General features: G+C 45.2%; 2 protein-coding genes across 2 annotated transcripts in view; one reads left to right on the top strand and one right to left on the bottom strand.

The window, feature by feature from the left end:
* Positions 1-28340: 28340 nt before the first annotated feature.
* Positions 28341-118813, bottom strand: CPS1 (carbamoyl-phosphate synthase 1). The gene is made up of 38 exons (XM_032190343.1): positions 118691-118813; positions 110590-110699; positions 106385-106529; positions 105202-105291; positions 104464-104520; positions 101983-102075; positions 97819-97908; positions 96690-96818; positions 96159-96265; positions 95668-95809; positions 93449-93526; positions 91919-92017; positions 91146-91241; positions 87462-87651; positions 86741-86898; positions 85845-85973; positions 83115-83259; positions 82531-82741; positions 79655-79853; positions 77287-77463; positions 71505-71623; positions 62688-62829; positions 60781-60846; positions 60153-60216; positions 57051-57232; positions 51491-51685; positions 50876-50943; positions 48699-48774; positions 45652-45729; positions 44568-44675; positions 43328-43417; positions 41740-41910; positions 39054-39128; positions 36033-36131; positions 31457-31516; positions 30380-30492; positions 29688-29817; positions 28341-28439 (listed from the first exon to the last, which is right to left on the bottom strand). Exons 1-38 carry the CDS (start codon positions 118811-118813, stop codon positions 28341-28343), a joined length of 4503 nt encoding a protein of 1500 aa, XP_032046234.1.
* Positions 118814-139796: 20983 nt separating this feature from the next.
* The window catches only part of LANCL1 (LanC like 1), a 17613-nt gene continuing 16396 nt past the window's right edge, over positions 139797-141013 (top strand). Inside the window, exons 1-2 of the mRNA XM_032190291.1 lie at positions 139797-139916; positions 140780-140897. Coding sequence (XP_032046182.1) covers positions 139833-139916; positions 140780-140897 — 202 coding nt within the window. The 5' untranslated portion in view covers positions 139797-139832. The remainder of the gene's footprint in view (positions 139917-140779; positions 140898-141013) is intronic.

Here is a 141013-nt window from a genome sequence, read left to right as displayed (position 1 = left end):
GCTAAAAAGAATTTGATAGAAGATTTGATCAAAACAAATTATTCATAGGTGCAATGTGATGAGAAAAGTAAAGATTCAGGGATTAAAAAAAGTGGGGGAAGGGGTGGATTTTAAAAGCATTAGCTTCAAAATGGGTCTGGCAAGTCCTGATTCCTCAGAAGTGACCTGCATTTGAAACTTCCTTGCAGGGACAGTGGATGCAGATGGGATTTCTAAAGAGGACAATAAGGGAGCGATAGAGGTTTAGAGCATCGAGAGCAGGATAAAGAAGTTGATGATGACACATATGCTCTTGCTAGCACCTTTTGCACACAATACGAAGGAGATTCATCTCTCTGCTATATTAAGATGAGCGACTGAAAGGAAATTTCTCCCCATAGACTCAGTCAGTGGAATGGACTGCCCCAAGGTATTTTGGTGGCCAAGAGCAAAATCTTTTTAAAAAGCCGTTACAAAAACCATTACTCATTTCTCTGCAGTTAGAGCCTGTGTGGAATATATATCCTCAGCAACAAACCTCCTGGTGAGTCTTATTAAGAAAATCCCTCTAAATTAGGCAACCAGAAGTGTCAGTTGTCTCGGGCATCCCACACCAACCTGAAGCTCTGCATTGCCGCAGCTGTTCCTCTGCTCCCCAGGGGCTGTAACACCACATATCCCAGTAAAGAAAGGTCGCTCTCACCTGGGTGAAACACTCCAGATCTCTGCGGCTGCAGGATGGGGTGACCAGGAACCAGAAGCTGCAGAGGCACAGCTTGCTGCCTATCAATGCCAGCATCAGCCCTCTCTCTGCTTTCAGTGGGTTTCTGCATTCATTTTGTTCAGACGTCGAGATCTGGTAGGGTTGTGGTGTTCTGTCAAGATTTCTACCTGAAAAATTAAAATAACCAATTTTAGGTTTGCTTTGTGTTTAGTTACTTGTTGCAGCTTGTCACCAAAGCTCACGCCTCTCTCAGCTGTGTGAGGCACATCCCTGGCTCAGTTGTGCGGAAGAAAGAAGTCAAAGCACTTCTTTCATCCAAATATTTGCTTTGAAGGGAGATCAGAAAACTTAACCATGGCAATGACTCTACAGGAGAGGTGGGAAATCCAGTGTTCATCAAGTAGTGCAGTGCCGAAAAGAGAAACGGACATTCAAGCTCATTTCACTACATAATGTTATTAGTTATATGAAATTAGACTGTCAAATACAGCTTTATAAAACGCAAGAGGGCAAGGAGGAGAATGAACACACAGGGGACAAATCACTGTCACTCACAACGGAGTGCCTGGCAGACTAAGAATTAAGTTCACTCCTCAGGGCAAGCCATCCCCAGCTGTTATAAATACATTTTAATGCCCCTGTCAGAATGCTGAAAGAGTGCGGCAGCCTTCCCCAGCGCGGGATGTCAGGTGTTTTCTGTCATTCAGAGAGCTTGAAAAAGCCACATTTTGATGGGGGCTTTGTCACTGTTCCCTCTAGCAGTGCTAAGGCGGCTTCTCCAGCGGTCAGAGGTGGTTTGAGAGCAGGCACGGGCTGCTGCCAGGCTCCACCCTGCGCTGCTAAGGCAGGCAATGAGTTTGTTGGGCTCCTTCAGTCCCCCTCCGGACTGTATCGCCAAATCAGCATTGAAGAGGCTGCCTGGGCTTCTCCTCGGGGGACTGACGCAGCAGGAGGACTCCAGCCACGCTTGGGTGATGATGGCCAGCCTCTGGGAGCCCTTGTTCAAGATCACACATCTTTGGCTTCCCAGAGGAATAAGGTGAGGCCAAGCCTCCAGTGCAAACAACGCCGTGCAGCCCCAAGTACGGTGTCGCCTCCCTTTCCCTGTTAGTCCAGGTCCCACACTCCTCCCTTAGCTGCAGCCCGGCTTTGTGGTGACCGTGAGCTAGGATGGAGCCAATTCTCTTTGCTGCTACTTTATTTTTTCATTTCTGAAAAGCCTTTCTGCAGAAATTAGTGCCAGGAGGGGACCTTTCCCCCCGCTGCCAGGTGTGCCATGTTCCAGCTGCCAGCCCACGACACCATCTCCAGCAGAAGCAGAGCCAGGTCAGGGCTCCTGGAAGCCTCCAAAATGGAGATGGGCTCTCTTCTAGATCAGCAGCTCTCAAACACAGTTCTATCAGCCCAACAAGAGTGAAATCACATCCCCACTTTTGGGTTACTGCTGCTTTTCACTTCCCTCTGGAACACAAACCTGCCCTAGCTAGACTGCAGGCAGGAACCACAGGGCATTTAGCCCCACTAGGAGACTGAGCACAGTGACAAAATTGGAGGTAGCCATGAACAGGAAACCCAAACAGGCAACTCTGGAAGAGGAGCTCATTTCAAATCGAGAGCTCTTGCATCAGAAATGGGCTACTCCATCCCAGGAGAAAGGCTTGCAGGGCTAAGCACTCCTCATGTGTTCCCTTTGGGTTCATGTTGGTGTTTGATCCTCTTGCTGGCACCGGGATGGCATGGCAAACCCTTCCCAGTCCCCCCAGTTATCCCAGTACAACATCTTGCAGGGTTTTCCCCAACCAGAACAACGAAACTAAAACAACAAGCCTTTGGAAGTCACTGAAACGCCCCCACCCCTCATCACTGAGCTGTTATGAGTGGAGAGCATGGCCCCTGGAGGCCAAGTGGGAGGCAGCAAGGCTCACTTCTCCTGCCGGAGCAGCCCAGCCGTCAGCACGAGGCACATGCTTAGAGGCAAAGGCTCTGCCTTGCCAGGCAGACATTGCCGACTTCCCACTAAGGCGCTGCTGAGGGTGATAAAAATGAGCTTGCTGCTCTTGCACTGCGATGTCTGCGGCTTTGCTGATGTGAATTTCTGACCTCGGGTCTCGACTGGTGCCAAGCCAAGCACGAAGATGGACAAGGCAGCAGCTACCGGCTCGATCCGCGGTGACGCTCAGGGCCGAGAGCCGAAGGCATCCTTTTGGATCGGGAAGCCTTTGTTTCTATGATTTGTTTCCTTCCCATTTCATTTCTAAATGGCTCCTGTTTGCCTGCGACCGCCTCGGCGATAGTTCACGTACAGTAACACGCCAACCTACCGCAGAACGTCTCGGGGAGAGATATTTCACTCAGCTCAGCAGCCCTTGCAGGGAAGCGCCTGCCGTCGGAGGCGTGTGCTTGTCACCCGCTGATGCATGGGGCTGTCTGAGCACAGACTGGCTCAGCGCTCAGCCCGCGAGAGGCAGATTTTATCAGCGGCACTGTTGCGGCACTTCTTTAAAAACCGATGCGGGATCTCATCTTTCTGGGAGCACGCGCGTGCGATTTACAACCTGGCAGCCAGCAGCACAGCAACGCAGATTACTCAATTCATCATTTCCCGGGAAGGGAAGGCAGCTGCTGAGGCACGAGGAGGTTTCAGTTGGGGGAGACCTGATCATTATCTACTGAAGGAACGGCTTCAGGAAGCATACCCTGCTTCCTAAACTTCAGCTGGAAACAAGACTGCATCCCCAAAACTGGAGCTCCCATCCCGCCCTTAGCGCTATGCAACCAAGACCCACCATTGGAAGCGGCCCCAGCACTACTTCCACTTTAAAATGCTCATGAGACACACAGATAAATAGCGAGTCTCTAAGCCTCAGGAGAGCTTAGGGACACGGCACTAGGGCCAAACTACCATGCTCCAAAACAGAAACTCTCCTCTCCTCCACCATGTGGCTTTTTAGTGTCCCCCTAACCCATTTTTTTTCCCAGTAGGTATCTTATTGCCGCCACTGATGATGACAAAACAGCCTAAAGCATTTCAAACTGCATTTCAAACTGCTTCTCCTTTTGCTATTCTGATTAACCTGCAGCACAATGAAGGGAAGAAAAGTGTTTTCTAGTTATATACTACCTCTCTGAGACACCTGGCCACAGGCCTCTGATCCAGGCAGAGATGGCTGATACCTAGATTGAGCTGTGCACATCTGCTCTTCGCTGGTGAGAGCTGAGGAAACTTCTACTTGATTCCACTGAGTTCAAGTCTTCTAAGTTAAGCTTGAGAAGGTGCCACTTCTGGTTCATCAACCGGACACTACGCCGTGTGCAAAGAACACTGCAAACAAAATTAACATCGAGTTATGCAAAGTTGTTGTCTCCCAGCCTCTGCACCCTACGCTGATTTCATCCTCGGAGTATCCCAACCCACAGGTGTCCCATTTTCTCCGGGAGTTTCCAGGGGTCCTGCATGCAGAGGGTGCCAGAAGCAGAAGCACAGCTCTGTGACAGCCACCAGTACCAGATGTTATGTATGACCTTGCTCAGCACTGCAGAAAATCTGCCCTCCCTTCCTGAGAGCAGAAGTGGCTTCACCACAAAGCGACACCACCTTCACAACATCCAGCACTCTGATTTTCTAATAGATAACTTCTCTCTCACTTATACAGCTGAAGAAAACTATCACACACCTCTCCCTGGGCTTGTAGCCATAAGGTGGAGGCTTGTGCTCCCATACTGTCAGCCACCAGCACCAGGTCCAAAGAGGCTCCATGAATTCTGCAAAGCAACATGAAGGAGGAAATAAAAATGCTTCAGCGCCTTTGCAGCTCAGCAGATGGCATGAAAGACGTGGGGTTAATTAGGCTACATGTCCTTAGAGATGTGTCACTGGGCTGGGTCTCCCTTCTCCCAACAAAATATTATAAAACCATCGGGGCTGTTTCTTCACCAAACACACACTCTCTTACAGGAGATCCTCAGCAGTTCCCACTGGGGGAAGGTGATTTTTTTCTGTTTGACATAGGATCACTTTTTCTACTTTCTCAAGTTCACCAAGCTGGTGGGCACCAGGAACTCCAGGTTACAATGTGGAAGGTTACAGGTGGGAGGAAGGGGAAAAAAGGATAAGAAATCACAACTGGTACAACTCTGTCCTTACCTTTCAGCATATGAGCTTAATAAAGCCATAATGAATGTATTCTTGGCTACATGTGCTTTTCCAGCAGCCTTTGCAGCTCTTGTGTAAGAACGACAGCTCTGTCTCTTGGGGCATAGCTCAGTCCCTGGGCCATTAACAAAGACCTTGAAAGGGCTCCTTCTCTTTTCCTTTTTTTCCTAGTGTTGAAGAATTCCCTGTAACAGTATTCAGAGACTCTGTGGGAGTGGGAGGAAGGAGAGCATCTTGCTTTGCTGGTTTGTAGACTTCAGCTCTTCAGAGGTGGCTCACACAGCATTGCCAACGTTCAGCTTGCAGGCTTGGGGCTTAGAATGAAGGCCACAACCCACTGGCTTGTTTCAGGGAAGGCTCATGTCTGTCCCTGGCTTCCAAAGTGGGTAAGTCTTTCCTGTCTACATCCCATCTTTCTGCCTGGCAGGACAAGGAAGAGCTGACCCTACAACTGTGTTCTCAGGTAGGATGCAAGTTTGCACCCATCCATGCCTCTGGGGCTTTGGGTTTGCCTCACTTACGCTACAATATCACATTCCCTTGGCTCCTGAAGCAGGGGCTGATGCACGAGGCTCACAAGCAACAGGCAGGGTTTGGTTAGATTTGTTGACTGAAAGCACAATGGCAGTTTAAAGGTGTAGGGCATATAACTATGAAAAGCAAAATATTTTAAGGAAATACATAGCAAGAGTTAATACCCAACATTCATAATGAATTCCTGCAAATAAAGCAGAATATGGTCTAAAAACGCTTGCTGCAAGAACTTGTAATAAAATAATGACAAGATAAAACCGCAGCTATTTTTATTAGAAAATATTATTGAGTTCTTACGAGGACAGTGTCTAGCAGCTTCAGCTGGGGCAGAACTCAATTACAAAGGAAAGAACATTACGCCTCAAGGTATCTACATGCCTAATTCCCACTCCATCCAGTATCTTCAAAGATACAGCCACAACGGCCTTGCCAGGGAAAGCCTGCTGTCCAGTCCTGCAGAAAACACGGGCCCAGGGCTACCCACCTTCTGTAGCACAGGGGTGCCAGCTTCCTTCAGCCCTGTGGCTCCCGAGGCACCGCCTGGTGCTGCCTTTCAGTATTCAGGACTACGCTGCAGGGTGGCAACCCGGGGTGGCAGTTAATGTGATGGGCAAAGGCATAATGCTGGAGGGCATTAGAAGGCAAATCATAAAAATAATTTAAAAGAAATTACTGTACAGCTTTACAATAAAAATGAGCATATAAAAGAGGTTCAGAAGAGCTCGCTGCTTCATTCTAAAGCAAGTCTGGAAATTAGCTAGAATTTATCAGACAGCTTTTGGATCAGAGACGCAATAAATGCTGATGTAGTTGTTACAGAAGGTCTCTGATCTATTGTTCAGAATAGAAAATATAAACTTATCTACAGTTCATCTTTTCCCTTGGGTTGCTTTTTCCATTGCTTTTCTCTTTGCTCCAGACAATTAAATGATGCTATCTTTAGTGCCCACTTGATACAGATACCCCCAGCCAGAGTGGTGTTAGTCTGAATTGTGTAAAATAAGCTAGTATATAGATGCCCCATATTTATGTTATGTATAGATGCCCCACAGTGCTAGCAAGCACGGGTCAATGGCATACAAGGGTGACACAAATTGCCCTTAAACAGTCTTAACTATGTGGGGGAGGAAGGCTGGGGTAGGAGGAAAAGTGTGCAAATGGTCAAGAAAGAAACATTATCACTTTCCCCAACAAGTCATGTATCCCATCCCTAGCAGCTCATGATCTGCTTGCTCTTCTCTTAAGCTGAAGCTCTGTCTTTTGTGGGATGGGAATTAATCTCTACCTATTTACTAGGCAATATTAAAAAAAAAAAAAAAAAGTGAGCTCCACTTTCTTTTTACAGCCAAAAAAGCCAGGAAACAGAAGATCCAGGGTGAGATTTTTCCACCAGTTCTCATTACTGTCATCCCTCTGCTCTTGACAGCAAAGGGCCAACTGATCCCTGACCTGTGCAGGGATGCTCCTGGTGCCCGTCAGTGCCTGTGTGGCTGTGAACATTAATTTTGGCCAAGGAGGCTGTTTCAGCTCCTATAGACTAAATGAGTTGATGACTTTAATATTCACATGGAGAGAGCCACCCTTTAATTTCAAGGCCCTGCCAAAGATGCTTTGTGACAGTTAAGTGTGCAGGAATTGCTCCAGGCAGGAGCATTCCCTTGCCAGGACCCAGACTGACATTTTGGGGAACCAAGGTTTGTAGAGACACCTAGACCTTCACTCATGGCATCTGGCACACGGGGACAGATCAGGGGTATGTCTTAGCCCCTGTTAACCCTAGGCTTTCTTCTAAAGCTCACTGCTCCAGAGAAAGGTGACATTTCTCCATATACTGGCTCCAGGCATCTGTGCATAGCCACGCTGGCTCAGGGACAGTGGGAATAAAGCCATGCGGAGCCTGCCACCAGTCATCTTATATCCTGATGCGTGAGGTTTAATTACCATTGTCATTAGCACAGTTTGCTTCAAAAGTAGTATTTAACAGACACCATCATACAAGTTCATTATCTCCTGGCTAGATGGAAACATAAGAGATTAATTTGGTAGAAATTATTTTTTTAAAAGCACAAAACAAAACACAATACAACCATTACCTAGAAGCCAGGGGGTGAAGCTAAATGCAGCCTTGCATTTCAAAAGGTGCTTTTGGAAGAAATGTTTAAACACAGATAATAGATTTCTTTTACCCCGCTCTTAAAAACGGGAAATTGCAAGGGTTTTGAAAAACACAGAAGCACGAATATTCATCACACAGATGAACATTTCTCCGATAACAAACCTCTGTGGATGCTTTCATCCCAAGCAGTGTGTTTTGTGGTACCTTTAAATATGGAAAGCATTGCTCCTTTACTCTCCCGACTTTCACAATCTGCCAGTGGCCCCAGGTCCCCACAGGCTTCTACCACTGCTCGTTTCCCGTGGCAGTAGTTAGTGCTTCGACTGCACCACCAAGAATGAAAAATGAAAAAATGAACTGGATTTGCCAGGGCTGCTTGTGCCAAACAAGAAGAAGAGGAAAGACGAAGGGAAGGGAAAACCCTTACTGACCTTTCAACATTGCCAGGATGCTTGCTGGGGGAGAAAGGAGCCAAGACATCTCTTTTTATTTCCTCAAGATGAAGTTTTAAGGGGCAGGCTGAAAGCTTGTGCTGGTGCCAGACTCTGCATGGACAGGGGCTCTGTGCTACCGCCGGGTCGGATTCACTTCTGTGCTGCCTTGCCAATGCCCTCAGCATTTCCTCCCTGCACAGACAGACCCAAACCACATGAGACGGAGTCAAATTAAATTACCGTGTGGTTTCTTCGGTTTGCACAGACGGTCTGTGGGATGGGAGTAAAACAAGCCCACAGAGTCCCCCAGACGTCAAACCAGCGGGGAGCCCAAAGGCAGCAGGGCCCCTGCAGCCTTGATACAGTGCCCATGGCGAAAGCCTGGTCCCTGGGAGCCATGGGGCGTGGGAAGGAGGAGTGGGCATACAAAGAGAAGAGGGGCAGATTCTCAACAGGACAAACCCACCTTGCTGCACTCTCCAAGTCCAATTGCATCAGCTGGACATCAATCCTGCAGCCCAAAAACCACTTACAAGTGCATCGAAAAATTCTCTTTGCTTTCTGAAGATGCTCCATCCCACTCCACAAAGGTATATCTCCATTTCCACTCCCTCTCCCCTTCTAACCTCCCCTCATTAAGAGTTTTTTAAATGCATCCCACAGTGCCAAAACTTAAAAAAAAAAAAAAAGAAAAATTCCTCTCTCCTCTGCTCCAAAGAGCAATTAAATCCCATTACCCTTCAGCTGGCCCACTCAGGCATGACGGTCACTGACAGCCTGTGAAACTGTCACCGAGCTATCAGCAGCACGGTGGCTCCAAGCTGCAGTTGCTGAGCCACCAGCATGGCTCGGGGAAGCCTCATTCATGGATTTGCTTCATGTTCACTCCGTACCTGCATGGAGCTGTCTGCTGGGATTGGCACGGCTGTCTTCTCACTGCAGACGGGAGCAAAAAGCACACATGTGAGCACCTAACACCCAGGGGAAGCACAGGCTTACAATTACAGAGCTATCTCTGGAAGCAAAAACCAACCAACCAAGCAAACAACATGGCAAACAGTGAAACACAACAGCAAGGCTGTGAGCTGTCAGAAGCTGGCTGCATGGGTGGCAATGCCATGAAATGTCCTGCTTTGCCTCTGCTCGAGTTACTGAGGCATTGCTTACCCTGCTTGTTTTACAGCTAGGACTGGGGTAATGTACTGAATTCCCTTTGACTCTTCTTGCTAGCATTTGGAGGGATTTTCAGCAGGTGCTGTAGGCATGATATGATTAGCAGAGATTTAGCAGCATTTCGCTGTGCCTCAGTGTTCCTAGAGGTCAAGAAGAAAGACCTGTAATAAAGACAAACCCACCAGCATGATGCATATGACAGAAAATAATGAAAACTGGATCTTAGTCAGCCAGAAAATTACTCAAAGGAAAAGGAGGGCTAAGGGTTCAGAGAATAGCCCCCAGCAGACCAATCTCAGCTGATCTATTCATGCCTTGGGCTCAAACGTGGCTTTGCTTTGAGCCGCAAGCAAAATGAAATTAAAAAAAAAATAATCCTCTCTTCAGGAGTGCCTAAGAAGAAAGCAAAAAAGCCACCTGGAGCATCAAGTCTGTTCCACCTTGTTTCAGGCCAACTCCAGAAAAGGTATCGTGCTACCTCAGAAGGCCAGGCCAGCTTGTCCAAGGGCACGTTCCAGGGGCACACCCAGGGAAGACCTCATCCCTTCCCAGCTGGGCCCTTGGATCAGAGAATGTGAAGTTTATATTCCCTCTGCACTGTTTGCTGGTCCCTATGTGCAACTCAGTAAATAGCACAGTGAAGACAGGCATCACTTCTCTAAAATCTGCGGCCCTTATGATGTACCAAGCTACGTATCAAACAGTGACATCTTAAAACCACAAGTGTCTTCTGAAAGTGTTGGCTTCTATTTTTGGAAGGCAATTCCTTCCCTTGGAGCATCTTGTTTAAAAAAAAAAAAATAACAGTTTTTCCTTCCTTCCATTGGTATTTGTGATAAAATGATTGCAAGGTCTCGGTTACTCTATATTCAGTGTGCTAATCCCCTTGGAGATAATGTGTTGCAGTCACCACAAAACCAGGCACTTAATGAGATGATGGAAAATAGGAACTAGGTGAAATGCCTAACCTCTGGCTATTTGGGATTACTGACTCCAGAGGACGAGTTGAATTATTTTTCTATTATGTTTATTCATACATCCACACAAGCTTTTTATACTAGCTTCCAAATCACATAAGCAGTGTGTTTCACTTCACAGAACTACACTTACTGCCACAGCTGAGACCACAGGTCAATGTGGCTGAAAATAAAAATATCAAAACCCAAACTTACCCAGCACATCTGTGCTTCCCGGCCAGGAACCTTTCCTTCCTTGAATTCCTCCTCTGCATTAAGTTCACGTGGTGGCAGGGAGTTGGCAGACGAATGCCCACTCCTGAAGGAGTTCAACGTTCCTGTATTTTCCACGCTGATGTTTTCCCTGGTGGGAGTGACTGTGGCTGCCCTAGAGGGGAACAGCCAGCTCCTCCGCAGCCCTCAAGAGTCCTGGTTTCATGCTGCAGGAAGCATCCAGTGCCTGCCAACAGAAGAGAAGTTGCTGGCACCAGCAGAAGCAGATGGGGACCAAATCTAGCAACAGGGCAACAGCTCTGGGCCTGCAAGACAAGGTCTCCTGTCCAGAAGCCCTCACTGACATGCTGTGGTCTACAGAGTAGAAGATGTTTCTCCAACCTCCTTAACACGAGATGACCAAAGCAAAATACAAATATGAAAGGAAATGGTCTCAAAACTAGAAGTTTTTTAGGGGAAACACAGGTAAAGGAGTCTCCACCTCAAGCTTAGGCTGGCTGAGTCGAAAGCAGAAGAGAGGCAAAGATTTTCTTTAAGGATTTCCCCTGGTCATGTGCACCCCCATCAGTCAGGACTTTCTGGGGTTGCTCTTCTCCTGGGCAGACTCCACTTTTCAGGCTCCCAGAACAGCCAGAAACCCACACAGCAGCTGTGTGAGCCCTCCACAAGGCAGGCCATGACCCACGGGATATCCCAGGCTCCGGATGTTCACCCACCCCACAGCTTGCCTTTTACATGAGACAGAACCACCAGCAGCTCCATAAGCACTACATCTCGAGACATAAATAAGAACCTAAAGCAAGCAGGCCAATTTCCCCATTAAATGCATATTGCCACCATGAGGCTGAAATGAAGGCCTGGGTCTGAATGTATTGTTGACAGGAATCCATTTCCAGAGGCATCAATTATTTACGGCTGCAATAAATCATTTACATAGTGCTGTAAATTCCAAACAGGGCTGAACAAACACAAGGCTTCATCATCACCTGTTTCTCTTACAGCCAGGGCTGGGCTGGGAAGAGGTGCCTATCTTAACCAGGATTTATTGGAGGTCTTGTACTCAGGGCTTTGTACTCTGACTATGGTAAGAGGCAAAACTTTATAAAATAAAGGGTAAATTAAGGTTAAACCTCGTTCTAGCAGTTCCAGGACTGCTGTGTTAACTGGTAGCAACATGTGAAGTTGGTTTGTTACAGCCAGCCTGGGGGTGGCTGGAAGAGGACCAGATAGGGTTATTCTGCCACAGAGCCATGTGAGTGCAGAACAGGATCTGAAAACACGGAAAAATTTTGGAAAGCACTGCCCAGCATCTTCCACCCTAACCTGGGGAGTCACTGCACAGAGCTGTGACTGTGCCCAAGTCACCTGGGTAGGGACAGCCTCGACCAGGGGCATCCATCCACCAACATTAGGGCTCAGAAGTTCTCCTACCTCCACTTCTATCTGAAATTTGGGCAGATGCTGGGAACAAAGCCGTGTGAGGGTTTCACAAGGCATGCAGTAAGTCATCTGCTAACCAGGGGGGAGCTTCTGCCCAGTGTGATGGGAATCCCAGAGCGAGATGCTGTAGCCTCGCTAACCCGAGGTCGGATCCTGCTCACGCTGCTCAGGAGCTCGCTGGCCGGAGGCTGATCCAACCAGGGGGACCCACTGCCGGGAGCAACCTTTGCAGTATAAAAATCAATCCCCCGGGTTTTGGGAGCTTCTGCAACTTGGCTGCTATCCTGCAACCCCCTTCCTTATAAATAAATAACTAAAGCAACAGATAGATGACGCTGACACAGGAGAGCAGCAAAATCAGTGCGCCTGTTTAAATCATTTGCTGTTGGGGATATATTTTCTCTGCCAGCCTGTTACTCGGAGCCCTGTGGTTCACTTTCCCTCTTTTTTTTTTCTGGACCAGAAACCTGCTGCTGTTTCTCTGCGAGCCCGAGTGCTGCCGACTCCTTTGTCTGAGCCAGCTGCTATTAGTCATTTGGGGCTAATTCCTGCCAGGGTTTTATTCACTGCAAGACCCACAGAGGGATTTAAAGCTTTGCAGCAAGCCACAAAGGCCTCATTGATCATTTAGCCAAACCTAGGGCTCTCTGTCACCTACCTGCATCAGCTGAGGGACTCAAGCAAGACGAAGGGTGACGTGACACTGCGGTGGATCCAGCCTTGTGGCAACGAGATCAGAGCCCGACCCTCAGGTCTGAGAGGCCATCTGGCCCAAGAAGGAGCCATGGGCTTGATTTCTCTTCACATGGGCATCACTGGAAATGCAACAAAGCAGAAAGAGGACATTTGGAAGCAATGCAAGCTGTGATCCAATGTCACAAGGCTTGGCATTGACACCCACACCACCGAGCCAGCAGTGCTTTTCCCACACAGACTTACCTTGAAAACATCCCCAGCATGCTGGCAGTGACTCGGAGAGACACACTGAAATATTCTGGACCATTGTGTATGCCATATATCATGTTTCAGTGCAATTTTAAGAACTGCAGCATCAGCCACATCTCCACAGAATATTAAAGATATAAAAGAATTTATAAATATTTCACATTAAAATTCATTGGTGACAGTTTGCGAGCCTCCTGCTGCAGCCTAAAGCAGTCGATAGGTGATTCACTTTGCTCAGTTTGGGGGAACGTTTGTCTGGTCATGTAATTCCCAGATTACCCCTGTGTTGTGGGCAGTAATGGCCATCCCCAGGGGCACAGGCATGGCACACAGCACAGTACTAATGGAGTGCTAAGAAACAAACGTGAGGAAGAGCAGCAGCAGAAGAGCAGGCTCTCATGACGAACTGGTGAAGACATCAAGATGTGATTCTCCTTTGTCTCTCTCACTGCCTACCTGGAAAGCTCTGCCGTGTGTTACTTCCAGCCAGGCTGTCAGTCCTGGTCGTACCATGGTTCCTGTGGTCCCTCTGCCAAAACAGAGAGCCTTGGGCCATGCATCCACAGGCTGAGGCAAGGAGCTCCACCTCGTCCACGTGCTTCCTGCTGAAACGAGCCATCTGTGCTCTTCTAGCAAGGACAACAAGCACTGTCTGCAACAGGTTTCCCACAAAAAAAAGGTAGCAAAGAAGTTATTCTCACCAGAAAAGGACAGAAGGATAATGAACTTTGTCTGATTGACATGAAGGCATTTGAAAGACATTTTGGGTTCTCCCTGCTTCCTTTCTGTTCGGCTTTATCTGAGAGCTTGCCTTTGCACTTTCTAAGCAGGGCCACTTAGTGACTTGAGAGGGGAAAAAATGCCCAATTTGCCTTGCTTCTCTAGAACCAAAATAACATCTAAACACACCAATATTCCTCTGAGAGGCACTTCACTTTCTGAATGTCCATGATTATGTGTCTGTATCTCTACACATGCATTTTCTTTCTTAGAAAATATTTGTATCACCGTTTGCAAGCAGACAAAAGGCCACTGTGCCTATTCCAAAACCAGCCAAATGTCATTTACCTGTGCAAGGATGGCATTAGGCCAGTACCAGCACACCCAGCACTGCTTGTGGGAAGGCACTGCCCTTGCTCAGCCTTTTCTGGCCCTCCTCCTTCAATTGTCCTGGCTGTGTATGAAAGTTACAGAATTAAATTCTTGCACCTCTTTCGATATTTTGGCTAATTATCACTACTTTCTGGGTGACCTGAGATCACACGGGTTTCAGCAGAAGTCCCAGGAGTATTTCACCTCCCTTCTGAAGCAGACAAAATCTACAGGCGAGGAATTTGGCAGTCACCTTAAAAGTGAGCAGTGCATTCCCATGGCAAAAGTAAGCCCGCAGTCCGTGCAAACAACACCATCAGATTTTGGGGCATGCTTCCTGTTTGCATGCTGACTACACACAAACCCTCTGATTTCCACACACCCCCTGAAATCATGTCCCTTCAAGCATGTGAGGAAGTCTGAAAGTACAGAACGTTTTTTCTGTTCAGCTCGTTCAGTGGGAACCCCAAAAGGGGGAAGAAGGAAACCAATGTTCTTGCCCAGAGATTGGGAATTTTCCAGTTGGGGCTTTTGTGGCTCCCACCCATCTGCACTAGGACAATAGTGGGGCCACGTCTGGCTCTGTGGCAAACTCACATGCAATTGGCAGAAAGGGGGAAAGAGATACAATTGTGTTTCTCCAGGGAAAGTGGTCATTAGGAGGGTATTATCTGGATGGTGGTTACATAAATCGTGGCTGAATGGGCTCTATTTACGATAAGAAAAACTGCCAGAAAGTGATCAGAACATATGCGATCTGATGAAAAGGCTGCACTTGAGCAACACGAAAAGCCAATAATCTGTGAGGAAGTGGCTGTTGGATAGCTAGGAATTGTAACCATAAGCAGGGACACTGCTGGGGGAGGGATTTCAAGCTCATCAGACCAGCTTCAAAATTTCTCAGTAGTCCCAAGCCTCTTCTGAACCTTGGAGTGACAGAGAGAGAATGCTGCTGCAGCCTAGGGGCCAGGCTCTGACCTGCTCTGTACTTTCTCCAAATCCTCAGTGTTTATAGCAGTGCATCTCTTGCTGTTTGGTATATAACCTTGATTGTAGAGGTAAAGTCCTGTCCTCACACGTTCACTATTGTGGAGGTCGCACATGCTTGGAAGAAGAAATCCATCCCATTACACCACAGTTTGCCCCGCTAGGCCAATGTCAATCGTGACATCTCTGTAATAACTCCTAGCAGCCCCAATATTCAGTCTCTCAATATCTTTCCTCCACTTGTAGCCTCAAAGCACTGCACCAACCCCAGTCAAATTCCTCTTTCATATCTCGCTGAAAACGATTGTGAATGACTGCAAGCTACACTCAGGAGGTTTTATCTTAGCTACCTGCCTTCACTGCACACATCCTAGCATGGCTTCAACAGTATTATTTTTCCTTAAGACAATACTTTCTAGAAAGAGGCATGATATTTTTAGCACTATCATTGTGAATCTGCAGGCACAGGCTGGGTTATAAAGAATGTGGCCTACTAGAAGAGCTCAGCTCAGTTTGACAGGTTTGAGACCTTATGGGGAGAATTCTGCTGAGGTTTTAAGCAGTTCAGTGAAGTCAGACACATACCTGGGTGCCAAGGTTTCTAGGACTATGGACTATAAATCACTAACTTACTACACATACGTGAGCCTTGTAGAGCAGCACAACCTCCTCTAGGCAAAGGACAAGCTCCCTCTGAGGTTTTGCCATGCAGACTTCTTCCTTCTCTTCCCTTGCTGTCAACAGTGCTGAAAACCACAAGATACAGTACAGCATACTCCGTGGACATGCAACGTCCACTTTCCCACAAGGTATCTACATTTTTGGATGTTTAGTCTCAATCTTTTCCTTCTCTCAAATGTGAAGTCTGACAAACCCTTTCTCTGCAGATCACTGAGTCTTACTGCACATCCTACATAATGGCCCCCTGCAATTTTACACACAGCATACAGAGGGAGATGGAGTTGCACTTGTATGAGTCTCATTCATTCAGCTTGATAAGTCCTTGATCTTCCCATGCAGATGTTAACACATATGGCCACTATCCTCTCATGCTCATCACACAAGCAAAACCAACTTGCTTGTAACTTCAAGTTTTAGAGTACTTCCAGGGCGACAGACCTAACCCTAATTCCCCTTCTTGTTATTTTCCTTCTCTGTTCAGCTAGACAAATGACCACTGCACTCTCTGAACTGAAAAGAGAAGCACAACAACTGTCCATTTGGAAACAAGCATGATTTGTGAGAAATGGAGACAGTTCTACTGGAATTATTTTTTTTTATGAATTGTTCTCACAAAAAAATAACTGCCAGCTGCCCTACAAATGCACAGGGTTGTACTTACTTCATATTTAGATAGGTGACCTTTAAGAAAAGATGGAGTACCAATGATTCAATAAAGTGTCTCCTTCCCTTTCAGAGTTAATGACGAACAATAGCCTGTTCTGCAGTTGACTGGAGGGAAGAGGTTGGTTTTGGTACAGTGGCAGCGAGATGGTCCAGCTGTTCTACTTATTTGTACTGTTTGAGGATCTGATGCTAAAGTGCTAGGACAAAAGAAATAATTTTAATAAAGCTGTTGAAGATTCTCTTTAATTTGTCAGCTTTCGAAATAGTCCATCTTGCAGCACTCTTACTAAGAGATTTGAGAACTTTTCTGCTGCATTTGTAAAACCAAAAACACTTTCCAGACCACTTTCTGAAGTTTAATGAGAACAGCAATTTCTTTTCAAAATAAGTAGTCACATGCAATCTCTAAGATGTTGCCAAAACTAGACACACAAAAAAGCCCTCACAACACAAATCCTATCGATCAGCCACTTGAACACTGCAGAAGCGTTTCTGGTGAAAATCTGCTTAGCATAATTACACCCTGAGCAAACTTCCTCACAAGCTCAACCAGAAACTGGGTGCTGCCTGTCCTGTCTTAGCACAGGGATGTTTGGTAGCATGGCCACATCTTTACCTGGATGAGTACCTCATTCGTGCTCCGTGCTTCACAGCAAAGTACACTGAGCACCTACTGCACCATTCATGAATGCACTATGTTCCCATGACAGCCTAAAGCCACTGCTTACATCCTAAAATATTAGGACATACGTGTATAGATATATGTATATATGTATATATGTTCCTGCTTCTTTTCCCAGATGCAAACAGTGAAAGGAGGGTCAGGTCAGGGGGAGAAGAAGAGGAGCTGTAAATCTGTTTGATCCCTTCAGATCTGGGGACGTCTCCCTCCGAGATCTCTATCAAACCCAAAGAAATTAATGGAAAATCTTCCACAGAGATTTACCGGGCTTCAGGTCAGAAACTGCATCCCCAGTACAGATATTCACAGATGCATTCTGCAGCAGAACAGGGAACACCTGCTTTGTCCTCTTTATCAGGGAGGAGCAGAGATGAAAAGACAGATCTGAATGGGATTAAGAATCCCCAAATAGCTTTTGATACAAATTAAGATTTACAAAAGTATGCAACTTCCACCGATCTGCATCTTTCGATACCTCATTTCTTTAAAATCGTGGTCCTAGGTGACTACTGCCCCGAATGCTACCTGCTCCCTGGCCAGCTGACAGAAGCGCAGGACTGCCTTGGCCAAGACAGCAGCAGGGAGCTGCTCCATGGCCACAGCTCGTCCCTAAGCACCATGCGGGGGCACTGGGTGAATTGTCAGCCTGCGACGGGCTTGCAGAGATGCCACCAAGGACGTCACTTGCCTGCAAGACATTTACTACTGGAGATTAGAAATAAAGAGTAGAGAAAGCAGCAGGAGCCTGGCGGCTCAGGTTGGATTTGCAGGATTGCCAGCAAAGAGGGAGGGCACAAAGGATGCACAATGAGAAAAAAATCAGTAAAACCTTCGTGCTTGTAAGCAGAGTGTGTTTTTGATTGTGTGACTGAGAGGCAATAAGCAGAGAGCCAAAGACAATGAGCAGGAAGGTGTTTTCACAGAGCCTCTTCTCAGATTAATCTTCATTTCCCACTAGATTGTCATTACTTTGATTAGAGGACTGCTGCTACTGGTATATCATAGCCTGAGACAAAACGCTGCCAACACGTGAGGACACCACAACCCCTCACCAAGTGGTGCTTCCAGGAAGCTCGCTGCTATTATGGGCTGGAAGCACTCTAGAAAATGCTTCCAACCTGCAAGAGGCCAGCTCGCTAGCAGGAATTAGGAGAGGTAAATGGTACCATAAATCCAGACAAGGAAAACCAGGGTAGAACTCAGTGGTGTTGGACTAGAACCCAAAAAAATAAAAATTAACTCTCAACTTTGCAAGGGGTTCATTGCATCAGGCGGGCTGGGAGGCTGCCCAGCATTCCCCAGCAGCACCAAGGGAAACCAGGGAGATGCCAGAAGCCAAACAACAAGGGAGCACCAGCAGCTCACTGGTCTGCTACGAGACCCCAGGGGATGCTCCAAGGAGACCCACAGATAAATGCATTTTCCTTGCAATCACACATATCTGCCCATCAGCACCATCAATCTGTTTTAAACAAGCCACAAATGACTTGACGAAGCCAATGCTGTAACAATTTAAAACACCTGCTGCCAAGCTAGCTATTCACTATCTGGCTATAAATCTTGACCTGACATATGCATGTGCTATGTTTTCCAGCTTTCTGGCTTTCCAGCCTTTGTTTTGCAATCCCAGAATGATTGCAATTAAGGAGTACTACCTCATCAAAATGCCTATCAGCACACTAGCCCGTAAACACTCATAATAAGTATGGCTAATAAAATACAGTTTATTAGCCAAGCTTGTACAGTATTTTTACAGCCTTTTCCACTCATCATTGAGAAAAATAAATCCTCCACAGCTGTGCTGGAGCTGGCATTGCTGCCAGCCTCCCTTGGTCTCACCTGTAACGAGGTGAGTAATTAAAGTCCTTATTGGAGCAGCAGGGATTTTTTATTGCCTGCCACAATCCCATCCTCTTGCTCTCCTGCCTGGCTCAGAGAGGAGCTGCCACAAATGTTGTTTCCAAAATAGCTCAGCAACGAATCTTGCTTTTGTTGCGTTGAGCAGTGGAAAAATTCGGTCTCAGCTGCTCAACGATTCTCGTTTCCAGCCCCACGACACCAAGGAGAAATCGAGTGGCCCCTGCCAACTCTGGTCCGAAATTCCTGGTCGGGAGCACCGAAGAGCTGCCTGCAAATCACTGCAGCTGAAATGGGAACATGCAAATTGCTGGAAGCAAGCAGTGGGGGGAAAATGCCTTCGCTCCATAAAGTTCTCAGGAATCAATTAGGCTGGAGTGATGGTAGATAAGCGATGATTTGTTTGGGGTTTAAGGGAACCATAAACATTTTGCTTTTATTTATGCCATGACCTTGCTTGTTCTCAGCCACCAACTGGGCAAATGAACCACAAAATAGGAACATTGTAAAAAGCTTAAACTATTGATTCAAAGGAGAATGTTCTACTTAGTGGAAAAACCATGCACGGTCTCCTCTCACACAAGATATTGTTTTGTAGCAGGTTTGTTTCCCCCCCAAGGTACTTGGTGAAGTCAATTATCATGATATATGGAGTTACTTTCCATGAGATAAACATAAAACCAAATGCCTGGCAGTAAACATAAACCTCCCAAGTTTTTCCTCCTTCTTCTGGCCTTTTATCTCTTTTTATTACTGCATTCAGAAGTATAAATTGGTAATTTATTGAAAAATGAATGGCAACATTTACTAAAGTGGCACTATTTGCTACCCATTTTGCTGTGAAGAGCCTGGTTTTAGGAGCTTCTTTCTTTATGTTTTTAAGACAAATGTAAACAAAAACGATCCTCAGAAGATGACTTAAATATTTTCCTGGTTTTCTTGTGTTCTTTAAAAACAGAGACACTGGAGGAAAAAAAGAAAATCGTTGAAAGGAGTTAAGATTTCTGTGTGAATCTTTTTCCCCCCGTCAGAGCCTGCTGTGGCATTCCAGCACTGCAGCCTAGAGGAAAGACCACAGAGATGTGCCCTGGGCGCCTGAGGACAGCCAGCAAAACAGCTTTGCTTGGGGATCCTGCTCCAGGGTAACAAAGATCCCTGTGACCCCAGGTAAGAATGGAAATGTTTGACCTGCTTAAGGCAACGAAGTCATCAAAGAGATTGCCCCCCCTTGGCAGCCAAGCTGCTGGGCTGTGCCCGCTGCCCTAGGAACAACACCTCGCTCTTTCAGCTGATGCCAGCAGTCTCTTGCCTGCAGCAAGGTTTGCAGGGAAGTGAAAGGTGAATTGCTGTTGGTGGTACAACCGACAGACCTAGGGGGGGGAAAAAAAGGTGGTAGCATGGAAAAGAAATGGGGAATCACCAGGGAGTGAGCTTGGAGTAACTCTGAGCTGGCCCTGAGACCTAAGTGGCCTTGAGGACACTGAGTCAGAGCCACGTCCCAGCTGCCAGTGTGTTCCCCAAAGACATCAATCAGTCCATGAAGCTGGCTCATTTTCCGTGGCACTTCCATGGGTGAGGCACGCACACTCCAGCAGCTACTGCATTGCAACAAAGGCCAGGCTGTCTCCAGACAATGCTTGGTAACTTCTGCAGACCTCAGTTCCTTGCAGAGGACTAGTGGAGGAGCTCAAGGTTGTCGTTCTTTCCCCTCCCGCAGGGATCAAAGTGATTGTGTGATGCTGCTAAATCACAAAGTGCTGTAAATACATGTTCCACACACGGCCTTGTAAGGTTCCCTACAGAACATCACCTCCTGGTCTTCCTGAGGCTCCTTCCTACCCAAGCCCCTGCCGACAGATTAGTGGCTGAACTGAGCAATTGAGGGCACTCCTCGCTGCCTCTTACACATAATGAAACCAGTTTTATTAATATCTTCACATAAGTAATTCAATTGGACTGGAAGCTGTCCACATAAATTCTCTGTGACTATGCTACTTACCCCCTAATACTCCCATTTCTACAGAGCAAATCACTCACACCTTCTGCCGTGTCCTGGAGCTGAACAGACAGTGATAACTTTCTACGGGACAGATAATAAAATTAAATCCATTCAATTCCAGAAGTTATCACAATTCAGAGGAAGGAAGTCATTGCTATATTTTCCTTGTTTGTAACAAAGAGCCCATATAACTCCTCTAATGACAAGCGTATGAAAATTGTGCAGGATTTTTCCATAAGAGCAGCATCCTGGATTGAGAGAAAACATCTCTGTCTAAATTCATCCTCTAAAGCACTCTAACCCTCTAAAAATACAGTCTAAGAGTGAAGTCACACTGTATTAAACACTGTAATATTCTATTTTATACAGTTCTTATACAACCCCCTTCACCAGATGCCTTACGCAGTGCCCTCTAATGACTCAGGCATCCTTAAGTTGTCCTCCCGCAGTGGAGAACAACCACATGTGAATAGCCTAGGGGTGGATTTGGATTGGGTTCTCTGTCTAAATGGCTTTGATACAGCTGCTTGTTGCTACACCTTAATATCAGAGAGGTAAGGCAAAACAGGTCCAGTATGCATGGAGGGAAAGGCTGCAGGATGTGTGTTTTGGAGAGCAACCCATGAAGAAACATGAGGGAGAGGAGCCCTCCTCTTCACCTGAGCCCCAGCAGCACTGCTGCGAGCACTGCCCTCGGCCTGCAGCTTTGGGAAGCTGCAACGTGGGTTAGAGACTCTTGGACAGGAGGCTTGGGCCCCTGGCCTGCCCAGATAGTGCTAGAGAGAGCTAATGTAGGATAAAAGCAAGTTCGTTCTCCAGACACCTTCCAATACAAATAGTTACTGGGTGGGAAGGGAACACGAATGAATGCCATGCAACACGAGAAGACCAGGAATTACAGCCTAATCCCTTCATGGTGGCTAGAAGGGCCCTGGACACTGCAAATCAAGGGGCAGTGGGAGCTTTCTCAGGCAAACCCCGACAGGCAAGGGATGAGTATGGACAAAGAATGAGATGTGGCTGGTCTCCCAGGCATACTTTGGTGCCACAGGAGGGCTGGAGGATTTGCAAGTCCCACCCAGTAGCCAAAATTGAGTTTAATAAAGGCACAACTCTGAGGATTGGAAGGGCAGAGTCAAGCCCAGCACACTAGTGAGAAAGGGGATTTATATCAGTGCGACAGCAACTAAAGCCAACTACTACACTGCAGTGCATGAGCAGATGTGTAAAATATCCTCTCCTCTATGCAGGATTAATCCTCAGATTAGCACCACAAAACCACTTAAAAGAGAACTCAAACATGGCACTCAGTCCTAATGTATGAGTGTGAAAACCCAGCCCATGTGGCAGTGGATTTCTCCATCACCTTCCCTGCGAAACGAAATATTTCTGTTTAAACACTGGGAGAAGCCATTCTGTTCACTTAATCCTCATCTGTTGAAGAAGATGAATCAACACCTGTCACTTTTTTGTAACTCCTCAGAGCAATGGATTTACTCTGTGAGGAACGTAACAGAAAGGGATTGTGGTAAATGAAGGAATCCTGCAAAAAGCCACTCCCAATTTAAAGCAGATAATGAGCACCAGAGCTCGTGTGGAAGCAATTAATTCTAATCACTTATGAGACAATAAAATTTAATTATGGGTTCTTTGAAAATGAAAAACCCAACAATTATTGTTAATAGGCTTTTCCTGATGGCAGATAGCGAACAGAATTTGTTGAGGCTGTTTTTCCTGCAGTTAATTAAAAAAAAAAGTCATCTTTTAGTTAAGGATGCCTACACTTACACCGATACATGAAATGGTGCTACTGCACTCAGTGTAGATTCCACAGGACAGAAAAAACAATCTTTGGCCAACTCGGCTCTTGGATATGCTTTCGTATAATTGGCATTTTCCTTTCTGCCGAGGTTTCAGATCTTTATTATGTGTTCAGAGGTACTCTCCTCCCATCTCAGAACAGCTGGATGTCTCCAGCTTCATTTCAGCTACATTCATGCTAGTAAGAACAGAAATTGCAAGTGGTTTTTTCGTCATGCACTCATTTTGGAGCTGTAGGAGAGTTCTGGTTGGGGAGTAACAGTGCTGCTAGCCTGGAACACAGCAAAGCCAAGCAGCTCCTGCTCTGGGCTCACAGGGCTGTGGCCTCCCTACAGAGCCTGACTTCTCTTGCACTTGAGGCATCTCCCAGCCCTTTCAAAGGCTAACAACCTGTAATGCTAAGGTATCTATCAGATAGTATCTATCAGATGTTTAGTAATAAATGTAAGCTAACAAATCTGGAATCTGCCCAGTAGCTTAAACACCAGGCCTTCTTCCCCAGTACTTTTCATCTATGCCCTCTGGGACCTGTGCCTAAGTGCCCTTAGGAGTCTGCATTCTCTCTGTCTGCCTGCACAGGGTTCAGATAGTTAATTACTGTACTACACGTTACCAGTGTCTGTGATAACACGGGCACATACCTCCTCCTCTCCATCATTACAGAACTTCTTTGCTTACCTCTGCCAAGATCTAACAGCTGTATTTTGCTGTCCGCACCAACACTGCACAGGAGACACTCCCCATGTTACTGAGGCACTGTGTGCTGGGTGTCCATGTAGCATCTTAGAAGATGTCAATGATACAGGACTGCTGAGGCCTTCAGTTCAGGATTAGCAGGCTAAGCTGCAAAACAGATAAAGACTGGTACCCTTATAGTCACTGGAAGAACACTATGAAGGAATTTAACACTTATTTTAGGATACACTAAGAACTCAGACCTGCCTGCAGTAAAAACACACTATGTATTTGCTTTCAGCTGGCCACATCAATACATTTAAAATTTGACTAAGGGCTCAGGTCTGATCCTCAGCAAAGGTCAGCTTTTGACCATGTCATCGTATTTCCTATCTTCACCATTCTGTCTCCAATAAATCACAAAAGGTAGCAAACATTTCATCCCATGCCATGTGATGCTTAGTCAAAATATAACCCATTTTTCCAAAAGTTGCTCTAAGATGTTTCTGTTGTAAGGGGACAGACTGCAATGCCTCTCTCTCAGAGATGGTGAATAGCAGAAGGCCATTTTAAGCTCTAATGAGGTCTCATTACTATAAGAGATCTTGGAGTACAAGAGCTTGGCAGTATTTAGTAATGCTCAGGAAGTCAGAAAAAAAGAACAAGATTGTCTAGAACTGGAAGAGCGAATGTTTTTTTTCCTGAAAAAACAGCATCTGATTCCCTTTAATAAATAACTTGGGCAATCATTTACACCAGAGGCTAAAAGCAGCATAAAATCAGCACATTATGCTGGCTTTGCACCAGTGTTAGCAACTCAGTAGAGACTGACAGAAACCAGATCTGGAGTGTTTAAGAAATTTCATGCTTCAGGAGTAAAAGCTTGACCTTTAATAACAAGAAACTTACCCTGGTAAAATGAGTTGTGCCAGAACTACAAACTCTCAGCACTCCTCGCAGCTCCCTGTAAAAAAGTTGGCACTTGCTGCTCTTGGATACCAGTTTAGATGAACCAGAGCATTCATCCAAGATTGTGAAAACCCCAAAGCACTAGTTTACTCCCTGGCAAATATTTGTCATTTCCCCAAAGTACATTATCAAAATGTTCAAACGTAATTTGCAACAAATGCTTTTGTCTCCCAGTTTCATCTTTGCAAACTTCCCTGAATTAAAAGAGTTTATCTCAACTGGTATTATCACTCCGCTGAATTCAATACATTTTAATTATGAGGATGAGGTAGAGTTTAGCCTACCTAGCTAATGACAAAATATCATGTTCTCCACTTAATTAGGACAAATTAAAAGGTTCGTATTTAAATTCTATTCAACGGTAAGAGTGAAACAAATGTTCCACTGTAACTAGATTATTCCCTATAAATTGCATTATGCAGTGTTACATATTAAGATGCAGTAGGAACAAACCCAGAAGCTTTGGGTAATATTTGGCAGCAGATCTCAACGTCCTGCAGATGGCTACAGCAGTAGCACTCGCATGCTTCATATGGCATTGCAGTGCCTCCTGTCCTTGCAGAGACAACAGCAGTAATTATGTCTGCTGAAAGCTTCCCAAGGTCAAGGGCTGCTCTAACTACGATTTGGTGTTATAAATGCTATAAGCAGGAGGAGACAGAGGTGCCCTTTCCTTTTACCACCTCATCTCAGCTGTTGCACGAGCCCGACTTCCTGCTCGTGGTTGTTTGCATCTGGCTGGGATGCAGGCAGAAGGCACGCCCTGAGCCGCTGATACTGCACGCTGCAGCTGTGGGTTTTGGTGTAGTGCTAACAATCCCTTCCCTGCTTTTAGGAATCGCCTTACCATACAGACACAGAGGTGGTAAGCTCCTAGCCAGACTGCAAGATGCCTCTGATGGAAGCAGAGAGAACCCATGCACAAACAGGCTTTTTAACCCAACATCCAGCCCAGCAAAACCTGCAAGCCAAACAAAGCATTGCTCTGCTCGCTGCCAAGAGCTTTTTTAGATCATGAAGTCTTTCCTACTTGTGTACTTCCTATGACTTTCAGAAACCTGATTTTGATACTTACAAACGGAGCAAATAAGTTTCCCAAGCTTTCCACTGCTTGTTTCACTTACATAAAGTGTACACCTTCCTCTCCCTGTCTTCTAAGACCTCTGCCAAGAAAGCAGAAAGTAACAGCACTGAGTTGTCTTCCCTCTCTTACATTCTTTTCTTCTTCCTTTCAATATGCCAAGCTATCTTTGCTCCAATCTCCAAGTGATTTAAATGATGCTAACTGCAGAGGAGTAAATTCAGGGAGCTGAACAACCCTGACCTCCCTAAGTCGAGCCTCCAGAGCTTCCTAGCACTTAGCACCCTTGGAGAGATACAGCTCCAGGGAACGACTCATGACTACTGAGAAATACACATCCCTGCTATTAAAATTAGGTTCCTTCTTATTTCAGCATGGCTCTTGCCACCTTTTCTTGTGCTGATCTCAGAAGTTGGGCTTCACAGTCTCTTATACCTTCGTCTGTCTCTTTATCAACCCTTTTTTGAAGACACTAAAAAAGCATAAAACGATTTGACAGCTCATAGATTAGCAAATGGCCTTTTCTTGCTCTGAACAGTATCTTCTTTCATCAGTCATTGTCACTCTCCACAAGATTAATAAGAGAGACATTTATAAGGCAGAATCTGTTGAAAGCAGAGATAAGCATGGTAGGAAAGATACTAATTGTAACTTTTTTTTACACATCTGCATTGATCCCAACAGCTGTAGGTATTTAAAATTTTTCCTATCATGTCGGCCCCTTCATTATTGCAAAGAAGAAAAGGATATAGAGGAAAAATTAGCATTCAGTGTTGGCACAAGGTAAGCATGGGGATGACTTCCTGGCTCCTCTTGACCTTTATACGAGGTACAGTTTATCTTCCATCAGTTGGGGGAAACAAGAACTTTTTTCTTCAGCAGGGGAAGAAGAGGCACCAAAAGGAGATGTAGGGAAGGACAGCTCAGGATGATGTATGGGTCTGCTTAAGCAGGGAGTGTATTAGTGATGCCTGCTTTGGAGGAGCAGGGAAGGGACTGGTGTTTAGCACCAGCAGCAAAATGGTAACCCTAATGCATAATTACAGAGTACTCAGCATATATTCAGTAGTGGTGTGTTTCTCTACTAAATTCCACTCTAATTTTATGAGAGCCTGTAGACACCAAAGCAACTGTGGTTTAAGTACCTACAGATGCTGCAATAAATAACAGGACTGTATAGATAGATGTACACGTAGAGCTTTGTCATCAGTGCTTTAAAAAAAAACAACAAACTATTTTATTAAAAAATGAAGACTTCAAGAATGAGTGGCTGTGACAATCCAGGGCATTTATTTCATTTTCAGCTCATGAGGAAAGTTACAAAATAGAGAAAGAAGAACATGAGAATACAGACATTTGAAGACATCACTTTGTTCAGTACTAGAGGTAAAGGCAGGAGGGGAAGACATGAGATGACACCAGTTGTTAATGGGAATTTTGCCACTGGAAAAAAAAAGTGCAGGATGCATTTAGAGAAGTACTGCTTCATTAAGCACCGTTAGTCATTCCTTTCACAGCTGAATGGGTGAGCAGTTGATGGCTCTGGCCTCTTCTGGATGGGGGGGTTTGTTTTTTGATTTTGTTTGTTTGTTTAATAACATTTCTACCCTACAAGTGCAAAAGCTCTCCCTACGCACAGCAGGCAGGATTGTGTTCACCGCAGAAGTTAGTCCTGATGACATGCCCACGATCAGAGCACTTGGAACATCAACCGGATCAGGAATTAAGTCTACACCTAGCTCTAAATTTGGTCCTGGCACACATCAGTGATTGTTCACGGATTCCCAGAGTACAAAAAGTCATCACAACCTCCGTCCCTTCCTTTACACCTTTCAATAACAGCTCTCATCAAATTTAGTAACATTCCTGAAATGGTTTAGCATTAGTCCTACTTTGAATCTTCCAGCTCCAAGGTATACTGTGCACATGCTGCAACATGGGGGAAAAAAGACAAGCGTGTGGTCCCTAGCTGGTGAACACTTAGGGGCAGTTACACTGTCTGCTGCCTACATTTACAGCACGCAGTCCTGTTGGCCATGGAGCTGCCGAAGTCTTCTGCTATACTACCAGTTCGTGGCAATGTGCAACATGTGGCACAGGAGGAGTCTGCTCCGTGGGCAGCATTTGCAGGCATTGCTAGCGCTGAAAAAGCAGCAGAGAAGGCTGGAGTAAAAATGAAGGGGTCGCTTGTTTGGAAGGATTAAAGCACTGCAACGCTTTCACCTTATTCTGAAAAGATTCAATTTTAATGCCCACAATCACAGTACAAAGACATCTTTAGGGAGTTCCCCATTTTTGAAGCCAGACACAATGCTGAGGGCTTTTACAATACAGCGATGGCAGCTTGAATTCAGAATGATGAGCCAGAATTTTAAAAACAGTAATGATAAAAGCCCGAAGGACTGAGCAAAATGTGGAAGAAATTCAGTACACACACGTAGCCTCTGTCTCTCATCAGATCTGTAGGCTGCAGAAGAAGATGCTTAGCCAGGGTTAATAAAACAAACAAAAGTAAGTGAATCATGCCCCTTAGCTAGAGCTACTGTAGGGAATCGTGGGGAATTTGTGTTCCTTTTTCTTTAAAGAGCTTCTATCACACCCCAACACCCTCAGCAGTTCTGTACCATGACAGGTGGTATCGTTGGGTTAAGTTGAACAGGAGGACGTCTAATCATTATAGAAAATTGTAAAATCCTCAACAATTAGCAATGGAAAGGAAGCTACACATCTTGCTATGGGAGTTTGGGGCCAGGCTCTGGCAGTCCAGCATGGGAACAGCTGGAAGTATGAACCCAAAAAAGGTCTTTCTAAAAAGGAACAGACTTGGTTATCAAAAGAACGAGCTACTCCCTCGTAGGAGCATTTGTATCTCCTTCCATCTCCTCTGCTATGGTGGTGGCTAGATCTACCCCTCGAGTAAGTAATATTTGTTCCTAAGTGGAAATGGAGACAAGATGGTGGAAAGGCTGAGGAGAGGACGGGTTTCCAATGAACAATCAGAAGTATTCACTGGGAATTAGCTCGTGTAAGCTGGAAAGACAAACAGTGCAGATGCTATAACATGCACAGTTAGGTGGATGATCTGAGATCCCCTCTCCCGTGGTGCCAGAAGCAGTAAGATTGCAGGCTGGACATAGCTCTTCTATGCAGCATTTCCATTGTCAAACTGTCTGTAGTGGAAGAGACTCTTGGAGTCCAATTTCCCAGAGTATTTGACAGCTTCAGCAAAAAGCTTTGTCACCTGTCAATACAAAGCAGAGGAAGACTGAGCATTGCAAAGCCTTCTGCAGAAGTCACCCTGGAACTGCCTGGAACACTTCTACACCGTCACCCTGGAGCTGCCCTGGGCAGGTCCACTCCTTTAAGTCCATCCACATCGATACCAATTTCAAGGTGGCTTCATGTAGCTGTTGGCTCTAGCACGCTGGAGCTCTCCTGCCCACCTGGAGGGATGTAGAGCTGTTGGGCTTCTTTGGCAAGATGGTTCTGTCCTGGGAGAGCTGTTGTTCCCCCTCCCACCCAAGCCTTTAAGAGAACACAGGGCTGTTCTTTTAAAACTCAGTCAAACTCTGCAATCAGAAGTGTTCACCTGCATCAAGCAGCTGTGGTAATAAATTTTGGCTAGAAGCCCTGTTCTGGCTGTCAGTGTGTGTTCTGCTAGGAGGCAGAGGATGGGTCTTCAGTTCCCCGTTCCTGCTAATTATGTTTGGCATCATCCTGTCTAGGAACTTGGAGCTTGGCACTCTTTGCTTTCCACTCACTCCAATCACAGCAGAAGATTTTGCACAGCTGGACACCAGCTCAAGTCACTGGGTTCTACATCAGTGCCCAGTGAAATCAAGGGGAATTTGGCCGCTGTGTTTAATGAGAGCCAGATGAGGCCCTTTTGTGACAGTTGAAGCCACTTGCAAAGGAAGTCAAGCTACCACTGGCAGCAGGAGTCCTACTTTCATTTCTAAATATCCCTTCCCCTATCAGTATGTGAATGGGCTTTGTCAGGAGCTACAAACACATAACGACTTGCAACTGGGGACAACAGGACTAAATACACAGGCAGCAATTCCATTTGGATGGTACTCTGGAACTGGACTGACCCATGGGTCATTCAAGAAAGCCCAACTATGTCCTGCTTGAAGCTTTAAGAACCATGAACTGGAAAAACACCCCACTAAAAAAATCTTTCCGTGCATAATTTAAACGTTGCAGGGAATCCTGTGCAAGGAGTTTGCTCTGAATTGAAAATGACACAGCAACAATTTCAGCTACATTACAGGACCCAAGATATTTTTTTCCTTCTATATTCCATTTTAAGCAATGTTATTTTGCACAATAACAAAAGGAAAATACACTCAAACAATTGTGTTGCCCTGATTTTCTGGCACATTATTATTTATCAGAAATAACGAGGGTCCAAATACACTGGCACCTAGCACTCCAAGTGCTTCAAAGCTCTGAAAGCTCCTGTGATTAAGAACAACATGGGAAGTACCTGGAAGTTAGTGAGTAGAGCAATCCCGCTGTCAATAGCCATCCTCCGGATCATGTAATTATCATGGACAAACTTGGTGTTGCTGTTGGACAAGTTAATCACCAGATCTATTTTCCCATCCCTTATCAGCCTGAAGAAACAATGCCCAAGATAGTATCACAGTGTATCTTGCTTAACGAAAATATGTGATGAATACAAAATCATGCAGGTAAACAACACTGAAAATTTTCATTTGCATTTAGTTTTTGATGTCAAGTCTTACACCCCAAGAAGGGAGGGCTGGGGGGTTGAGGTGCTAAGATAGGCCTCAAGAATTGGGGTTTTATTTCTGTTCTATTCATTAACACAAAGTAATATTCAGCCTTCATACAGCTCAGCACAACTCTTTTAAAGGTGTGATAGACTGTTACTACACGCTACATATCCAGATCCCACGTATTCTTGCATGAAAAGGTAACGTGGAACAATACATCCATGCTGTATTAAATAGGACTGTTCAACGAGATATTCGTTAATTACAGTAAAACCTCCCTGCTGTCGCAATTCTGGGCAAAATCAGGTAAGATTTTTGCACTGAATCCTGAAGTCCCATTAAATCACTATTAGTGATCCCAACAAGACCAGAAATCTGCCCCTTGTATTTGATATCCTGGATGTCAATGCAATTTCAACAAGATGAGAACCGCTCTTACCTCCTGACTGACGGGAGGCTGGGATTCTGGCTTTCCTGTGATGGCCATGCCACAGGGTTTGCTGAGATACTGTTTGCATTGAGCCAGTCAGAGGTTGCTTCTGTGGCATAAAGCTGTTGAGGGAAAAGAAAAGGTTACCATGTGCCTCATAATACGGAAACGTTTCATTTAACTCGTGTGAGTATGACCCAACACACAAATCTTGTTGTCAGAGGTGATTTCGGATGGCATTTTTCATCACAAGGGCATCTCTCCACATAAAAAGAGACCCACAGAACAGCACGACTTTCCCAACTTTCTGTTATCTATTGTCTGCTGATGGATGAGTCAGTGAATAGTAGTAACACATCCAGAAACTGGTAAGTGGCTTAGGAATACTTAAATCCCTCTGAATTTCAATAGGGCTTACTTTCAACTGCTTATGATTTTTTTGCCCTTTTTTTTCCTGCCTGGCACTAAGTTTTGAAAGGCAAAACTGTAAATCCAGTAGTTACACTAATGCCACTGAGAAAAATAGTGCTTAAATACTTAATACTATAAACCTCTCCCCAGTCTTCTGTGGTCACGTTGTTAACTTTCAGTAAGCATGTGGATTCAAAATGATGCAAGAATTACAAAAGGGATGTAAACACCTCAAATTTCCTACGTCCGCAGCTTGTGAGTGTCACTGAAGATGAAGCACTGTGAAGACTTTCTCTCCTTATAACAAGGAAGTCTTTCTTCCTCTTCCTGGCTTGTTTGTTTGTTTGTTTCTTGGAAAATTCATTTTTACAGAGTGACATCCTGGCTGCTGGCTGATAGTAGAGCCAGGGTTGTTCTTGCCACGACTCGTGACTTAGGCCTGCTTGTTCAATTAAACGATCACGGAAACTTTTAGTTGTGTGATACCTAGTGACTTGGCAGATCACTCAGCCAAAAGTCCCTGTTGTACTTTGAAAATTTCCTTTTTTTCTGTCTCCAAATGAACTCCAAAGTTCTCCCGCTCCTATGGCAGGCTGAGTACATCTCAAATTTTGAAAACTCTCTAGCTTTATGTGTTATAAAACCACCACACTTTAAATAACTGAAACCACCTACCTTGAAGCCCTCCTCACACAGCAGTTCTGCTACACTGAGGAATTTGGGGCGGAAGGACTTCTGAAAAAGGAAAATAATTAGATAAAGTATCAAAGCTAGGCTTTAGAAACAGGATTTTGTATACCAACACAGAGCTCCTCCAGCCTGTGCAGAAACAAATACACCTTTCTGTACTCAGCACATGGCTGAACGTGCCTGTCCACTGCCACTCCAAGAAAACCGTCTGGATCCTGAAAAGCCCAAAGTCACTCTCAGCTGAGATATACCTCATTACAACACCAGGGTGTTCCCATATTAATTTCCACTGCAATTACAAAACATCCCTGTATATGAAATATTAGGGCAGTTTCTTCTCAAATACACCACTCAGGAGACTGGAATGCCCTGTTCCCATGAGAACGTGGATGCCAGGTATTTCAGGCACCCAGGAAATATTCAGGCTGCACACCTAGATCTAACATCACTTAGAAAAAATAGAGATAAGACGACCTCCTGTAGACACCTGTACATGAGCAAGCCATTCCAGAGCAACTGATGAGCAAACATTTGATCCCAGCACAACTTTTGTCTGGATGTTGAAGATACAGCAATGAAAAGATCAGAAGCAGCACATGCCCTACTCACTGCCAAGGCTGGCTGAACCTCGCTTACAACTTTAGCCTCATCTGGCCATTTTGCAAGTCAGATTACTGCAAGCTCCCTTCTCAAGCTACTGAGGGCTTAACCTTTATGGCTGAGTGCAACGTTTTGAAGGGTGAACTATTTCCTACAAAGAAAAGGAGTCAACAGGGTTTTATTTGAGCAGTACAGGCTTTGGAAAGAACCTCATTCTGAAGCCATCCTGCTTTCTACACTAACTGGAGAATATAAATATACAATGTGACAGGGTTGGCAGCTTCCCAGTGAGAGAGAACCGTTCTGCCTTCTGGTCAGGGGGCTGGCTTTCACAACAGTATTATAAACTTATATCAAACATGTACTGAACACTTGTGACACATAAAACAGCCTCTCCATGAAAAGAAATTACAGCTGTCAGCTCGCATCCGAGCAGCCTCAGATTTACAAGCTGACTGAGAGAACTTGTGTAAGAAGCCATTAGTTACTAAAGGTGAAAAGTACAAGCAGATTTATTTAGTGGAAGATATTTATTGCAGAAGAATTATATTCTTTTTCCATTATAGCAAAAGTTCTGTTATAACCTCTCTCTCATGTTTGCTAGCACATCTTGCTATTTGTAGAGGGCTACATCCTCAGTCCTTTAAACACCACTACGCCAGTTCTCACTAAGATCAGGCTCAAAATGAAGCCAGCTCATCTTCTGTGCTCATCTTGAATTCTGTATCCAAATCCACCACGGAGCATGCTACGCTTTCCGTACCTAAGGAACCAAGGGAGAAGGTTACCTTGAAACAACAGACTCGGAGTGCTGGGATTTAAAAATAAAATACTCCATTAGCGTTTTCCGCATCTCGTGGTCACCAGCACAGATGTAAGACAGATGCACTCCCTCCCAGAGATAGCGCTGAATAGCCCAATCAGGAAAGAAAATAAAATGAGCTTTTCAACTCCTCTTGCGTAAAATATAAATTATCTGATGGCAGACTCAGGGTTTTAGCATCACAGATTTCTCCAAATTGTGAAAAGAAAAGAGGTCAAATATGAGAGTTTATCAGCTCTCATAAACTGGCAGCAGTTCTTTCATCTAACAAGAAAGCCATGCCCCATTTAACCTGGGAGGGCACAAGGCCTCTAAAATTCTGGGGAACCTTGATGCTTGCAATGCTCACAACCCAGGGACAATCCAGGGGGCTCACGGGCCAGGCTGGCTGCCGATCCACCTGGTGCTGGCCAGCAGATGTGAAGGAGTGCTTGCCCACTCGATCTTGAGGATGATTGCTTTGTTAGCAATAGCTTTGAGTGGCTACTGAAACAGGATTACCGCTGGAATCACAAACTGTGAGTACACCAGCACAGAAAGCCCTCAGCAAGGGTGGGTACACTACCTGAGTTCACTACTCTTGATCTGCAAGATATCCAAGAGCAGAACATTTGCAAGGAAGCAAAGATCTTCCTCTCTACCATTGTTAACTGCATCTATGTGACTTTTGTCCTCGTTTAGGCAGCTGCCTCCCAGCCCTACGTAATTAAAACTGAGGACAAAAATACACTACACTGAATAACTTCAGTACGTTGAACCAGACACTACTGAGGGAAACAGAATTTACCACCATTTGGCTTCTTTCTTTTTCTGCAAGACCTAAAAATCCAGCCTAAGAAACAAAGAAAGCAACTAATTATAAAGCAATGAAGTCTTCAGAAGGGGAGTTTTCAGCTGACCATCCACAGCAGAGGAAATAACAGCACCTGCAGCTTGAAAGCCAGGGCCTCCACCTCATCAGCCCTCAGAGCCATGCAGTTTTAAATATTGAGCAGTCATGGAGAGCAGTGTCCTGGTATCTGCCCTTCTGAACCTGGGTTTCCCTTCTGAGGATGCACTGCCACCTTTGCAGTTTGAAGCATATGACCTCGTGTTTGGGATTAAAACAAGAGCCAGGCTGCTGGTGGTCTCTGCCCAACCTGTGCCTCTTGTCTGTGCAGCAAGGGGCTTCTCTTTTCTCCAGCCTTTACTGAGAGAAGACCACTCATAGCTTATGCGTCGGGTCCAGGTCAGGATGTCAACCTTCCCTTCTTACAAGGTTTAATTTCTCCTCTCTGTCTGCAGAGCTGGCAGATTTTCAAGCAAACCACTGAAAAGCAGGTAGGCGACAAACTCAAGAGTGGTGAAGGAGCAATAGCTGCTTCTCAGCACTGCCTTTACACTTCTTGTTTCAGAGTTTAATTATGTAAGAAATATGCCGAGATGGAAAGAGACGTTTCATCAATTGATCTGTTGTTTTTCAGACTCTTTCCCAAGAAAATGAACTGTAAACCACTCATTACAAAAGACAGAATCTTGTTATTTTTAAAAGGTTTGTGGGCTTGAGCTTTTGGGGTTGATTTTTTTATTACTTTTTCCTTAAGACCTTTGTACAAAGAACATTTGGCTCAGTTTAAGAGACACTGACACTGAAGCTACATAAATGCTTTCCGCAGCTAAAAATTACTCTCTGCTGCCTGTTCCCTTTTAGCTGCTATCAGGAAAATAAGCTTAAATTTTAGACACTGGGCTCTTCCTTCTCCTGGCCTTTTTTTTTTTTTTTTTTAGTACTGCAGTGATTAGATATACAGGTATCAACTACCCAGTCTTGTACTGAAGTTTTAAAGCAGGTAGCAAGCAAAGACTTTTATGCTAATTTGATGTAACTTAGAGCAAGGGTTTCAATCTGTGTTTTTTTTTTAGAGGACTAAGTGGTTATCTGTGTTAGCAGAAGTTATGTTCCTTCCTGGCCACTTTTCACACACGTCCCTTACATCCCCTGCTGGAACAGACAGCCCAATACATTTTTCAAACCCCCGCTGTCTGACAGGAGAATTCATGGGCTCTACTTATTTGGTTATTGGCTTTATGCAATCATGGCATAAAATTATTACCAGCACAACAGAGATATGGAAGGAGGCATTCAGTTGGCTTTAAGTGGCCTAAGTTATAGTTACAGAGGAAATGTCTGTTTTTGTGTTTTTTTTTTTTTTTGACTAACATACATACATCTCAAAGTTTATAACTTTATCTACCCCCAGCATCCCCTACCATTGGTAACCATGCCTCGATAAGGATTTAACCCTTTTTGCTTTTCTGCCTGGCCACCTTTCCATCCTGAAATGCATATCCTCTTTATTGACACAGCACTATGAAGGGAACAGGGCTGTTCCTAAAGCTAACCCATTGGGAATTCACTCAAGTAAAGGCTCTCTGCAGTAGCCATTGTACTGGAGGACTTTCTTGAAATTACACTGTTTTAATTTGTTGTCATGTATAGCAACGATGAGGGATGTAGACAGCAAAAAATGAATCCCTAGACTCCAAGGTCTGCTCTGATATGGAGTCACTTGACCTGTAGGGTACATACCCAAGATGCAGTCCCGAAATTCCCATCGTGACTCCAATGGGGAGTGGAATGCAATAGTGCCATACCTGGTAGTGGTCTAGTGGCTTGACAGTGTTGTAGCCACATAATAACCTAGCAGCAGCATATTTTTTGCACTGTGGGATGACATTACAGCTCTGCCTGGAATTAAATCTGCCATTTATGGGGATAACTTAGCAGGTCCAGCTTTGTGATATGCAAACGGTGCGTTGAGAGGAAGTGGTTTCAATTGGTTTCAATGAACTGATCATCTACATGCATTATTCCCTGCAGAAAGGTGGCTTCTAACTTTCCAAAGTCTCTGCTTGTAGCAATCTGAGGGTCCTGCCCTCAGCAGATTCCGGCAGCTTTCAGTAGAAACTACCAGGAGACAGAAGAAAAAACACTGGGCCAGCCCCAGTAAAGATCTCCCTATTGTGTTTGTTCCTTTGTCTCAATGCACTTCCAGACAGATTGCAGAGGAACACATTCACAGACGTGTGAACGAAAACAAGACAACAATTAACCAGTTCCTCTGTCAATCCTTCCTCAACTTTGGTTTTAGGAATTACCTGGATTCCGATCAAAATTCCTTTCTTGGGAAACGTAAACCCAGTGGCAAGCATTGCTTTCTGGAAGGCAGAGTACACATCCTCCCCGAAGCACGCAACCTAGGAAAAGGCACAAAGAACAAGGCATGAGGGGGGAAAAAAAAATAAATACAAAAACAACCCAAGGACAGTGCTTTAAAAAACAAGAAAATATTTAAATATGCTCTTTTGACTTCTTCAGGCACAATAAGACTGCTTTTGCACAGAGTCTGCAGGCATGGGAAAAAAATAAATCAGAAAATCATTGCAGACAAATCTCAATTTTAATGAAGCAATAATGAAGGAATAGGCAACACTTTAGTTTCAAACGGCACACCAAGGAGTAACAGCAATTGATTTTGCTGAGTTATGTGAATGCTGCACACAGCTTCTGCTCCAGTGTTTGTAAGTGCATTAAAAGTGCTTAACATTATATAATGCTTAAATACCAGCAAGTGTTCTGCATGCAGGCATGCTTCTGTGTGTGGACACAGCAAACTCTGATAAAACTGCACCTGTGCTGTCATGCACTCCTGGAAGTTTCTTGTAAAGATAAGCCACAATAAATAAAGATGTTTTTCCATTTGAATTTCACAAACTCATGAAATTCAAGCAAAATGCCAGTATGTACTGAAGAAAATAACAAAAAGAAATGTGCCAATTCATAACATTTTTTTTTTTTTTTTACAAGTAAAAACCTGATAAATCATTAAAAGTCATTTAGCAGTTCTCCATCACTCAGAACTGCCTGTGGAGCTCAGCTGCTTACAGACCATCAGATGATAATTATTTCTGCAAGAACTGAACTGTGTTCCTTATCCAAATCCAGAATTCTGATGACAGAAAGAGGTTTTTTGAAAGTTTAGGAAAAGAAAAACAGCCCTTGCCAACTCCACACTTGTTGAAAAACAGGCAGAAGCAGAAAGCATCCCAGCTTTTTCTCTTTGAAATAACAAATCGACACACATATACAGATGAGATAAAGAGGCTGATTGAGAATTGCTCTCCCATTTTCCTCTTATGGTCCTTCCCATCACAGAGTGAGCCCTCACATTCATGGTCTCCCTGTTACCATGGTGAGCAAAAACCAGAATGTCACGTACAAAGAACAAATGGTGATTTGCCAGATCTTCTGAAGTGGAAAAAAAAAAATATATACAAACAAAAATCCCACAAGGGAAAAAAAAAAAAAAAAAAGTCATGACAACTTTTTTCTCAGCTTCTCTCTAAAAACTCACCCTTGAGTGTTCAGTATGTTCTCCTGTGCTGATTTCCTGAGGGGTTATGCATCTCCTAGACTTTCTACATGGTGGAGAGTCCTACCCTATATGCTTGGGCCAGGGGCTTTCACCCTGCCAGGAGTGGATTATCTAATATTACAGTGGGACCAAAATATCCACAAAACTTGAAGAAACCCCCAGGACTGTGTCTGCTACTGTTATAGGAACGAGACTTCCAGTAAAACACATCTCTCCCAGGTAGATGTGACAAATTCCAGCCCAAATCAAGCCATGTGTTAAAAATGTCTTTGAGGAATAATTGAGCATTTTACCCGAGGAGAGTTATTATCCTTCCTTCACTCATAAGAAAGACCTTCATAACTGTCACATTTTATGGCATTTGTGAATATGGATCTTTCCAACTCATAAAAGTTAATAATCCCTCCCTTATGACCAAGGTAATCTCTGACTCCATATAAAGCACAGAAGGATAATTCTTGCCCTTAGTTACATTTTTATTCATTTTTGGGGGGTGGATGGGGGCAAATGTTTTCTGTGTAGTCATCATTGTTCTGAAAATAAGGAAGTCACTTGGCATTTTTCTGCGCATTAACTACATTAAAGGAAATCTTCCACGATACTGCTTTCCCACATGTTAAAAAGAGCAAAATAAAGTAATTCTGGAGAGATGTAGGAGACCTAAGGCTGTTCTAACCATTTATTCGGGTCTAATGCTTTTTCATACTAAAAGGGTAAGCCTTTTCTAACGAAAACAGCCCATGGAGACATTCCCAAGCTCATGTCAAATGAAGCTGCCCAAGTTCTGCTACCTGCCCAGCTATGGCAGAGCAGAGTTAAGCCTAATGTAATAGCTTCACGATTTAATCGCTTCCCAAGTGGGCTTTCCAGAGAAAAATCCGTTATTGCAATCTTCTCAAGAAGTAACTGAGCAAGCAAGTTCAGAGATATCTTGGATATGTCTGCAGAAGCTCTTGGAAGATCAGGAAGAACTCAACCAAACCTCTTTGTTCCATGTGAACTAGTAACCCTTCAAAAGGTGTATGCAGAAACATGTCTCTCTTGAAGGGTAAGGGCTCCCATCAGCGCTGAGCCTACGCAGGAAGAGGACCAGCTCTGTGCCTTTACAGCGTGCTGTTTGTATGGCAGACACGTTTCAGAAACACCTCACAGCCCTGCTGCAGAAAGAGTGGGTAAAGCAGCCCCGTCTCCCCCTCGTCCTGCTGACAGCCAACACTGCAACCACTGCATTTTATTTGTTCTTTCTCACCTTTTGCGCCTTGGGACATGTCTTGATGGTTACCAGGCAACAACAAAAATATCCCCACATGTAGTTGTTGCCTTTAAGTAACTAGCACGTTCCAAGACCAAAGGCTCGTGACCTGGAATCTCGATATTGCTATTCTGGTACGTGCCAATGAGGGGCTGGAAAGCTGAACATGCGTGTCTGTCAAGAAGCAGGTGATTCATAAAATGGCCTGATGCACTGAGAACCTCCCAGAACCCGACAGCTCTCAGACAAACTCATTTCAGGCTGTCACACCAACCAGGTCCAAGTCAGGGAGCCGACATGCAGGTAAAGAGGGACATCCAGTGGCTGAATCAATCGGGTTTTCCAGAACAATGTGTTTGTACAGATAAGAAAGATGTTTTCAATTTTCTGAAGAAGCTACAGATGCCATTGTGATTCAGGCAGCAATAAGATCACTTTCAAAGATTCATGTTTACAGACAACTTGTTAAAAATAAATAAATCTAAAAGATACCTCCCCAGTCGAGGCCATTTCACATCGCAGAACAGGGTCAGCATCTCTCAGTCGGGTCCAGGAAAACATCGGGGCCTGGTAAGAGAAAGAGGGTGGGTGTGAGAAGGGGATGAACCATATTTAATAGATCAGTACAAAAAAAAAAAAAAAAAAAAAAAAAGTGATACATTTTAAGCAACAGAAAGGCAGACGTGAATTAATCCAAAAGAAGCACTGGTCAAGGCTGATAAGCAAAGGAATACTTGGCAAAGGAGCTTCCCCAGCATCTCGATGGACTGGAACAAATAAACACCTATTTCACCAATAAATCTTCCTCTTAACTCTTGCAATCTTGCTCTCTCACTCACATCCTGACGGCAGATTTCTGATCTGTGATAACCCACTATCATTTTTAAGACACATTTTGAAACAGAAAGCGTGTGAAGTGTTTAATTCATGAAACAAGAAGAGATACTATCTGAAGCAAGTCAGCTCTTCTGACAAAACATTTCTCCCGCAGAAGTTTTCATCCACAGGATCAAACCATTCCACAAGAACACACTCTTTTGGTGGAAAGTAGCTGAATCTTGGCAAATAATTTTCACATCTTTTTCTTCTCTCCTCCAAAAAATACACATCACTACTTTTGTGACCTTTCATAAGGATATGTTGTAACTCTTGGTTATCTTCATGGTTATTCTGAGGATATAGGACACTGCAGTCTTCGTTAGCCTCTGAGATCTCATCTAACTTGACTATAAAACAAACAAAGAAAAAAGCCAAAACAACTCCCTCATAAAGAGCCAATGACTACATGTTGCAGACATTCCAAAACAACTGTCTGCTAGCAAATAACTTCCTATAGGGCTTCTCTATCCTAAATTACTATGGGTATTTACATTAGGACAACATCCTTGATGCATAGAAAATATTCTGCTTTTAAATCCAGAGTCACAATTCTGTGCTTGGAAGTCTCTGAGGTAATGCTGCAGACAAGACAGCTGCTGTTTCACGACACCTAACAATGACCAACTAAAACGTGACAGCAGAATTTCTCTGAGAAAAGTTTTTCGATAAACGTCACCTGCCTTGGTGAATTTTAGACCAGTTTTGTTTCTCCTGTAAGAGAAAATTTTCACAGTAGCCAACTCTATGTTCTTAAGCTAAGCTCTGACAGTCAAGGTGGATCATTTTTAATGCATAGTTTGTCTTGAAAGGGAACAATCAAGAAAAGCCTTCCAACTAGTTGCCTGAACTTTTGTCTGCCACAAGCATGAACGTGAATCAGCAGGAACAGACTGGTACTGCAAATAAATCTCATTTAAAAACATAGTCAGAGATGCTCTACCCAGGATTTAAACTTGGTCAGGTTGTACTTGTGTCACTCCGAAAGCAAACATGACAAGACAGTGGGAGTTCAAATTCACAAAGGAGTAGCTACGTCGAGAAAGAAACCAGTTTCATATTCTCCCCTTTCAGAGCACTTAAGAACTGCTGGAGAAACAAAATCCCATTTCCATGCAAATATTCCTAGCAATAAAACCATTAGAGGACAAAAAATATGACACTCAAATAATGAGAACAGGGTTTAACAGGAATATTTTTCAAAGTTTAGCATTTCCAAAGGCATTATCAGGTTTTTACATCTGACAAATCCATACAGAACACCAGCAGTACAAAAGCCTTTGTAGTGAAGTTTTCAAGAACATAGCTAGGTTTTCCACTCTGTAGCCCACACTCCCAGGAGAGACCAAACTCTTGACTGGTTAGCTAACAACAGCACAGGAGCCCTAAGCCTAAATAATTGAAATCTATAGAAACGAGACTCAAGAATAAAAAAAAAATCTCAGATTAGAATTTCAGAAAAATACTCATCTGTGGCACCAAAATCAAATGTAAAATTACTTCCAGGCTAACTGGCTTGCAAATAACCTGAGATGGTCATGGACGTGGCTTGTATTTTAATAGGTCTGAAGATTTTGTTAGCAGAAAGATGTTAGCTATTTTCTGTTTCCTCAGTTTTCACTTACTATGGGAGCTATTAAAGCTGGAATGTGTCTGTATGAACAATTTTCATTATCAATCATATTTTCTGCACTGCTGTTCTAGATTTTTATGATTAGGTACTTCAACTAATTCTTTTTCTTCCACCAAGCTTTCAAAAACATCTAAAGGATACTTTGGTATCTTGGGTGCCATATAAGCTCAGTAATTAAGAAGAGGGAAAACTTGGCCCCACTGAAATCAAAGGATCCAAGACTTTCACCCCCTTTAACTAATTAGTCATGCATATAAAGGAGATTCTGTGCATCCAATAGCCCACACCCTAAATCTTGAACATAAAATCTAGGGGTACTCAAAACATAAATTTGTGCACATCCAAACATATTTCAGACAGTGTTACAAAAAAGCCTGAACTTCAGTATTCAATCCCACAAGCACGTATTTTTCAGGTTGTTTAGAAACATAATTGAGCGGGGTCAAAGTAAGAAATAAAAGGAGATTGATTTTGTTAATAAGCACTGGAAATTTTTCCTTTGATGTCTCTAAAATTCCCAACATACCTTGTAACAGAAACTGGAAAGGGTCAATTTGGCCCTTGGCTAATGAGTAAATTGTTCTCCAGGCATTAAAATACTATAACCTATTAATGTGGTAAGTGCTGACACAGTTTTGTTCTTCTTTTGTGTGCTTTTTGAAACCATACCTTAATCCCAATGTATTTGGAGGGAATAATGGGCTGCTCCAGCGTGGGGAGGGTTGACTCGTTAACCTCTTTTCCAATCATCACTTTTGTGGCCACGTCGATGAAATCCACACCCAGAGTCTTGGATACAAAAGGGAAAGAGCGTGAAGCCCGCAAGTTGCACTCTATCACCTGATGGGATTATAAAGGAGAAATACCAGGGTCAGGCACTGTGCAGTGAAAAAACAGATTACTTCATGGTTCTGGAAATCAGTCCTTACTCCTCTTGGCAGAGGTGCTCTTCAGATTGTCAAATAAGAGGCACAGAAATGGCGTTTGGTATTACAGACACCAATGAGGAATGAGAAGTACAGTCTGAGACAGAAGGACTCCGGGGTTCCACAGCTGAGATTCAGCTCTATCGTCTGAAAATTAGACCCCAGATTAATTTAGAAATCACTCTGGAAATTGTGTTATACACAATTCAATTCGTGCACAAGAAGCAAGGGAATTGATGCACCTGTATTAGATACAAGCTTTAGAAGTCCACCTTCTTTTTTCATAGTAATGTCACTTCCCAAATGCCCGGGCCACCACTCATTACTGACTTTCCTTATCTACTTTTGGGAGTCATTCAGTGACCCAAGCAAGAAACAGAAGTTCTGCACCCTGCTGAGAAGCACACCATGGAGTTCATTAGCAAGAGAGAAATTGCTGTAAGTTAGATCTAAGGGGTAACGAACCAGGGCAAGACTAGGTAAGCCAGGACAGGAGGAAAAAGAGGGGTTATCCAGGGAAAAGGCAAACACCACTGAGGGACAGCAAGGAAGGAAAGACTCCATTCTGTCCCTCTGTGGAGTTTCTTCTGTTTCATGGTTATTCAGAAAGGTGAAGATGAGTTAAGAACATTCTTCTCAACTAATAGCCCAAACAGAATCTTTCACCACTAACATACTCTTCTATACCATGGCAGAATTTCCTTCCACTCGCTGCTTCCTCAGTCAAACTGTTCTCATTCCTCTGACCTTCCTCCATTAGCCACAGAGCACTAACTGTTACCTGTAAAGGGTCAGACGTCTGCCATGCTGCTCTTACTGATAGCTACTAAGACCATACTACGTAGGAAACTATCTTAACAGCTTATATTAAAGGCTTAAGCACTGAAATTGTCTTTCTTTCTCTCCATTGACATGGAAGACTTATCTTAACAATCAAAATAGCTAAAGATCAGAGAGGATAACAGAGCTGAAAGCAATGATATGCAGTTTATAGGATGAGACACAGGTCTTGGTGCTGTCCATCACATTAAACACTGATGATTTGTGGAAGCCTACAGTGAAACAAAGCTATTGCTGACAGACAATGCAAGCAGACCCACTTCACTCTCAGTGGCAGCACTGCACAGGCAGGGAAGGCTGCTCTGTCCCAGCCAGGCAGGGGGAGCTGTGTGTCACAGGGATGGCACAGGTGAGCCACACACCAGACAAAGCAGGTTAGAAACCCACAGCTGAGACTGCCACAGAGCTTCCGTGCCAGGGACTACAGGAACCATGCACCAAGCTAGCCAGAGCAGAGTCTGATTTCCTCCAACAGTCATGAGAGCTCTTACCAGCACATCATTGCCTCGCACCAAGAACTGAATGTTGAACGGACCAGAGATGGCAAAGGCGTTTGCAATCTTTTTTGTAGCAGCTTTTACCTACAAAAAACAGGATGTGTGTGGTTATTATTATATATGAAATAAAATCCTACAAAATAGCCCCACATCAATAAATCACCTCACGTGTATTCCTTTAAATCCCATCTCTCTGCTATAGCATAGCTTTTCACTATACCCTCATTTTGGCAAGAGCATTATCTTTCAGAAGCAAACAGTGTTAAATCTGTCTGGTAATCCAGAGCCCGGGGCTCCATTTGAGGGCAGAAGTAAAAACACAGCTTCATGTGCATGTGAGAAAGAGAGAGAAAGACAAAATAAAAGCCTGTCCTGTCTGTTGTAATTCCTACGTTGCACACTGGAGCCTATATAACTCTCTTTGTGAAATAATGAATAATGATGTTTTGCCATTTGAGATTAACTACTTGCTATTACAGGCATCCCAAGAGTCTTCCACCAACAAGCCTGTCCCATCACAGATAAGTGGAAGGTGTGTCAGCAGAAATACTCTGGAACAAATTGGGAGAAAACACTACGGCCATATTTTCCAGGTTGTCAAGAAACCACACCATTTCAGTACGAGTGTTTGAATAGCTTGGCTCCAGAAGATGGCTATTTTCAGAAGCAAGGCCTTGAATATTTTCACAGAGTTGGAACACAGGCAGGATGACATCATGGAGGACTGCACATTTCGTTTTGAAAATGCATGTTGACAGCTAACTCTGTATTCCTAGGTTTATTCTTCAAAGAGGAACAAGTCAAAATTAGGTGAGGTTCGTTCATTCCAAAATCCCTTCCAGAAAAGGCAGGCAGCTATACACTCACACATCTGACCTAATCACTTAAAGACTGGGAGAAGTGGACAACAGTATACTCAATTAGACACTCCTCCACTGCTATGAAAGTTTGTCCTAAAAAGGATGAAACAAAAATAATAATAATAATTAAAAAAAAAAAATCTAAAAGTGTGTACCTCTACTTCTTAAATTAATGGGATACAGTTCAGATGATCAGCACAGTACAGTATGCACAGCAGAGCCAAAGGGTACACACTTAAATCCTACATTTGCACAAATTACACTGACATTTAAAAAACATTGATGATTTGATTTCTCCTGAATTCCTCAAGCAAGGAGAAAGGTGATTCCAACTCTTATTTTCCTTTTCTTTTCAGTGCAAGAGCAAAACATACCTTCTCCAAGGCTCCCTGGCTAATAGTCTGTGTGGGTAACATGAGAGTGGCATCTCCAGAGTGAACGCCTGCATCCTCCACGTGCTCTGAAATAGCATGCGAGATAACCTGCAGACAATAATTATATAGGAATTAGTCACCTCACACGCTCCCATGAACTGTGCCCCCAAGTCCAAACCCTCTGCTGTGTACAGACCAGCAGTCTCCTGAAGAGAGCTCTATCCAGAAGTCAAAAGAGATGGGTCAAAAAGGGAATCTCCCAAGATTTTGGGAAGAACAGCCTACAGCAGACACAGGGCATATGAAAAAGGGAATTGTGTTAGTGTCTTTCATTCTGTGGTTAAGCAAACTGAAAACGATAGAAGCTACCACAGTCTGGAGATCCTACGACCCCCTCTAACACTGCTGACTCAGAAGGTAAGGCCCCATTAGGCTTTAAACCAGCTCTTTAAGTTCTCCTTGCTACAAACACAAACGAGTTGTCATTCCCCATCATTTGTAAACATTTGCTTACTCTTTCATGGTGTTTTAATTGTGGAGAGAACCAAGCAGGAGAAACTCAGGCCCTAAGGTTTTAAGCTAAATGAATTGTATCAAGGTGCACTACCTTGATATCCAGAAAAGACAATGATCTTGTCTATATGTTAAAAATGAATATTAAAAACAGTATTTCTATTGAATGACAAGTTTGTGTTTTTTGTGAAACCTGTATTTGATTAGTAACGACATGCAAGGCGAAGCTGTAGTAATAAAACTGTGGTAATACTGTAAAACATGCTGACAATTCTGATACGAGTCATTTGCGAAGCCAGTGATTTGTGAATCCAATAGAAGTTATATCCTAAAGGATTCAGGCATGTGGTTAAGCAATGTTTAAAAAAATTATTTAGGTGTATACAATAAGGTAGGCTGAGCTTTTCAAGCATGATGTTTTTGAACCTCAGAGGAATTCATCTTTTCTTGTTTCTCTTCTCTTCTAGGCACAAATCCATGGCTGTACAAAATAAATCATTAAAACCCACATTTTTTTTTGCAATTAAAAAAAAAAAAAAGTTTAATATTAATGAAAAGCAAAAGTTCTTACTCTTCCTGCCTTGGCTACAGCATCCATTTCCACCTCACGGGCATCTTCAATAAACTTAGTGAGTACCACAGGGTGATCCTGTCATGATGACAAACCAAAAGAAAGCTTTTAGTTGAGAGTATTTGTGGATCATCCAAGTGCTCACTATTCATCACTGTAAAACCTTTGGAAGCAGAATCCCACAAGGCCAATCTATTAATATCCTTATTTCTAAAGATTAGCAATCTTTGCCAAGGAAATAATAGGGGGAAACTTGGCATAATTTCCCCAAAGCCACTCAAGCACTCCATAAAGTGTCACCATGACAGTGAATATTTGGAGAAAAATGCAAAGAGCTTTTAGGTGAGACCATGACAGAAAGAAGATAGTGCAACACCTGCAAGGATCCAGGGACCTCTGATCTTGTCTTCTAGAGATGTTCCTTACCTCTGAGATCTTCAGTTTGTCTGTGAGCCTCACGGGCACCTCACTTGCCTTTTGCTATTTCAGTTAAGTCACATATTTCAGTCAACCTATCTATTCCTTTCTCGTTTCTCTGCCTGGTTTCCTAAGTCTCCCAGGGAGAAATTGCCACTAATTATAGCTGGCCAGGAACGACCTACCCTTGAGTCTCAACACGTTCCCTGGTATACAGAGTTTTCCTTCCTCTTCCTTCTGCCTGTCTCTGGGATGCCAGAGCACACTTCTCCAATGCTTTCTTCTCCCAGGCACTCACTCCAACAGATGCTTAAAAATCTAATCCGCATTCTTCCAGGCCAGCTTTATGTCTCAACATTTTACCTGTCCCATCCACTATTAACTGCCTGTTATTTATTAGAGAATAAAATGGAATAAATGACAGCCTATGCATGCTCAAAAGGCTCCTCTTGAAAAAATATAAAGCAACTCCAAAAGTTACAAGACACGATTCCTTACATCTATCAGTGCAAGGGTAAATTCACAGGCAAGGACAATGCCACAGCCTATGTTGTTTCATAAATTTAGTGGCCTGTGTCGTGTAACTTTCTGTCTTGCCGCAGTTTTTCACCAGGAGATTTTATATGTGCACACAACCTTGTCTGTTCCAGTCTGTCTCAACTCTCGCAAGAAATTTAGACGGTTATTGACAACATAAACACCATAATGAGACAACACCGTCACCGCAAAGTGGCTAAAACAACACAACCCCGCAGGTCAGGCACTTTATCTGGAGATGCTTTGTTGGGTGGAGCAAAAATAGATAAGGGTTTGTAACGAGAAAAATGAACTCTGTGTCCCACACGGATGCTCACATTCAGTTCTGTGCTCACAGGTAATTCAGTGCAACCAGTCATGGCCCATAAAGTCTTGACAAAGTTAAAAAACCTCCTTAATTTAGCAGCAAAATACAGTACTTTTTTCTGTTGTGCTTTTTGCCTGCTTAGCTTCTACTGTACTAAGGCTGTTGTCAGTACAAACACACTGCATGAAGAAGGAAGTCTTCCCTTTGCAGTCTGGCTACACTCACAAAAATTTAGCACGTAAATCTAGCATACTTCTCTGCAGGATCAAGGCCAGAGTACCCAGAAATTCACGGCTCCTCTCCTTCAGCTCCCCACAGGGCCTCCTGTGCCTGGGCTCAGACCTCTCAGCAAGGAAGAGCATCATTGCCCAATTCAAGTTTATCAAGCTGTGACAAGTTGAGCTGACCAAGGGTTACTTTCCTGGGCACTACCATCATAAAGATGCCCACAGCAAGTGTTCTGTCCCACTGAGCACTGCTGTCTGCTTTGCCTCTGTGAGCACACGGGGAAATACAAATGAAGTACAGAGAGAAGCTCCATGTTTTAGGTGGCTGAGCATCACTGAAAGCCTGTTTTTCAGCGCCAGTTGACCCTGCAAGCCTTTCAAGAATTAATTCCATGACTTCTCCCCATAGAAGTAACAGAGGTAGTATCCCGCTTTCAAAAATCCCTTTAAAATTGTTTGCAAATGATACCGAGTGGTCTTCTTTCCTCCACATTAACTTATCCTTCAGGATGTTACTGCTTTGCAAGGTCTCTCCATTTGACTAGCTCTTTTCTTACCAAAAGGTTAAACTTCCATCATTTGCCTCATACATTTAAAAAACACGTTTGTTTTTATTTTCTTCTTGCTCAAACTTAAGAAATCCATCACCTAAGAAATCCTCTGAGTAAGCAGCAATGTGCCTGCTGCCTTAGCCAGTTGTGTATTCAGAGAGCTCCTCTAACTACTTCACTCCGAGATTCCCCATGAGAGCAGTGCTTATGGCATTACAGCACTTTTCTGAACAGGGATCATTCAAAAAAAAAAAAATAAAAAAAAAGAAATGGGGGAGAGGTTGAGAGGAACAAGAAAACAGGCCAAAAGGCCAAGCCAAACTCAGAGGCTGCTGAAAGGTCAGACTCCAAATTCTGTATATCGTTCATTTGAGCTCAATCATTTCACTTTTTCCTCCTCCTACACTCCCAGCTCTCCAAACATCCCTTACACACTAACAACAATAGCAAGGATGGAAAAACAAAAAAAAACAAACAAAACAAACAAACAAACAAAAAAAAACCACCTCAGGCCTTGAGCTGTTTACTATGTTTTGAAGCACTCGGGTCTTCAGGAAATTGCTCAGATTTTTCCTTTTCTAAATTTCAGTGTTCTAGACCAAAACCTTCCCCTTGCTGGGAAAAAAAAAAAAGATACTAAAAAAGCCAAAATAACTTTTAAAACATTTAAAACTGACACCTTTCATCTTCTGCTTTACATACTCTGCAGATCAGTAATCCCACTGGATTAACAGTAAGCAAGCACCAGTCTGCGTCTGTACCAAAGGAAACTCAGTACGTGATTTGGAGAGCTAAATGTCATAGCAAAAGCTTGCAAAGGTTCCTGCACAGAAGATCCACCCTTTAGGGAATGAACGGAGGGGTCAAACTTGAATTTCCCTGGCTCCTCCCCAGGCAAGGAAGAGAGTTGGGAAAAAGCAATACAGAAACAGAGGGAAAGCACAGCTCAGGTGGAACAAACACAGCAAACACAAAAAGCAAAAGCAGTGGCAGGGCAAATACTGGTACCTGAGAGACTCTGGTGGCTTCTGCTAAGAACTTCTTCATTTCATCTTCGGTGAATACTACATTCATTGCAGACCCACTGTAAGAATGACATAAAAAAAAAAAAAAAGGTAAACCCAAACCAGATAATCTTCCCTCAAGACGGTAAGGGAGACATTACAGCATTAGACACGCCAGCACAACTACCTTTATGTGACAGGCTGAGCAAGACCCTGGCTTAAGCCACCCACTCATTCTACTCTGGACTGAAAGAAAGGCAGAGCTGGTACCTCACGAACCTCCACCAGCCTTCCAGAGATGACAGGTGACCTCCAGAACTATGATGAAAAATCAAGCAACGCACTGGGGCTGTGCAGCCTTAGCACTGCTGGGAAATCCCCTTCCTGGCCCAAGCTTTTGAAGCCCCCCTAAGCTGGAGGAGGTGGCAAGTCAGCCAGATATCCCCACTCCAGACCCAGCCTCCTTTACCATATTGTCAGCCCGACTGCTCTTCAGTGGCCAGGCCGTTGGTGATGGTTGTGACAGTGCAAATGAAGGTGACAATGGGCTGCAACATGGGCTGACAGTAATTCAGTCCCTTTGAAAGGCAGGATCTTTTAAAAATTGTTTCTTAAGATCTAACATTGCTTACTTCTACTACTGTCACTCGATTTCCCCTTTGCTTTGGTGGGCAAGCCCACAGAGGCTGTGGGGAAAAGTGAAGGAAGGACCTATCCCATGAAATCAGGCCCTCGAACCTAAGATAAATAGCCCCAAGTACCTACAGGCTTACACTTTATTGGACTGCAACTTCAGCTGATGTAGATCAATAGAGTTCAATTAAATGCAGGGACCTGTGTCAGCTGCACCACTGAGGATGTGAACGGGTGCACACGGTACATAAATGGTGAGGAAATGCATTTAGTTTTCAAAGGCAACTGGCAAATATTAAAGGCCAGATCTGTACAAAGGATGAAGAAGTCTAGCTGTGGACCTGCTGCCGTTCTGCAAATAGAGGCCAGGCAGTATGCTGCGCAAGGGCTTTTCACTTTATATTTCTTCAAGTTTGACATTCTGCAGTTTCATCTCCCTGAAATTCCCCTAATCTGTCCTGAAGTTCCCCTAACCTTGAAATGCTCAAAATACCTTGGAAATACTGTGTTAAGAAATACTTCCATGGCAAGGGGCTATGCTTAATTTAATAGAAATGGAAACAACAGGCTAAAAGAAGTGTGCCCTAAAAATCTAGCAAGTGACATCAGGAGCACTTTCTAAGTTGTCCTCCTGATCAGAGTGCTGGCTTTTAACTTTGCTTTGCAACTCCACTGCAAGCTTCAGAAACTGAATAGAAAAGTCACAATCAGCAGTCTTCTAAAAGATATTTCCTTGAAGTTGAACATATATGAACTGTTTCTTTTTTCCCCTGTTTTAAATGAAAAGATTTTTTTCACTCCCCTGAAAATGAATATTGTGTCTCCTCATTTTGATATGTTTCTTTTCATATGAAAAGGATCCTGTCTCCAATTTATTTGCACTTGTAAATTGTGCCCGGCAAACTGCCTCTTTGTGCCTAGTCAGCTATGAAGAAACTCCTCACAGAGAAGAGTGATCATTCAAAACCTGTGTGAGCACTGATGTAACTTCTTCAAAAAGTCTAGCTGTCGGAAATGTGCAGTTCTGTACAATGTCTATTTAAAGAAAAACAGCTGCCACAGTGCAGGGACATAAAACATGCCTGTAAGCAGAGAAGCTTGGCAAATAAGAAGCTGAATTCAAAAGACACACTGTCATTTTCTGATAACAGATGCCAACCCCAATAAATGGCCTCAGCACACTGCCTTCTGTTTTTCCTGGTGGCAAACAATTTTCTGGCTTAATTGTACAGGTAGGCTCAGGAACCTTAAGGAGTATCCCAGATGGCTCCTGTTTTTGGTCTTCATACATGAAAAAGGCAGTTCAGCTAAAGAGATGTTCTTAGGAATGTGTTCTGCCTTTGATCTGTGCCTGATGGACAGAAGGGAACCATTGGCTCCCTTTACTGGTACAGGCAGTCGTTCAACCTGTTAAGACTGGCAGCTTCCTGCTGCACGCACCTAGCACAGCGTATTCCAAGGACCCTAAAATGACTCTCTCCCTTGCCTCCAAAAGGCTTTTTTACTTCATACCCCCCAGCTTGATGAGCTCTGATGTTTGAGCCTTACCTCAGAACATAGGAAGGCCTCAGCAAACATGGGTAACTCACAGAGCCTGCAAATTCAACTGCATCTCTCTAAAGACAGGGAGGGAAAACATGCTGTGAACAAGAACATATTTTAAAGTCATTCCAAAATATCACTCTGACTGCATTTGCATTTGAAATATAGAAAGAAAGATGTAGGGGACTACAGGCTGGGCTAAACAAAATGCACAGCTCCACTGTTCCAGAGTTGTCCTCCTCAGAACCTCCCTGTCCAGACAGCGTCACCGGGGAAAAAAGGTGCTGCCATGTCTCTATTCCTTGGCAATCTCCACACAATAGAGTAGTTTTCAAGGCTAGCAGAATAAACCAGAGTAGCCTGATAGTGGTGCTAACATTTGCTGGTTATCTATCCCATGATGTGTGAGGATAATATGAAGCCACTTCCCTTCCACTTCCCATTCCACTCCCATACCTGAGCTACAGCATCATTCCACAAGGATCAAAAAGTTCTTCAACATGGATAGTAAAAAGCTGTCAAATGTCTTCAGAATCTTGAAACATTAGCAGTACATTATCTCCAGCAGATGCTCACAACACCTAGGCACTTGGTTATTTCCCAGACCATTTCCCAACTTACCAGAGTGCTGACTGCCTTCCAGGGAGCCTGGGCCACACGCAGCTCATCCAGAACAGCTGAGAAAACAGAGCGGTCTTCTGCCCGGTCAATCTGCAAAGGATTCGTGCCAAGAATCTTCACTCCACTCTGGTACAGCGGCACTGCCAAGTTATTGGGAATCTGCCCACCTACAGAAATAATGCAGCCACTGCATCCCTGTTGGCAGAGAGAAAGAAGCACAGTCACGTCCAAGTTAGCTTAACATTAAAAACTGTTATAATTAGGGAGCCAGCGTACAGATCACTCATTTTTAGATTGTTATGTGTAAAGGCAGATGACAACTTTTCTGATCCGGAGGTACCCAGATTGCAAAGTCTGATTCAGAGCGCAGCCTCTCTAAAACACACTGTCCTCCTTGATGTCATCAACAGGCAGCAGTAACTTGAGGTCAAATTCCCCAGGAAACCAAAGGAGTCTGCAGTGTTCACATCCCCTTTGATATCAGACCAAGATTTTCTCGTTTCTGTCAGAGACACAGACTACTACCTTATTTTCATGTCATGTCTGGGGTCTTCTGCTTTCCCAGGGAGGATAAGCACAGAGCTGACACACGCTCTCTCGCTTTGCAGAGGAAAGGAGCCGTGCTACAAAAATATCACGGCCTGCAAGAAAACTCACAGCTCTGCTCACTGGGGGCAGGTCTCCCTCCCTTCCTCCTGCATGTGTGGGCATGGAGACCGAGCCCTGCTGCAGCCACTGGACACCCAGCACGACCACACGAGATGTTTTAGGGGGCCCTCATGCTGACCCCTTGCTGCCCTGCACAGAGCAGAGCCGAGCTCCCCAGAGCCCAACCCAGCAGGCAGCCCGTGGTGGTGAGTCAGGATACATTCAGCTCTTTATTTTAATTTGTCTTCATTATTTGTGCCTAGCTCTTCATTTCTTGTAGCACACTCGACAGCAACAAATATTTCAGCCGAACTCTCCCACATGCTCGTTGTTTGCAGCTTGTTTGCGAGCACTTAAATTCCCGAAGCAGATGAGTTAGGACAGGTGACACAGCATCCTCCAGCCTCAAAGGCACGTTTTGTGTTTGTGGCTGGGTAACCACAACGTTTTAAGCAAGGAAATAATAAACGTCAAATAACAAGGAGACAGCTGAGCTTCCTCATAAACGTACAGCCTCCTTCAGGTGCTGTATGGCTTTTTTTTTTCCTCTTTTTTCCTTACATAAACCCCTGAAGGCTTTCCAGTACAGCAGAGTTTGGCGGGGAAATTTTCAGCAGTAAAAATAACAGGCTTTGGAGAAGCTGCAACAATTATAAGGATGTGAATTACATTTAGATCATTTAATAATTCGGGGTAATTAAATAACGGGCGCTTTAATTCCAAATTAAAGCTGGTGAAACTTTGCCCAAAGGAGGATCCGGCCTGCAGTACAGCTGTAGCGATGGGCTCCTTTGAACCAAACGTGTTTTACACAGTTTCACCCACCTCCAGCAAATGAGAAGCATAAATCAACATCCAGAGCGCAGTGATACACGGTTTGGCTCTATCCTTTAGAGTATCAATGTTCTTTTAATTAACAAGTGTGTTTTTCCTGAAGAAGGCTAACCCCGCTGGCCTTCCTGGAAGAGGAACTTCTTAATGAGGGATTGAAAGGGATTTAGAGTGGGAGATCCGTGAGCCGCGAGCAGGATGGACTAGAAGTGACTCAGAAAGAAACAGATGATAAATGCTAGAACAAACCCTGCTTAACTTTAATGTGGATAATTTCCTACCATAATAAGGATCCACTAAAAAAGCCTGGCATTTAAACAGCACTTATTATCCCAAGGTCTACAAGATTACTCATTTGCCTCGCATGCTAATAATCCACAGTGATGGAGCTGATGTTTTTTCCTACTCTCCATGCATTCGTTTCTGGGATGACGTACAGCTGCCAGCCAAGGGCAGCCATCTGAAGGAGCTTAGTCCTGGGAGGGAAAAACTCTGTTAGCAGAGGGTGGGGCAGGGACAGAAGCTGTTTGGTGCCCACTTGGGGCTATCCCATGGCATCAGAGCTCTCCTTCTCCAGCTCTGAAGAAAAATCCGTTCATTTCTGGGTCTAAAACCCCCTCAAGTTTCCAGAGCCATCCAAAATACAGAATTTATCTCCAGCCCCTGGACTCGTCAGCATCCCAGATGGAGGAGAACCAGACCGTGAATAAGCAAACCCCTTCTCACAGCTTGGAACGAGTCCAGTTTGATAACGTCCCAACCCAGCTTTGATGCCAAGGTCGACCCTCACCACAACGTATCCCAAACGTATTTCAGCCACAAATGTCCCAGCTAACAGCCTCTCTTCAGCTGCTGCTTATTTCTTCCTTTAAACCAATTCCAGCCACTGAGCCCCGAAAATCAAAACGCTGCCCACGTCCAAGCTGGGATGGCATCAGGGTCTCCGAAGAGACAGAGGAGATGGCTTCTCGAGCAGATAGCAAAGAATCACATGCTCATTTTCACTCAAAAAGAACCATAAATCGAGACCCAGCTGCTGTGTATTTTTTCCTTTAAAATTCTGCTTTTCTTTCCCAAAGAATGCCTTTGCCCAAGGAGCAGCCCGTTGCCCAGGCAGGGAACAGGTCTGCACTGCTGAGGAACGTGGGCAGACTGAAAACGGACTCGGCCGCATATCACTTTGTCATCAGCCATATTTTAATTATAAAGAAAATGAATAACATCCTTGCCAACAGAAAGCCTTAAAATATACACTGTACATAATCTAGTGAAAGAAGTCTGGGGAGAATTATTTTCCCCTTTATTATAAAAATCACTCTTTTTATTACTACCTTGCTTTTATGTCATTAGTAATAGAGTTGGGTTTTCTTTTTCCCTGAGTTTGAAAACAAATTAGACCATTAAAATTGTACCTAAGAGCCTCCTTTAGTTTTATGAATTGTTTCAGAATGATCCTAGAAACTGAAAAAGAATCAGAAGAGGCCCTCAAGCAGAGAGATATTAAAATAAAAAGGGAACATCTTCTCTGGAAACAAAAAAACAATAAATCTGAGGGAAGGGATTTTTTTCTTTTCTTTTTTTTTTTTAATTGTCGTCCTCACAGACTACCACCTAACTTTGCACCTTCCCAGTAAATTAAACTTCCCTCCAAGCACAGCTCCATCTGCAGAGCCCAGTCTCTGGTGCCTGAGCAGCTGTGGATGTCAACTAGAGAAGGAGAGGTGGGGACACAAGGGACAGAAAGAGAAGGGGCAGCTGAGGACGTCCCTGGGACAGCGCCGTGCCAAGCCACGAGCAGTACTTGGCAGGCAGGTTGGGGTCCCCATCATCTCGTTAGTCAACCCACCTCTTGACATAGCCTAATTTGTCTAATTAGAACACAAAGTCGTTGCCCAAAGTTTGATGTTAATCCTAAGAACGTTTAGTGTTGATGCATCACCCCTATTGGGGGATGAGGGCTGTCCTTTGTTTGCTGGTGGTTTTACCTAGGGTGCAGCAATGCTCCGGGGCTTTTAGAGTATTTGCCCCACTGACACTACTCATTGCACACTGAAAAACTAGAGGAAGCTAATTAGCAGCAAAGCTTAAAAGCCTGGACTGAAATCCTGGCATTATTCCTGTGTTCCATACTAAACTGGGATAACGAGGAGGTTATTTGCAGGATCTCTGAGGGATTTCAGAATCAAATCCTAAGTTTTGAACTTGGTTGTTTCCTTAGGGACCAACTTCCAGTTGCACTTGCCTGAGGAAATACTCTGTTTACAGTGCATTAGCAATTGGCTCACTCATGTTTAAAAAATGACACAGCAAATAGTGTATTTTAGTACTTTGCTGGAGGTCTGGAGTCTGTCCCCAGGTCTGCCCACATCCTTTGGCAGACTGCGCAGTCTCTCCCCTCCTCAGAGATTCAGTTTCCTCACTTGCAAATTAGGCATAACGATGCCATTCCCGGTGGCCACTACTTAAGAAGTGCTCTAAAACAGTTAAGTACTTACTCTTCTTCATGGGATTTACTAGACAGCACAGCCTAACTTTGGATGTTTAGGCTCAGAGCCTAATGTGTTTCATGTCTTCAGAGCAAACCCCTTCAGTTCCAGGTAGCACAGGGTGCTGCTATTAGACCTTGAGATCCACAGCACATCCCAGCACAAGCCAGGTCAGCCTACAGACTGAGAAATGCGAATTCCAACTCACCAAACCCCGCTGCAACTAGCAGGATGCTGCAAGCTTCAATACCCATGCATTATTCTTTTCACATATTTTTCTTACCTGACTTGCTAATTGCCAGCACTGTGTGTTTAAATGAGTAGTTGCTCCTCATCACCTATGCCTACCTTCTCTTTTGATCCTGCAGTAATTAGATGCTGTGTTTCATCAGTGTTATTTCTCTGACAAACTGTCACACCAATTTGCTCCACACCCCAAGTTCAGAAGTTCAGTTTTGGTTAAATAAACAAGAGTTCAATGTTTATAGAGCTGGGCCTTGGGGATACTCCTAAAGCATTCAAAAATTAGCCTTTCAGACTCCAGTGAGCCACCAGAGTCTTTTAACCCTCCCTAAGTCGACACTGCAGTAACTGCATCTGTCTTTATGAAAATTTAAAGAAGAGGTAAAACAACATGGAAAAAAAGAAAGTATGAAGATGCAATCTAAAAATGGTGCCCCTAAAGTATTTTGCAAATGGCTTAAGAACAGGGCCTAGGGACTGGACTTGCGATGGGCTTTTGCTTCGTCCTATATTTGGGAATGATCAAAACATAGCCAGGTTATAAAACGTTTTTGAGAACTACCTCCCAGTCACAAAAGGGCTGAGCTCAAATTGGCTTGTGCTGGGAAAGAGACAAGAAAAATCACAAGTTTAATATAACTTGGGCTCCTCGAAGTCACTTCAGCAAGTTACAACTCACACTGAATTTCAAGGAAGATTACAGTTCCTGTAAGCACCTCTGATAACTTCAGTTTCTGTAGTGGAACCTCCCATTATCAAATCTCCTTGGGACCCCTCTTTGCTTCTTAGTATTGGCAGCTCTGAGCACCTGAAAACTCCCAGCAGGCAAGGGCGATGTCTGGCTCAGGAGCCAGCCCATCTTCCAGTTTGATGGCAAATCAAATGTCCTTCTGGCCTGCCTGCACGTGGACAATGTTCACCACACTGCCACCGTACTGTAAGGCCCAAGACTGCAAGCTCCTGAGCACGCAGAAGTGCTGTTCTGTTTGCTTCAGGGGGAGCACTTGTGCTTAAAGTCAAGGATATGTTTAAGTGCTAAAGCTCAGCACTGCAAGGGCAGAACAATTTGTGCGATAAATGACTGTGCAGCAAATTAAATCTGCTTGTAAATATTGCACAATATGGCATCTTGCAAAATAATTTAATATTTATTTGGCATTCATTATTGAGCAGTCTGCTAGGAACATCAACGATGTGTAAAATGCAACACTGGGATCCAACCCAAACAGCTTTAGCTAGCGTGCTCTCCCCTCCTCGCCCACAGCTGTTCCGCCAAAGCGAGCTGGTGACATGAATTTTGAGAAGTTTGGGCCACTTTGTGGCTTTTTGTTGCTGCTTCTGCTTTTCTTTACCTCATATTGGTAGATGTCCAGGATCCTTTCCAACGACAGCTCCTCGAAGTACAGTCTGTCACACTCATCAAAATCCGTGCTCACCGTCTCCGGGTTGCAATTCACCACCACGGTCTTGTTGCCAAGCTGACGCAGCGTGCGGATGCTGGAGACAGCACACCAGTCAAACTCCACGCTGCTGCCTGCCAGGAGACAGAGAAGTGGGCAAGGAAAGGACGGATGCACAGAAGAAAACAAACAGACGTTCTCAGCATTCACGCTGAATAAAAAAAAAAAAAAAAAAAAAAAAAAAAAAGAGGAAAAAAAAGCCAACAGTGCTTCCTGTCAGCTCAGAGCAAGCAACCCAATTGTCCTCCCATGGAGAGTAATCAGCCCCAAACATGGTTCTCCAAGAGCATCAGGTAAGCTGGCTCAGCTCCTCCAGCTCTTGCTGCCTCTCAGCCGACACACTTTGAGAAGGACTCTAGGCAGAACCTAGAGGTGACCAAAATGAGCGCGCATTACGAGGCAGTGCTGTTTACTTCAGGAAACACGAAGTATTTGTATAGCTGCTGTTTGAGAAACGGAAGACTGAAGTGGTTTTTGCCTCTCAGAAAAGCAGAGTGTGCTTAACCAAGCAGAGAAGTGACAAGCTTTGACTTTCCCACACACTGACTCTAGGTAGGGCAAATTGATGGATGAACTTTTGGAGCCACTCTGCGATCCTTTTACCTTGGTTTAAATGCCTCAGCAGCTGTGGCATCGTTGTGGCAGGCACATCCTAACTGTCCTGAGCTCTGAGTAAGCACTGTGCCTGCCTCTAAAGGAAAGGGAGAAAGAGGGAGTCAACTGGCACTCTGCAAGTTCCCTGCTCTACACAACTTTTGGCAATGCTGCAGGCTTCAGGCAGTGCCAGAGTCCAGACATGAGGTAACAGCCACCATCCCATAAATTTCTGCACGCAAACATTCAAGAGAGGTACCATAAACAGAGAACGATGCATACTAAAGAACATCATTAAATGGTTATGCTAACGGTCTACAAGAAAACCTTGACCTCATCGTGATGTGTTCACAGTCATTACATGATCGTTAACCACTGATATAATTTTTTTTTATATATATATATAATTGTGTGACAAGATGCATTGGAAATTCAAGCTGTGCTTAATTGCTGCCTCCACAACACCTAGTTACAAACAGATGGCTGGCACAGGTCACTCACTGACAAGCACACTATTTATTTCCCTGCTACCGTCAAACAGGAATCTCAAAACATGCCTGGGCCTCAGCGAAAACCCTGCAGAAAAGACGGGGAAATCAAATTTGAAACAGGATGTTTCCCAGAACAGTCACCGTTCACCTTTTTTATTCCACCTCAATTATTCAGGCATTCTTATACATCAGAAACCTCAAATACAGGTCAAGATGGTAACCTGCAGTCCCCAGCAGGCTGCCTTGGATGCTACCTGGGAATACAGCTGAACATGCAGAGGTCAAATCCAGCTGCATCAAGTAAGGGCCATATCCAAGCAGTGGGAAAAGTGAAGACAACAAATCATTTGTAATGCTGGTAATGGCTGGTGTAACATAACCAGACGCTGCTCTGGAGAAGATAATTACTACAATGCAGGCCTGGTTTTGAACTCACTTTCAGGTTTCGATCGTGTTAAGTTTGAGTACATCATACAATTAGCAGAGCATTCTGCTGGTCAAGGGGCTCAGTGCAATTGCTTATTTGTTCGCTTTTCAGGGCTGCCTGTGACACAAAGCTTGATCAGGTTGTTCCCTGCAGAGGACAGGAGGTACCCTCCTGGCAGGAAGCGAGGGGCAAGCAATCCCCAGCCAAAGCTCAGCTGATCCCACTCAATTATGGCTGTAATTCAGAAGGTGCAGAGCAAAGCCAAACATGCTGCTCACTTGCCTTCAAAGGATAACAAAGAAAAAGAATCAACTTGACTAGAGCACCTAGAAAAAATCTTTTAGAGGTGTAAGTCGTGGCTTCCCCTATTAGCAGGCCTTATTTAGTTGCAATCTCTTTTAAAGATTGATCTGATCTTGTTTCAAAGTCCTGATCTAATCAGCTACAGAGCAGATAAGACCAGTATCAGATCTGAATGGTTGATCTAAACAGTTACAAGCTTTAGGCGAACAGCGCAAAATGCATTTGCATAAATTCGATCAAGTTATTAAACAATACTGCCACACTTTGTGTGTTCACATTTTGCAGCCATCGTACACAGCCTGTTGACTGGCAGAAGCACTCACAACAAAATAAGTGCAATCTTGAAGCGTTCCTCCTGATTTCACTCATCTCAACATTCACACTGGAAACTGAGTTAAAAGAGACACATCCTACCAACAGCACCAGGAGCGTACCACACGGCCCATCCATCCAAGCAAAACAAATGGATGCAGTTTGTGTTTCAGCTTTCAAAACCCATCACCATTACTTGTGAGACGCAGAGCAAAAATATTTCTGAGGAACAGCCAATCTTTTTCTTGTCAATGACAGTGAGCTATTTGGAAGGATCCATGAAAAGAAAAAAGTAGTCACATAAAGAATTCAGCATGGTCTGTCTACCTAATATCCATAGCCATTTGGAAACTCTTATGCTGCATAATCATCTGAGTGGACTGAAACAAGCTGCATACAGAGAACTGCTTACTCAAAAGTAGCTGAAGTTACCCAAATCTTTATTGTAGCCACCTATACTTACAACATTAAAATGCATAACGTACAACAATGTAGTCACGAGCTGACAGAATACTTATCTAAGATGTGTGCAGCAGCAGCAAACTTCCACATGAGGTATCAGATTCTGAATGCCTCAACATTTGCCAAAAGTAAGGTTAAAAAAATTCCCTAAAACTTTGTGGAAATCACAACCAGGTGACATGCTCCTGCGTTTCAAGTAATAAAAAGTATCCTGTTTTTCCAGGGCGTGAAATGAAGTCTCCAAGCAAGTGTAAAAAGCAAACCTTCTGCTAGGAATTGATGTCCTGTGCACTGTGCTCCAGAGGGTTTTGTCACCATATGAGAAGAGGAACAAATGAACCACAGGAATATCCAAAGAAGGCTCGAGGGTGCAAGGAAAACAGAGGAGCTGTAAGAAAGATTTACCTATGTGATACGGTCCGCAGCCCAACACCATCACTCCACAGTCATCAAATTTTACATCGTGTTCCTGAGGAGGGAGGGAGAAAAGTCATTAGGGTCTGCACTCAGCAGCACCTAACTCCGTGCTTCTCAGAACAAACAGTTTCTGGCATTCAGCCCGTACCCAACAGCCTGATCCTTCAGGGCTCATGTCTGATCTAATTTACGGCGGTGTAAATGAAGTGCTACTGCACTGGAGCTGGTGGTGCTGCACCCAAACCAAGGGAGACGCAGCACCTTTGACTTGGCTATCCAAGCAGCCCAAGGAGCTACAAGTTTTCATAAAAAAAAAAATGCTAGAACGAGGTGAGTGAGACAAGTTCTGCATTCCTAGCGCCTGACCTGTGCCCAGAGGATGTCAGTACAGGTTTTACAAGACAGAGTCATAACAACACAGGAGCACTAACAGCAAATGCACTGGATCACCAGGCAAGAGACAGCACCAGGCCTGCTGAAAGGGGACTCTATGTAATAGCACTCAAAATAATTTCTACAGAGAACGAGGCATTTGCAAGATCTCCAGAAAAACTGCAGTACAGTGGGAAGAGATCAAACTGGACAGCAACAGAGCGTTGTTCCCAAACACACCTACCTGCCCGCTGTAGGTGACGTACAGGTAATTAGTTACCGCGGGGTACTCTGCCGCCAGCGTATCGATCTGCAGGGCAGAAGGAGAGCAGGGGCTGTTACTTGTCCAGTGCAAGAGTCTTTTTATGTACTGTTTCCCTTCCCCCCCCCCCCCCCATCTTTTCATATTTTTGACTTACTATTTTTCCTGCTGTGCCTTTCCTCAGAAGGTGACCCTAACTGCGATGTGCTGGCAATGCAGCAAATGCCTGCCCTGCCCCCAGGCCTTGCAGTTCAGCCAACAGAAGGCTCTGACTTCTCTTTCTAAAGCTGCAAACTTGGTGCTGCACCTGCTTGGTAAAACATCTTCACAGCCCAGACGTTTTTTCTAGCCATCCCTTCTTGTCTCTGCCTTCCTCGTTCTCTGGATAGTTTGGCAGTATTAATTACAAAGACCTCCATTCCTCCAGGTCTTTTGTCTTCTTTAGCTATGCCATCTTGGATCTCCCCATTACACACCTGGCTCCATTTGTTCACACACTAACCACAAACATACACACAATAACACTCTGAGATCACCCTGTGTAGAGGACAGCAGCAAGTACTCCATAGTTATGTTACAACATCCCTCTTGCTTTGGTAATTAAATGGTGCACAAAGCAAGAGTGATTTACAGTCACCCCTTATATGTTGTTTTCAACAATCTCCTATGTAATTAGTCACCAGAGAGTCCAGAAGAATTATTTGCCTACCAGGCTGCTCAAACTGTTTGTGTCAACTCCTCACTGCATGTTATACACAGTAACCGGTCCATCTAGGTCACCCTACTGCTCACGTTCCCTGAATGAACAGCTGAAACATTTCTACACAGCATACTGAGCAGGGAACAATGTTAAAGCAGCCCTGACATGAATTTTTACATGCTACCACTTAAAAATCTTTCCAGTTGTCAAGTACTTTCATGAATCCCCACTGGCAGTGCAAATCCTTGTGAATAATGAAGAATGTGACCTTACGTCATTAGTGCTGTGTAAGTGTCTGCTGCTCATTACTGCTGCTAATGCTGCAACTTGTACTTCATGGCTCAGGAAGAAACATATGCTTTGATGCCACAACTGCTGCATAAGTCAAATGACCTTATTAAGGGTACCTTGGCACACAAATCAATCCTGCACCGCAGTGCCATGTGCAAGAAGGAACGCAGTGCAAGAGCAGGCACGTTCCTGCAGGCCAGGTGAGGACATAGAAGGAAAACAGCAGCTGGGGAACAGAAGGAGATTTGGCATCTGGAATTGGGCCTGAGGATACAGATGGGCTTTTTCAGAAACATTGACTAGCTTGGTTTGTTTTTCCGCGCCCTTTAAGGACGAAATCCCAGCTGGTGGCAGTTTAATACCACCATACCTTAAATGCAGCGACAGAACACCTAGCAAAGCATTTGTGACACTGCCATGAATACTAGATGAGCTCATTACACTCAGTACTATTACAATGAATAGCAAATGAACCCATAAACAATAGGGCGCTTCAAATAAAGTGCTACCCTGTAAAAAGTTACTACCAAGACAAAAGACGTATTACATCTTTCATTGTCACCCCATGGTGGGCCAGTATCCATCTTCTCAGCCTTTTCCTGAAGCCAGGTAGCTGTGGTTCCACCTCAGCCACACAGAAAATGAAAAATAGTTTGTTTCTCTTTGGGGATGTTCAGTCGATAGATTGATGTCACTACGCTGAGGCGTGCAGTACAGAGGTAACAGCTAGATGGGTGAAATTTGTTCTCCTCTAACGTCAATGTCAAAACTCCCATTGATGACGACAGAGCCAAGGTTTTCACTTTGTTTTCCTTGACTGTGTCTAAGGGCAGACAAGCCTCCTGCTCCTTGCCCCCTTTGAAGTCCTCGCCCCAGAGAGCGAGGTTTCTCCCGGTACCTTTTTCACCCAGGGAGCTATGTTCTTCCTCAGTCTCAGCTGCCGGCACTGCAGTTCCGTCAGCCCCAGGCACTTCCCAACTTGCTTGTCTGAGAAGCCGAGCTGCTTGGCCCTCCTCAGGGTCTCTTCTGGAACGGCTTCACTGGTGTGAAACAAAGAAAAACACATGAAGCTTTACAGCAACACTTAAAAGACACACGAGTACTCGTGTCTCCCGTACTGCACTGAGGGGCAGTTGCTATAGGAGCATGCACTTGAAGGCAAGAAAAGGAAGCCGACCCCACTAAGCCATGCACTCCTCATACACAAAAGATCTTTTCTTGGGCTGGATGTCCTATGCACATACCTAGTAGGTAAAGCCCACAGGTAGCCTAGTGGTGCTGAGAAGAAAGGTGCTGTTTCTTTCACTTTGAGACAAGAGCGGCTCACACCGGGCCTGGGATCTCCCCGGCAGCATTCTCCACCAAGCTACTCTAAGGTCACCATCTCCATGTCTGTGTGGTCTTTTACCATTACAGCCTCCGCAGAAGACTTGCAGCGGCTCCTTTCTTGGATTCCTTATCCCCACATCTCCATGTCTAAACTTTAACTGAATCTCTCCCTCACTTTCCTCCTCCCAATCCAAATTTTAAAATACAGGCCTCACCCCACTGGGCTGGCTCCCTAACCATCGCTCGCACCAATTCCTGAAGCTCTGGGACAAGCCCACTCAGATGCCCCTGCTGAGCTGTGGGACAACTTGCCTCAAAGCACCTCAATTCATCCCAAACACGCCTTTCTTTCTGCTCTTTGGGCTGCTCTGCATTCGGATACGGCCACTGCTTTGAAAAACCAAGTCACCTCAGAGACGCCTAGCAAAACTGGCCTTCATCTGCTCACGTGCAGAGGTAGTTTCTTCCATTTTGCCAGTCTCAAGCAGGCTTTTTTCCCCCCGTGTCATCTGTGCTACTTCTTGCATTATGAAAAGGGGGAGAGGGAAATAGGCAGGGTCAACCATGGCACTTTTTTTTGGTTTCATATCTGTGTTCAGGGTCCCTCATCACTTCACGTTCTTGTTCTCCCACTTTTTAGCACTCCTAACTTTTGCTGTTTATTTCACATGCGTTGCTTTCCCCCAGACATCTCTGCAGCTCAATGGTTTCTTGTCCGTTTTGATTTTTCCACCTTCCCCATCCCCTCTTTATTCCCTCCATCTCACGCTTTTTCCTCCCACGCTCTTTTTGTTTCACTTTGTTTTGACTCCACCTATACCCCTGGTGGTTCCTGCCTGTCTCTGTTTCTAAGCTACCTTTTCTAAGCTTAGCTTTTGGAAAAACATAAAAAGCCCATGTATTTTTATCAGCACTTCTGCTTTTCATCTTCATTGCCAAGAGCATCCTTGCCTGCCCAATAAATCAATATTTTATGAGCAAGCAAGCTCTGAATCAGGAAAAAGGAAATGATTAACAAACAAGCAATTTTCCTAAATCAGAGCTTTTGAATTATGTCCTTTGCTTGATGGTCTTTTTAAATAAACAGCATTATGTTATTTGAGCAGGAGGAGAGGGGTAAGGCCGCTTTATTGGAACGTGTCAGGAAGCTGAAGCATGAAAGAGTCATTGGATTTTCCACTTTGGCTTATGGAGCAGCTCCACTGCCCTCAGCAAAGCCAGGCAAAGCAGGTGGGAGGCACAGAAGTGTCAAGCCAGCTAATTCTGAGAGCAGAACTGGGGACCAGAAACTTTGGAGTTCAGCTCCTGGGTAGGAACTCCAACTGCCCCCATCACATCACTCCTTACTCCAACAGATCCTGCTCTTTGCTGCTGTCAGAAGGAACGGGTCCTGCCTAACCCAGCAGCGTGAGCTTCCCAGGTTTGGGATCCAGTCCTAAAAGCAGAAAGGTTTACCCACAGACAGACCTGCTTTCCAGCACCCCAGCAATTAAAGCCTGCAGTTTCCACGCACGGACTCCTCCGCTGCAACAACTGCCCTGCTTCTCCTGAGCCCTTCCTCCTTCCTGATTACAGCTCAGAGGCAGGGCTTCTTGCGTGAAGTGCGAACGCCAGAACTGAAGGCACGGGTGAGTGCTTTACAGGAGGAAACACAGCAAGCAAAATCTGCCAACTCCCTGGCAAAGCAGATGCTAGCCATCGCCAGCTGTTCGGAAGGATGCAGCCGTGTTTGATTCCTCTCCTAGATTTGGCATTCCTTAAGTACAAATGAGCAGACCTGATGATCTCCAGAAAACGAGTCAGTTCCAACGTGTGTTTGCTCCCTTGCTCTCCCCTCCTGTCTGTCTCAGAAACACACATTGCTGGCTGACATCTGATTAGCAACAGAAAGAAAATTGCCTTCATTTGCAGCTGGTTTCAACTCCTTTTTTAAAAAAAATATATCATTATAACAATATCCTTCACTGCCCTCCCCATCAGCAGGGTGGGCAGATAATTTTGCAACATGATTCCCCTGCCTTGGGCTAGCAGCTCAAATTGGGTCCGGGCATTTACTGGCACATCCTAGTCGGGTCAGGGTGTCCATGCAAAAAGGGAACTGGTTTTGCACAGGACAATCAGCTTACAAGAGACAAGCTGAGTACCTAAACGGGAAATAAACCTGAATTTTTCCTCTAGTAGTCCCAGTGCATGATGAAGGTAAGAGATGTGGCTTTCAACACATCCTTAATACAAGGGATGTGGTGGGAAGGTCTGTTCAAGCAGCACCTAGGCAGGAAGGGTTTCCTCTTTTCTCACTGCCACAAAGGCAGCTTAATATGGAGGAAACACACGAGGATCACCATGAGGCAGGAGAGGTCAGAAGTGACAACCTAACCCCGTGGATATAAGCAAGAGTTTTGCCGTATAACAGTCCAAGAAAATCAGCACAAGTCAAACACCCAGCAGTGCTGCTTTCCAACTACTTGAAACCATGATCTGCCACGAGATGTCCATTTCCTAATACTGATTTTTATCATTTATAGCCCAACTTTCATCCAAAGAATAAAAAAAAAAAACATGCGAACAGTAGGTAGAGTGATGATTATATTGCCAATAGCAAGACTAAGACACGCAGAGGTTAAGGGGCGGTGATTTTCCAGATCCAGCGTTGACCTTGTTCTGTCCCCACAGCCTCCACTCCCACCCTTTAGACTTGCTGGGGACACTGAAGCCAGCAGGGGCACTATCAGGCTGATCTCTTTGATTAGAGCTCCTTCCAAGAGCTCACCAGAAATCCCCCACTAAAACGAGGTGAGAATATCTCAGTTCTGGCTGTTCCCAAAAGCATGACCTAGTCCTACATAAGCGCCTCCCACCTTCCCTTGGAGCATCACTTACTCTTCAAACACAGGCCAAAAGACTTGCAAAGATTGAACTTCCCTGCTAATTTATCGTTATGAAACAAGGGAAGATGAAATGGCCACAATTCCTCTACCACTTCTCTTAACATCCACTTTTGTAAAATGGCAGGAGGGTCAGAGCTTCAGAACCAGATGATCGGCCTTTTTCCATGCTGCCACATTCATCTAGTGGCTGTTCACTTCCTCAAAGAGCCAAGTTCCCCCCACGTTTCTCAGTTTATAAACAATATAAGCCTTTCCCAAACCTTGCTCATGCCCCTTTTCAGCTCCCAGTGTTGACTTGTTGGTGCTTTTTGTTTAAAATCCTACCCTGGCATCTTTGGAACGCCATCCACCCCTTTCTTCTTCAGTAACAAACGATAAGAGGAAACGGAATAAATTCCCCTTAATGAGGAAATTTTCACCTGGCACAGAGGACCTGGGGAAATCTCTTAACTGCCTGGAAGAACGCTGGCAGCATTGCAATTACCAGGAGAGGCGGCTCGCTCCAGCACGGCCCTCTCTTCCACTTGACTGGCTTTCATCTGATCCACCAGTTTAGGAGTACAGCTAAATAAACGGGCTGGCAGAAAGCCCCGGCTCCATATGGAAAGCAGAGCTCTTCTTAGCCCCCAGAACAAGCTCTGCTTCATTTGAGGTACGTCGTCGTGTTAACGCCCATCCTGCACATTACTTAGGCACATGCTAGTGAGCCTGAAGCAAAATAAAATGAAATTTAAAAATAAAAATTGGGATCAGTTTGTGAACTGAGGGGCAAAGCCTGGGCTGTGAGTATCCCGGACACGTTTGGGCATCTTCTTCCTCTTTCCCTCTGTCCCTCTCCACTGAAGACTCCTCATGGCTTCCTAATGGCTTCCTTGATTGCTCCTGATGTTCTTACACAATTTTGAACATGCTTCAACTCAAATAGTGAGACTGGTGTGTAAATTCCCTCCCTGCTTCTCTTCTCAAGGAGACAGATTGTCACCACCTTTCCCCTCCTGAGGAACTCAAAAAGCTGCCAAAGGGGGGTTCAGGAAAGCAGGAGCTGTAAACCACCAAGCTTCACCCACTGACCAAGCTCCACCACTTCAGCTCTCTGCATCTTTAATGTTCACATCCTTGGCTAATAAATCTCGTGGAGATCCTTGATGTAAGTAACGTTACAGCCTCATGTTGTGCCCTAAGACCCGAACAACTCTCACCTACAATTAAGCAATGTGCTGAAGCAGCAGCTCAAGCAGCAGCACTGCCACGGACGGGCCCTAGATGCTTCCTCCAAGCTTGTTTCCCACCCCAGGTGAGGAGAGATCTTTGGGATGTTTGCTGGGGTGCTGCCCGACAGACTCGCCACAGCAGTACTGGAAGCAGAGATCCCCCCCAGGCTTTTGGAGAGCAGCGCCAGGCTATCGTGTGCATCAGGGAAGAAAATGCATGCTGAGCTTCCACAGACGTGCAGGTGCTTTAAAGGAAAATACAGCTGTGAAGTTACCAGTGGCTCTGTAAGACAGATAGAAAGTTTCCTGCCTTGGATCCTAAGAAGCACAACCAGTGCAGAATGAGTGCTGGTACTGTATTCCCCTCACGCACTGAACTCCTCGTTTGTTCCTCGGTCTGCCCTGCTCTCCAGTTCACTCGGAAGACGAAAGCAATCTTCCCAGTTAGTTAAACAACAAATATGTCAGCGACAGCTCCTCAAACAGCACGAACCCACGCAGCCTCGTGTCGAGGCACTGGTACTGCTCTGCTGCGTACCCACGCAAGATCTGAGCTGGGCTCTCCGACCTGTCCCAAAAACACCCAAGTCAGCAGAAAAAACTGCTCCTGAGGAGAGCAGATGTGCAACACTCCCTGCGGAGCTGCACGGTTTATTGATGGCCTGTCTGCTTCTTCCTGGGTCACCTGCTGGAGCTGGGCTTGAATTCCAGCACCTGTAGTGCTGTGGCTGTGTTCTGAAATCAAGTCATGCTTTCAAAACACACCTTTCACAGACAGGGGCTTCGAACAGGAATTCACAATGAACCACGGGCCGCTGAGGCAGGGCTCCCACTCTCCTCTGCTTCCCCACCTCCCAGCCTGCGCCTCCTGAGGAAGGAGAAGGGCAATGATCGGGGCTGCACCTACCCCTTTCTAACACCCCACAGGCCAGGAGGGGTTTTTATGCCCTGTCCACAGAGCAAGGACACGCTCTCCACCAGGACCAAGCTCTGAAGTGTAACACTATAAACTATGGTGGTGTCAGCACTCCCCACTGCCAGCGGGCTAGCAAATTTGGTAACCACCAAAATGGAGGAGCTGTTCTTCCTACTAACATTCACCTGAGAAACTGAGCTTTAAGGAGACAGTTCAGCTCCCTGCTCTGCCAGACTTTGGGTAAGCCTTACCGTCTGTATGCTCGGCTCCCCTGCAAAGTGGGGGTTTACCATGCTCCTCTTCTCTCGCTGGAATTCAGCTAGACAGCCTGTTATCGATACCAAGACATTCCTTTTGGGGCGCCATGCTCACTTCTGAGTGCTGCAAGACGGCCCAACCTCCCCTAGATCTCATTCAGATTTCCCCCAGGAGAGAACTGGACCCCACTATCCCTTCTTTTCACCCATCCAGCCAGGCCTTGAAGTCCCGTCTCACTCCTGGTTGTCTCAGACACCCAGATGTCATCTGTTCAGATTTCCTTCTCGATCACAAGCTGACAGCGTGACAAACAGCTGGTGGGGTCACTCCAGGGCCCTCCCCTCCATCTGCTTTCATGAGACAGGCAAGGCCAAATCTAGGGAAAGGATTTCCTGGTAACATCACATCCTGTTGCACACCACTGCTCAGCCCACCACTGTCCAGTCATGGACTGGCAGCACGAGACCAGACTTTTTCTTGCCATGTGTGTATGTACACGGCTAAGTGCAGTGGGCAGGCTGCTCTTAAGATTTCTTTACTGAAGGTACGAAGTTAACAGATAAAAAAAATGCAACAATGCAACTGAAGCAACATTTCCTCCATCTTAGAGGACCCCAGAAGCAAAGGTGAACTGAAACACAGCTGCAGCATGACCCAACCTACACCGGGTCTCTTAAGCACCGGGTCCAATCCTCCCTGGAAAGAAGTTTGCTGGGACAAACAGAAGCGAGGCAATGGGTGCCCTTCCCAGTCTCTGCTGTTTCTGCAAATGATTGGGCTTGCCGGGACAACAGTGAGAACAGACAAATGGTTGTAAGTTAGGTCTGTTGCTCCCCCATCGTTATTCCATATAACATTTCACACATGGAAACAGCTTCCCTGCACAAAGCAGCGAGGCCTGGCCTGGCAGCACGCAGTGAGAGTGCTGCCTGCTGAACTGCTCGCAAACGTCTCCCTCTGCTTCCAACCCCCCTTCCCCAGCTGCCTGCCATACCTGCTTGTTCTAGCTCTGGACTTCCTCTTGGCAGAGACCATCTCCTTGTTACCATTTCTACAACAGCTCTGCAGGGCCCAAACCAAGACTCCGGACAGAGCTGTTCCTCCAGCTACATCCAAAATCTTGCCGCAGGGCACCCCCAAACCAACCAGGAGACAAAGAGCAAGGGATGGGCTTGACTGAACAAGAAGTGTTGCCCGTAACCAGCAGTAGTGCCTGGGAACAGCAAAATGCTTTTGCTGATGCTAACTGCATTTCAGCAATGAAGATTTGGAGCGACGATTGTATCACAGCCCATTCTTTTCCATTGGAAATAATCCCACAGCACAGGTAACACGGTGCCAGGCACGCTGGGGACTGGAAACAGCTGGCTGCAGGAGGAGCACAGGAATGCCAAGGCTCATTTGCATCACTCAATTAGCTTTCCCTCGGCTATTGCGGAGATGTGCTTCCTGCTGTGGCCTGCGGGACCAGCCTCTTAGCTCGGGTCAGGAGTGCTTTTTCCCAGCTTGTTGTCTCTGTTCCAACGTGCCTTCAGCATAAGGCAGCCGGACAGTCCGTCCCTGCCTCTCAGGGCAGCCTGGGAGCTAAAAGTTTCCTTGGGAAGGTTTGAGTAGGGATGCCAGACTGAAAAGCTGCACTGACCACTGAACTACATTCATACACCTGAGCTGCGTTGCATGAATCCACTTACAGAGGACACAACACTGGCTGCGTGATACAAAGGCAGGGCTGGATACCACAAAAGGGCTTGGTGGAGCAGGTCAGCCCTGCAGCCTGTTGCTTAGTCACCAGGAGGATGAAAAACAGTGTGGGATGGCACCGGCTACTGGTCGCATTACTAGAGCTATTATTTCCTGCCACCCATAGCAGAGAAAGGGAAAGGAACCTTAGTGATAAAGAGCAGTTTGGCACGATTAGCATCTGTGGAGTGATGCTGGATTTAGAGCAGCTGAGGCTGGGACCAACCTCTGGGGTCCAGAGTGCAGCATTCAGAGCGTGCCACTCCAACAGCAAGGAAATCAAACTGATCTGGAGCTTTTATTTTCCTTTTTCTTCTTCATCAGGAGCCGCATGTATGTTTTTAAGGCATTCAAGACAAATGCAACATGACACAGATGTTAGAGGGCAAAAGCTTGTGCAGCTGAACAACAGACTTCTGTAAATAATCAAGCTACTCCTTCTCTGCGACATCTCCCTCCACATTCATTTCTGTTTAGCTCCAGATCCAGCTTGTTCCGGGGGGCAAAGGAGACCAAGAGCTGCTCAATTAAAACCGTGCAGCTGGTTAAAGAAGCAGAAATCACAGGAGATGAAGTTAGGGACGTGCTGGCTACAGTGCGCTCCCAGTGCCATCATGTGGTGAATCGTGGTTAAGACACCAAAAATGCGAAGCAGAAAAGCTGGCCGACACGCAGCCAATAACTCAGCGAGGAGGTGCTCCCAACCTCATAAACCACGAAGGGAAAGCTCAAGTCAGCAAGAGGCTGGAACCGAAATATATAGCTGAGCGCTCTAATTTACTGCTATCTTTCCGACTTAGCTTTAGATGGTCATTTTTCTTAAGGAAGGAAGATTTATATTTAAATATGTCTGAAATTATAGGTGTTTGAAAGTGCAGTGCTAAAGCAACACGTACCACATGATCACAGCACGGCAGAAAAAATTAAAAATCCATCAGACAGGCCCAAAAAAAGTCCTGCATTTGATCCTCGGGTGTAGTAAGCTGGTACGAGTCCCATGTTTGAAGGAAACTGTCCTAGGTACGTGAGTGCAGCCTGCTGGTATTACTGCATGCCATCCACAGCCCCAGCCCCAGCCCCAGCCTCAGAGATGCAGTAAGGGTTTTCCTACATAAACCAGAACTTCCAAAATCCCCACAGGCAGCAAGATGCCTGTACGCTCAAAGTTCTTTTCCCCAAAAGAGCATTCTCAGACACTTCCTTGGTTCGAGTGAGGCAGTCAGATGGGGTTTAAGGGAACTCCACTCACGCCGAGTGCCAAAATAAACTTCTCAGCATCAACTGCATCAGTGCTCAGGGCCTACCATGGTTTTCCCAGCAGAAAGACCCCCAGTAAGAACAATGTGTCCTAGGACAAAGCTGTTTTCTCTTACCTGTTTGCTTCCTTCAGGATCGTCTCCATGTTCACAATGCCACGCATCTTATACAGGAACCACTTGTCGATGGCCGTGAGCTTGTGAATGACATCCACAGGGACTTTGTTAGTCAGAGCCTGCCAAAAAGAGGAGAGCACCAACCATGCATGAACGCACGCTCTGCAAACAGAGCAAACAGCAGCAGCAGCCATGGAACAGAGACAGCTGTAGCAGCACAGATCAAAAAATCAAAGGTCTGCCAGGGGAACCCAAAATGTGCCCCTCAAGCAGGACGTAGGGAGGGACCAAGCCACTTCTGCACACCCTCTGGTAACGAGAGCTGGCTCCTGTTTGAAGAGCTGGAGAATCTGCATTTTACAGAGCCAGCAGCCAAACTTCAACTGATGGCAGCAAGGCCTGGTGCCACTGAGTATGTGTCTTAACTACCAGGCACATTCAGTCTGCAGAACCAACTCCACAGCTGTACCCCTTACCCCCAGGTCACTTAAATCTCCATCCCACTGTCACCTCATACCTGCAAATATTAAGCAGGAAGGTCCAGATTCTCAGCTGTGGAGCACCTCACTGCTTGGGAGCATAAGTCTCAATTCACCTTTGAAAAACTAGACTGACTCAGAACACATGGCCTTGAAATACCTCTGAAGTGGAGAGTCCAGTCCTAGGTGACACTCTGCAGCTACAGCGTAACTGCGGCTATCCTGCTGGAGCTCTTTTATTTATTTCTACTTTTTATCCAACTACCCACACAATGGGGTTAAAAGGATCCTCATGGAGCTATGCAGAAGACAGCGTTTGACAGGACACCACACTATTTTAAAAAATATCTCAGAAATTTGCTAGACAGTGCCCCAGCATGGATACAGTTTTATCTTCTATCACTGCTACTTCCTGGGTCTCAGCAGCGGTGTATGGGTACAACTCTCCTGATAAAACAGCCATAATCAACCATGATGATAATACCAGCACGCTATCTTCGCTGAGATGAAGAAATCAGGCTCATTAATTTGTTACCGTGCTTAATTGTTTTCTTGCAGGGCAACATCCCTGGAACAAAGCCAGAGCAACGCCGCTGAAGAAAACTCCAGCATTAATGCGGGGATGAGCTCAGCCACTGCACACCAGCAGCTTTCCTCCCAGTCACCAGGCTGCAGACACGACGTCGTATTGCCACCGCTTTGCTTAGGGTGATTTTATGGCAGCAGAGAGAAATGTGGGCTGCGTCACTGCTGTGTTCCACAGTGACATTAAGCAGCTAAATTTAATCTGGGATGGAGACAGTCCTCTCCCAGGGCACTGCAAAATACTGACACCACCTCAAAGCACCTTCTGTTTTCTCTAAGGATTCCCAGGTTGCTCGCCCAGGGCTCCTTCTCTTGTCCTGAGAGGCAGTACGCTGCTGACTGAATGAGCAGCCTGCCCTCAGCACCCAGCAGCCACTGGGTGTTGGGAGAGCACGGTCACACTGCAATCAGTGGGATTCCTTTTGCCCGCCTGGTTTCACAACGTATGGGCATGGTTTGGGGACCTCCAACCTTCAGTCATGCGTTGCTGAGCCACACACACGCAGGTAACGTGACCACACACACTTATTCTGCTTAGAATGCTTCCTTTAAAAGTCCTCATGGGAAACTGAAGAAAACAAATGCCTACCTCCCTTTCAGCAGAGGAGGGGAGGAGAAACTAAGCTACCTTAGTAGTTCAGCTCAGCCACCCGTGCTGTCTTTAGGGCCCCTTTGTTCCTTCTGTCTCATGCCTGCTCCCCAGAGGAGGTGTTTGGCTGGCTGTGGCTGGGAGCACGAGCGTAAGCTAACGTGTCTGCAGTGGGGACATCTAGGAGACCATGACTCCAGGGTGAAAGCATGCAGATTGAGTCCATAGCATAAACCCACTTACGTACAAACCCTAAGAGTCACCAAAAAAACAAGTTATAACCCAAAAATAAGCTACAGCCCTTCTTGCCCATCAGGTGCAGCTACACTCTTGCAGCACTTGGCCACTGCTCAAAGAGCAACTGTCATCTATTTCAGCCTCTCTCCCGTGGCCTTTTTTTTTTCTTTTCTTTTTTTTTTTTTTTTTTTTTTTTTGAAAAAAACACATTACAACAGGGAGTCTCACTACAACAGCAGTAACTCTGAATGACAGCTGAACTGCCTTCTCTTTCACCTGAACAGTTACTGTTTTCATCGGTCAAGGAGAAAAAGGAGAGAGAGAAAGAGCAAAAAGCCTTGGAGAGCTGGCAAGTGGGGCTTGTGGGCGGGGGGGGAGGAGAAGACACAATGAGGCTGCATCCAGTTTCAAACAAAGCTGAGGGCTAATAGGGACTAGCTGTTGGCTTTTAAATGTCAGCAAGATGGAAAGGGATTTCCAGGCCCTCTGCCCCAGCTGCTGGAGGTACCCCTTCCCGATATTGCTCGCCTCAGTTATTAATGGAGACGAATTAGTGCACAGTGTCAGACAGAGGCAGCTCTTTACAGGGAGGGATTAAGACTTTGATCTGGCTTTTTTTGATAGCTGACAGTGAAAATGCCACCAGCTGGGAACACCCAGAGTGTTAAGCATGGCCCTAACTCACCTTTATCTGCCTAAATCCCCTGTGTTAACATGGGGCTCAGATTAACCTTTATAAAAGCCCCCTGAGCCACTCAGAGAGATGAGAAAAGATTTTCCCTCAGTTGCAAGAGAAAGCTGTAATAGAGACCAAGCGCAGCTGCTGAAGGATGTTCTGCACTTATGAAGATGCATATTTCCCCAGCTTGAAAAGCAAGAGTCAACAGCTGGACAAGCCGTACACTCACAGAACATCTTGTGCTTTTCATTCAGATCATTTATAAGAGGGACAGAGACGTGAAAACCTTTTTACAGACACCACGGTACAACCCCAGCTCCCCACTGGAGTAATGAGTTATTTACACGAGCACAAAGGTCTTAAAGACTCTGCCATGCAAAGTCGGCGATAGAAAACACAGTAAGTGGGGTTTCCTACCAGAAAATTGCCCCTACTCTGTACATTGACTAACCCCACACTTACCCTGAGATACAGACAGGCAAACACCATGGAACTGAAGGCAGAAATAATTTTGGACCCTTGCTCCTCTTACAGTAACACAAACTCTTACCCAGAAACCTTGAAAGATGAAGTGATTTGCCTTCTGTGACAGGAGACAGGTTAAAGAATACTAGGGGAGAAGTTGAGCCTGTTTCAAAGAACTGGGGATTCCTGGATGCTGAATTTAATGTGGAGTCTTAATTGCTTTCAAGTTTCAAGCCCATACCAATGCAACAGTTGCAAAAAGACACTACTCTCAGCCTGCAGCTTATCATTCTATCACCCTTCGTTTCAGTTCACTTCACTTTTTTCCTTCATCCCTTCCCATAAAACTAATGGCAACCTGCCAAACTGGCCAACTTGACTGTAGCTACCGCCAGTGCAAATAAAGGCTGAATATTTTCCTGCATATGTCCCTGCACAGCCTCGCTATTAAGTAGCGAGGCTGTGCAGGGACAAAATTAGGAAGGCCAAAGCTCATCTGGAGCTCAATCTGGCTACTGCCGTTAAAGATAACAAAAAACGTTTCTATAAATACATCAACACAAAAAGGAGGACTAAGGAGAATCTCCATCCTTTACTGGATGCGGGGGGAAACTTAGTTACAAGAGATGAGGAAAAGGCGGAGGTGCTCAATGCCTTCTTTGCCTCAGTCTTTAGCAGCAATACCGGATGTTCTCTGGATACCCAGTACCCTGAGCTGGTGGAAGGGGATGGGGAGCAGGATGTGGCCCTCATTATCCATGAAGAACTGGTTGGTGACCTACTACGGCACTTAGATGTGCACAAGTCGATGGGGCCGGATGGGATCCACCCAAGGGTACTGAGGGAACTGGCAGAGGAGCTGGCCAAGCCACTGTCCATCATTTATCAACAGTCCTGGCTATCGGGGGAGGTCCCAATCGACTGGCGGCTAGCAAATGTGACGCCCATCTACAAGAAGGGCCGGAGGGCTGACCCAGGAAACTACAGGCCTGTCAGTTTGACCTCAGTGCCAGGAAAGCTCATGGAGCAGATCCTCCTGAGAGTCATCATGCAGCACTTGAAGGGGAAGCAGGCGATCAGGCCCAGTCAGCATGGCTTTATGAAAGGCAGGTCATGCCTGACGAACCTGATCTCCTTCTATGACAGAGTGACGCGCTGGGTGGACGAGGGAAAGGCTGTGGATGTGGTCTACCTTGACTTCAGCAAGGCTTTTGACACCGTCTCCCACAGCATTCTCCTCAAGAAACTGGCTGCTCTTGGCTTGGACTGGCGCACGCTTCGTTGGGTTAGAAACTGGCTGGATAGCCGGGCCCAAAGAGTCGTGGTGAATGGAGCCAAGTCCAGTTGGAGGCCAGTCACTAGTGGCGTCCCCCAGGGCTCGGTGCTGGGGCCGGTCCTCTTTAATATCTTCATCGATGATCTGGACGAGGGCATCGAGTGCACCCTCAGTAAGTTCGCAGATGACACCAAGTTAGGTGCGTGTGTCGATCTGCTTGAGGGCAGGAAAGCTCTGCAGGAGGATCTGGATAGGCTGGACCGATGGGCTGAGGTCAACTGCATGAAGTTTAACAAGGCCAAGTGCCGGGTCCTGCACCTGGGGCGCAATAACCCCAAGCAGAGCTACAGGCTGGGAGAGGAATGGTTGGAAAGCTGCCAGGCAGAGAAGGACCTGGGAGTGATGGTTGACAGTCGGCTGAATATGAGCCAGCAGTGTGCTCAGGTGGCCAAGAAGGCCAACGGCATCCTGGCTTGTATCAGGAACAGCGTGACCAGCAGGGCTAGGGAGGTGATCGTCCCCCTGTACTCAGCTCTGGTGAGGCCGCACCTCGAGTACTGTGTTCAGTTTTGGGCCCCTCGCTACAAGAAGGACATCGAGGTGCTTGAGCGGGTGCAGAGAAGGGCGACGAAGCTGGTGAGGGGCCTGGAGAACAAGTCCTACGAGGAGCGGCTGAGGGAGCTGGGCTTGTTCAGCCTGGAGAAGAGGAGGCTCAGGGGCGACCTTATCGCTCTTTTTAGGTACCTCAAGGGAGGCTGTAGCGAGGTGGGGGTTGGCCTGTTCTCCCACGTGCCTGGTGACAGGACGAGGGGGAATGGGCTTAAGTTGAGCCAGGGGAGTTTTAGGCTAGATGTTAGGAAGAACTTCTTCACTGAAAGGGTTGTGAGGCATTGGAACAGGCTGCCCAGGGAAGTGGTGGAGTCACCATCCCTGGAAGTCTTCAAAAGACGTTTAGATGTAGAGCTTAGGGATATGGTTTAGTGGAGGGCTGTTAGCGTTAGGTTGGAGGTTGGACTCGATGACCTTGAGGTCTCTTCCAACCTAGAAAATTCTGTGATTCTGTGATATTGGCCAGCATTTAGCAAGCAAGTGCATTACAGGAATAAACAAAAGCAAGCGATCCAGATTTCCACCAACACTGCCGCAGACTGATCTGCTAGGACACAGGAACACAACAAGCACGGACTTGGATTGCATCAAAAGGCAAACATGGTACCTGAATACAGAAGATCCACGAGAACACAGATGTCAGCAAGAGAAAGTAAATATATCCCCCCAGCTGTTGTGCTCTACAGGGGAAATTACACGTGATAGAGATTACCTGGACTTCAACAGCAGCGAAGATACTACACAAACAGTTCAAGTGTGCTTGACAGAGGAAAGCAAGGGGGTGAGGAACACTAGACCAGGGGACCCAAGCCGTTAGCAATCATTCAAGGCACATCGGTCAAGGGCTTTTGATCTTTTGTTACCTTGGCCATTGCATATATCCGAGTGCTGGATGGCTCAGCGAGTTCCTTCTGGAGATCTGTGCTGGCTGGCCAGGCTTTATTCAGGGGCAGACGTGAAGTGAAGCCATCTACAGAGGGGTGGCACATTCTCAGGGCTTTTTGGAAGCTCTCTTCAAAAGTGCGTCCGATAGCCATAACCTGTAAGGGAGAGCACATCAGGTACGGTGAGCTGCTGCCCAGCTCTCCCCTGAGTAACAGATGGGTGCAAGTTGAAACCACAAGGATGGACAGACAGAGAAAGCTCACAGCCTTCAAGCCACTCCCTAAGATAGCCACACTGGCTTTAAAATGGGTGCAGCTGGCTGAGCCTTGGGAGTCCCACTGCTAGGCCTGCCTCTGCCAGTAATCACCAACAGGGAGTTTTGGACAAGTGACTCCTATCTGGTTTTGTCTCCCTGCCTGTAAAATACAGGCAATCGCTGCTCTCCTCGTAAACTGCTTTGAAGCGCTGCAGTATGGAGAGCATTATGCAGCAGCACGGGTGTAGTAATACAGAAGGATATTTCTGTTTAACAACCTGTTAGAGAGAGAAACTCACAGTGGGAATTTTAAGGTTCAGAAGAGATCTGCTCCTCTTCCTGTAAATTACATTTAACAGTGACACTCCCCTGTGAGGGCTCTCTTAAAGCATTATTCCTCCTTGGCACTGCAGCATTGGGGTTTCCCACCTTCAATCTTGACTTCACGTCCAGTAAGAAAAAGAGATTTTCTCTGTGGAAATCTGTGAGGTAACAGAGCCCTTGCTCAAATTTCTACATTTGTATTTCCCAGCGCAGCAAAACCCTAACAACATAAAAGTCTTCCCAAACACAATGTTGAAAAATGTCAAAGAAAAAAATAACATTGTTTTCTCTTTTCTCACAGCTCGGAGCCCATTGCCCAGCACAACAGAGCTCTGGAGAAAAAACAAAAACAAAAACAAAAAACAGGCAAAGCCAGACTGTTCAATTAATAAAAATGCAGTAGGTGCTGCCATCTGCTTTCAGGTTCAGGCCTAGGAAGATGATCGTGACATACTAATCGAGACAAAGCTGCAAGAAGCCCTTTGCTTCACAGACACCCTCGTCTCCTGGAGACTAATCTTTTTGGTGAGTGCCTCTGCCAGCAGCAAGCTGTCTCTCCTATGCTTCTCTGTCCTTGTGTCAGTTCACCCCTGGCAATGGTAGCCTGGAACAGTTGGGGCTCTTTCCCCTCTCTCTTTACCCAGCATTCTGTTTCAAGAAGGATGAGAAGCACGGGGAATAATGTGGTTCTGCTTTTGTGACAGACAGCCACAGGAAGGACTCCGTATTTTCTCCCTGCAAGTGGCTATGGCCAGCAAGCGATGGCCATACGGCTGATGGTTCATGAGACAACTGCATTTAGGAGCTCCAGCTCTACAGAACGGTCCAAAAAACCCTTAAGCAGAAAGGATTAATATCAGTAAGCATCAGCTCACTGAAAAAAAAAAAAAAGCTCATTGACATTAAAAGCCAAAACTGCAAATGAAAAACGAAGTTCTAATTAATCCTTCTAATTGTGATGAAGGCTCATTGTGTGAGCAAGGTAGAATTGATGTTAGGAAGGTCTCATGTCAAAATAATTTAATAAAATAGCTACTTGAAAAGCATTAGGAGAAAAAGGCAGCTGAAAAAAAACCCACAAAATTAATTATTTTGCTTTGGTAGCTGGTATGTAATTAACTAATTAAGAGGGTAATTTATCCATTTCCCTCCCTCTTAAAACTTGGTCTGAAAATGCTGCTATTGTTCCAGACACCTCAAAATCAGGGTTTAAAAGTCCCACTGTCATGTTCCAGACACAGGAGACTTAATCATCAAGATAAGTAAGTCAGAACTTCAGAGCCGTATCACATGTTGTGCTTGGATTTCAAGAGCAGAAGTAGGCCAACGTTTGGCATGTGGATTTAACAGGGAGGACAAATAACTATGGGAACAACTGTGAGCTGTTGTTCTTCTACATCACTGAAAATCTTAAACTACAGGTCTTGAAGTTATACTCAAATGAACCATCACTACAGAACTCCAAACAAAGAATAACTCTGGGAGTCCTGTCACGAGTGTCAAGAATGAAGCAAACCTCAGGTGATCCAAAGCGGTCTCTTCCTTTCATAGTCAAACCATTTATGAATCCTCGCTGTGATACCTAAGATGACACAGCCCAAACTCCTTTCAGTTAAATAGAGTACTGGATACAAATCGTCTGAATAGAACTGACGTCTTCAAAAGCCATTGGGCCCAGGAAGATAGAGATCCTGAGGACTTTCCAGAAAGAGAAATGTCTTTCCCAAGTGGTAGAGGGGAAGGGAAGGAGAGGATCTCACACTCACCTCTCCCACACTCTTCATGGAGCTTCCAATCCGGTTGGAGGTGCCCTGAAAGCGGTCCAGATCCCAGCGGGGTATCTTGGTAACAACATAATCCAGGCTGGGCTCAAAGCAGGCCGAGGTGTTTCCTGTCATCACGTTTTTGATTTCGGGTAAGGGGATCCCCAAGGCAATTTTGGCAGCAATGAATGCTAGTGGATACCTGCCACAGAGGAAAGGTAGAGAACAGTAGAGTGGGAAGTACTTGCTTTTGCAATTTGCTTGTACTTCAAATGACAAGGAAACTTCATAAACCCCTCAACCTGCTTTATTTAAAGTATTTGCAATACTAAATTGCAGCAGTTCCCTGTTCCTGGCACATTTCTGTTAAGTGTAAACTCAGCCTGTCTTCCTACATCAGCTTACCAGGAGAATTTCACCCTGCATGCCTTCACTGTCTTGATACAAATCAGCTGTTGAAAAGAAAGCAGAGCCCTGAGTTTAAGCTGCAGCCCTAAAGCTCGGGATGTTTGGATCAGGTTCCTGGGTTTTGCCACCAACTTCTCAATTCCCCTCTGCATCACTCTGCACATGTAAAATTAGAACTATGAGTTGTTTCGTTTTATTCTCCTTTCTTCAAACATTGAGCTTCTGAGGGCCTGGACTATGCTTTGCAGGTGGCTAGGTGACTTAATCCCTGCTTGGTTGCAGTCACAGGCAGTCTACCAGTAAAAACATTTAGACTAATTGCTTCAGAGTCCTAAAGAGAGACCCCATAAACAGGATGCCCCATGTCCCAGCTAAAAGGTGTTTGATACACAGTCCTATAACCAACCACATGCAACCTGGTGTGGTACCATGGCTGACCGACCCCCAAAAGTGGGGGATCAGTGTTTCTCCTTTCATGTTTTTCATTTAGCAGATGAAGGAATTGAACTTCACTTTTTTCCCCTTCTTTCTTCTCCCTTTTCTTTTTCCTCAAAAGGAAAGGTGGCTTCCCCACACTGTTGCAGAAAATTGTAGAGTTCTTCCAAGCCTCAAAAATGTTACTTATCATTTGAACACAGGAATCACAAGAGGAAAAAAATGATACTGGGGGCTTCAACAGTCTGCAAAGAATTAGACTTAGTTCAAGGATGGCAATAGGAACGGAGCTGACTGGTCTGCAAAGCTGGCCTAGCTGGAGCGGAGGGAATGCAGTCAGCCTGTAAACCTGCCTGTTATTCTCATTTTGCTAGGGATGTCATCCTTCACAATTTTCAGTCGTCTGGAAAAGCCTCATCAGCAAACAAGATGTTTTATTCCAATATTAGAAGGAAAGTCTCATCTTGAAAAATCACCTGCAATATTCCCCACATCTTCTCCTTACGCCCCATACTTTTTCATGACGGGTACTGACAGCTGAACCACTCCATTATGCAATACACACTGCGTAAGCAGCCAGAGCACTTCTGTATCAGGTGCTGTATACATCAAGCAGCCTAACTTCCTAACTATGATACCGTAAGCATTTCCTTCCCCATAAATCTTCCAGAGTCTTTTACTCATTCACTGGAAAGGATATTTGAGGTACCCAGTCACCAGCACCATCTGCAAGAAGCCTCTGGGTTGCTGAATCCAGGTATCGCGTTGGGTCACAGGCCTAATCCAGACGTGCTTTTCAGAACCTTCCCCTGCACAAACCCTTCCCTCCCTCAGGAGGGTTTTCCTACAACATTTCCATCAAAGCCAGTTTCACAATGACTTGTTGGAGGTGCTTCCAGCCACACACAATCCATCTGCAACAGCTCTTCGGAAATCTCCCAGTGCTTTATCACACCCAAAGCGAGCCCAAGCTCTCAGCACAAAGCTGCCTGGAACCCAAGTGGCTTCAGCCTTTCCAGTGCATCATTCAAAAGAGAGATCCTTGTTGGTTTTTGAGAATCCCAGCTGGCTGGTGGTTGTCCCTCCTCAACGCAACAGATGGGTACTACTTCCTACCCTAATACATTGCAGAGCTACCTACCTAGGCCTGGATCTCGCTTTATTATCCACAAAGCCACCATTTTAAAGATGTATCGTGCCCGCAGCGAGACCACACAAACAGGTATGTTTTGCTGCGAGTCTGTCATCCAAAAAGAAAACAATGCAACGCCCACCGTCCAGCATCATGGCTTATCTCCGCTCTGCTATGGCGCTTCAACAACACAGGAGTTGTTGAAAACTGCAAATTACAGATTAATTTGCACCTCTCAACAGCATCTGCAAAGTGCAATTAGGAAGCCAATTTTTAAACTGCCTGCTCTGACCATCCTTATCTTGATTAGTTTATGATTAGCCAACAAAACAAAGCAGCTAGCAATACCATTTGCATCAATCTGACAGACAGCTCGTTAATAACTGTGTCCTCTGGGTCCCAGAGATGATTTGCAGCCAACATATGGATACAGTGGATATGCTTTGTAAGGAGAGCTAGTGGGCTCCCCTCCCACACGCCTCCTGAGAGTTTTTCCATTTGCAGCAGCAGCATCAGCAAGCAGGAATGGACCTGGAGAGCTCACTAACCCCTTCTTCCACCTCCCTGCAGGACTGATTCTCCCATCTCATTCCCAGGAAGTGCTGACAGGAACCACCATCCTTAGAAACTTCCCATGCAGGAATCTACATCTCACTGCTCTGACTGCTCCAGAGTTGCCCCTAATAGCCACCTTTAGTCTTCTGTGCTACAAATTAAGCTTGCACCTCCTTGTCTTAATGGCATGGACAGCAGACTCAAGAGCTCCTCCTCCTTGCAGCTGTCACTTACGTATTTAAAAAATACCCCAACCCAAGTCATTGCCTTAACTCTCTTTCTGATCTTCTCCACTCAGTTTCTGTTTGCTCATTTGTTTGTTTTGTGATTGTTCTTTACATAAACATACCCTGTTGCCTTGGATGCCAAAGCCGAACTTCTCGAGAGTCTGGCATTAACTTCAATGATGTAGTACTCCAGGGAAGTTGGATGCAGAGCAAACTGGATATTGCACTCTCCCACAATACCCAGATGTCGGACAACCTTGATGGCACGATCCCTCAGCATCTGAAATTCCTCATTAGCGAGTGTCTGGCTTGGCGCCACTACGACAGAATCCCCTGTTTGTCACAAGGCAGCAGAGAAGGAAAATGAGAAGCAGTTCAGCAACAGAAAATTCTAGCCACATAGGTGACTTTCTTTGCTAACCCATTGCCAGTAATGAAGTTATCACAAACATTCAGAAGTGTGGATGCAATGAAAAACACAGATAGAGTCCCAGAACTGGATTTTGGAGAAGCCAAAAGCCATCTTAAGAAAAATGAGATCATGGGGACAGGCTCAGCATAACAATATCTGTTTTACACACTAATTGGCTGCATCAGAGACCTGAAGAGCATTTCTAGAGCCCACTTCATCGACACAACTACATAAACTACTGCATAAAAATAAAAAAGCACAATTTCCAGTGAGTCACTCTATGTCCAAGCCTACCTGTGTGGACTCCCATGGCATCGATGTTTTCCATACTGCAGACAGCAATACAGTTATCAGCAGCATCTCTCACAACTTCATACTCTATCTCCTTCCAGCCAACAACCGACTTTTCCACCAGAATTTGGTTAGTCACTGCAAATGCCTAGGAATAGGTTAAAAAAAAAAAAAAAAAAAAAAAAAAAACAGTAGAAAAGAAAACTTTGTTAGAACTTGCTTTGTTACACCTTGTTAGAACATATTTAAGGCTTCTGTTCTTCTCCAGACAACCCAGGCCAACATGAAAATTGAAAGATGAATATAAGTGAAGTTCATAGCACCCATGACAAGCACTCCATGCTTTATTTCAGGAAAAAAAAAAAATCATTAGCTTTATTTGAAAGGCACAGAAAATATTTATGTGATCAGATGGTTAAAAAAGCAGGGCATGTGGGCTCGCAATGGCATGTAAATAACAAATAGGAGTACAAAACTATCTAAGGCTCCAATCACACAATAGACACATGCTTTTGTTTGTGCATATGGGCAGCCCCATGGGATATTCATGGGAATTCAGTGGGATAACTCTGCAGAATGCTAAATGACTAAGTGATGGGAAGTGTGGGTGCCAGCAAACACTACTTAATTAATAGCACTAATAATGTTGCTTATCATTGGCATACTAACCAGAAGCAAGATCCGTGATTTATTCTGAAACTAATCTTGCAAGCACTCCTCAGCACAAGAGACAAAAATGAAAAATACAGTTTGTTGGTAAATGAGCATAATCTAAGTGAATAAATGGCCTTAATATTAGCAGATAGAAAACATTAATCACGTCTCGCTTAAAAACTTCAAAAGTAACGGGCACATTATCAATCCATCCTTTAGCAAAGCTTCTTCTTTTAATGCAGCACATGAATCAGTTTTCAGCCTTGTCCCCTCTGCAGTCAGCTCAAGCTGTTATTCAAATGCTACCCTTAGGACAGTTGCCAAACTCAGGCACAAGAAAAAAAAGAAACAGTTTGAAGAGTGGCACCTCACCCAGTCTGAGGAGGCACTGAGTTTGTGGTGATGTATCAGGAACACCTAACAGTGCCTGTAGAACAATCTGTGCTTCTCCTCTGGTACTGTCTACTGCCTCCCCTCACTCAAAATGAACTGATGCAGGAGACATGAACTCAAGGCCAGGTTACTTGAGCTAGCTGTGCTGTGAAGAAATACACCTACAGGTGTTCAGTTGTCTGAACGTGCCCAGAGTCCAGTGTCTGATAATGTGGTTCACAGAATTACTGCAGACCATCTCCATAGCTGAAATGGAAAGAAGAGTATTTCTGCTGAGCTGCTGAAATGAGAACCGAAAGTTGAGCTAATCCAAACCCACTCAAACTGTTTTTCACTGTCAACTTTGAAACATCGTTCTTCATTCAGAATGCTGAAGCTCTCAGTATCAATTTTGAAAACAAATAAAATAAAAATATTTAAAGTAAAACAGAATCAGACTTTTGGTAAAAATAAAGTTTCAGAAAGACCAAAATTTTCCTAAAATATGACATTGCCCCATTCCTCAAATTTTACAAAAGCAAGATGCTTATGAAAAGCTATTGCTTTACATTTGGTCATGGAAAAGCGGAGACGTTCTGAACCACAAAGAAAAAAGTGCCAATCAAAACCACATTCTCTTACTGAAACAGATTTTTTGATATAAACCTTCCAGACAGCTGCACTCACAAGCTTTCTGGGTGAATTTCTGCTTCCTCTACACAGAAGACTGTGTATAAGATTGGGTGAGTGAAGTGTTTCCAACCTCAGCCATCAATCCGTAAGATAGGGTTACAGTACCCGCTGCCACCTCCTGCATCTGTCAGTCCTGTCCACTGAGCCTCCCGGGGACAGGCATTGCCTAAGCAGATGTTTGCTAAACACTGTCTACTCTGGCCCCAGAATTTGTTTGCATGACAACAGTGTGAAGGAGAAAAAAAGCTATTTTCATTTACTGCTCCTAAAGCTATCAGCAGTATTTCTTTCTAGAGATACATGAAAGATTAAGGTCGTTAGAAATTCAGGAAAAGAGAAAAACAGGAATTTTAAAGACATTGGTGGAGACTTATTTCCTAAAATTCAGGATTCGGGGCAGGAAGAAAAAAGCATTCTTTTTTTTGATCTTCCCAAATTATTTTACTTTTCACAGCAAATGTAAAGAAAACAATCCCAGATTTCCTACAGAAAGTTGTTTCCTCACAGCCAGACACAGCTGGTAGATGTCAAATTACGAAGAGCATAATCCCATTAAATTTTTACACGAGCTTTTGACTTAGCAAAAATACTTTAGACTGAAATACAGCAGAGGCCCAAGTCTCTCAGCTCTTCTGACTCTGACACTACATTATCACTGAGCTCTTCAAAGGTTTCAACTTCCTTGACATCTGCCATGTGCCACTCACTCCTGAAAGCAAGTGAAAATAATTCACTATGATTCTTCCCAGACTAAAATTGCTGAAACACTTGCTCAGATGAACACTAGTTTAATCATTTTTATTACCCAAGTCAGTAGCAGGAATTACAAAGCAAAACAAAACAAAAAAAAAAAGAAGGGCATTAGAAGGAATCAGGATAACGTTTTACAGGTAAGATGAAAGGCAGGGTATGTACAATTCCAGTATCTGTGACTATCAGGTGAATATCCATTTAAAAATAAAAATAAAACTCACATGTCCAGACTATTCCTAGAGCTTGCAATCACAGACTTACCTTTGTACCAAGGTCCAGCAAGCTTTCCTCATCAGGACATATGCCTGACCCCAGACCACCAAGGGCATAAGCAGAACGTATCATGACTGGGTAGCTGATCTTCTCAGCTGCCTTCAAAGCATCTTCAATCTTAAAGGAGATGGGAATACATTTCAGAGACAATGAGAACAACTCAGATGAATAAAGTCAACCAACTCAGGTTACTCTGTTAACTGGAAATCCCATCAATAAGACATTCAGCTGTCTGAAGACAAAATGAAAAGAATGATGTTGGCATTTTAACATTACTTTGTTCTGCCCAACAGCAGAAAAATTGAACATAGGCTCAAGAAGGTGACTTCTGTCCTCACCATGGCCTTCCTCACTGATTTCTCGTGTTCTTACCTGGTCTGTCTTCACAGACTATAGCATCAAATAACCCCTCCGACAGACATCCTGCTTTGAGACTGTTTCCTCCAAACTCAAACATACCTTCCACCCTTCCACTAACTAATTACTTTTTCACACTCTCATCCTCAAGAGGGATTTCAGAACTAGGGATTTTTGAGGACTTGAAATACTAAGCTTAAATGGCTTGTATAAGATTTAAAAAAAAAAAAAAGTGGCCACTGAAATTTTATAAACCTTTGTACTGCAGCACAGAAGTCACCCAACTTGAATTTACTCTTCCTTTCAATGGATAAATTAGCTTAGGCCTTCCAAGTGCTTAACTACATTTTCATCCATTTTAAATCACTGTGAACCAGCACCAATCCCCACGAAGTGCCAATGAAAGTGTACAAGCTACAGTATCCACAGTTGTATTTAGCTTTCACTGAACAAAACTAGAAATATTTATTTTTAAATAACTCTAGCAACAATAAAAGTAATCACATCTTCAAAATTGTCTGATTTACCGATTCCACTGCAAAGCTAGGAGCAATCATTTCATTTAGCTCAGTCAGTTTATCAGAAAAAAGCTTTCTATCCTCTGTAGCCATGATGGATTCAACTGATGTACCTAGGACCTTCACACCATACTGCTGCAGGACTCCTTGCTTGAAGAGTTCCACTCCTGCAGAGCAAACAAAGCCACAGCTTTGAGGGCTGATGGTAAATGAAGAAGAAAGTGTTCAGAAGATATCTGACTACCTGACCACTTGTCTGGCGTAATCAACAGTTATTATTCTTTGCCAATATTAGAACTCAGAACCACTACACAGACATTTCTTCCCTAAAATCTAAGAACCACTGGATTACTATTAAAGTTGCTACTTGGCAGTCATCTCAGAGACAAAGCAGTACAGGTAGGTACTGCTGCAAGAAGGTTAAATGAAGCTAACTTTTCCTTTTGATCTCTGCCTGGGTGGTGTGAGTACCCCCAATTCAGCTACGGTAACCAGGAGATGAGATTCCAGAATGATTTACTTTCAAGTGCTGAAAACAGTGATTAGATGCTATGTCCATAGCTTAGCAATTACTCATTCTGCCATGGTCAGCATCTCTGCCTGTGCCTCTAGGCAACACAGTAAGACACAGGTCTTGCACATTTGCATACGAGGAGTCTGCTGAACGTGTGGTGAGAGCAATGAGCTGGTCTGCAAGGGCTGCCAAGGCATCTATCTGCACTGTACTCACCGCAGTTGAGAGCTGTTTGGCCACCCATGCCCAAAATTAATCCATCAGGGCGTTCTGCCTTGATGACCTCCGTGACAAAGTGGGGAGTGATGGGGAGGAAGTAGACAGCATCAGCCTGCTTTATGCCAGTCTCATTGGTCTGCACTGAAGCGATGTTAGGATTCATGAGGACAGTCTTCACATTTTCTTCCTGAAAAAAAAACACATCGAAATCTGCATTAAAGCTAGGCCTACATGGAAAAAGAGCTAACAGCAGCAGCAAGGACAGAAGGTGTTCAACAAGCAGCTTCATCAACAGCAGAATGTAGAAAGCCTGGTTCCTGATGATATTGTATAAACTCTGCCTCTATATGCAAGAGGAAGGTTAGCCAAAACTTTATACACTTTTTTCTCTGTCACATATGAGAAACTGAGATAAAGAGATAGTAAAGTTTATCATGTTTCCTGCTGTAACAGTAAGAGGTTTACAGCTCTTTGGGCTGCAGATGGAATTTCACTACAGTTTGCTCAACAGTGGAAAAGTTTGAGACAGAGCTGGGCAGATCAACTCCTCTCACTCTCAAAATATCAATGCATAAAGAGGATGCCAACCAAGTTTTGCTAAAGAGGCCAGAATATGGTCATGCTTAAAAGAAAAAACAAAACCCAACCAACCCCCAAAAAAGGCCAACACACCAACCACAGGCAGATAAAGAGCAACACATTACTGCTTTGCTGAAAAGGTGTACTGGGATGCACGCCTCATTTTTATGGGAACTCATTATAATCTCCATCAACGTCTGATAAGGCAATAAACTTCTACAGATGAATAAACCCTTTACAAACAATGCTAAATATGGATGCAAAATCCATTTTAAGGGAAATATTTGCCATATAGGAATAGTGGAGGCTTCTTAGACAGAAGGAAAAACAAGAGAAGAAACTTTCAGAACAAACAGGAACTGTGAGCAGAAATAAAGAAAAGAAGAAAGAGGAAAAGGGTTGGTAGATTAAGTCAGCCACCATTCCTCAAGCAAATGGTATGGAAGAGTTGCTGGGACTGGTGTAGAAATTACTATTTTTCTTCTGTTCACAGAAAACACGAGAACATTTTGTGATTGCTTGACCCACTGGTTTGGGGAAACAAATACACAGCTCACCTGGAGCAGTGGGATTCTTACTCAGTGCTCTCTCTGATTACTTATTTCAGTTACTGGATAACATTTCTTCTTTCTCCCTTGATAACTTAAAATACTGCTTTAAAGACTGACTGTAAATTTCTGTTGACACTTTTTCCCCAAAAAAGTTGGATTTTTTTTCCACTGAACAGAAAACTCTGCTTTCCTTGAAAACGTGCATAGCAGGGAAAGGAATAAACAGAAAATCCTTACAGAGAAGATTTCAGTTTTAGACTAAGGACTCCAAACTGGGTAGTTTTCTTGCAGGTGCTGAGGGAGAAGGGTAGCTCACTGACCACAACATTCTTTTATAATAAATATGCTCAGAAATTCAGAGCTACAGTTCTGCTGCAATGAACAGGGGAGGGGAAAGGTTCAGCACTTTCCAATAAGCCGGCGTATCTGTACATCTCAGCCTTTTCTTTCCTACTTATCTGGGACAAGGTATCTGAAGGACCAGCTGGCAGTGATGAGGAACATAATTAATGAGCAGAATTAACGCATGCTGTGCTAAGAGAGAAGTTTTTACTGATATCACATCCCCAGGCCTAGTTATTTGGGATTCTAGATTTTAATCCACTTGGTGTTTGCTCTTGTAACCCTTTCCTTCAACTTCTGCCTTTTTAATTTTCTTTGTTGTTGCTGTTGTACACACTACGCACAATGTCCACCCATCCTAGCTGGAGATCTTTATCACAACTTAATTAAAACAGAGAATCAATAATGGAGTCTTCCTGAAGGATTCTTCCTTTTGTGCAATAGCCACCTGTACACAGAACAGCTGGGAGAATCCCCAGCCCAAGCAATCATGAAGATTTTTCAGATGGCCACAGGCCATTCTCTGCTGTTCACAGATGCTTCCTGGCCTCCCGCTTCATAGTTTGTTCCTGCCTTCGATGAATATTCTTGCAAATACAAATTCACCGACTGGGGCAGCCCCAGCTCCATGGGGTCTTACTCTAGAAAGAGGCACACACGTAACTGCGTAGGACTGGATGTGAACTGCAGCACCTTCTTGTAAGGACCTGGCATCCAGTAGACTAGGAAGAACAGCAATGCGTCGCAGAGTGAATCAGAACATCCAGCAGTGAGAACCAATATCGATTTTTTAAACGAAAATAAAACTAAGATGTCTAAGGGGAAAGAAATCTCTTTTTTTTGTCTCCTGTTAATTGTCCCTGTTCTCTCCCATCCCTGCTCTGCAGCTTTCTCCTGGCAGCTACTGACCAACTGCCTTCTCTCCTGCATGCAGCTGTAAATCACACTGCCAGAGGCAAGGTCAGGAAGAGCAAGCGCTGCTGCTGGAATGGCTGATTAGCCTGCAGCAGATCAGAGCAGCTGGCTGATGGCCACAGGAAGGGAAAGAGCACTGTGGGAGGTCAAGCTAGGAAGATTTATCATTAAAAAAATAAAAAATAAAATACATACACACATAAAAAAAAAAACTTATTTTTTTTTCCCCACAAACTGGAGCTGAGTTTGAAGGACGAGAGAGAAAAGGGGAAGAAGGGACAGAGAGGCCTCTTTTCCAACCCAGGTCATTATTGGCACTCACCAGCTCTGGGATCCTCCACTCCTACCTTGTCATCATCTTGACAACATGGCCACTTCAAGCTAGCAGCCAGCAATAGCAATACAGGACACAAAACACATCCAATACAAGATGTGTTGTAACATTAGGACCGATGCAGACCTACCCCAGACTGTATTTAAGATTACTGTAATTGATTTTTTCCCCTTTGCTGACTCTGGGGTCAGCACAAGAATAGAATGGCCCTGACTTTGGTTAGCTTCAGTGCAGATCACAATACTCACCTTGTCAGAGCAGCTATAACTGCTCTGATTCTGTCAGACGGACCCCTACAATCTCTCCTTCTACAAATTAGGAGAATAACACAGCCCTCCAGGCTTCAGAAAGGGGACTTCAGAAGTGGGACATTAAGTTTATTGGACAATAGTCATCCAAAAGGATGACTTTTCATATATTCCTTTCAAAATTATGAATTCACTCTGGAAACAAAACTTGGCATATGTGAACTTTAAAACCCTCATTCCATTTGAAATAAACACATTTAGAAAACCTGTTTTGATAAGGGGTTCAAAATCTTTTGCATAATTGTCTTGATAGCAGCCAACTGCTCTGCTGGTGTTATTATTTGCCTGCCTTGCAATGCCAGCACTCCACAAGTTTCAGTGATTTCAGCTCAGGTGTCACTAACCATCTTCCTCCTCTTCATTCGACCAGAGTGCAGGACGATATGACAAGCCTGGAGTGCTCAGTCACACAACAAAAATAACAAACCAGCTGAAGGCTGCAATGGAAACCTCAAGAATGTCACTCTCCAGTCGATAATTCTGAGTGGTTAACTCATATCACACTACCAACAAACTCAAACCAAAAATAGATAATTTTATTATTTATTCTACCAGCTTCCCTGCCCCTGCAATGAAAGAGTTGGGCAAACATTCACTGTGACAAAGGAAAATAAAATAAATAAAGTTAGCATTTCTGAAGTATCTGTCTCACCTTCATGGCTTTCACAGCCTGAGATCCAGAGTAATCGAATTCCCCTGCCTGACCGATGGACAAGCCCCCGGATCCAAGAATGAGAACTTTGGAGACCTGGAGGTGTGAAAGAGTATAGAAAAAGTCAGTCCCGTGGTGGTGGATAGCAAAATAAACAGAGAATGCAGCACAGAACAAATCTTAAGTTCCAAAAAGAGAATAAAAGTCACCTCCAAGAACTCTGAAGTTTTTACGTCTAAGAATATTTCTACAGGAATTGTCCCATATCTCTCTGGTTAGAGAAACACAGCTCATGCATAAGGCATGCAATACATGTGTTGATTTTATCATGTGCTCATAGACAACCATGCCTCATTTTGGCTGCCCACAAAGTCCAGCTGCCTTCTAAGATAGCAAAACTGTCTGAAATTCAGCTCCCGCTAGGAATTTCAGACTTATTTGCCAAGCAACAGGGCAGCAATATTATGATGCTGGCACGAGATCTCATGGCTGGATTATCCCTGGGCACCTCCTATACTGCTGTGAGAGCACCTTTCTTGGGAGAACTTGAGAGAAAAATACATAAAATGTCAGATCTTACAAATTTCCAAAAGAAAAGGGAGTCAACAACACAAGAAAAGCTAGACAACTCTAGGACAGGCCTTTTGTACAGGGAGGAATCCTTTGACCTCCATGGCCTGTTTTTTATGCCATTTTGCACAGTGGGTTCAGCAGGAGTCAGCAAGCTCCTAGCCTTACTGACAGGCAGGAACAAAGAGCATCTGTGCACTGACCTCCACTCTAGAAGCTGCTGCTCCAGCCTTGGGCAGGACCGAAGCAATGGTAGTGCCTTTCCCTCTCTTAACCAGTGAAATAAATGAGTCAAACAGGAACTAGGAAAAATAAACACATGAATTTAATCTCCAAAGTGGAACTAAACAAATAATATGCAAAGAAGAAAAAAAAAAAAAAACAAAAAAAAAAAAACAAAAAACAAACAAACAGGCCATTTGCGAGCTCCAGCTATCAACTCTGCTCTGCTGCCTTCTGAAGGCACATTCACACCACCGGAGAAGAGGGGACCATTATTTATAATGACTTTGCTGTATCTGACAAAGCTGCATTCAAGAAAGTGCGGTCATATCAGGGAGAAAACGCTTATAAATCATGTCTGTGAGCTCTGCTTATATATGGCTGGCAGCATAAGGAAAGAGCGTGCACTGAAAGCTAAAATACAGAAGAGCAGATGCTTAACTAGCTCCAGTGAGCCACGTGGAATGGAGCCTGCTGCAGAGCTGGGGTCTGAACAGGTGTGTCTAAGTGTCAGCTGGTTGGTCCCTCCAGAGATCCCAGAGCAGCTGTGAGGAAAGTTTTTTCTGGCTTCCATGTGCCTCATCCCAGGCAGCAGCAGGATACAGCGAGGCAGGCTGTGACTGCACCCAACTGATGGGGTCCGCAAGGGGTCCAGGCTCCCAAATCCATCCAAGCAGTGGAAGTGCACATACTTGGAGAAGCCAGAGCCGAGGGTCGTTTCACATTCTGTGAGATTTACAGGTCAGATTGGTAGGAAACGTCTTGATATCAAGAGATTTACTTGCAGGTTTAATCAACAACATCAAATTAAGAATAAAATAAGCACTTCCATGTATTCTTCCACCTTCTCAAGAAACGCTACGTGTATTTCTGTTCAGACGTGCTTTCTCTGCCTTCCACATCCCCTGCTGCTGCTTAGTCATAGTCTGTGACTACGCAATCAGTTGTTATAGAATTTGTGCGAAGTCACAGATGGGGGATTAAAATTTCATTTCACTTAGGAGAACCAGAGTGAGGAAGTACGCATTCATTTACATAACTCTACAGTAATTATAAAATTTGAAAGTGGAACTAAAATGTATTAGAAAGTTAATGATTTTATTACAAAACATCTGGCTAGTGTTTTTTCTGTAAGATGAAATCCTTTTCCTTTTGCAATCACCCCAGGTACAAGATAGTTGAGCCTGATCCTGCAAAGCCTTAAGCACTTCAGTAACTTCCAACACACAAATAATCCCACCAGGACTCAAAGCATGCGCATCATGTGAATGGAATCATTGATCCAAAGCACACAGAAGTCAATAGACGCCTTGCTGCTGATTGTAATTAGCTGTGGATCAAGCTAAGCAGACACAAGCCTATGCATGACTGGGTCCTCTGTGAGGATTCTGACTTCTCCGAAAACAAGATTTAGGACCATCAACAACATAAAGACTTGTTATTGTAGCTGATATGTATCTGCACTCCCCAGGTCACCTAAAAGTAAGCCCAGATCAATCCTCATACAATACCTCTGTGTCTGTTGGCCCGGGATTGGCGTCTGGGTAGAACTGTGCTGTGAAAATTGGTCTGGTCTCATGCATAATTCCCTGCGGGAATAAAAAAAATCAGCGTAGATGACTCCTTGAAAGTAGGCAAGGGAACAGAAAGCCAGATGTTATCCCTGTAAGCACTGAAGGCCAAGGGGCTGAGATGTTTTTAGTGGCTGCTAAATTGAAACCTGTTTCATGCACAGTCTTCAAACTATGTCTTACTTGAGGAGCCTTACTATGGAGCCTTTTTATCTTCTGCTAATGTTCCAGTGCGTGCATTACCCACTGAGCTGTGCGTGGCTGAGAAACATGCTAGAGACATCACCTTCATTACAGTAGCAAACCCTATTAAATTGCATGCACTTAGCAGAGCAGATAGGCTGGTCTCCCTCCAGAGGAGATCCTGGACCAGGCAAAGAAGCAAAAACATACAGAGCAAGTAAAAGATCACTTTGAAGAATGCTGTTTCATTGTTTTTACTGCTCTGATCTGGCTCGTGCTGTTACAGAAGAAAGAAATGTTGGTCGTGCTCTTTACTTCTATAACTCACTTCAAATGCTGACACAAGGCCATGCCCTGGGTCATTTGCAGGTCTGTGACGAACTGCTCTGGATGGTATGAAAGACCTAAGCTGAGTTTGGAGATGGTGCTTGTATTTCTACTTGGAGCCAGGCAAAACAAATCTCTCATTTGCATGGCCTGACAGCACCAGGCAGTGCAGGCCACTGGCAGACTACATTGTAGCTGTCACTGCTCATGGCTCAATTCCAGATGGAGGAAACCAAGATTCCCTTAAGAGAGAATCCCAGAAAAATAGCTCAGATATAAACCCGTTTCCCCCACAAATGGGCAAAGGAGCCACGGCAGCTCCTACAGAGTAACAGTGCCATCCCGGGCTGCAGGGATGGGACAGGGACAGGAGATGAGCTCCTGCCCACAGTAAGAGTTTCTGCCCTCAGAGTAAAGAGCATCCTGAGTCTGCCACATTTTCCCTGAATGCTCATGTTATTTCTAGTTACGTACTAACACCTTTTCAAAATATATTCGCTCCATAGCTTGTCAGTATTTGGAAACCTGTGCTGGCCCTGTCCAACTGTGTTGTGTCAGGTCGGTCACAGGAAGTGCTTCTTCTCTTCCAAATAGAGGACTGCAGAGGAGAGCCCATCCAGTCCTGTTCCTGCTGGTGCACTCCATGCTAGAACTGCAATGTTTCTTGTCCCTCTCCAGCGTATGGACAAATCTATAAAGGTTTAGGAGCCTGATGCTGCTTTGGGGGTAGCAGAAATGCTTTCTTCAGGTCACATGAAAGAATATCATGCTTCTAGATCCAGAAGACTCATGTCCAGCCTTACCACCTGATTTAGGCAAAAACACCATCACACATGTCCCCAGAATTTAGCTAAAGCAAGCATGGAAGGCCTGAGAATGGAAGGGTTCAGTGTGCCAACACAGCCAAACCAAAGTCACTTCAAAAACTGAACGACACTTGTAAATCCTTTGTATTAATACCTTGTTTGGCAACATTTATCTCTGCTTAAATACACTGGCAAGGACAAAGACAACAGGAACTGATGAACAACGAACTTACTCTCAAACCATCAGCTGGAAATTACCGCTACTTGATCCTGCAAACTATAGCCAGGATATGCCAGGACAGCACTGTCCATTCTGCCAGACTCAGTGTGGGGCATTTATATGAAACAGAAGACCCCCGCACGTGGAGTGTTACTTGGCATGAGGCCTCTACATCAGATCCTGTAAGTTGTTCTCTAGAGGCAGTTGCCTGTCTCCTCCCTGACCTTTAGGCCTTGGGATTCTATTTACATTAACAAAATAGATCAGACTCCGGTAATATCCCTTTTCTGTGCTGTATAACACAAAACCAACACATTTCAGTGGCACAGGCTAGCACCCTTGCAGTGGGGAAGTCACAGAAATTAATAAGGCAACAATTCCAGGGAAATCGTGAGGTCACTGCTGCAGTCCTTTGCTTTGGGCTAGCATGGACAGAGGTAATGGCTCACCCCCTTTTTGGCTGTAAGGAAGGACCCCGAGTAAAGGAGATGGCCACGTCATCAAGTTTAGTTTTGATGACTAATTGTAACCTGACTGCATGCTTCCAGGAGGGAAAATAAAATGAGATAGTCTTTCTTTACTGGAGGCTGCTAAGTAAAGGTATCTAGAAAGGATGCACTCACCTCGTTTGTTTGGTCATTGGCATTGACAAAGAGAGGTTTCCAGCCAGGTGGGAGGGTAGAGCTGTCGATGGCATAACCGTGGTTCTGAGCAGTGATGACAGCCTGTCCATTCACTGCATTCAGGACAGGCTGGTTCTGCGCTCTGAAAGAGAAAGGGAGAAGGAAAGGGTCAGAGAACGGGACAGAAGTGCTGGATGTGTCCAAATGCCATAATGTGGAGGAGCTCATAGCTGAGGAACTATACATAGTGAACGGCTACTGCTGAACTGCTACTGATAACCAATCTCAAAATGATAAATCCTGGGAAAAACTTCGCTGTCCTTCAGTTTGGTGGGGGACCAGTTACTCAAACTCTTTGAGGCACCTTCAAAACAAACAATGCACACCGAGGCAATTTAAATTAAAGGAAGGAGAATGGCAAGAATGAAGAAATAACTGCAAAGCACTGAACTGGTCTGTCTGGGCCCTGGGGAGCAGAAGAGCTGCTGTACCTGTTGGCCACCTGCATCTTGTAGGAAGTGGCTCCGGCTGCTATTCCAGTGATTACGTGCCCCATGCTAATTCCAAACAAAGGCTCTGGGCGATTGCTCTCCAGCACCTACAATGAAAAGGTTTTCAAAAGATATTGGAGTGTCACTGTTCAGCAATTCCAGCATAACCCATGCTATGCTCCTACCCATGCTATGCTCCTAGCCCTGCTGCAGTTCCCTCACAGCAGCCACACAGAGTTTGGGAGCTGGGGAGGGGACGGGTGGAATGCAAGGCTGGCAACAGCCTACAAAGGACAGATTCCTCCTCTCCTCAGGGGGAAAGCTCAGAGCACAGCTTGCTGTCTCGGTCTACTCAAGGGGAATGAGCAGGGGTGCTTTGTATTAACACATGACATTATTTCAAATGGGAGCACTGTGAAATCAAGGCTATTCCTTCACAAGGTCACAAAGGTGCTGAAGGACCAAACTCAGACAACTAGGAAAAGATGACAAATAAACATGAAAAAATAGCCTGTGGCTATCATACTCTACCTTTCTGACATTCTGAATCACCTCCTGGGCCTTCATCGGATCTCCTGGACCTCCAGAAATTACGAGCCCATCATAGTCCATGCTGGTAAAATCATGGTCCCATGGAACCAGATGTACCTCGGCACCCCGCTGGGAGAAAATCAGAGGGAAAGACAAGCAATGAGGGGAACAAAGGAACAAATGAATGCATGTCTGGAGGCTGAACTGGGATTTCAGCCATTCCCTTGTCAGGAACGATAACAAGGCTATCATTAATTATGTCCAGATTATTTCCACAAGCCTGCTAGGATTTTTCATCTTTGAGCCACCTCAGTGTTTGCCAAGTATTTCTGAAATTCACTAATGAGATTGAAAGTTAGTAATTGAATGCAAAATAGGTGTGTATATACACAAGTAATACATTCACTGTCACACAATGTATTCATCCTAACTGCTAACACAGGGATCTCAGCCTCTTCAACATGCCAGCAATAGTCCTGCATGCCTAGAAGGGGATGAACATACACATTAACCAGAAAACTGAAACACGTGAACCTTGTGCATCTTGAGAATGAGAGGACACCACCTTCGTTCCTCCAGTATGGCTAGAGAAGTAAGGACTGCTCCATCTCAGTGCTAACAACAGCAAAAGATTTTCAAAGAATCCTAGAATTAAAGAATCACTTTGGGGGGAGGGAGCTCAGGAGATCATCTGGTCCAACTCCTGCTCAAAGCAGGGACCTCCACTGTAGGGCAGTTTTCAGCATCTTTGGGGACAGACATTCCACAACTTCTCTGGTTCCCTGTTTCAGCCATTCTCCAACCACTCTCACTGCAAAATTTTTCCCATTTATTCATTTTTGGCCATGTTGGCACCACAGCTTCTCTAAAGATCACCTTTTGGGATTCTTCAAGGCCGGAAGGTTGCTGCACAATTCCTCTTCCTCACCCCCCTCAATACCATGCATCAATTTCAGAAAACACCTCACAGTCCATAAAAATCATCCTAAAAACAAAAACACCTGTACCTCATTTTAGGAAGGAAACCGCTACTGGTATGAATGTGTACAGCTGAAAAGAAGGCTACTGAGTACAGGCAAGGTTCTTACCAAAGCAGAACAGGAGAGAAGGATATAAAGCACTGACCTACCTTTACCAGCAGACGAATAACATTGTACTTCAACCCACAGTCAACTGCTACAACTTTAATTGGATTCCCTCTGCCATATACCTTGACTTCCTACAAAAAGAAAGGCCGTGCTGTAAGTGACAGATCACCTCCTGCCCCCCAAAACACAGGGAAGGCGGCCAGCCAAATAACTCTTCACTAACATGCAGCAACTGGTGCTTCACAGTCAACTTACAAAGAAATCTCCAGAAGTACCACAGATGTTAACACTTCATTTTTTTGTTAAAATAAAAGTTACAACACCATTTTATATACCGTTGATTACAGCAGTAACAGCAATCCCTAAGAAACCACTTGTTTCCATAGCTAATGACAACCTTTTTTCCAGTGTTTCACCTCATTAGCAGTGAAGGAGCACGTCAGCTCTCACAGATCATTGCAGCCCAAGAGAATTGCCAGACACATGGGGAGAGGTTTCCAGCTGAAGGGAAGTCATCGTGCTGATGCCAGTGGAGCAAGGCTGCTTCACGCCCACCAGCTATGGCTCCATCACATGAAACACAACCCTGAGCTTCCTGTCACAGCAGGACCGAAGCCCAGTGTGGCTGGATGTGATACATTCTGTGATAGACCTGCGGTGGGTGCCACTGAGCATCACGTATGTTCATGTGGCACCAGCAGTTGTGCACAGTTCTACACTTCTGGCACCTTCTCTTCCAGCTGCTGTTCCCATCCCGCAAAGTAAATTGTCCCTGCACATCCCCTGCCTCTGGACCATTTCAGTACACCCACTTATCTTCCTGGTTGCAACCAGGATGGAAGATGGTGGAGCCAAACCACTGTCTATTTTATGAATCTTGATACTGCAACATGGAGACATTAAGAGAAGGCTCTGGCACTGATATAGGGCTCTTTATGGATGGCTTCTTTCTGAAGCTTGCTGAATTATCTTACTGGTTATGTAACTGCAGTTAGTGCCAGCATGGGATGCCGCTCATCAATAACCACATAAGGTGGGCTTCTGCTTTCTAAAAGCAAACTCTGAAAGTTGATATTCATAAGTGTACTTTAGATAAAGTGTCCTTCCTCTTGTGCAATACACCGCTTTTTTTTTTTTTTTTTTCTTTTTTTGTAAGCTAAACAACTCCCTTTTAATCGGCTTCCCTGGCATTCAAATTTCACAGCTGGGCCCCTTTATGAAGAGATGCTAAAATCCATTCCCAATATGCCGTGGTACTGGTGACAAACAATCTTTTCAAGGAAGATTAGGACCAGCCAGAAGGAAAAAACATCCCCTCTACAGGGAGCATAAAATGAAGTTTTAGCAGAATATTACAGTCCTTCCCTTTCTGTTATCCTAATTAAGTTCTTGTTTGAATTGTTTTCTACTCAAAAGAAAACAAAACAACAAGAATAGATTTTTAATGATGTAGGCAAGAGCATGTCCTGTGTGAGGACGTCTCAGATCATCATCAGGAGTGACTGCCTGCCATTTCAGGAGCAGAGGTGAAAGAGCTGGGCTGCGAGAAGCCATCTCCCTTCACTGCAAGGTTTCTAGCTGCCGCTCAAGAGCCAGCAGTTGGTCTGTACTCCTCCTCTAAACGGGACAAGAATCAGCACAGAGCCAGCAGTGTTACCACTGATGTCGTGACTCCTGCTCTGCAACACTGAAAAGGGATTTTGTATCAGAACATCTCATAGCTCACACCACATAAAGCAATGGCAAAGTGCCTCACAATCCCTTTTTTGAGAATGAGCACGGTGAATCTGCTATTGAAACTTGGTCTTGAGAGGTATGACAGTCCCTTCAGTCAGGAGTACACAAGCAGATTCTTCGTGCACAGGCTGGTGGAACTGCATTGCTGCAAAGCAACTGCAAGGGTCTTCTACCTGCTGCCCTTCAAGCTTCTAGGAAGTGGAGTTCAACAATCTCAAGAGAATCGATGAACCCAGTTTTCACAGAAATTAATTTTGTGCTATGTGTCAGAGTCCCTTAAGAAAAACTCACACACCTTTTTAGAAGGGCTCTTGGGGACGCCTCAGTTCCTCACAACACCCCTACTAAAAAAATCCGTGAAACATTACGAACCAGAGATCTCCCTCAAATGTTCTCCTTGGCTGTTCTAAGGGCCAGGGAGAATTGTGGAACAAAACTTCTTTGAGTTATTTTAATTGCCTCCTCCTCAAAACTTCGCCCTGTCCAATTAATTAGGCTATGATTTGTTAACACCTTTCCCAACTGCTTTTAGGTGCTGCTGTCTTCACAAGCCTTCCCCCACTTCTCTCACTTACTCTTCCTCTGTACTGCAGAGCACTGACCCCTCCATCTGGTCAAGAGTATGTCTACAGAGAAGCTAGACCAGAAACTCAATCAGGGAACTGTTAAAAGCCAGAGGATTTCCCTCGTGTGGTCACAGCACAACCTATAAGAAGCTTCCCAGTCTGAGGATGCTGCAGGAAGGTTCTGAGTCAGCAGGCAGGGAGAAGAGAAACTGCTGACAACAGTGGTAACAGCAAAAAACTACATGGGACTCTATGTTTAGATAGAAGTGACCTATCAGTTTCGAGCATTTATATACCTCTCACATGGTCCAGGACCCTGAACATCACAGGCACCAAAATAAATCTCCAACAAAAGTTCCTGCGAAACACTGGCAATTGTCTACACTCCCTGTCCTGTAGAAGTAGTGTTAGTCTATAGAATCTCTGTCACTAATACCTAAGGATGTGGGGGACAGGAAGAAAAAATAAATGATTAAAATCACTCCAAAGGTGCAATTGACGAGCAGGTCTTACTGTATTTGGATTAACACAAAAATAGCTGTTTAGAAACAGATAGATTATCCTGGCCAGTAACTACCAACACCGAACAGCTTACTTCATCGTCAGCTTCATTTGTGATGTTGCTTTTTAAGCCTACAAAATGAAGTTATAAACATAACGAGATCACCGAAGCTCCATTAATCTTATTATATCGCCCTTTTAGAAGCCATTTTCAGCATCTTCAGAGCAATTCTGTCTTAGTAATTGCGGAGTTTAGCATCAACCTTACCTATTGCTGAGTTACTGCTCAAAATGACTTCACCTGCATCTTGCAATTGCAGATCACAAACACCTCAAGAAGCAACTGCCATCCTTCTGTGTAGCAACAAGGACTAACTCAAAACACAGTGGAAGCATAGCAGAAGTTGGCGAGATCTCTAACTTGCAAAGCTGCTTATGCATTCCAGTAGCATTTCAGGTAACCTGTTACAATTGGAAATCCAAGCCTGGCTTCAGGTTTGCGCTTCCATTTCCCACCCGTGCCACACACACCAGGTTGTGTGAGGAATCGTACACAAGTAATTATTTGCAGAGCTCTTGCACAGCCTCCCTGATCTTAAAGGAATTGCAAGCATCACAGTAAGCATGCAATTCGCAAATGGGAGTCATGCTCAGTTGTCATCTCAGTCAATGCACCTATGGCACTCTATCCTATAACTAAAACCCCAAAGGGTCCATGACTCAAGACACTGCCCCTTGCATTGGTAGAAGAATGGTTACCATTTTTAGTGTAAGCCTGGTTTACTATGACCTGGTGAGTTACAGTGCTCTTCTCTTGTGGTTGAGCACAGTTTGCATGCCCTGCTAACAGCAGTACAAATATAGCTGCTGTTCAGTCCACAGATACACAAAAAGCAGCTAATGCCAGCAATATTAGAGCCAGGGAACTCCTATGCTGGTCTCTTTTTGAGGCCTACAAACACCTTCTGGCATCACCTCAACAGAATTATGCCTGTGCCTAAGTTATCAAATGTGAGCTTTCCTGAAATTCATTCAAGTAAAGCAACCGTTCTTTTGGTTAATTTTTTGAAAGTGTGCCACCCACACCAGCTCTAACTATATCCCCAATACTTCTTTGTTTCAAAGACTTCCTGTCTTTGGAACAGACAATCCCCTGATCCGAGCACTGTTCAGAGTACATCCAGCTCAACGTAGCCTATTTTACAGCTTCAGCACAGCACCTAGTAAGCCACAGGGACCATACAAGGCCCATGCTGAGTTCACAGCCTTCCAAAGCTCTAGAAAGGTGAATGGTTTAAAAGAGGTCCCGAGATTATTTAGAAAAACTGGGTGATCCCCAGAGCAAATGGGGAGCAGTTAATACCTGGAGTGTACAGACCTAGGACTAAAGGAAGTTCTCACCTTTGTTGAAACTTCTGCAATTAAGTTCTGCTTATTCGGGTCTGCAAACTCTGTGGGTTGACCTTCAAATTCAATCTTCCCAAGTACTGTGCCCTGTGGAAATACACCAGTAAACAAAGAAGCACAAGTAAAGAAACTGTGAACACTGGGGCAAGGTGCTGACAGGCACAGCAACCTGAACAGCTGTTTAGAGATGGTTTCTTGACAGCTTATAGCCACTTCCAGCACCTTCAGAAGTTATGATCCCTTCCTAGTATTAAAAACAAGTCTCAACATCCTTCTTCTGAGGGAGAGGCAGTGCCACCAGTAAAATCTGTGAACAGCTTGGCAAGCTGTCTAATGACAGTAAAACAGGTTGCCTTCCAAGAGGATCAGGTTTCAGATCCCCAAATAAGATCTGGGAGTAATCCCCAAGGCAGTTTGCAGCTTTTTGGTTTTAGACACCCACTGTGAGGTCTTCAGCCACATACTGTGGATAGCTATAAGGCAGCAGAGCTGTAAAGCAACGCTGTGTGGGAGGCAGGTCAGCACAGCTGTTCGCTGAATAATCTGTTAAAAAAAAAAAAAAAAAAAAAATCACCTCCAGCAAGCTCTGCTCTTTACTGCTGTTATCACCTCACAGAAGCTAGGACACCCTTGATCTGCCAGCAGCATATCCTACTCTGTGCTCTGTTCATTAAAGTTCAGTGGAAAAAATCCCCATTTTGGCTTTTCTCCACTCCTGGAATAAGTGGGATTAACCTAGGGCTAAACTCTTTGCAGCATGGGGACAGGGTGTGCAATACAGAACTTTCCAAGGATGGAAGGGGATGGTGAAGCAGAGGAAGTCAACGTTTTGTGATAACTCTCAACACATGACACTATCAAGATAAAACACAACATTCAGCTTGCCCTGTGAAGGCTGGGACTGCTCACTAGCTCTAGTGATACTTCTTTGAGATACTTCCATGGTTGGCCACACCTGAAGTATCCTTGTCATCTTCTTTAGAGACAGGGAAGTGTCATAACCATGCACTGCCATGTGCACTATTAAGGGTAAGTTTTGAAGACAGATCTTAACAGCGACTGACATCCTTCCTCACCTTGAGGTTGCACCTTACACCACAAGGTGCTCCAGAATGCTTTGTGTGCAGCGGAGCCGAACAAGTCAGCATCACCTTAAATAAGTCGGGTTCTTGGGAGCCACAGAAACTGCCAAGTTCCACTGAGTAGCCAGTCCCATAAAAGCTGATGACAAAGCCCTAAAGCCTTTCTTACAAATAGGAACTCTGTCTTACCTTGCCACTGGATTACTCAGCCAAATGCTGCCCTGAATTTATCTTTAGAGTTGCTTTAACAAGTCATTGGTCATTTCTGCATTTATCACAGTAAAGCCCCATTCTCTCCCCCAATTAATATTTCATTCCATGTCTGTTTATAAAGTGTTGTGTTTCTTGTTTTTTTTCCCCCCAGTCTGACTAAGAAGTCTAGGAGACAAAGCTACATTATCCACTATTTTAAAAGCCATAAACCTATACCACTCAGTCCCAGTATAATGGGCATTACTGCTCTACACTGTCTGATAAGCTACTGGATAAATACTGAAAGTGTATTTACTTTGGATGAAAGGAACACTGATCCATTAAACGAAGTGTCTCAAGAAAGCAGAAAAATGTATTGCCATTTCCCATTGCATTAAACTGCACTTGTCTGCTGTCTGTAAGAGCAGGACAAACCCTTATCTTCCCATAAGAATTAATTTCTACAAATATTCCTCTATTCAGGCTGGATTATTCGTATTTTGGTTGTGGAATGAATGGGGGAGTGGGCTTGCACTACAGATTGCAGACTGGTCAACTGAAGAATAGAGCAGCTTCATATAATCCATTAGAAAAGAAAAGCCTCCGAGGCACAACAATTTACCTTCGGAATGGCTTTGATCACCGTTTGAGCAGATGTGAAAGTACCTTAACACTACCTTCCATTCAGTAATGTAATCTTGCCGATGTCCTTCAATTGTCAGCTCTCAGAAAGCAGAGAAAAGTAATGGCTATTAAAAATAATGAAAGGTTTCAGTCAAAGAAAACCAGCCTGTGTTAGGAATCCAGGTTAGGTTAACATAGCTATTCCTTAAGTCTCTGAGGAACTGGAAAGTTTCCACTGACCAAAGCTGATGCTGACTATGAACTAATATGCAACAGATGTCACAGATTTGTTGCCATCTCTGTTACTACCTGAGGCAACAGGCAAGTGACACGACAGCCTGTTGTGTTTGACACCACTACCAAAGGAGTTTCATGTACATCAGCACGTGCTGGTTCACTCATGTGGAATAGGAAACCCAGAACCTTTAGTCTTCCAAAGGGGATGAGGATCTGAGCAGCACCTGAGGTCAAGGCAACCCAGCAGTAGCATTGCTACCTCAGGTTTGCTGCGCTGTTAGAAATATGTCCCAGAAAACGGCAAGGTTAATGGAACTGGGTCGAGGAAAGGGGATCATACCTTGTCACGAATTAATTTGGACAGCATTCTGGTATCAATCCCATAGAGAGCAGGCACCTGAAGAAATCACAAGATAAGTATAAGTTAGAGAACAAGCAGCTAAGGCACGTGAAGACAACAGCCAGATTACTTTGCTGAGAAGAACATGCTTGTTGGTAAAGGGCTTTGGCTCTTAGCAGCTCTGTTGCCAAGGCTGCCCCACTTGCAGTTCTTCACCTTTCCTCCCCACTCCCCACTCATAAATAGCTTGGTTCTTCAAGACTTCTAGTTTCTGCATTAGAGAGCTCAAAATAAAAAGCTTATCTGGCAAATATTGGTCTCATTTCTGAGCCACGTTTTGCCTTCCTCTTGAGCACCTAACCCTCCCAGCTGCTACAAGTCAGTTGCACTCTACTGGCATGTCCTCGACTCCCACCACTTCACGTCAGAGGGGTTCCTGCAGCTAACAGCTCTTGAGGTTAGCACTGTGGCAGTCACTAGGAGCAGCACTACAGAAACATCTGATATATGGAATATCAGATGGATATTCAGCTGGAATATAATCTAACATGGATCTTTTTTAATAAGAACCAAACATCCCCAAAGAATGAGAACTAAGGAACACAGAACAAGCACAGTACAGACTGGTGAAGACATCTCAAGAGAAAAGTGGTTAGCAACTCAAAGCTGGTTGTTCTTTCCCCTGTTCCCAGACACGCAGGCCTGTTCTCTCCATGTAGCTATCCCACTATTCCTCACCTTTTCTTCCTGCAACCACTCCCCAAGACTCCTCGTAGCCTGCCAGTGACTGTACTCATTGCTGTAATCCAGCACCAGCAAACCTGAAACCTGCAGAGAGAAGAAATGGAATTTTGCACTGAAGAATGACTCTGGACTAGCCCTGTGCCTTCTGGTACATTCATCTGCTGCAAACCGTATCACATGAGACACAATGCCAGGCAGACTTGGCGTGGCTGCTCTGACAGAACGAGAAGACAGCAAACCTGATACTGCACAGTGGGAGAGCACAGAAGAGGTATCAGGCAGAGGGGTAAAGACATCAGCAGTTTGTCATTAATGTACCCAGACCATTTTACTTATGAAATCCATAGAATAGTGTGGCTTCCAATTGACTAAAGCTCCAAATTGCATTGAATGGAGAAAACAGTTCTTGTTAGAAAGAAAATGAAAGTTTAAGACAAGACAGAATGTTCCATTTTGATTCATTTTTTTGTTTAAGAAAGCTTTTCACTTTCTTAGTGACATTTCATTTCAAAAGTCAACTTCATTTTCCAGTGGAGTTAGATAGTTTATAAAGGAGTCATTTCACCTCAGGACAGATAAAACATTTAACTGGCTCTGCAATTACATGGGTTTTATTTCATTTTTCAGTACTGCCACAACAGCACGGACACAGTCCTGGTCTTAGCCTATGTGCCCTGTTGCCAAAACACAAACTAGTTCCTGCGCTAGTAAGGGCAGCCTTCTTCACACAGCTGTCACCTCCCCTGTTTGTGGCAGAACAGGCATAGAGAAGAGAGTTTCTGCACAGAGAAACTTCTCATTCTCAACAGCATTTGCTCTCCCTGTGGAAACCAGTCCTGGCCAAACCCAGACAAATATGAAGCAGATAGGAATGTGAGGAAAAAAAAGTCAACAAGGGGAGCAGTTCACAAAAACTGTGTCATGTGTACCACCGAGGGGAAAGGCACCACTTCCAGACAGTGCATAGCCAGGTGCAGAAAGCACAGTGATTACCTTTTGTCACCATTTCTCCAGAAGACAACACCCAGAGGAAGAAAGAGAAAGGTTGAGTATCACTGACTCCTTTTAACTTCTATGAAGTGCCAGTAAGTTCTTGCACACACACACACACACACATTCACACACACTCAGGCTGCTAGCACTGTCCTCTGCTCAGCTCCTGTGTTGCCACCATTACCTTGATTCCATCGGACTCCAGAAACCTCCTGAGGCCCATTTCGTCCACGGCAGCTGTGTCAGGCACCCCACTGTTCCCAACAATGGGGTTAGCCAGAGTAAGAATCTGTCCTTTGTAGCTGGGGTCTGTCAAGGCTTCGGTGTATCTAGGTGAAGAAGAAACATAAGAAAAAGTACGTTGTTCTGAAGTTGAACAGAAAATAAAAGAGGCAGTGAGAGGACAGCTCTGATTTCTCATATGACAAAAGGCAAAACCAGTAGTTATGTGAAAACATCCTTCGTAGCAAGCACATTTGTGAACACACCTCATCCTTGCTATCTGCAATTAAGCATTCAACACAGAGAACAAGGAAAGGCTTTTGCTTCTCCTGCTTCACTGAAGAAAAGCACGAGAGCTGTTCAACTCAGACCCCTTACGATTTGACATATCACTTGAACCACAGATGACAGCTGGGGCTTGGCCATTCCCTGGGCACCCATCATCACCATCCCTTCCTTCCACGTGGTGTAAGAACTTCCCTCTCAGTAAGGGTAGAAAGCTCAAACTGAAAAGCCAGCTGACAACACAGCTGTTTGCCCAGTCTTGCTCCCTTCCCCAGCCTGTAGTCTTCAGATGTCTGGGGCTGTAACTGCCCTTTCCGTGAGGGAACAGGTGGATTAATTAACATCTACCTTTTTCTCTGGGCTCAGGGAAGCAGCTACAATCATCCTTATGATTCCTCACTACTTCTCTGGGTTCTTTCCTCCTACCTGTTCTGCCAGCAAGCTCTGCCAGGGCACCAATTCTGCAGCTTCTCCCAGCACAGAGGCCTGCCATCCCTTCCAGGCGATCTCCTGCATCCCATCTGCAGGACACCCCACGTACCACCTGACCAGATCCCTATGTGCTTTGAAGGCAGTTTGTGTCTCTCTGAAAAAAGGCAGGCTGAAGACAATGCTTTGGGGTTCAGCAGCCCATGCTGGTCCCATAGCCCCAAAGCCCTCATCTTTAGCCAGAGGAAGAAGCCCCAGAGACTGCGACTCCATTCCAGCACCTGCCTGAGCGCTGTTCCCAGCAAGGACAGATCTACAAGTGCAGTGGAACGTCCTCCTGCGATGGAGGACTGATCTTCAGAATTTAATGGAGGATCAAACCTACAATTTTCACATAGTCTACTGGATCAGCTCTTGATCAGTGGATCCAGTTGATCCTGGCTCACTTCCAACCCCAAACAGGGTAAATACGTTCTACTTACTCGTGCTCCTAATTCTGCAGCTTCAAAGTGAGCAGCCCTTCACTTTCTCCCTTACACTCTAGCATACTGTTGCACCAATCTGTTAAGCATTTGCTGTCTTTCAACTCAAAAGCAGCTGTAATTCAGCAACAGATGAACTTATCCATATAGATACTAAGCCAAATGCATCAAGACACTGCAGAATTAATCTGACCCATACAAAACATAATTTATTACTGTCATCACTGTTTAAACAATACATAACTGGCAACTCCTGCCGTCTACCAGATATCAGCAAGTCACAAGAGACATTTTTATGGTGCTTCGGACTTACTGCCAGCAGATTAATTGTCAAACACTGGGAAACTCTTCACAAAACCCGGAGTGGTTGCAGGCAGATACAGACAACGCAGCACAGCAGCCAGCTCTAAGGAATGACACATCGAATCAACAATGGCCATGAGGTATTTCCAGGTAGGCCTCCCTTGCTGTTCAGATCTATACCTCCTGCTGCAGGTGAACAGCCACACAAAGTGCAGCGCGATCACAGAACTGCAGCAAGCGCACGACGTGCACATTTAGCATCTCCTTCCTTCCGAGTCAATTGGTTATGCTTCCCAAAGCCTCTGGTAATGACAAAGGCAATGTAATTAACCTTTGCATGTTATTTGTAATCAGCAAACAAGGACAGAGAGCCACTGGGTTTAGCTGGGCTGTGAAGGCGCAGCTCTGTGTTAAGACAAAATGCCCTTTAAGCAGGCACAACGCTCGTGGGGCAGAGAGGAGCAGATGGGAGCAGGAGCTCCAAAGATGCTGCGAGGTCCAACCCCTGCTGTGCCTGCCCACGGCCCTGCCTGACTTCAGTAAACTCCCATCAATCAGTGCTCTCACCAGAGCATCCTGTGAGGCACACACACAGGCACATTGGAGGCAAATGCAGTTACTGAGCTGATACAAGCACGGTAACATTTTGAGGGAAGAATTGCAACCCGTAACTGAAAACCTCCCCCCTTCCTCTCTCTGCCCCATTCTAAATGCTAGGATTTTTTATTCCAAACCCTTCTGAGAAGTTCATCCTCGTGCTCTTCTAATGAAAATTCAACATCGCACCCCAAAAACATCGCTCTCTGGCCTCTCTTCTAGGGTAATCTGACAACATTCCAGCCAGCTTTAGCTAATTCAGCCCTGAAAGCTGGGTGTACACCAAGTGCTTAGGCTCCCCGTTCTGGCACGGATCAGGACGTGGGAGTCCAGCCGAGCAGACGAGGTGCAGAGCAGCACACCGGTTGTCTGCACACAGAGCTCACGCTGACTCCGCTCAGGGTCTAGAAACACCCAGTCCACAGAAAGCAGTGGTCTGAGACCTAAAAAACCACCCCTGCATTAGCCTCCTGCTGGCTGCGCTAATTGCTACGAGCCCAGACAGCCTGCAAAAGGCCCCAGCCCTAGTGCAGCACCTCCTTCCCATAGGCCTCCTGCTAAGGGGAGGAGAGGCAGTGGGGTCCGTCAGATACGTGAGGTCCTGATCGCTGTGCTCAAGACCACGAGGCAGAGCTGGAGGGTTTCTTTCACTGGCCAGCAATGCCATGGCTGGTAGCAAATCCTGTCACTTTTACGATCTATAGCAATGCTGCAAGCTCTTATCCTCCTCTTCTCTAAGCCAACCGAGTTCACATTCTTGGAGAGCGCTCTGAAGACACAGCCTGATGTTTCGAATGTTCTCTCCATCCCCATATGCTCCCCAGCCCAGAAGAGATCTCTCCTTTCACAGGCATCCTCTCCAAATCACTAGGAAATGAGCAAACAGCTTCTGCTGCCACAGAAACATGTGGAGGGGAAATTAATCCATCAGGTCCTCCTTGACTTTTGTGATGTGACAAGATTTATTGCCCATAATCCATCACAGAGAAGAGAACTCTGGTGCCCTCCATCACTCTGATCTATATTAAACAGTTGTTTGTTGGCAGGTATATTAACACAGCAAGTAATTAGTGCTGTCAAAATACTTAAATAATTGCCTCCTAATGCAAAACTTTGCAAACAGATTCCCCTCTGCAGCAATTTAACATCCTCACCAATGAGATCATTTAAAACTCATCCTGTGAGCACTGTTTTCTCCAAAGGAGAGCAGAATTTGGGGAATACAAGGCAGCTGGGCAAAGACCATTATGAAAGTCTGCAGGCAAAGACAGCTATGGATAGCTGCAGAAAAAGCTCAAGCACCAGCAGCTTCAGAGCTGTGTCACCTCCCCGGAACATATCCCTCTCCTAACCCACAGCCTCAATCCTCTGGGCAGCTTTTTCTCTGCTCAAGCAGTTCAACTTCGCAGCCCTGGGTTGCAATCCTAAGCCAGCTATCAGCTTCTGTCACTTGAGAGGACACGCAGCCATGCCAGGTTAGCAACAAACCTGATCCTCCCCTATCCCTGGGAAGGGCAGAGGGCTCAAACACATCCTCAGCTGTGCTATGAGCCCCCACACACCAAGAAGGATGGTTCACATGTGAGAACCCAATTTAGGAACATTAGGAGTTAAGAACTTTGCACTCAGAGGCCGTGTCACATCACTCAGGAGGCTGCAGGTACTTCAAACCTTTACTCTCGATCTGGAAATGGGAGGGAGTACAACGACACATCAGATGAAGGTTCTTGCTGTCGTGGTTCTGTGTCACTCAGCAGCAGCTCTGCTCTGACTCAGCAGGGGCTGCATTTCGTGGGGAGACGAGCAGCTCTCTCCACACCTCACTGTCACAGTTAGCTATACGAGTCCTTCAAGCTGCCCATCAGCACAAACGTGATGATGCCTGAAGTCATACTGGTAACTGGCTCCCTCTCTGCATCCCTAGAGCACGGTGTTTTCTGCACAGCACATCATTTCCTTGGATTGGGACCCTATGATCTGGAGAAAAGCATCTGCACCAACTACCCCTTTCATACTTGTACAAGCTCCCAAAACAGTTTTCTTCCTTATTTCTCAATTGCTTTTGCCTTACCCAGAAATACCAGTGTTGAATACGACTTCCCCTGCTGTGGAGGATGGATAGCCAAAAGAATAGCCCTTCATCTTCGTTCCATCTTTCAGCACCAAGTTCGCTGTCTGCGCCTAGAGAAAGGCACATGAAGAGACTCAAACACAGGAGGAAAAGGCTTGATGTTTACACAAGTCACACCGAGGACACCTGCCTCTCCTGCCTCATGCTCTGGGTATTTTTGCCCCTCTCCCATTCCCAGCCGCCAAGGTACTGTCTCTTTTACTGGTCTAATGCTCTTTTTCTTTCTAACACTTAAACATTGTGCTCCTAGAGGTGGCAAGGAAGCTGGCAAACCTCACCATGAGCAAAGCATGTGTTCCTTTTACTACTGGATAACCCTGGCTCTTTCCACATCGCTTTGTTCATTTCATTCAGCATATCTTGCAATTAACCAATACTTTAACTCTGTAGGAAAAGAGTTGCCTCTCCTCAGTGTTTGCTCAAGGCTAGCTGCTGAGTACACTGGTTCTCATCCAGCCATGGGTTTCTACTTTTAACTTTTGTTGTAACCATACAGCTAAGCCATCAAAAAGCAGTGCATGCATAGGCAGACTGGTGTCAGGAGGCAAAATTCACAACACAAGTCCATCCTGCTGTAGGACACGGGAAGAGAGGAGCTCCCAGATCAGACGCTCATGGTCCCAGTTACCTCCGGGATAGGATTAAATTGTCCTGGCAGAGGGAGCTACCTAACGAGCAGCCTAGAGGAAAGCTTCCCATAAGCAGCAACACTTTCAAAGAGCGTTTAGCAGAATGGAGTCCCAACCAAGAAGCAGGGATGCTGGGTTCTGATGGGATAATCTGCCAGAATTTGGTAACCCTAACAAAATTAGCAGTGCTGTTGGGAGCTGAAGGCAGGAGCAGCTTTTGCTTTTTGCTGATCAGCATCAGGTTCCCTGTCATGCAAGGAGACACAGGTACAGTGCCTGAATTTAAAATAAATGCTGTGAGGCAGCAAGTTACTGAAACCAGCTCTGTAGATCACTTTTATTTATTTATTTTTATTTTTCCCCCCCCTCCAGCAAGCACCAGCCAGGGAAGGAGGGGCTCAATCTCCTCGATCATCCACCAAGTTTGTCCACCAGGCAGTAGCTCTTACCTGCATATTCAGGGTGTGTCTGCGTTTCTTTTTTTGTAGCTATTTTGTTGTTGTTGTTAAAAACAGAACTCCTTATGTTGGAATCTTATTAAAAAGAATCAAGTTCAGTTTGCTGCAGAAAGGAGCAGGAGAGCTACTTTCCATTAGCTGTAAATCAGCTGAACAATCTCAGCAAGGAGACATTTCAGCCCCAGCATTGAACATTTTGTAACAATCACAGCAAACATTCATCTCCAGCTCTTCTGCAGTTATAAATACTGCACAGATCAATTACTAATGTACTGCAAAATACACTAAAAAAGAATCAAACTACACTGCCAAGTAATTGAATTCTGTGCATCTGGGATGGTTTTAGCCTTGCATTTTTTCCTCATTAACGTCAAACATCGAGTCATTCTCAAAAGGTTTAGCCATCACTTTCTGAGCCTTCTTGTATGATTGGATGGGACAGTCAGCAACACCACGATCCTCCCACAGTTATTTATACAATTTTGATGGCCCTAGATCTAGCCCAAATAAGAGTTACAGTTTGGCCAGCCCCCTAATCTCTTTAAAAGCCTCTCACCACAGGAAGCTGCCACACACTGAAGGCGTTACGAAGGAAAAGCACCTGGGTGCCTCAGACTGAGCTTTGGATGGGACTTCTGCCCCTTCTGAAGCCTGCTCAAAATCCAGCCCACATTACCAACACGGGACAGCGACTGTAAGAACCAGCTTTCCTCAGCCTTGGCTTCAAGAGACAGATCCCTCCCCTCAGCAGAGCAAGTATTTGGAGCCCACCCATATATCAGCTCCGGTTTCAGGCAAGTCCCACCACCCAGAGCCAGTCGGGTCATCGCGTGAAGCAGCCACAGCTGCAAACACAGCCTGGCAGGATCCTCAACAATGGGGGAATAGCCAGGAAATCTAAAATTCATCTAGCTCCTGAGGGCTAAAATCCAGCACAATTACCATGACCTTCGAGTCTCGCCCTTATCGTGGCAGTTCGCAGGAATCTCCCGCAGACCTCCTGCCCTTCTCTGCACCAGACCAGCAGAGAAATCATTTCTGCCGAACAGAAGCCCCGCTGTACTATCACAGCCCCTACACCGTGTTCAAGTAATGCAGAGGGATGTCCCTGAGCTACCATAACCTGCCTGCAAGTTCAGCTACAGAAGGGATAGATGTTCAGATGGATCCCCCCTCTCCTTGATTTATTATTCTTAATTAAGAGCTTAGTTTGTTTGTTGAGCATTTCTGAAGCAATTATTCTTGCCTACATATCCAGCAGAGGTGTTACCGTATCCCTCAGCTGCCAGCCTACCTTGTCTTTTCAGTTTTGTTTTTAATGTGGAAAGTGATTTACAGGCTATAAAAAAGGCCAATTGGCTCCATCAGGGATTAGCTGGAGAGATTTTCATTTGAAACCAAACCAAACCAAACAAACAAACAAAAAAAGGCAAGAAATAAACAAATATTCCAGAGTTGCCTCGAGGTCCTTTTGTCTCCACTCCTCAGAAGCATCCCTATGTCGTCTAACACAGATCTCTGCTGTAGTCCCAGCTTAAATGTTTCCTCCACGCACAGCCCCACTGCAATCCCATTTCTTCCCTACACACCAGAGGCTGGAACTCAGCAGAGGTCCCTGTTCTCCAGAGAGGCTGCAGAGCCCTTGAAGAACAAAGGTGGCTAACAGAAAGGGGGACTGCTGCAAGATTTGGTGCATCTTTCCAAAGCAGCTTGAAGAGTTCGCTGGCTCAGGTCCCGCTTCACTAAGCACTTCACACGCAAGGTAAAAGCACTGTGGCAGTTAAAAATAAACAAATAAATGAATTTAGTTCTGGTGGGTGCCCTGTTCTAGCAGCCCTTCCCATCTCCAAAATAGATGATAAAGATCTGCTGAATCCAAAAAGTTCTGCAGTGTGATTTGCTTTTTGAAGCGTGTCTGCCATAAACGCCTGTTCTGGGAAGCAAGCAGGTAATATTCTTTCTTTCACACTTGCCTCACAGAGTAAACAGTCAAAGAAGTCAAGTTTTTCCTCTCCAAAGAAATCCCTCAGCTTGTCACGGCAAGGCCAAGCTGAGCCCTGCACGCTGGGCTGCTGCAGAAGATGGATCCCCAGAACAGAGGGCACTGGTGTGTGGCAGGGGAAACGCCTCCTTCCTTCCTCAGGCAGGCCGCAATTCCACCCAGCACAACCCCTCTGGCACACGTCTCAGCACACAGACCAGGCTGGCTGCATAATGGGCAGCGGATCAGCAAGTGCAGAAGCAGCCCAAAGCCACCCGATTTCCAGCACAGCAGAAGGCTGGGGCCAGGGTCGTGTTGCACTCTCTCCAGACCAAATAACCAGCAACAACCTTAGCTAGAGAAATGTCTTCTTGTGTGTACTGTCACCGCAGGCTGGAGATCCAGCTGGACGTTGCTAACAGTTGGCTTCCTTTGCCAGCATTTTTTTTTTTCTCCTTTAAATACATATTATCACATTTGCTTCTAGCTAAAATTAACAAGTAGAAAGGAACAAAAAAAATGAATAAAGAACCAATTCAAGGTCTTGTATATCCCCAAGATGATTCACTCTGAGGCTATATTCAGGGAGAAGCTTTGGATTAGCTCCATCACTGTCCGTGTCAAAGAGAAAGCAACACCAGAACCACCCCAAAGACACCAGGGCAGAAAAGTCACCTTTCCTACAATTTGAACTCTTAAAACTTCTTAAGGCTGTTCACAACAACGCCACGGATAGTTGGTCCTGACAAAAATCAGAGGGGGAAGGGGAACCAAGACAGGCAAGGCAGCTAGTGGGAGTCGTGAAGCACCCGAGGAAATGAGCATCCCCTTTTCCCCCCATCTCTGGAGGAATGGGCCCCACTTCACACACAGCCCTTCACTTTCACCTCCAAAGGGAGAGGAGCGGAATTACGAGTGATCTTTTACCTCCTCACCCACCTATCTGCTTCCCAGTCATTTTCTCAGTTACTTTCCACCTGCCTCAGAACATATTTGAAGCATCCTTTTACACTCATCTAAAATAGTTTCTAAAGCCAGTGCTCAAAAATTTGCTCTCTCTCATTTCTAGCTATATTTTTAGCTTGCTCCTGGTGTGTGTGTGTTTTTTTTTTTTTTTTCTTTTTTATAGCTCTCCCAATCCCCTCCTTACTGAGCCAGCTATACTGTTACAAGCCACCTATTTATTGCTCCTACCGCTCTTTACACCCCCATATAACTACACGGGCCTCAGATGAGCATTAAATGATACGAGCTTCGAGCTACGGTCTCTCTGCCCATTACTGAATTACAAAGAAGCGTGATTACCTTGAAACCAGTGATGCTAAGCAGCCCTACCGAGAGCCCACAGGGGTCTCAGCTCTGCTCCCCGTGCCCCCTTCCACCCATGGATGCTCCATCTCTCCTGCAGAACTGACGGATGGGATGCAGCAGGGGAATAGGAACCTCTGAGTCCCCGTACCTCAGACTGCTCACGTACAGTGATGTTTCCTCACATACGCTGAGCTTAACTGGACAGAAAACAGACTTGGGAGAATAAATATTAGGCACTCTACTAAACCTACCACCTCTCCCTCACGTTCTCTAATACTCTACTTAGCTCATACAGAGATCAGAAATATGTTTTCATTGCATTTATTTTGCTCCCTAGAATAGCCTACTGAGAAAGAGCAATCAAAGGCAACTAAACACTCATTTAAGCCTACAATAATGCAAGAATAGGATCATTACCTATACTGCCATTAGCCCACACACCCTAATTACTCTGCATTTCAAACCTTCTCCAAATTTCTTACCTCTATCCATTACCCTTAATGATGGCTGAACACCAAACCCAGCCCCTTGTGCCACAAGCCCAGCCAGCCACCTTGCTCCTAGGCAAACTTAGGCAACAGGTCGGCCTTTTAGGACCACTTATCCTTAAATTCTCCCTCAGGCCTGCTGCTTTACTGCTTGCATATGTATATTAGAGAGTCTCTGACTTCTGCTTCTGTACTTGCCATAGAAGGAGGTGTATGAGCCTGGCACGGCCTTAAAGAAAAGCCCCGAGCAGGAAAGGTTCAACAGTTTGTGTACCAGATGCTGAATTCAAACACACGTGTGGCCCCTGGCAAAGGTGGAGTTAGAAATAAGAACTGAGCTCTCAGATTAAACTACTTGTCAGCCCCGTTGCTTTCTGTGAGTTCAAGCATCCGCTTGGGCGGCACAAACTCCTTTAAGCATTAAACTCAAAAAATCAAGTCTGATATGGAAACAGCTTTCCCCAGGGTCAATGCCAAGGCACAGAATGTCAGAAAGACACCTCTGGGGCTGGCTGGCTAGCACCACAGCCAGTCACTGTGCAGGTACTCCACCGGACTCAGCACTTGTAGTGCACATTAGGTCTTGGATACCCTGGAGTAGGTCCTGTCACACACCGTGAAATACATATGGACCCCATTCAGTCTCATGCTTCTGGGGAGGGCATTTGCTATCACTGGCACTGAGGTTAAATAGTTTCCAAGGGTTTCATTGGCCTTGTCTTTTGGTTTTAAAACATACATTCATTCTCCTCACCACTGAAATTGGTGGTGTTGGCTTTGAGCACTCACTTCACGAGCACAGAATTAGGTAGATGCTAGACCAGCTGGTGCTGTAACTCCATCAGAGTTGGGCAGCAATTTTCCATGAGCCTGAAACTTCTTAACTGGGCACCTCAGCATTACAAGGTGTGACCTTGTGGGTCTGTCACTGTGCAGTCCTTGAATGAGCGACAAAGCATCCACCTAACACATCAATCTGTCATTTAAGATGCCAAATCCAAACTTCACGTCCTAATCCATCAGTAGAAAAACACATCAGATCCAGCCCGCTACAGATTCCTGCCAGGATTATCCTGGGATGTATAAAGATGGTATCTCATCAAAATCTGAACCAGCAATCCTAACTAGGGGCTACACAGCTTTACCAGCAGAAGACACCTCTTCCTGTAGCAGACTGTTACAGCCACAGGCTGAAGTGCCTTTGAACTCACCTCTCTCTGCATCACAGGACTTCCAGCTGCTGCACTCTACAGAACACGGCAGAAGTGACTGAAGCAGCTCCAAGCAGCGAGATAGCTATCAAAGGCAAGAGACAAGCAGGGATGGCCTTCCAGCAGAGCTCTTCAGTCCTGCTTAGATGGCTAGACAGTGTCTAAAACCCTAGTGTATCTGCAGGGACTTAAGTGCATCCACATGGATACCTGTTCTGAGAGGCAGAACATCAGCATACTGACGTTCTGCTCTGTCAGCAGGGATAAACCAAGCTACAAAGTAGGAAACCTGGCCTCCTATACTTCAGACACTGATTTTTGCCAACAGCACCTCTCAGTGCATACACAGTTCCTCTTATCCAGCAACACTGGCAGTAAAAGTGTCTCCATTTTCTCCTGGCCCATTCCAATTTGAAGCAAAAAGCCCAGAGAGGAGAGGTGGCTGGAAGTGTGTTGCTCTGTCACACTAGACATTTTCGAGCTCAGTGCTGAGATTTCAAAATGGCACAGAAGCTGGCATCTGCCCTGGAAGAGCTGATGTAAGAAATGGAACTGCCCCACATGAGGGATTGAATTGTCTTAACGTGTTTTTGTCAAATCAACATAGCTCCAGCAGCCCAAGGAACTGCAGAAGAACTTGCTTCCCATGTCAGAGACCTACTTCACCTTCAAATAGTGTGACAGGGGAGACTGGTACCCACGGTGGTTTTACAGTTCCCAAACAGGACTCCTGTTGTAATCACAAGGAGGAAAAACATCCTCCTCAGCCAGATCTGAATTCAGAGGAAGGGGAAGATTACCAGGCTGTGCTTTAAGATGGTGAACGAGGCAACAGTTTCATGACTGCTGTGCACTCTTTGGGAGGGGAAGAAGGGTCCAGTAACAAGTACACCAGTCACAAAACAGCCTCTGTCTTTAAAAGCATGAGGCAAAATTGAACTGAGAACTCACACACTGGAAAAAAGAGATAAGAACAGGGATGCCTCCTTCCTAATTCAGTTTTTCTCTGCAGCCAATTTTTGTTTAAGAAATAATGGGTCTTTTGCCAGGAGCTCAGAGAACTTTTTATTGCAAATCAGTGGCCATGGGATAAACAAGAGAAACCTGAGTCCTCAGTGGACAGAAGTGATATTAATCAGTCCTCTACTCCACCAGCCAGCTAAGGTGGCACCCTCTGGGTATCCACAGCCCAGATCTCCCAGAGCTTTTCCCCACTACCCACTGAAACATCACTCCTCACGTTGTTAATCCTATTACACCGGTGATCCACAAACAGAAACGTGCAAGAGCCCCTTTTCCATGCAAAGAGCCAAAGCACCTCAAGTCCTGTGGAACTGGCAAAGTCCTAGCTCCCCCCTGTGCCAGGCTGCACCCGCGTGAGTTGCACTAGCGAAGCTGCTCAAATGCAGCTTTTGCATTTGAAGAAAGCGGGGATGTGAACCGAGGGGTTCAAGCCCCTAAAATCAAGGGCTGATACCATGATGTGTCCAAAAAGAGCCATCTACCTCTCTGACTAAGCTGAGCCAGCTTGGTTTGCAATACACTGACAATGGATCCCACACAGACCCATTGGGATTGCTCACATGCTTCAAGCGACGCTTGCTTTTAAATACCTCATTGATTCATGATGACATGGGATGAAAGAATTGCTCTGTTAGCTATCAGTCCTATAGAAAGGTGGGGTGTTTGTAGAGAAAATACTATATAATAATTAACCAAAACCTTGAACTTCCACCTTTTGGTGCTATTTACCCTATAATTTTCATTCCAGACTACACAAATGTGTTGGCTTATCTAATAGAACTGTTTAGCCAAGCAAACCCCTTGCTTCAGGTTCAGACAAACCTCCTTCAGTTTAGTTTTACATGCCTAGGTAAACCCTGTTATCTGCAGCGAGCTATCTCTCGGCATGCCAAACACCTCTATCAGACCACAGGAGCTCCCTGTTAGCAGTTACTGTTACCTTGATGCTCAACAACCTGGTACCAGTCCTTGAGAAACTCCAGTGATCAGCAGACACTTTGCAAAATTCCAACCTGCCTTTCAAAGTCTTCACCACTTTGCAAGCTGTCAAAATTCTTGTCATCTTGAGAGTTGCTGATGGGTAGCTGAAGTTTCGGGAAAACAAAAAAATAAAAAAAAGTCCACCTGTATGTGTTTCTTCAAGATTTAGTGCAGATAATATGCTCCTGCAGAATGCGGGGAAGAGAACAGAGAGAGCTGCTGTGCTGGACTGACCGAACAGCACTGACCTCCACCTTCCCATTTATTCTGCCATTAAAAGTCTCTGCTGTAGACCCACCTCCTCCTGCCCCTCCTTGGAGGGGTGCTCGCTTAGAGCCCTTGCAACACTTTTCTTTAGGTCTGTCTGTGAGCAGGGGTTGCGTCATAGGCCAGGTACAAGCTTCACCTACTGGAAGACAGCAAAGCTCGCTGAGAAACTGCACCCACAGCAACGAAGACAGTCCTCACACACCAGAACTCACACCTTACATCTTGGTAAGAGACCAAGAACCTGTAACAGCCCGTGGTCTGTGCAAATTCGGAGTCTCTCTCCATAGTGTGCTTCCAACATGTGACCTGGGGTCCACCGTTAGCTAGTGGGACAGCCTGGGGCTGTCCAGTTCTTGTACTGGAAGATGGAGAGGAGGAAGACTAAGTCCTGCAGAAAGCTGGAGTCTTTTTATTCTGAGTACACAGTCACCGGCAGCCCCAGCACAGGTCCCAAAGTACTGCCCCCTCTCCACAAGAAAATGAAAAAGACATCAATGGGAAAAACAAACAGCTGCAACAGGAAAAACACATTTTGGCAAAACGCTACTGGACAATAGCTGAAATAAGGCAAAATGTTCCATCTCCTAGCTGACCGCAGGCCTTTGTAACTATCATAGTTCCTATAACCCTATACTGCAGTCTTCAGAATCATGGTCATCATTAGCCAGAGAGGAAAACGCCTAATGAAGACAAAAGCTAGGGGAGAAGCATGCACATTATTATTCTTTATGAACTAAAATGGAGCACCACCTTCTGAAACCCGACTGATCGAAGCTTCAATTAGCACAGAGCAAGAAAAAAAAAAAAAAAAAAAAAAAAAAAAGCTTTTTCTTTTGCATTTTTTTTTCAGCCAGACAATTACTGCTTTAAGGATTTAGGAAACCTTTTTTCATCACCGACAGTACCAAGTAGGACTTCTCTGAACACAGTTGAGATTAGCCTGAGCTGATGCCAGCATCACTTGAAAGCATTTCCTGCACAGCTCGTTACAGCACCAAGCTGCACCATGGCACACAGAATAAGAGACAGAGAGAGGACCATGGGCTTGGGTGCCCTCTGTGATGGAGAGCATACTGGAGACCTGGACGAGAAAAGCATAGGAAAAGCCTGAATCCAGACGATGGAAAGAGATGGACAGAATATAGTTGAAGACAGACTGTAGAAGACTTCAGATTTACCATGAGCTTCACAAGTGTGCAGAGCTGAGAGAAGCAAGCCAACAACGTTTCCTGGGGACTAGAGCATGGTTTAGGAAAGAAACCTTATTCCAACAGGAAGATACCTGACAATCGTTCCGACTCATAGAAGAAGCTTGAGAGACGTGGAAACATGGAATTTTTTTCTTTAGCAAAGATCTATGGGGAATTGGTTTTTTGCTAAATAGTCCTCTACGTGCCTGGCTCTAGCCTGTAGTGATCCAGGTTGGAGACGCACATGGGAGAACGGATGTACAAAGAGCAGAGGTACAGCTGTAAGTGAATGGACTACAAAGACACCCTGCACAAGAGAAGTCAGCTTAATATCCAAACACACGTGCATTCACACATGCAATTCAGAAACTAGTTTTCTTTTAAAGCCACAATTCACGTTACGTCGGCTTTATGCTGCTACACACGGTGTTTGGAAGGTTACGATCACTGCCCTTTGTTATGGCGATACCAAACACTAATCCTGCACTCCCTTTTTACCAGCAGAGAAGTCACACTGAGCACCAGGTACACGTGGATTTGAGCCAGAATCAGCCCACGCTACTAGTTTAAACACCCTGACTGCCAGATCCTCACTTTCTTCTCCTTCCACCACAGGAGCTTTAATGCGGGTGCACGAGGCAGACAGATCGAGCTAAAAAGCCCCTTCCTTTTGTTGTGAGGCCGTTCATGAAACAGAGGGACGGGAGTGAGCAGAAAAAGGACACAGCAGCACCTTTTGGCAGGTGAAAACAGCTGTAAGACCACATCATGAACTGGGTTCAATATGTCAGGGATCTGCAGTACACGCTCAGATCTCTTGTGGCAGCTGTATATTATAGGTGAAGTGCTGTATGGGGGAACAACAGCCAAAAAAAATACTTCCCTTTATCACCTCCACAGCAAGGATGCCACATTCCCTACTGCTATGGGTTCTACCCTGCTGTTTTTCCCTTTCATCAACCATGTTGTATGAGAATTGATTGATAAAGCCCACCTCAGACCTTCTGAGATCAGAAAGGTTATTCCTTCAGTGCAAGAACCATGTTCCAAAGCTTCCACCACCAACGCAAGGCAAAAGGAACTTCTACCAAAACCAGGAAAAAGCATGCAAGCCATGCCAGCGCACTAAAAAAGAGATTAATTTACTGGCCTTAGAGTCAACAGTTTACGTATTAGGTATTCCCGACAGAAACCTCAGTTCAGAAAAGCCTGTCAATGTACAAGCAGGCCTTCTGTGGCTACAGATCTTAAATATGTGCTGCATTTAACAAATACCTTCTGTAGAGGTTGAACTGATGGTAAAAAAAAAAAAAAAAAACAACAACAACAACAACAACAAAAAAACAATGGTTTTACTGGAAATGCAACCAGAGCACATAGGCTTTAAACTTGCCTGCCAGTACATGAGTTGAATTTGTATCATCTCTTCAGGAAATGAAGCTTGGACAGGGGCTGTGGAGGAAGGACACATATCAGAGAAGCCAGGAATGTAAAGCCATGAAGGCAGATGATCACTCAGACAAGAACAGCTCGGATGCTAGGAAATTACATTAAAAAGTAAACAAAAGTTAGGCTTCCTAACCATTGGATTTATTTGGCATAGCTGTTTAGAGAAAGGCAGACTGCATTTTGTTTCAAATTCACTTGTTCTATATCCTACACAGATAGGGAATAGGGCAGAGAGAGGAAAGTGCTCATTAAAATGAAGGTTTTTTCTTACTGTTTACAAGTGAAAAACACCAGAAATGAAATTCATCATACAGTACCACTGTACCGTAAAATCAAAGTCAATGGTCTGTAGCTTTGTAAATCCCCAAGGCTAAGATATTCAAAGAAAACTAAGTGCCTATGCTTTCAGAGGCTTAAAACCAACTGCCTGATTTTCAGAAAAGAAGTGCTCAGACAGTATTTGAGGTCCTGCTTAGGTGGCACCCCAAAAAAGGGAGCTCCTGAAGCTGCTTGTCCCAGCTGGGAGGCTCTGCTAGAAGCCACCGAGCTCTGCAGGACTTCCATGCTGCACGTGCTTATCTCCTGGGGAGTAGGAAGTGTCTGGTAAAGGAAAGGGAAGGGGGAAGAACTTGTCACCAGGCCAAATTAAACAGCCCTCCACGGAGGGAAATGCTGCAAGCCTGCCATTTTGCAACGCTCCCTGCAGCAGAAGTAGCAGCAGCTCATATCAGGCCTGGCATCACGGTGGCAGATGTTGGCAATGGGAAACAGGAGTAGCTTGCCCTCTGTAATTTTGTTTGTGCCCATCAGGGGACATCCCTTGCTGTGGCTTAGCACTGTTTTATTCCACATCGGCGTGGTGCTTTGCAGCAAACCCATGAGCAGGAGAGCAGCAAGACACTTCTGCACAGCCAGCACCACAGGGATGTGCAGGGACAGCCCACTGCTTTCTTCTGGAAGAACTCAGAGGAAGTTCTCCAAATGCACGGAGATTCCTAATGCTGAAAGGACAAATTTGGATTACGACTCTGAAAACGAAGGCAGGGTAATTCTATGAATTCCTAAATTTTGAGCAACTTTTCAAGTCCGTGACAGAAGGGGAAAAAAAACTGAGATTCTCCAGACCGTACCTGGCCCAGCAATTACCACACACTCCCCACCCACGGTTAGCAATTTCTAGCTGCCTTCGCAGAACCCAGTAACGGATCTATCCACACATCCATGTCAACTTCTACAGCCATCACAATCACAAGACTGTCCTTTCCATGTTCTCTGTAAAGTAAGTAAATAAATAAACCCCCAACCCGTTCTGTTCTTACTGGAAGACAGGAGACCAGAGCTCATTTGTAGGCATGCTGGCCCAGCTCCACACCAGTGCAAGTCCCAGGTAACTGCCTCCAACTCAGCAGAGCTCCGGTGGCACAGATCTCCCCTGGATTGGGATCAGTGGAAAAAGCAGCCCACAGGAATTGCTTGGACTTCCCTCCTTGCAGCTGAGATCAGAGGGGAGTTTTTTTCCAAGTGTCCTTCAGATGCTTTTGAAAATCTCCCCAGCCATCTGTCAGGCCACATCTGATTTCTGACCGCCCTGCCTTGCCCTGACTAAAACACACTCCAGAAATCGTGAGGGGAAAAGCAGAGTAGTTGAAGGTGGCAGCAAAACTGAAATTCTCTGCTGCCACAGGGAGCAAGACAAATGCTCTCCTTCCCTCAGCTAGCAGAAAAGCCCTCAAAGTGATTTGGAAATGCTGCCTTCCATTTCAAGGGAAGGTCCAATTGCTTCCCAAGGAACTTGGAGGAAAAGTTTCAAAAGCACGGGAATTATGCTAACGTTCCCATCCATTTTCTTATCAGGTGTTTATCAAACAAGATCGGTGCAGTGGATGCAACACTAAGTTTAAGATGGGTAACATTTTTTTCCCCCACAACATACTGCTAACAGCTCTATTAAACCCGTTACCTCAGAAACCACAACTTTTTATTGTTGGTATAGCAGAGGGGGGAAATAACCTAAAATGATCTTGTTCCCTTACAAACGAACTAAGAGCATCCAGACATCCCTTGTCACCTCTTCCTCTTGGACTGCTGCAGGAGAGAAAGCGTGCTCAGTCACACCTGCAGATCTGCTGTTGCAGCCGATCTCAGATCAAATGAAGCATTTCAAGCACAACCCACAATGTTTAAAAACCACAGTAATTGTGATGCAAAGTGCCAGAAGCCAAGAATTTCAAAACTAGGGCTGATCTTCACCTGAGTGTATGAAGAGAAGCTGAAACGATTAAGAATCGAGTACAAGCCCTACCCCTTGGCTCTCCTGACTTCTGTTATTTAAGCCACAGCCAGAATGTTTCTCCCCCATGTAGGTTTTTTTTAATTTTTATTTTTTTTCAGACGAGGTCTGGGGAAAATATCATCTTAAAATTTAATGGCAGAAGTTCACAGTAGATCAAAAGAAAACCTTCAGATCTGGGAGCTGCATTCTGATTCACCCTTCCCAACTCACCTGATGTTTTTCCTTTTTCCTGAAGTCCAGCCATACAGTATCAGTTTGGTATTAGAGAACTTAAGCCCTCATAGAAGAGGTAAAAATGGTTTGTAGATGTGATAAAGAATTCTGGGACAGTTCCAACCACAGCATAGAAGATTAATTAAAAAAAAAAAAAAAAGTTACATTTCAAATGATTGCACATTCAAGTCTTGCCAGATCCTCTTTTTTTCTAGACGAAAATCCTGCATTAGCAGAAGCTGACGATTTTATATACTCGTTCAGGATCTCTGCACAGCTAGAAATACCAACTATATCCTCTGCCTGCAGAGAATGACTGGCTAGAACTTGCACATGGTGATTCAAGTTTTGTGGAAGCATCAGGCCTCTGCAACACCTAGGACCCGACAGCTCCTGACAACTGGTCCTTTGACAGAAGTTAATACACACAGATTAAAAAGAGAGATGAAAGTCTGGCTGTAGCAATTCTTCTTCCATTTCAGCGGCATCTTGAACAACCAGCACACACTGAAGCCTGTGTGCTCTCTTATTGTTTCAGAGTGCCTTCATGTGGCATAAAAAATTGATAACCATTGCCTTCGCTTGCCTAACTTAGTGACAAGCCAAACAAAGCTTATTAAAATTCCACCTGCTTGTTCCTCAGAGATGGAGAGAATGACAGTTATCCAAAAAGCCAAACATTGCTGATTGTTGACCTTTCTTTTACTTATTATCCTACCATTGACCTGACTGCATTTGGGTAAAGTGTGAGCCTTCCTTGCACTATTCCAGTTTCAGCAGAGCAGAGAGTGGATGCAACAACAGCCCAAATAACCTAGGACTCTCTTGAAACTTTACTCTTCCCTGAGCTTCCTAAAGACAACCAAATTAACTCTAAATTGATTAAAAAAAAAACAAACAGGAATTTACAGAAACCATGATGATTTATATTTCTTAGTTGGAAACAATTCCAGGCATTAAGGAAATCAAGAACAGGAATTAAAAAGGGACTGCCCCTACACCTGGCTTCCCACCATGTCCTTCCAGCTGCACTCTTGCTTGCGGGTTGTTTTCCAGCTACCCCATTCTGTTGTTGTGCTGCTGCAAACTGCCCTGTCCTCTCCCTAGTCCTTTCAGCCCCTGAGACCTGGATTTTTGCTCTCTGCTTCCTTCTGCGGTTTCTCTGCACGAATAACCTTCTCCCAGCTACGTGATGGGACCCTCCGGACCACCACATTTTATTTTATTTTTTTATGGGCATTGAAAGCTGCTTTCCCTTGAGCACACTTCATGGTTGGACTAGATGATATTAGAGGTCTTTCCCAACTAAATGGTCCTGTGAGTCAGAGGAAAAGTCTCCCTCCCTGTCTGCAGGAATTCAGTTTCCCCAGATGCTTCCCACTTACATGAACACGACACAAAGTAAAAATGAACAAATGAGATGTTGCTTTTTCTTTTTTTTGGACTTTGCCTGCATAGTGATGGCCTTGGTGCTTTACAGAACACTTCTGTAATTCCTTAAAAATCTCTGTGATCCCTCTGATCTGTTAATCAATAACACATCAGCCTGACAGGGCAGCTGATGTCTTACTTTACGAATAAGCATGCTGCCTTCACCAGGTCTAGTCTTTAAAGTCATGTATGACTTTGTAAGCACAGCAGCATTTAACCGTAAACTTTTAAACACAGCTTTTCACCCACCAGATTAAAATGCATCAGGGCACCATCCTCTGCAGTCCTCCACAAGTCCACTTCATTGTTTCCTCACAACAAGTGTTTTACTTCGTGAGAGTTTCAAAAAATCTGTTCTGCTCTTTTCAGTTGAGTGTCTCTGAGAAAGGCCCTCCTGTTGAAGAAAAGCAGCTACTAAATAACACGGTTGAGTAAAAATTGTTAGGGAGAACCATCTGGAAAAATCTTACTCCTAGCCATCATAACGATAGCAAGTTCAGATCAGTTACATGATCAGGTGTTCAATTTTTGTTTGCCTTTTTATACCTTTACTCTCATTTATTTCCTATCATCTGTATTTACTAGCGAAAGACAGCTAAATATGGAGAGAACAAAAGGGCAGTTTACCTGCTTCCAAAGACAAAGATGTAAAGCTTTTATTGACAGCTGTAACTGGCTTGTACAAGTTCACCAGCAGAACTGACTCCCACCTTTTCCCCTTGTTTTCGTATTTGTTTTATTTTATGCTTTTCCCTGCAAGGACAGATTCCGACCACCCGTCTCTGCTGAGCAGACCTTGCACGAGAAATGGCAGGAATCCTACTGAAGCATAACAGCTCAATGCAGAAGGGAATACTCAATATGAAAGAGCACAAAATCCAGTTTTAATAGCACAAAGAAATCTTATTCCTAAATCCCAATCCTGCAGTTCTCACTGACAACAACATGCGTGTCTGAGTGAAGGAGAACTTACAGAGCCGAGCCTTGAGACAACTTACATTAATGGAAAACACAACGTGCAATTATTCTTTCAATAAGATGCACGAAGCTCAGGTTGGCAAGTGTTTGAGATCCAGTGCAAAATTCAGCTTGTTTTTCCTCATAGGTCTTTGCCTCAGATGCCTTAGTCTGAGGAAAACAGGGATACCTTCATACTTTTGGATGGAAAACACAGCAACTGTAACTCAAACCATATTTCTTGTTCTGACTGAAAGTTTGGGAACCCAAAGAAACAGAGCAACAACAACAAATGTTTAAAAGGGAACTGTCACATTTCATTAAAATCAGATTTTGGACAAGCAGTTATTTGAACTTCTGCTGAACTTCTTTTCTTTTCTAATGGAGAAACATAATTTTCCTTTTAAATTAAAATTTTCCTTCCATTTTTTGTTTACAAAATAGAAACCAAAAAAGCAAGTTAAGAAATAAATGAAGATTTTGATTTTTTTTTTTTTTTTTTAAACTGACGTGTCAAAAAGCATCAGAACCAACCTGGAATGCAGTTCCACTTCTCTTCAAAAATACTGGTTTGGCCTAGCTGGCAGCGGGTAGTAACCTAGGTCTGCAAGGTAAACAGCTCTGGAAACGTACTCTCATGGCCAATGCACGGTTTCACAACATGAAGGAATCGTGCCTCCAAATAACCAAAGTATCCAGGGGCAGTTGCAAATAGGAAAGGGATTCAGGACACAGTCATTGATCACCAGGGCCCTGTGACACTTTCACTTAACATCTTACGTGACGCTTTTGAACAACAACAAAGACTTCTGACTTTGTAAAAGGAAAAACAAAACTGTGACAAAATAATTGAAAATCTCAAACCAAAATCACATAAAGAGACAGCTTTTACAAAACAATAAAGAGTGAATTTCTTGTTAACTGCACCCACCATGGCACCTCTCTTCTTTTCCAAATTTTGCATACAAGCTGTGATCCAGACAGCTTCTGACCGGGAAGGTTTATATAATGCTCGACAACAAGACTGTTATATCTATTCTCAGGTTAGAGAAAATCCATTTTCAAGGAGATTAAACTTTTCTTTCAGGCTTGAGTATCTCAGGGCATGCTGATCTGCTGTCTGGAATATGGAGTCTATGCCTCACCCAAACTCAGAAGATAAGGCTCTTATCTTCAGCAAGAGAAAAAGAATCAAAGTCTTGAAAATGGGTCGAATTCCATTGCCACTGGGATTAGCAGCTCCTTTTAGATCAGCTGACTTGGAAAAAAAATAAAGAAAACCCTTAGAGCGTCTGGAATTATTCCAATAGGCCAGCTTCAGAAAACCCTTACTTTGCTAAAAGTGAGGGCATCCAGAAGAGAAGGTAATAATGACCATACAAAGTTCAGTTTGCTCCCAGCGCCCGGCTGAGCACCACACCTCAAACACAACTCTTATTTTCATGGCAATACAACTAAGGGAGCCCAGCCCCAGGAGCCCTACAGCCACCCAGACAGGAGTCCTGCAGCATCTGACTTCAGTCCAGAGCTGAACTCAACTTACTGGATGACGTTTGGAGCCCACAAGATTTGTCCTTCCCTGACATTTTGTAAAAAGACATTTTTACAGATGAGGGCCAGGATTCGGAGTCATCCCTTTTCCCTTGTGGTTACAGAGGCTCAGCCACTCCACCGGCTTGTTCCCACGGATCACTAAAAAGGCCAAACTGGCTTTAAGAAATAGGAACAAATCAAAAGGGCTGCACAAACACCGTCTCCCCTGCGCTACTCATTCTTCACCCAGTTTAAAAATAACATGACCTTACAACGCAAGATTAGCTACATTTGCTCAAGATCCGTGCTATGCTCGCTGCCTTCTGTGGCTGTCCCATCAGAGGTGAATATTTGATAGGTTATCATACCCCGGTGTTTGCTCCAGGAAAGGAAAACAAAACTGCCATGCCCTTGATTAGACTGTAAATAAGTAGATTTTTATCTAGAATAAAGGCCACAATGTAAACAGTCCCTTAGCTGCTTATTTATCCACTCAAAATTTTCTACTTGCATTCACACCAGCACACACTGTGGGACAACACGGGACAGTTTTGTGTTGTTTTTTTTTTGACTTGATAATCGTTTTTCCCCAATTAAATAGAACTTCACTGAAACCAAAACTTTTCTGACCAAATTGTTTTCATGGACGTTTTGATGTGGGACAGACCGCTCAGTACTACCTCACGGTGGACACCTACAGAGGACATTGGCAAGGCCCTTCACTACCAGCTCCTGAGGCTGGGACCTCAGGACTCTGGAGGACCCAAGAGGGAAGCCAGGAATTGAGAAGAGCAAGCAAGCATCCATCAGAAGAGAGAAGCACCAGATCAGAAGGTCACAGACGGACACGTTTCCTGGAACAACAGGGCTTCGTGACCAGCGCTGAAATCCAATTCATGGGTGCTGCTACTGCTAGGACAGTTATATTTCTATATTGCTTATTTAACCTAACTCATCCTAAGCAGGAAATACTTTGCTATTAATAGGTTTTAACATTTCTTTTACTGCAACAAATGTCATGTGAGAAGGTACAGAAAGCTCTCCACAAAAAGTTTCTTCCCAAAGTTGAACAGCTTAAGAGTCATTTAATCTTCCCTTTTAGAAATAGTTACTCTTTGAAAAGGAAATACACATCATCTCTCCGGCCTAGTTTCATATCTTTTTTTTTTTTTCCTCCCTTTTACCCCCTTTAGCATCCAGGCAGTGCTGGATGTTCCTGGGTTTGGTAGGAGCAGAAGTTAACATTTCATAGGTGTTATTTAACGTGGCCTTGGCCTCTCACCATATATACAGCATCCCTGATCAATCAGCACTTGCCTTGTTGCTTCATGCCTGGTGCCCCAGACTGGAAGGATTTGCAAAATTCTCTTTTATTTTTTTTTTGTTTGTTTGACTGATTTTTTTTTAATTCTTCTTGTTTCTACTCCCTCCCCCTTCCTATGGTTACCCTGGGGGAGGAAAAAATGGATAAAAAGCTTCAAATGCTGCACACAGGGCTATGCATGGAAGCATTTGCTTCAACTTACAGATAGATAAGCACTAAGCAGATACATTTGCTCGAGGTTGGCTCTCTTTAAACAGGACAGCAAACTTAGGCGATACGGATCTATAATGCCATTTAGCAGAGAAGGAACACGATTTTGACAAACTGGAAAATGTTTTTTAAGAGCAGAAGAGCAAAGAAGTTTGAAAAAATAACTGATGCTCCCAAGTAAGCTTTCAGGACTTTAACCCAAGAACCCCAATTCTGTCTATTCAGCTAATATCTTTATAATAATTTATTCTTTTTTAATATATCTTTAATATATCTTTATAATAATGAAGAAATTTTAAGGGTAAGGGAATGAATTGTGTAATGGCATCATCATCCATGGGGACAAGAGACACTGGGGCGTCCTTGTCACTCCTTTCACTCTGGCACTAAGAAATGTTCAGCAGGATTTAAATTAACCACCCCATGGAAAGAAACCTATTTTATACCCAAAGGCAGCAGGGTCCTAGCTCTTTGTTCATTTGAGGCAGGCAGGATCTGAAATACTCAACCATGTCGTCTCGTTCACCTTCAGGACAGACAAAGCAGATGATCACAGAGCAAAACCAGGGAACGCCAGTCCCAACTCATAAGGCTGAAGCAGCACAGTGCCTTTTCTCCCTCTGAGCACAGAGCTCCCCGCACAAGAGCACAGCAACTCCTTCCACAGAGCTGGAGACATCGAAGAGGCCCACCTGTGAATGCTCCCCCAACAGCCACCTGAACTCCTGACACAGCCACTCCTGACAGTATCAACACGGTACGGTAGTAGCAGGAAAAAAACAAAAGCTAAAAAAGTCTGGGATTCGTTCCACCTCGTGAGAGTCAAAGCTGTGGTGTGAATATATCAAATGTACACTGACTGAAACTGCTGGTCCATGCCTACTTCAGTTGAGAGCTCTAAACACAGGAGTCAAGTGTTCAGCTAGTTAACTTCACGAACTGGTGCAATTAAACCGCTAGCAGATATTAGCAAATAAGCAATCGAATTGTAAAGGAAAGCAGAACCGAAGTAGCACATTCACTTTCCTGTATTGATTTAAGTCATCTAAATACTCAGATTTTCGTGTTTATCAACTGCCATAAATAAAATCGATTTCATTAATTTATTTCCACTTCCTATGGATTCCACCATGCTACAACCCATTATAGCCAAAGCAATCGTCAGCTACCACATCCAATGCAGTAAGGTGACAAAATCCACAAGATCTAAATATACTCGGAAAGTTTTCAGCTCGTTAGTCCAACTGCAGAGGTCCCAATGACTGTGTGCTTGTGAGACCTCAGCAAAGATCAGGAGCTGGCTTACACAGGCTACACGGTTAGGAAGAGCCTCAGTTTGTGATTTCTGGGAAATAAAGGAAGGAAATGAAGGCTGAAAAATGTGGATCCCTCAGAAGTGGGAGCACTTGAATAGCAAATTGCCTGCGAGCAGCAAGTCCGGGGAACAGAAATCAGCATCTGAACTAAGCACACAATATTTAGAAAGGACACGGGGGAAAGACTGCATCAGGCACTAGGCAGTGTGGGTAACAATGTCATCAGGAACACCAGCTGCAGGAGTGCTTTACACGAGTGTTAGCTCTTTCCTGTTCCAGTCAGGGAGTCAGCCAGTGACACACTCCTGCAATCACATTTAACTTTTCCAGTCAACCCAATCCTCTCTATCCTTCTCTTCCACCTCTCACAACCCCCCGGCAGCTGTGGCACCCCCAGGAGCATGCTTTGAAGAATCTGGAAGCTTGTTTCGGGCAGCATGGGTCTGATTTCCAGCATCAAAAACAGAAGAAATTGGTCTCAAGCCAGGCTCAGAATGACCTTGGAAAAGACCCAAACTTTTTCCTCTGCTGATCTGCATGAAGCTTAGCAACTCCGCTCATCCCAGTTCCTGGCTTCGCCCCAGCCCTGCTCCTCTCCCGACCCTTGCCACAACACCTTGTCCTGGCAAAACACACTTTTCATCAGAGCTCTGCCCCTAACACACTTACCTGTGTGATTCAGCAAGTAGAACAGCAGTGCTGGTACGCCCCAAATGCTTCTAGTTTTGTGTTTACCACAGTCATCCCTCCATGAGTTTCCTACAACAGACACACGGAGATTTTGTAGGCACAAGAAGATGCAGTAACTGGGTGGGAGAAGCGGGGAGGGCTGCTGCTTCAGCAGCAAGAACCCAGAGGGAAAAAAAATCCCAAGGATTTCAGAAGAAACATGGAAAGCTGTGCTTGAGCATCCAGCCCAGCATCAGCTGTGAATATACCTCTACTTCAGCCCATTCAGACTGCCTTCTGCAGCTAGTTCTGCGTTTTCTAGGGAAATGGGATACATAAGATGCAGCTAAAGATGTGCTAAATCTCAAACTACGTTCCTTCAGTAGGGGTCGCATCCATTTTACTAACATTAGCCACAGAGATCCCCAGTAAAGGTCCCTAACAACATCTTCATCCATCCTGCCAGTCAGCTAACAGATATTCTCCCCCATTTCACAAATGGCCAGGAGGGGAAGTGAGATGAATTTCCCACTTTCCTCGCTTGCATCCCCCCAGAAATGTCACAATGCAACTTTTATTTTAGGCTTCTCCAACGGGCAAATAAATAACAACTAAAAATCACCCAAGAAAACTAAGGACTGAGAAATTCTTCATGTTGTGACAGTCATCAGCTTTCAGACTCACCACACGGGAATTGCTGTGGTGTTGCACACTCCCTTTTCCCGCCCTATATGAGCCTAAAATAACACGCATGGGATGATTCCATCAGATTGCTCCAAGCCTGCCAGCAAAGGACCACGTCGCTGTACCTTCCTCATTCCAAAAGGAAACAGTATCAACCAACCTAGTCAAGTGAACGAACGATAACCTGCAGACGGGCTCACATTTTAAGTGTCCAAAATCTGAGCTCTGCTGCCCCCTGAATCCAGGAGCCTTCTTTGGGAAGAGTACCTCCATATGCATCAGGTTTCTTATTAGCTTGCTGATTTGAAAACACCTTGGGAGGGATGCAGAAATCCTAAAGGAGAAATATCTTCATTACTACATGTCCACCTACACCACAAGCAGTTCATTTTGATTCATCTCCATCATAAGAGGCTACAAGAAAGTGAACTGAGATGAAGCATTACTTGTGTCAGGTTGAAAGCCATGAGGATGGAAACTTTGCAAGGAAACTGCCCCTTTGCTTCAAGCAATGTTATGAGCTGCCAAATATTTTCAATCCTTAAAAGCTTAGCTTTAAAAAGCCTGTCGGAATACAAAAACATAGCAAAATACATAAAAGACGAGCAGCAAGCAGCTCTCCAGCACAGAGCAAGCCCTGTCCCTGTGTTCCAGGCAGTGACCCATCAGCAGATGTCCCGCTGGTGCTGCACCCTGGCACAGGCAGCACGGCTCGGGGCCAAGCTGCAGGCAGCTGGGGTGGCCACGTGCCAGCCAGGACCAGGCCCCTGAAAGCCTCAGCCCAGCAGCTTGCTTGTCATGAGGAGAAAAACCACACGGGGTTACGGCACAGCTGAGGTATGGCCACGTTCTCCAAGCTCACGTCACAGTCAAGTGTCCATGCTGGCATTTCAGCAGGGCTTTGGTCAGGGGCAGCTCCTTCCCTGGAGACAACCCCAGCAGAGCACAAATTTACTGATCAGGACACGTCCAGGCAAACCTACTGCCCTAGTGGTGGCTGTGGAGAATGAACATCAAGATACTGGCACGGGTGCCGAAGAATTGCTGCATCAGAGAGGGCCCTGCAACATTGCCAGGGTGTCCCGGGGGGCAGGCACTCCATATTGTAGGTTCATTAAAAACATGACCCCCAAATTCTTTGCACACTGTGAGCAATGCATTATTTTACAAGGTATAAGGGATCAGGTACCTTCATAGTGCACCAAATGAAACACCAGGGGCTTTTAGCACTACTCAGAGACCTTAGGTCACCTGCCAAGCTTAATTTTATTGCTCAATGTCGTGAAGACCCTGGTCACTGCCACCCTAAACTGTCCATACAGCTAAGCAAACAAGACAACAGTCATGCTTGTGCACTGCTCACCCTCCAGACGTGCAAAGGTGAGCACGGGTACAGACAGATGTCAAATACAGAGTCAGGCTAAGCAGTGAGCCATATCCACACCATGTTTTCATTGGTGATCACACCCAATCCTGACACTGAACTTTAAAGACATCACTGAAGATGCAAGTGCCTGATGCAGAACCGTGTGAGTCATTACAGCAAAGCAAAATAAATCTGATGTGATGTCAGTTCTGTCCGGGGAGCAGAGTCGATTAAAGCCACAGCAAGACTCACTGCCTTCCAGATGTATTTGGCTTTGACCTCACCACCAAAACAGAGAGCTCGATCCAGCTCTTGGCAGCTTTCTGCCTGCTTCTCCTTGCTTCTGCCCACACGCAGCCCTTCCTGATCTCTTCTCACCCAGGTCTGCTCTCCAAACTCTCTCCTTAACCAAGAAAGGATGGGTTCCCACCGCAGCTGAAGGGTGCGCTGCGGGCTGATGCCTCAGAGAGGTGGAAATGACAAATGACAAAATGTCCCAGAGCATCACAACCTGCGATCTCCGAAGAGCTGTGGCTCGATGCACAGAACCACTCATCTCCACTCGTTGCTCACTGCGAAAACAGCCACACGAAGCAGCTGCTTTCCCGCTGCAAAGTCTCCTCCGGTTTCCTGCTTGTGGGACAGGGGCACCTAGTGGCTGAGCCCCCGAAGAGCAGGGCAGAGCCACGGCACCGCAGGTAGCACCTACCCACACTGCGATGAGGGATGTGTTGTAGCTGGAGTGAGAGGTGGCTGCTGCTGGCACGGAGATGTTACAGGGCCCTCAGGCTATTACCTGCTCTAACACGTAAAGCAAAATACAAGCACACAGCATCAGGCATACCGAAACTCTCCCAGAGCAGCTTCCACGCCAGATGCTCAGGGAACAGGACAGTGAAGGCCCACAGCAATACCCCCTAACTCCGTGGCTCAGGACCTCCTGTGCACGGGCACAGAGGTATCTTTTTACTGAACAGCCTGCCACGGCTTAACAACGTGAATAATCTTCACCTTGGAAGGCTGCCCCATCATTTCAGCTGATGTCTGTCAGCTTTGAAAGCCAGCCTGCCACCTTTCCCCATTAGGTCTGCAACGCTGTTCAAAGCCCACAGACATCTCCTAGACCCCTCTTGACATGTCTCTTCCAGTCTGAACAGCCCTAAGCACAGCTACTTACTCTGTGTACATAAAGCCATTCCACACAGCTTATTTTTGGCCTGCTCAGTTCTGTAATTTGCACCTCTCTTCTAGTTCTGCCATGCATTTTGAGATGAGAAGTAAATGCAGTATTTCAGAAGCAGGTGAGCCACCGACACACATAACACCGCTCTCAGATTTGTTCTCTTTTCCCTTCCTAATAAGAACTGACTTTCTGCTGAGCAGCAGAACCACCTACTACATCTCTGAGGTCTCTTCTCTGGATGATAATCACTGCTCAAAGCCCACCACTGTGTGTGCACAGAGACAGGATTGTTTTTTTTAAAACCAAATTCTCAGCTTACCATCTGGCCCCAATAAATGGGGGCAGGATATGGCGGGGTTTGCCCCAGATATACTATCAATATAATCAACTAGCTTCACTCAGCTTCTCTGACCGATACTCAAGCTTTGATCTCTTTACAGAAGCTGCTAAAACAAAACAATCAATGCTATCTGCAATCATGCTTACAGTGCACTTGGAAAGAATGAACCAACAGAATAAAATATAGTTTTCCCCCTTCTGGATGTCCTTCTAAAGTGAAAAATTTTGTCATCACAAAGCCAAGATACCATACTTGCTTTACCTTCCAAAAGCAACTCTTTTCAGCTTCAGAATGGCATTACAATTTTCAGTCTCTTAATATAATGTTGAGGTTTTACTGAGATCAAATACAGTGAGCCAGAACTCTAGTATTAAAGAATAGAATTTTTCTAGAATTATCACTGTTTTATACACAGTATTTATACACAGAAAACAATGTCCGATATTCTTTATTGTAATTTTTAAGGAAGAAAAGGACATCTCTGGTTTTGATCTTTCATATCTTTCTTTGTACACTTTGGACTCCAAGCCTAATTATGTAGTAACGTTATCCATGATGCTTAATAAATAATGTGTAAGAGAGGCTGATCAATGCAGATGGGAAGCTTTGTGATGTTACCACGTACTGTCTGAAGCTTGAGCACAAAGGAGCCAATACAAAAATGAAAAAAAAAAATTAAACATAGATGGAGGGATGAATACAACCTTGATCCCATCCCTTAACTACCAAATTTTGTAGTGCAGTTCTCGTAAAGCCCCGAGACATCCCTGGGGTGATTTTCAGCAGGTGAAAGTTCTCCCACCACCCAAGTGCTTCATCTCGGCAGTTTTCTGTGATACCCCCCCCCACACACACAGACCATGCTCTGTGAGGCACTTCCACATGCAGCTTCCCAAATCCCCTTTTCTGTCTCAGGAGGCCCCGAAGGACAAGTTATCCTTGCTCACAGCACTCCCTCACATCCAGCACACAGTAGCAAAACCAGAACAAGCAAGCCTTGCATTATTGTTACGGGGCTACCACGCCAAGCCCATCTGCTCCACAGCAGGGAGGCCGCTGTCTGAGGTCAGCCTGACCCTGACAGGAGGGGTAGATGCCAAAGCACCATTTTGGAAAGGCCACGTGCGAGTCTGCATCTACTCTGCCCAAGCTGGCACCTGCTGACAGGAGATCAGCTGTAGGTGGGGTTACAAACCCTACCAGCAGAGCCCCCAGGAGGAGCCACTTCCACTCTGGCAGGAGGTGGGCCAGCAAGTCCTCAGGCAGGGCGCCAGGCAGTCCGCAGGCAGCTGGAGCAACAGCAAAGGCTTGGAATTTGCATCATCGCGGGATAAGGAAGGAACACACTCAGGCATCCTGATGCTTTCTTCAGGGAGAACCATGAAATATGAATTTTAGTCACATAACTACAGGACCCACAGGCACGCTACCAGGCTAGTAGGGACCACCAACAGCCAGGACCCTTATGCTGCTAAAATGTGGTAAAGATTTGTATTTTAGCTGTTGCAGTGGACAAGGAAATATTACACACTGTTCTTTTCTCACTTGTAGAAAGATTCTGGGACATCTTTTCAGCCACCGATTGCAAGTCACTTCAGGAACAGAGACTTTTTCTAAGAACAACTTTGGGATGGGACTGCAAGGAAGACCAACTGAAGCCTGTTTTCTTTCCATTTCCTCTGTCTACTCTGACAGCTGCTTCCACACAAAAGTAGTTTCTAGATGTGTTCTGAACATATTTCCTCTCATCATTTTTTCCCGATGAATCCAGCATAATCTTTTACAGATGCAACAAGAAAGTCCCCCCGCCCCTCCACACCCAAACACCTCAAAATGACTGAAATTGCTGTGAGAACATGGGAACAGATTCCCTCACCGGCTCATTTGCTTCTTTCCTGTCCTGTTCTGCACAGACAAGTTACTAAAAGTCACTTACCTGGGCTCCAGGTGACAGCAACAGTGAGATGCTCTGGATGTATCCTGGGCAAGAACTCCATCAAAGCCTAAAGCGACCACAGATGTTTAGAAAACAACACTGAAACAAAATTCTTTGGGGGTCATGGTGAGGAGAACAGGCAATATAGTAGGGGAGAAGCATCTTTTTCTTGAAGTGATCTGAAGAGAAAAGAAAATAAGGAAGGAATCAAAGACAAGACAAAGATTCTAAAGCTGAAGTAGCATACTTTACACTAGAAGTTTATATTGAAATGTGCCTGGGGGAAGGAAGGTAGGAAATATAATTGGAAATATAATTTTGACCTGCAGATGGAAGACTAACACAGGCTATGAGCCTGGCCCCACATTATTTTGTGCTTGTTTCTCAACATTCCCTGCAATTTATTTTTTTTTCTTTGAGCTCTGATTTTACAAATTATAATAAGCAGGCATATGGTCAGAAAACCAGAATCTCTAACATAAAGCAGTTGCCCCAAACATGAATGCAACCACCTAATGAATTCCCATGGGTGTTCCTGACCACCACTGAAAGGAAAATTCTTGAAGCAGATGTTTTCCCCCAACCCACCCAGATGGGTTCAGCTCCCACACCAGAGCATGCCACTGCACTTAGACCTCTCTAGAAGCCCCCAACAAGTTGTGCACTTCAGCAAGCCAGATCCTAAGCAGGGCTCCCACACTGTGCCAAAGGCCTGCGGGGTTTAAAAGGGAATGGGGCATAGCATGACCCCAGACAGAATCAGAAACACAGCATGTAAGGGCAACTTAGCCCAATTCAGGCTAATGAACACCGTCCCACAGACTTCTGCTTTACACAGCTGGTACACAGGGACACACATCACAGGAGGGCTGCAGGGAGACCCCAAACACCAGGACACTGCTGCTATGGGGCATTTGGGATAAAAAGCAGGCCAGGTGGCACTGCTCAGGGCTGGAAGTCATGGTCACCTACCCTTCTGTCACAGAGCTGAAGCAGCTCAGCTGGCACAGGCAAAAAGCAGCAGCACTGGAGGTGAGCAGCAAGTGCAGATCTGTGCTGTGTCAGGCCTCACAGCCGGGTAAAGTGCTGCTGCTAGAGGGAAGCAGGGCCCAACGCGTGCTCCTGGGGCAGACTCTCTGCCACCACCTGCACCAGGCAGGCACCACGTCCACAGGGCCTCCAGCTCCATTGCGTTAACTATGTGGGGCCCAAAACCCCACTGCGGCCCCTGAAACCCCACAGGGCTCAAGCTTCAAAGACAGAGTCACAGGGGGCCTATAAATCTTTCAGGGCCAGCCACAAGGGGCCTCTAAATTCCACAAGGCCTGCAAGTCCCACAGGGACAGCCATAATGGAATCCTAAACCCCACTGGGCCCCTAAAACCCAGTAGGGCATGCAAACCCCACAGGACCCCCTCATGCAGCTGCCTATGCAGCCTAAATACTACAGGGACTCCTAAATGCCACAAGGCCTGACTCTCTGGGCCCCCAAACTCCTCAGAGCCAGCCAAAAGGAGCCCCAAACCCCACAAGGCCTACAAAATCCATAGGGCCATCCACGCAGGGCCTCTAAGCCCCCCAGGAGTCCCCTAAATACCAGGGTCAGTTACAACAGGCCCCATATACCACAGAGCCAGCCACAAAGGATTCCCTAAACCCCACAAGAACCCCAAGCCCCACAGGGACAGCCACATGGGGCCCCTAAACCCCACCGGGCCTCGTAACCTCATGCAGCTATAAGCCTCACAAGACCCCCTAAATGCCACAGGATCCGCAACATAATACCCACAAAATACACAGATCCAGACAAAAGGGGATCCCTAAACCCAATGGAACCCCCTAAACCCCTTGGGGCCAGCCAAAAGGTGCCCCAAACCTCACAGCAGCTGCAAGCCCTACACAGCTAAATAGACACTGCCCCCAAATCACACAGGTCCAGCAAAAAGGTATTGCCCAAACCCCCCAGGGTCCCCAAACTCCACTGAAACAATCAAAATATACCTCAAACCCCACAGGAACTGCTGCAGGGAACCCCTCAGTCCCACAGAGCCCCTAAGCGCCACAAGGACAGGTGCAAGGTGCCCATGAACTCCCCACATCCCTCAGAGAGACAAAATGGCTCCCAAACCCTCACAGGGCCCTCAGAGTCCCTTGGCATTAACTGAAAGGAGCCTCAAGCCCCACAGGAATTGCAAACCCCACAGGGCCCAACACATGGGATCCCTAAACCCCACCAGGACCCTTAACCTCATGCAGCTACCACACAGCCTAAGCCTCACAGGGCCCCCTAAACACCACAGGGCCAGCCAAATGGTGTCCTAAACCACACAGCACCTACAAACTCCAGGCAACCAGGTAGATAGGGCCCTGAAATTACACAGCTCCAGCCAAAAGGCATCCCCTAAACCTCACAGAGTTCCCAAACCCCACAGGAACATTTATAAGGAGTCCCAGAGGATCCTTAAAACCCCCCAGAGCCAGCAGCAAGGCACCCACAAACTCCCCCGTCCTACGTCCCTCAGAGCTAGCCAAAATGGCTCCCAAAACCTCAGAGGACTCCTAAAACCCTGCGATCCGGCCCCACACGGGGACTCAGACCACGACCCAAGCCCCACACCTCGCTATAGGGCTGGGACTGGGGCTGGGCGCTGTGGGGCGGCGTTCCCCGGCCCGGCCTCCCGCAGCCTCCCGGCGGCCGCCGCCATTTGGGCGGGGCGGGCAGCGAGCGGCGGGCACCATGATGGCGCAGCGGGCTCTGCCCAACCCCTACGCGGACTACGATAAATCCCTGGCCACCGGCTACTTCGATGCCGCCGGGCGGGTGAGTGGGGCCGCGGGGACCGGGCTGGGTGAGGGGGGGAGCGGCCGGGGGTTGTCGCTTTGCCCCGGCCGCCCGCCGAGTCCCTCCCAGCGCGGCCCCGCGCCCGGCGGGGGCTGCGGGGAGAAGCCCCTCAGGCTGGGGGGTGCCCTGGGGGGGCTCCCAGGGTGGGCTTTCTTAAGCAACAGCAAAAAAAAGAAGTGGGCTTTCTGGTCTTTTTTTAAAGCAAAATAAAAGGTTTTGGGGTGATCTCGGTGACTGTGTTTTGTACCGAGGGGCTGTGTGGCAGGGGGTGGCAGCGGGTGAGGGTGTGTGGTGTCGTGGTCCTCGTACGCCCGTGGTAAGGTGAGAGCTCGGCCGCTGTGTCCTCCTCCAAGGTGGATGGTTATCGGAGCATCTCCTGTGGCACTGGCAAAACCTGAGGTCACAGAAACCCTTTGCAGGTTTTTCGCTCTTTCTGGTGTGGTGGCCCAGCTGTTCCTGAGAGGTTAAAGACCTGACAATCCTATCCCAGCAGAGCTTTCCAGAAAGAAGAAGGTGCCCAGGGCTTCTAAGATAGCTTCCAACCTGCCCACCTCTGTCCGTGGTTTAAAGCCAGGACAAGAAATTATCTTCCTCCAGCATGGCTTTGAGGCCTTACAGGTGCTGGCACTGCAGCCTCAGGGCAGGGCATGGCCCTGGTGGTGGTGGGGTAGCAGTTGCTGGCAAAGACTTCTTGGATATTTGCTAGGAGGTGAATGCTGCCAGCAGCTGGAGAAAATCCCTGGTGTGTTCCCCCAGGCGCTTTCACATGCGTTCAGCCATTTACCAAGACCTTCCCGGTGTGCTGATGTTGCCTTTCTCTGGTGTTTCCTGATTCTGCACAGCTGACGCCTGAGTTCACGCAGCGTCTGAACAACAAAATAAGGGAGCTGCTCCAGCAGATGGAGAGGGGCCTCAAGTGTGCTGACCCCCATGACTGCACGGCTTACACTGGCTGGACAGGTAGGGTGGCCCCCTGGGCACAAAAATCAGCCATCTGCTGAGAAGGGAGCTCAACCCCTCTGAAACTGTCCTCAAGGTTAGGCTAAGTCATCCCCTGTTTCTTTGTAGTTTGACGA

The sequence above is a fragment of the Aythya fuligula genome, chromosome 6 (genome assembly GCF_009819795.1).
Source record: "Aythya fuligula isolate bAytFul2 chromosome 6, bAytFul2.pri, whole genome shotgun sequence".
In the NCBI taxonomy this organism is placed as follows: Eukaryota; Metazoa; Chordata; class Aves; order Anseriformes; family Anatidae; genus Aythya; species Aythya fuligula.
Note: the sequence above shows the minus strand (reverse complement) of the source record. Positions and strands in the feature narration are given on the sequence as shown.

What these genes read in the sequence shown, in the direction of transcription:
- CPS1 (XM_032190343.1), bottom strand. Translation starts at nt 118,813, where the DNA reads ATGACAAGAATTTTGACAGCTTGCAAAGTGGTGAAGACTTTGAAAGGC. An exon ending in CCAGGTTGTTGAGCATCAAG is followed by an intron (nt 110,700 to 118,690) that starts GTAACAGTAACT and finishes GCCTTTCTCTAG; the next exon opens with GCGCAGACAGCGAACTTGGT. An exon ending in CCATGAAGAGTGTGGGAGAG is followed by an intron (nt 77,464 to 79,654) that starts GTGAGTGTGAGA and finishes TCTCCCTTACAG; the next exon opens with GTTATGGCTATCGGACGCAC.